This window comes from Cebidichthys violaceus, unplaced genomic scaffold, assembly GCF_023349555.1.
Source record: "Cebidichthys violaceus isolate CVI_PGR_0920_01 unplaced genomic scaffold, fCebVio1.0.p SCAF_4, whole genome shotgun sequence".
Taxonomy (NCBI): Eukaryota; Metazoa; Chordata; class Actinopteri; order Perciformes; family Stichaeidae; genus Cebidichthys; species Cebidichthys violaceus.
In genome coordinates, this window is record NW_027176594.1 from 6,967,523 (window position 1) to 7,111,701 (window position 144,179).

Sequence of the window (144,179 nt, forward strand, 5' to 3'; positions counted from 1 at the left end):
TATGAACGTCTGATCCATGTGACGTATAAATTTATCCATTTTCTGTCTTTGTGTATCCCTCAAGCCTCATGGCTATGAATTTCTTAATCTGTCAATTTTCATTTGCTGACTGCATGTTAATATTGTTTGTGGAACTCCGGCGTTGACATCACTGCCCTCCCAGGACTGTAGAACAGTGTTTGTTCTCCCTGACATCAAAACAGAAAGCCGTCATTCCTCTTTTTAATTCCGTTGCCATCAGCATCATCATCATCCACCCTGGCCTAATTGCTGTTTATACTTCGTTTTTTTTCTCTACAAAATACCCTCCAGGATCCAGCATCTCCGGCTCTCTGTACCCTGACTTTGCCCCCCAGAAGCTTGCTGTTGAGCACCAAACTTGCCTCAGCCAACATAGGTCTATGTATGTTATGTAAGGCCCGCTATAAATAGGTTCACCCGGGATCTTTTGTCTTTACCTGATTCGCTCTTAGCCCAACAGTTTTTATTTCTGGAGAGAGCTGTGGAAGCTAGTGCAATGTAGAGCTGGCCGTTTCCATAGTTACTTTTGTTAGCTGCAAGCTCTTAACATTCTTCATCTGTTTCCTCACATGTCTGCTGTTAGCTATTTGTTTGAATCTGTTTGCACTGCATGTCCCCTTAATGACTGTATGTGCATCGATAAAGCAGTGAGGGACGCAATGCTTTATGATTATTAACAATCATATCTTTTCCTACATGTTGTGGTGTCAATGCAACACACAGAATATATATAGGTGTGGGTGCAGATGAGTCAGAGACTAGAATATGATATTTACTTTAGTTGGTCAAAAGTGCATACAATTAGTCATATATGTTGAGTGATAAGGATTTTGTGTAGTGGACGTTATTGAACTTCACTCTAAGGGGATTGTGTTGCATCTGCACACAACCTTTATATTTGCATTTTGACATGTTATCTACTGTTATAACATTCTATCAGTTATCTGGAAGTGAAGACATTTTTTAGTTTGAATCAAACATGTAAAAATCTGAAAATTCACTGTCCTATTTTACGGATTTCTCTTAAAAAATGTCCAAGCAGTTAGGTAACAGCAGGTACAGTAGCTGGATCAGGCCCAAGAATTTGACTGTCGGAGTGCTGCAAGCATGGATCCAGCAGAGAAGAGGGCAAGGTGGGTGCCATGCGAGTGCAATGTGTGTGGAGGAGTCTGGGGGCATGGTTAAAGAAACACTGGGGCATTCCGCAATCACGATTGGAGAGCTGAATGCGATTCTCAGCCATCCCTGTTGTAGAACCAAAGAGTACAGGCGGCTGGGGACCAAAGTGGGCGAGTGCGAAAGTATTTTTGGATCACACGGGAAACCTGCCACACCAACAGCAGCAACAGCAGCATCGGGGCCTGGTACCGGGCTTCCCTAACCCACTCCCACTCTCAGAGGAAGAGCAGGAGAGAGATGTTCCTTCAAAAGAAGAACCACGCTTCCGCTGCTTTTATTTTTCTTATTTGTGCTATTTGTCTTTCAATTGCCCAGTGTTTGAATGATGATGTAGTATATATAACTATGCAGAGCCCAACATGACAGAGGGAGAGAGAGAGGGAGAGAAAATAACGAACTTGGCAGCTGAGGCGAGTATCTTGTATTTATAGAAAGTCGTGTTTCCGGCAGAGGTTTCTGTGGTTTTAGTACTCCCAATCCATTTTTGCGGTGTCTTACAGGCCCTATTGTATCCAGGTTTAGATTGAAGATGTTCCCTCATCTAGCGCCTTGGGGGGAGATTTGACTGTGAGACATGTCAGAATGTGATTTGGGGGAGGCAGATGGATTTCTCCAGCTCTTGTGCAACCCTGGCTTTCTAAGGATTGCTCCAAAAAATCTGCTTTGCATCCACAAACTTTGGCATTAGTCGAAAATACAACACAGCACTTGAGGCTGTAAATGCATGTACTCTATGTTCTATATGCATTTAGTTACTATATGGATGCAGGCAAAGCTATAGCCGACCTTATTTATTTTTTTGTCTTGGAGAACCATCACAGTATTTCCTGTATAACCTCTCCAGATCACCGTTGGTTTGAAATGCTTTTTTATTTCAAACAGCAAATGGCAGCCTCTGCATCTCAGTGGATTTCCTGGTATGGATAAGGTTCTTCTATTATTTACTCTCAAACAGTGTGGGTTGCATAGTTGGTTGACAAAATGCCAAGGCATTGAGACTTTGAGAAGCTACTGTACATCAAGTGAGATATATTTCATTTTAAAATCAGAATTATAAGTATAAAATTATTGTTTTTTTTATGCTGTCAAGTAGTAATGTGGATGCAATGCCAGACTCAGCTGACACTTCAATTCTTACGGTCTTGAGACAAAAGCTAGTCTGGGTTTAATAGAAAACAGTGGAGCTGTACTCAACACTAAATTTAGAATTCCAATAGTAAATCCATAGATGAACAGAAACTGGCTACTGATTTTTAATAGTGGGTAAAAGTCCTCCACTCCACATCTGATTTGTTTTAAACCTGATAATGTGCTTTTAATTCTCATGGGGAGTTGAACGTCTAAACTCTAACATGGACAGAACCCAAATTAAATGTAATATGATCCATTGATGTGCTTTTAGTTTTTGTAAATAGCTTGACTGCTGCACAGTTTTGCAAAGTCAAGAACATGCCACAGCTCATAGATTCTGTCCTTTGATGTGTATCAGCTTTATGTGAAGCAGAATGTAGAAGGAGAATCATCTTGTGAAAGGTAATGCTTTTTATATATGTTGTTTGTGATTATGTTTCAGAAAACCTAAATACAGTTTAGTATAATACAGTTTACAGATTATCTTATTGTTAGCATAGCAGCCCTCTTTCCTATTAAAACACTAGGAACACTGAAGAATAATATTAAAAGTCAAAATAAGAAAATATGGAACAGACATAACCGTCCTGCATCTTGCAAGCGGTGATCTCAGAGGGCAGTCAGTCCTCACTGCCTCTTCAACTCTATCAGGCACCCACCTGCAAGCAAAACTCCCACACCCTGTCCAGGAGTGAACCTGAAAATAACACGGCCATGGGGTTACATATGCAGCATAAAGAAAATTATTTACCTCTCCCTGGGGCACAAAACATTCACTGCTGTTATGAAAGTAATATTGGGTATCAAGCACACAATCAAATCAGCTGAAGAAATGTAATCAACAAAAACTGAAATGCTTTCTGTTTGACAGTTTAAATGCATGTCAGAGTACGTCTGCAATTGTCAGGACATTGAAATGTTTAGGCATGTCGAGAATAAACTACTGTACTTTGAAAAACACAGGATTTATTATATGTAAAGGGAGCTGTAATTCTGCTGTACATTAGCATTTTTAGCCATAGTGGCTCCAGGAATTTCAATGTCAGTCTGGCGTTCCGTCAATTTGGTCCAACAGGTCAAAGTTTCCACTTATCCTGTGAAATATCTCAACATCTGCTGGATGGATAAGCACAAACTTCTATACAGACATTCATGGATGATGGACTTTTCTTCTAACGCCACCATGAGGGTTGACATTTGTGGTTTTGAGTGAAACGTCTCAACAACTGTTGGATGGATTGCCATGAAATTTGCTGCTCACATTCAAGGCTCCTCAGAATAATCTGTAGTCACATTGGTGATCCTCTGACCTCTATATCAGGTCAAAATTTAAATCTGTCCAATTCTTTGGTTTATCACTAAATACCTGCCAAACTAATTCCCACCAGCCTCAGTTGCTGTGAGTGTTGATTTGCAAATGCTTGCATGCTAACACATTAAACTATGCTGGTAACGTTGGTTTAAACATTATACCAGCTTAACAACAGCATGTTAGCATTGTCATTGTGAACATTTTAGCATGCTAACATTAGCATTTAGCTCAAATCATAGCCTTACGATTAGCATGGCTGTAAACGTTTGGCCTAGTTGAATATGCATTAAAATATGCATTGATTAAAATGCATATATTCATGATGGTGCCATATGTGCATGAGTAATTTATAGCTACATTTATAGATTTAATTTGTTACCTTATTGAGACAGACAAATTACATTGGCTAAATTAGAAAGACACAGTACAAGTTGAGCCTATTTAGATCAGGACCATATTAAAGCATTCCACTTGTGCTTTTCTGAAATAATCCATTCAGTAGAAGTGCCAAAATATCCTTTTATTAAAGAAATGTTTCATCTTCTGTCCTTAGCCAGTACTTTGAACCGCGTTTGAAGTCAATATCCTTGTTAAAACATGGAAGCAACTTTGTATTGCTTCATATTCATTCCTTAGAAACAGGAGAATTTTGTCTCACATTGCTTAGATGCAAAGGAATAAAACAAAGGCTTTCATTTAACTTTCACAGGTATGGAGTTACCCCTGTGCTATAATGTCAGTAAGTGCTAACATTACATAAATCCATTACTTAGTCCCTTTGCTGTGGCATTTTATGGAGGGGAGAGGTTAGCCACACTGCAGTTATCATAACAGCATCCCGTGATCTGAACTCTGTGTGATCAGATTGGTTTTAATAGACTCTGGATTACTTGGAGGCAGTTCCTCAAAGCTAAACATCTCTGGGCCTAGAATTAGAGTGCACATCTGAGGTGAGAACGATTTGTTCAGGAGAATGTCACTGCTGCAATGAAAGAGCTTATATGCTATTATCATACACTACCTTAAAAAGATGACAGGGCAGCGACTCAGAGATCCGTTGATACATTTTCCACTGCTCCTTCAGTATGGAAGAAGATTACATTAAATTTGAGTAAGCGGGCTCTGTATTATGTCTAATCGTGTCTTTGCCTTTGTGTTGCAGTAGTCACAATATATTGTATTCAATCTAGCCCACAAGCTTTAATTAATCTTGTCCATAATGAATCTTGTCCACAACAAATCGTCCTAAAATACTGTTCAAATGGCCTGAGCTCACAGGAGTCCTTTCAGTACAGTTAAAAAAAATCTGTGATTATTGGAAAAATGCTGTCTTTTGTGTTGTGAAGGTAGTGATTGTCCATAGCTTTGGTCTATTTATCAATACATTCTTGCTTGTGTACAGCCATGTGCCCTCTTGATAATGTATTGCTACTGCAACATTATACAATAAAGTATTTTGATAATTTACTCAAATCAAAGTACCAATACCTCACTAAAAAGCACACCATCACGAGTACAAGTCCTGCATTCCAAATCTTACTTAAGGTAAAACGACTCCTTACTACTTAAACTAATATTATGTGTGCAAAATGGCTCCAGACAATGTTATGTTATTAGCTTATGATATTTCTTACACTAACATCTAAACAGTACTTTATGGTTGTAGGTGGTTAAGATGGAGATCATTTTAGATGTCTTGCTGGGTTTTTTAATCCATAAAAATGTAGCAGATTATACTGGCTGGTCATATGTTCTGTGTGTAAAATTTCAATCTAATACAGTAATTATTAACTAAAGCTGTCAATTAAGTTTAGTGGAGTAAATTGTACAATGTATAACCCTCAGAAATGTAGTGGAATTTAAGTGTAAAACAGCACAAAAAAGGAATACTCAAGTAAAATATTAGGAGCAGTGTGTTTTTAGCAAGGGAATAAAACACACTGGTGTAGCAAAAAAGACTAACATGAATATGATGACTGTGTAGTGCCTTTGCATATTGTTAATATTGTATAGGACTAATGCAAAATCATTGTGTTAGTAGTGACTTAGAGTTTGATTGCGTTGATTTTATGTAAAAGAATGCAATTCATATCAATGCAGAACCACAGGAACCATTGAGAGTATAGTGAAAGTAAAATGTTTGTGTGCTGCCGGTTCATGTGTGATTACACGGCTGAATGCGGCAGCAGCGTCGCTATCCATGGTCCTGAACCTCTAACCGGTGGAAGAGCAGAGGTCTGCTGCAGACCACAACGTCCTATAAAAGAGTATCGACTTTTTGTAATAGGAAGTGTGACCACGGTGTTCACCCGGCAACAGATGCGAAACAGAAAAAAAATGCTTTGGGGGTTGAAATGTCATGTGAACAGTTGGGTTCAACCACTGAACACCTCAGGGGTGTTATCGACTCCCTTCGATGCTTTTAAAGGCCAAGGGTTCGTTTGGACTGGGCTTTGCAGTTATTCGCCCTGATGGTGTAAGCGACCACAATTTCCAGCGACCACAAGAGAGGGGGTGAATTTGTGAAAGTAAATCAAAGCGGTGGACTGCCAGAAAGAGTTGTTCAGTTTAACTGGAAATATGTAGGCCATGCAGTCTAGCCCAGATATGAGGCGGACAGAGAGGGAAGTGTCAAGGGAGAGATTAGTAACTGGACTGCCGGTTGGTTTTGTATTTGTCATCAACACAAAGTAATTATTGTTTACTTCAAATACAATCCAACAGACTCTGATTTTGGAGAATATCTTATTATCTGTTCACATTCTCAGAGTTTTTCTCTAAATCGTTTAATTAATCGTCCTTTAGTGTTGCTTTTGTACTCTTTTGTTTTACTTTATTACATTTCGTTAATGTACAATGGCTTCACATAGCTATCACAGGACCATGAATCACACTGATCAACCAGGTTTGGCTGTCAGGTCTACAAAGAGCAGGTGTCATAAACATAAACCTCTTTTTCGACTGCTATTACAGTTCTTTCGTTATGTGTCATGTGTTGCTTTAGTTTGTTGATTTTGAACTTGAACTGGACATCGGCCATTAGTATTATCGCTAAACACATACCTTCAAGGAACAACAACAGTAAACTATTACAGCTGATGCTTTCACATTGACCTTTCACATATAGGCCTATTTATATTTATAGCATCTTGATATTCCTACATGATAATATCTAGTATATGTTATCTTATCATTTTATGATGTCGTATCTGTGTTCTATTATTACTCCGTTTACAACATACTGTAACAACTATAGGCCTCAATACCTCTCTTACATGTGTGATAGAATGACTACAGCGCTGTGTTTGTAATACTTTATATAACTTTATATCAAATGTTCATAATTTAAGAATATAGCCTAAGTAGTTACATTATTATTAACATACAAAAATGTAAAATGTATTATTATTGTGGAACAAACCTGTTGCAAATGTGGTTTCCACAAAAGTGTATTTGACCTATACAGTATGTAGGCTACATGAGTATTATATCCTTCAAGATATATCCTATAATAAGATGATAAAGTTTTAGTTTCCACCTTAGACCTGAAAGTATTTCGTTTCTGATTTCGTTATTCATATTCCAACACTGTACCTAAGACTCTCTGATATGTCACAGATCGTTACCTTCCCATTATGCCCGTTGAACTGGCGTTTGCATGCCTTCTTACCTCCAAAAACTGGAATGTCCCTCCTGTGTGATTGATCAAGTGAGTCAGACAGCGCTGGTGTCCACTTTTCCACCAGGTCTTACATCTCGTACCATGAGAGGACGGTCAAAACTAAACCGGCGGATGGTGGAGGTACCTATACGCCGTTTGAGATATTTCACCTCCAGCGTGATATTCTGAGAGGTGAATGGTGATACCAAGAGAAACGAGACCGTCTTCAGTTTAATATAATTGTAATTGAAATGATAAATCGTTTCTGTGGAAAGAAATACCATCATTACAACGTTTTACCACCCAACACTGGTCGCCACTTGTTGCAACGTCAGACTCCATCGCTCCAGTATGGGAGGAGGGAGGATTAGAGGAGGGGGGACTCCGTCACATCCTCTTTCCATGTATGGGCATGAAGTTTACACGCAGCGGGGAATCCTCTCACTGGAGCTGATGAATGGGGAGGAGGGCCGAGGGAGCTGCCAAAGTGTATATAAGGAGAGAGAGGGGAAGTCGCTGATGTGAAATCCACAGCAAGCAAATACCCACCGAGGAGCAGAGACGAAAAGGAATACCTTTAATTGCTTTTTACACCTTTTAACACAGACTGCTTTGGATCATTTGTTGAAAACCATCAAAAGGGGGGTTGAAAGAAAACATCCGTCTGTATAATTTGTTTTACATTTTCCCCTTTTACCTTTTTCCCTGGGAGAGACGGACTTCTAAGTGCATCAGTATGTTGAACAATATGGATTTGAATGCGAAAGATTCCTTTTACCCTCAGTTTGAGAATTGCAACAGTTCTTCCCTGGGAATGGAAAACAGCGCGCGGAAAGATAACCAGGAGGTGTACGTCGATGCAGAGCGGGGGGTACCTGCCCAGTTTGGCCACGGTGAGTTCGCGTCTTTGCACAGTCAATAAAATGTGCATGCATGATAATTTGAATATAATGAATACGAGTACCACGGGAGATAGAGAACTCTTTCCGTGCAGTCGTGTATATCAAGGCATCTTATCAAGGCATTCCTGTGCCAAAATACGCATGAATGTTTACGTAACGCCTATTTGTCATCCTCGTTAAATTTACACAGATTCTCAAATATAAAACACTCGCGATGACAAAGTTTTCTCTCTTGCTGATTCAACAGAAGGAACCCCTGCAACCCTCAAAACCGAAGCCTCCAACTCGGAATTTGCGTTTAACCCCTGCGAGTGCCCAAAAGATACCTACACCCCCTCCTCGCTCGCCTACTCTGGCAGTTTCTATGTTGAGGCATCTCAGGGAGCGCCGTGCAGCACCGAAACACTTCTCAATATGATCACTGAGATTGTGGGTATATCCACACTGCCTCTTTCAGAAGTGCAACACAGCGGCAACAGTCGGGGAACTTATCCATCGCCTGCGCCGATGGACAGCAGCAACGGCAATTTTGGAGACCCCGGCGTTAAGAGGCAATCCTATACCTGCTCCGGACCTACTCCCCCCCTATACTCCCCAGACCAGACGTGCCCGAGGTATGCTGACGATCAGGCCGGCAGCCAGGCTCTAGACCCGTCCACTTCCCTGAGCTTCGGCTCCTCCCGAGCTCCAAACCAGAAGAAGGAAGAACCAAAGTCAGAGGCCGCTTCTTTCCCTGTCGTGGTCAAGAATGAGTTTGAAAGCAGCTGCTACGAGTGGGGAACATTCAGTAAGTCTGGCTGTTTGGAGACGAGTTTCCAGACAGAAACCTTCCCGATGTCAAGTGATTTCCCCCCTGACCAGCAGATGGATGTTAAGGAACTTTTAGACACATTTCCCCCAATCTGTCCCAACCCAGAGATGGAGTTTAAAGTGGAGGGAGGGATCAAACAGGAGCCGTGTTTCTCTGACACCTGTTCTCAGAGCTACTCAAGCCCCCTTTACAATAATTACCTCCCACCACCTCCTATGGGCCTCTCCTCCAACCTGAAACCCTTCCCCGAACCCCCACAGCAATCTAATCAGTGTGATTCCTTATACACATCACCAGCTTTACCGAGCACCATAGACTCCATCCTGTATTCTTCCTTGTTGCCAGATTCTTTCGCCCAAAGTTACACCACCCGTGCGACGAAGCCCCCCAGGGCCAGGAAGAGCCCCGCTGCCTCTCACGGCCCAGCCAAAGAGAAACCCTTCACCTGCCCAATGGAGAGCTGCGACCGGCGCTTCTCTCGCTCGGATGAGCTCAACCGGCACATCCGCATTCACACGGGCCACAAACCTTTCCAGTGCCGCATCTGTTTGCGGAGTTTCAGCCGTAGCGATCACCTTACCACCCACACCAGGACTCACACCGGGGAGAAGCCGTTTTCCTGCGACGTCTGCGGCAAACGGTTCGCCCGGAGCGACGAGAGGAAACGGCACGGACGCGTACACCTGAAACAGAAGGAGAAAATGGAAATAAAGCCACAGGTGACCACCGGCGCATGGACTTTCACTCTTCCCGAGGGGATTTGAAGACAAGGCTATGTGTCCACACATACAATATTAGGATCTTTCCGTCTTGGAAGATAAGCCAGCTAACTACGAGTTGATGTCTGAGTTCGTTCGACTGGCAAGTCAATGCCTGGCACAAGAGGTTTTGCAAATATTGCAGTTTTTTTTAGGAGCAGAAGGGGAGAGAGGTCTGCTTCGGCCTTATTGCCTGCTGCTGATGCTGCTGACTTTATGCAAAGATGCATAGGTTGTAAAAGTCGGTAAACAGATCAACAGTGACTTGTTGCTCTTACTGTCAGTAGAACTAAAACCTCTCTGCTGCGGCATTGCATGACTGCTGTTCAGCACCTCTTCATCTGGACAGCTCCAACCTCCATCGCCTCAGAGCCTAGATGGATTGCACTTACAGATTATTAATATCTCCATTTAAGATTCTTATTTTCTGCTTTTAGCATTCTTAGAGCAATGGTTTGGACTATGTTTCTTAAAACGCATGTTTATGTCAGTGTTTTTTTTTTCCTTCCTTTAAGCGGAATATCAACCACTGTCAAGGTACTCCTTCATTGGGGGTTATTGACATGAATGTAAGCGAACATATTTATGGCTTTGACCATAATGCTGTCCATCTTTGATCAAATTTAGTGTTTGTTTAACTTCTTATCATTTGACTGTCAGTGTTTTTGTCATTGGTCTTTGTGTTGTATTACACTTGTTTGAATTATGACAATTGTGAAAGATATATCATAAATGGGAAATAAATATATTTGTATTACTGTACTTCTTTGTATTTTTATAGCTAACTGTATATTTTACATTTATCACATTTGAGCGTCCTTTATCAAGGTGAAATGTATTCTAAATCATTAATAATGTCTTGGTTTTCGAGGGCTATTGTTTAGTAACACAATATTTTAAATGTTACAATTTGATATCAGAAATTGTTTCGCATTTCATCCCATTGTTGGTATGATAAGAGTTATTTCATTGAACTGCTGATCTAGATTTAAAAGGGATCAGTATGTACACTAGTTGTGGTACGGCTTTTCAACAAAAATGATTTTACAGTATGTACAGAAGTATGTTTAATCAAGCTAGAATTGACTAGCAAATCATATAAACATTGCTTTTGAGTAATCAGGTAGCACACATTGCTGCGAGTTTCTGTGGACTTTACCTTGGACTTTACCATAAAAGGGTTTTAACTCCTGGTATCTTTAGCTGGAGATACTGTATGCTGAAATGTTCACTTTAGCAAAAAAAAAAAAAAAAGAACAATGTTGAGAGTTTGGTGAAATTGTCACCAACAGGGTACTGCAAAAAAGTAATTTAACTCGCCTTAAGTTATATTAACTGTTCAAGTAAAAATTTTGTACATACACAGTTTCTACAATACTTCAAAATAATATTGATGTTGTTATTTTTATGAAAAGTTTATGAACAAAATAAACATTTTCTGGAAGCAGCAAGTTTCTTGTGCATGGTTTAGAATGATCAAATGACTATTTCTCTCTCTCTCCCCCCCATCGGAGCATTCAGATGAGTGTATCTATTCCCAAAATATACATTATAACGGTCCACCTGTGGCACCACACTGTAGCCCTAACATTAGATATCACAACTCTGCCCTGTGAATCACAAGCCTTTTGACTCAAACACATAAAAGTGAATACCCTATTACTCAGTGCTGTGATTCTGAATCCCCTCGACTTCAAAGATCCCTTTTCTCATGTTCTAAATGTAGAGATGAACACCATGAGCAAAGTGAAAATCTCTACAGGAAACTTGTTAAACAGGACATTTTCTTGCCATGTCAATGACATGATCTGATGCTCTCAGTTCACTCATTCCTTTGTTCATTCACTCATCCATTTTTGCAATAAAAGGATATTAATTTCCACTCAATTGCTGATCGCGATTATGGTCTATTATCATGTTTTTTTTTCTCTCTCTCTCTCTCTCTCACAGAATGGTGCTACTGAAGTCTCCTCTTGTCAAAAATGCAGTTTATAGTCTCTGTGCCTTGAAACCTCTCTAGATTAAAAAAGTGGTGCAAGCCATTGCATCTTTTTGTGATAGTGAGTGGATTTTTTTAAAGCAACAAAATTTGTATCTTACTATAAAGAACAAACCCAAATGGCGCTGAATTTTCACTTCAACTGGTAAAAACACCTTGAACGCGGCACGAGTAATGTTTAAGGTAAGCATGACTATAAAAAAATCGGTTGTGTCTATACTTAAAATGGAATTTCAAGAAGCGTGGGGTCTGTGCATTTTTGTAGAATGCCAAAATCGTACAATCTGTCATTGTAAACCATACAGGCATGTATTACCAGGGACTCCGCTGTGGTACGTAGGACATGCATGTCCCCATGACGCAGTCGGCTGGCAGAACACTATGCTTGCCCACGGCAGTGCGTAAGTGCCTGCGTTGTCTGTAGCTGACAAACATACTGTACCAGTGTGAAAATGCAAGCTGCCACATGGAGCACTGTAAATAGCATGTACCCATCATCTCCTGTCCATCACTCATCATCACTTACAATAGCACAGGGCCCAACCAGTATCAACACGCACTCCCTTATCCGTGTTGTTTTAGTGGCAAACGTTGTCCAGTGATGGATAGTTGAGGTTTTGAATTGCAGTGATGTGCAGTCACAGTGACCATTATCCAGACACTTGAAGACTGAAGAGTTATTGAACTATGGCCAGTGATGGAATTTGTGCATTTGTGCATTTGAAAGCTCAAATTCACATTTGCATACTGTAAATGGTCCTTGATATATCTACAGCATGTGCGTACAGTTCCAGCTGCGTTGTCTCTATCAAATATGTTAACCATATCATAAACCCTCCTACCTCATTCTTTGATGCAGACTAAAGACATAAATCAGTTCTTTTCTGACTGACATTTATGTTTTTTTTACTCCTGTAGACATGCGTAATTGCTGAAGCCATTAAGCAATTGTGCAGAGAGGGCACATGACCGCCACTGAACACCATGATTTCTCAGAACGCGCTCCTCTGCTGTGAATGGTAGCACATCAAGTCCATTAAATCCGTGCCAGGATGTTACTAATGCAAACATATTAACATTAGGACTGTTTCACTGGCGGGGGGGGGGGGTTATCCAAGGTTAGTGTGACTAACATATTGCATATGTAACCAGCGAGAAAACCATGAACAGATGTGATTTCACTTATTCATTGTCTCATCTAATTAATCGCTTAATGTAGGATTGCTTCTGGATAAGTCAATGGGACTATTTATCTGCTGTACCAAATGAGTATTTGGCTCAGGATTAAATAGAAAAAAATCCTTAAAAATGACAGTGAAGGATTAGATGGGTCCAAATTCTGAGGATAAGTGTCATTGCAGAATGATATGTACATGACTTATAAGCTTTATTTTTCCGCTGATTGGCACACAAAGGATTGTTTTTTCTGCATAATCTATTTTTTATGTTTTGCATCATACACAAGCAATTCCTGACCACCAGTAGATATATATTATATAGGCTGATAACTGGAGCATGTCCTCGTCATTGTCAAGCCCATCCACGTCTGCGCTGCCATTAAATATCTGAAGTCCATCTTAAGAGGGACAAGTGCAGCCCCAGTCATCTCTGAAGAGCCTAACATCCCTTTTATCCATGCTTGAACTCCAAACAATTCTACCTCTACAACAATAATCCAATAATGACTTTCAGAATGTATGAAAAGGAATTTATTTACCTATATGAAGGATCAGAAGCAGCTCCAGTGGTTCAAGCTTCAGGTATCAGGTCACCTCAAGTACCTATTAATAATCACAGTCCTACTTGAGACGGTCTATATGGCCACACAGTCTCATTCACGCGTGGATTGATCTATTGTGGGGTAATCACCACATAATTTTATGCGCACCTTTAAAATGTTCACCGGGGCACGTCATGGTCCTTGGGGTGGGCTCAGTAATCAAGGTGCATAATCGCATGGCGGTAATGGCAATCAGGCTTAGCAGATTAATTCCTCGGATCATACATCAGCCCGTCGGTCCTGTATCTGATCATGAAGAAGGGTGTAGGTGGTCTGGAGAGTGCAGGTGATTAAGAAGAAGAGAACCACTGCGGTGAGAAGGAGCTCGTTATGCAAACATTTTAAAGTGCCTAATTCTTTCCATTGTTCTGGCTCCCAAATTCTTCATTTTTATTACTGAGCAGGGGAAGCATAAAAACTGAGAAAATAACTTTTTCTTTGCTCCTTCATGAACTACATGTGAACTCTAGGGTCAAGGAGTCCAGTCTACCACTTTTGTCCTGGGCACGTCATCTCTATGGTAACCAAATCAAGGGACTTGCAGCATAGGCTGCATCTGAAGTGAATGGAAAGCGGTGAACATACCCGCGCTAGATTAATGACTTCATAGCAGCTGCCCTTGGAACGATCCAGGTTTGAACCTGTACAATACCTGGATCCAGTAATCTTTCAGTCCATACAAACAGCTTTCTAACCATAGGTTCATTTCTTTTCAACCTATCGGTCTAAAATCGCAGCGTGTCAGACGCGTGTTGCTTCAGGTTATAGGAACAGGGCACTCTTTGGTATCTTGTAACATAACATATCATTTTGAGATGCTGTATTCAGTATTTTTCGTGACTAAGTGTAATGTGATAGGGGACACTCGTAGTGACAAACCCACAGAGACAATTCTCCTGATTCTGTAGTTCACATCAGCTCTTTGAAGCATTTAAGCATCTTTCAGCTCATTGTTTTAGCTCCACAACTTGCAACTTTACGTACGGCTCATAGCATAGTTTTTGGTCGCAGCAGGCAGCTGTTTCCAACAAAAGAATTCTAAAAAGCCCACTCTACACTGCTGCTCAAACAGCATGCAGACAAATATTGTAACTAGCTGGTGAACATAGTGATGCATTCAACGTGATTTCACAAAAATACAAGAAGTTATTACGACCTCTTAGTATTTGGTTTTATCCCTGCTCTTAATTTAGTTTTGTGTTGTGAGTTGGTGGAGACCAAAAACAGAGCTAAAAGAAGTTATTGGAAGAGTAAACTAACATTCATCAGGTATAGCCAGAAACACGAGTCAAATCAATGCTAATGTTGCTCCTTCTGCTGCTGGATGTCTAAATAAGCAACCATTTACTAACACATTTGCTATATCAACTTGATAATGTTGATGTGTGTTCACAGTTTGTTTCCGGCACCTCCAAAAATTTAATTCTTGAGACAAATTCAATTTTTTCTTTTATTTGAAAGGAAAAAAGGCAAATTGCAATCACATGTTTTCAATCAAGACAACCTGCTCATGTTCTTACATTCAAAACAGACCTGATTAGCTTTTGTCCCCCTCCTTCCATAACGAAGGAATGAATATCTTTTATTCAAGTGTCATACACCTAAAGGTGCCCAGCCTACATGGGCTTGCTACTTACATTACCCAAGAAAGAACAAAGAAAAAGATCCTGTCTACATGTGGCAAACACATTTTATCAGACACAAATTTAACAAATTAAACATACATCGTTGAAATACGTTGAGAGTAAGCATTTAACAAAAACTGTATCCAAACGTGTAATGTAATCTGTAATCTGTCATATTAAACAGACATTTTCAGGAAAAACTTCAAAAATCACTGTGACAGCAGTAGAATAGAAAATGCATTTGACCTCATTCAAATAACACAGGTGACACTCTCCGTCCTCTTCTGGGACTGAATGGAAGCATACAGTTTTTACAGCCGAAGGCAGAATGCCAGATCTTAACTGAGCTCAAATAGACCTCTGAGCTCTGACATATTGCTCGGCATGGTAGGTGTGCTCTATAATAACACAATAACTTCTCCGTTTTGGTTTGCTTGGTAGTTCTTCTGAACATTTTCTTTATAATTTCCAAATAGCAGAATCTTAAAATAACTAATGCTACAAAGAGGCCTGTATAGTATAACTGTGGCTCAAAATGGTTTGGACGGCTGTGACAGCAGCTTGTAGTGACAATAGGATGAAATGTTAATCTTTCAACCCGATCAGCTGGTGGCAGAATACTACACTTGTGAACAATGAATGATCAGTCAAATCAGTCATGATTTATGTCAGAGGTGATAATAATAATCCCACCTATGTTGACCTGTTAACAATGACATGGCCAGCACACATACATTGATGTTTGTTGCGGAAATAAGCTTTGGGTGAATATATATCCTTGATTGACAGTAATGACTCTGAAGGAAGTTTGTGCTTGTGGGTAAAAAACTATTACTTGTTGCAAATATCTAGAAACCTGCTGTCACATTAGCATACAGCCATCTCGCAAACTATCTGAAATAAATAAAAAAATGTGTAAAATCCACTCATCTATAAAAACATCGGCATATACACACAACTGTTAACCCCTCTTCCCATAAAATAAATTACCGTATGACCATGTGTCCAGTAGAGCCGTGAGTGATTACTTTAGTGCTTTGACATTTGCAACAGCAGTAATGAGGCATGTCTGTGACAGCTGTGTCACTACCAGCAGCCTATGTCTCGGCTGCTCAGTTCAACGCTGGGAAGGAGGCATACTGTGGCCAAACACTGGCACTCTCTCTAGATAATGATGGCTCACCCATAGAGAAGCAGAGAGAATGTGTCGAAGTCTGAGGACACTGCGCATGTGTGTTTTCACTGAGAGAAAGAAGTGAGGCCGATTGAGAGAGTGTTTGTGAAGTGTATTAGTATGTGTGTGTGTGTGTGTGTGTGTGTGTGTGTGTGTGTGTGTGTGTTTGTGTGTGTGTGTTTATGCATGTCTGTCATTGCCAAGATGGAATCAGAGACTGTGAGAGGAGGCTGGGCTGGGACATAAAGACTAGTAGTATAAAAATGAGTGGGCTGAACATGCTCAGCTCATACAGTGCACCCTCCCGTCAAGCAGGGCGGCGATTTGCATGTGCACACCAGCCTCGACGCCAACTACAGTATGTATTCTGCATCTAAATTAACCATCAAAATCAAGCATCGCACTTTGGATCTCCATGAAATGTATGCAAAATGTAGCTACTTCAGAGTTAGCGGTTTGCTTTCTCGGCCGCAACAGTTGTTTTAGTGCCCACTGAATTCTGATTCTGTTTCTGAATTGGAGCCATTAGTAAAGAATAACAGAGAACACAGAGCCTCATTATTTTCTAGTCAGGTACATGAGTGACCTAAATCATACAGATTTAATCAGGCATTGGTTCTTTATAAAGGTTTAAGATCATGTGCTATTCTGTTCTGTTTTCTTCTGTTCTGTTGTATTCTAGTCTGGATTATTCTATTTTATTTTGTTCTATTCTATTCTATTATGTTGTGTTATGTTATTTTCTGTTCTATTTTGTTCTGTAAGGTTCTGTTGTGTTGTCTTTGATATATTCCTTTATTTTCTGTTCTATTATATTCTGTTTTTTTCTTTTCTATTCTGCTCTGTTAGATTCTATTATGTTCTTGACAATCCCTATTCTTGTTCTGTTCTGTTCAATTATTTTTTGTTATGTTATTTTCTATTCTATTCTGTTCTATGAGTTTGAGTAGCAAGGTTTTGCTGTAGATGTGTCAATGTAAACGTAAAGTTTTGAGTCTAGTCCATCTCATTGTTCCAGTCTTTATATTTATTCTTTATTCAGCCGCTTTATGGCTGTACAATCATATCACATAGAGTCTGATATGTTCTGTTACTGTAAAGTTACAACAGCTATCATTCCCACCAATGGGTGGAAGAAGTCTAATCATTTACTAAAGTAAGAGTAGTAATACCAAAATCTATAAAATACGGCATAACAAGTTAAAGCTGTTACATTTAAAAAAAATATATATTTTATCTAATTCAGTCTGGTGAAGCCTCAAATCACCCTCAGATAAACTTTGGAATGTATTTTTGCACTCAACAAGGACTGTGTCTAATATTGAAGAAACAATAGGAAGTGATCTCTGACTATATTGTTTCAAAACAGAATGGAAAACAATGTCAACCTGTCCTTAAACTATTAAATTAGAATGTACACATTATGCTGAATGAATTTTCAGATGTGTTATTGGATTATTATTGTTTGACATCTGAGGATAATATTAAATATGTAAAAGACTGAGGTTATAATAGTTGTACTTTGTGTACTGTTTGGTATTTTTTTATCTATATCATTGCATCATATTTTATATGTCGATCATATGTTTTACTTGTAAAATCTGCAATATAACTAGTGACTATATTTGTCAGATACATGTGGTGGAGTAAAAAGTATGTTATTTTATCTGAAATGTAGTTTCAGTTGTGGTACTTGTACTTTTACTCAAGTAAAGTACAAGTACCACAGAGTTATACACAAAAGTCAATTTCTTGAGTAACTGCATTATATTACTTAAAAGTAATATATCGTTTTGAGGTACTTTACTTGAGTATTTTAATTTTAATTCTACTCCACTACAAATACTGGACTTTTTTCTTCAGGATGTTTGATTGACAGCCACAGTTAGTTGTTGTTTCATTGGTGCAGATTAAACTGTCCAGTAGTATAAACAGTTATTTCCTCCACTTTGTCCACTTGTCCAAACGCATATACCTACGGACGCGCATTTTGAATGCAGGAAGTTTCCCTCTAATGTAGTATTTTGACATGTATGACCACTTTTACTTAAGTATAGGATCTGAATGCTTGTCCACCACTGCCTGCGTGTACCTGCTGTTTTACCCCCCTCTGGTTAGCAACATAGCAAAGCCATGACCCAGTCCCCTCCCCTCCTTATTCCTCGAGGTTCCCCCTCAGTAGTGCATAATGGCCAGCTCTGCCCCCCAGTGGCTTTTAGCTGGTGATGGACTGTCACTTTCACAGGGCTGGGGGGGCTGGGGGGGGGGGGGCACATAGGGTGACGTATCTCCCTGTCTGAGTGTGGCATGCTGGGGTCACACGGGCGTATACGGTAGGCTACAGTACGTTTCCAAGCCTAAAAGCCCTGGCCATGTATCAGACAGAAGCCGTCTCTGATCTCAAACCTGTAGAGTGTTGGAAACCCAAAGAGACGTGTTTTGTCCCCCTCCTGTGATTCTTTGTGCTTTAAATGGTGACTTTCATATGTATGAGTCAGATCAGCAGCACACATTTAAAAATCAAAACACTTTCTGCTCACTGCAGGCCCTAAAGTCTCTTGCCTTGTGTTGTAAGCAATCACCATGTGAATTAACAATGTGATTTAGGTTGTAGTTTTTGTAATTGCTTTTGTAGCTTTGGAGAGTTATGGCCATTTATAGTCAAAGAAATTGAGGGACGTGAAATTTGTGATTTATACCATAGCACGCTAGATAAGGATATGTAATACTGAAATGCATAAAATACATGTATTATGTATAATTTCACAATCCTCCGATTCCTGCATTACGGCATAAATGCATATTTTTTGTCAAAGGTGCAAATCATCTGGTTCCCAGTTAATCATTTCCTACATCAACTTTCCTGCAAAGATTACATAGAGGGATTTATGCTACATTCAGCTTTGGAAAATTAGCAGCACAAATGCTTAGTGAGGAAACAGAAGAGAGGAAAAAAGAGTCGGCTCTGTTGCTGTTAGTCATCAGTGATCCTGTCACTCAACGGTGTGGCGGCATAGGGTCTGCTTCCTGTTAACAAGATATGTTTACAGCATCAGCATTGAGCTCCCACCGTCTGTGTATTTGTGCATTTATACTCCTTGTCACTCCTCAGGATTGATGCATCCACATGACCGTTAACTATTAACTAATCAGGAACTGACATCTTTGGTGAGACAGATAGCGACAGAGCCCCCGGTCCTCCTCAGTACTCAGTGGCTGAGGCAGGTCTTCCTTTGTTATGGAGCCAAAATGGAGCCCAGTGGCAGGATGCTGTGTCTAACCATTAACTAGATTCTTGGGACTCTGACTTACTACTAAGGTGACAAATCACAATGTCCCCCAGAACTTAGGCTAGAGAAATATTAACCCCATCTCAGCTGGGGCTCTTCCTCTGCCGTCCTGCAGATAAATGAGGAGATGCTGATCCTTCCATCACCATCAGCTTCTCCCTCCTCCTACTCATCCACTCTCTGTGTTTGTGTCTCTTCTGGCACCACTGACAGTGGCGTCTTGTGAAGGAGGAAGAGATTGATATGATGAGAGGTAGATGTGCTGCTTCCTGCCCTTGGACGAGAAAAAAAGATAATTTTTGGACTCGTCACTTTGCTGGTGGTGAAAACTGTATTTTGTCTAGCAAAGAATAACCCTCAAATAAATTATCATTATGAACGAATACAGAAGTATGATTGAAGTTGAACAATCACTTAAACAGTCGCAGAGCTGGTACAATCAAGGACTTTAATTTATGTAGCAGATTCTCTTCATTTGTGATCTCACACAGCACCTAAGCTGTAGACAGTCCTTTTTAACGTGACCGTGCTTCTGCTCGTATGGCCCATTCACTATGCCCTTGAATGTTGCAGGTCTCTCTGTGTTTAACACCTCTGAAATATTTCCTCCATTCTTCCACAAGAAGTTAAAAGGGTGACAGATTTAGCTGTTGCCTCCATCATTAAATCCCATACCCCTTCATAAAGTCAGCAGACCTTTACGGTGTCCCGGTCCAGCGCCGTAATGGCCGCTCATGGTCCAAATGGACTGAAGAGCTTTCATGTGTCCTGAACAGTCTACTCCACTCATCACGGCCCATAGTGGTCTCACATCAAACAGCCTCATTATTTTCATGGAGGGAGGAAGCGTAAATGTGTGGCGAGTTGGAGCTACAAAGTGACTACCAAGTTCAAATAGAATCTGCACTTTGTGCTTATGCTATGCAAGCAAAATGCTACAGAGATTCAAATGTCTCTCCAGACTGGTGATATGGGGCTTTAAGTCGATGGTTTCACTCATATTTATTTAGAGATTGATGGAATTTATGTGACATCCAGACTTATATTTTAGCTTCTACAGCAACAAAACTGCAAAAATCTGCTATATGCATGCTGAGCCATGATGGCATTAAATCCAAAATACTGTGATAATGATGAAAGAGATTAACATTTAACAATCAGCATGTTTGAAAATCCTCCTATCATAAATGACTTTTCACAATCTAATCATTAAAGCGCAGCAGAACATGTTTTGATATCCCAGAGACCATCAAATAACCTCTCAGCTGAATTATGCCTATTTATAGGTTTAAAGCATTTTACATCATTTACATAAAAAGCCTCTATTACTAGCCTAATTTAATATTAGCTGACAACAATGTGACAAGGCAAGATCAAAGGTTGAGCTAACACACAATGGCTGTTAACTATATTAACATGGAAATGAATGCAACAACTCAATAGCCTGTTGTCATACCTACAGTGAACAGCCTAAATAAGTTGCAGTGAAAAATCACAAGGGCCGTACTTGATAAGACATACTTGTGTTACTATGGCAACATCCATGGCTCAAGCAAAGAATGCAGAGATCTGGATAATCGTTGTCATTGTGAAACATGGGATTTTGCTGTAAGACCTGTGTATCACTATACTGGGACGTTAATGCGTTTGCAGTCAGCAAAATCAGTTTCCATTCAGAAATCTTTTCAACAATGGCTATATATATATATACACTGAGCTGCCTGCAACACAAAAGCCTCTGTCCATCATTATATCTCCATGTTCAAGATTAATATACTCCTTCCTGTACAGACATGAGTTGCACATTACACTAATTATTGTGGCAGTTGAAATGTAGAATCATTTAAAGGTATTCTGTTATACATGAAACATCTGCTGGATATTCTGCATAGATTATATTAGTCGGTTGAATGTAAGATGATTAAAATGATGAGTAGTGCATTTATTTTTCATATGCATTTACTTTATTAAATAGAACATTTTTGTAGGTGTGTCAGAATGCATTTTCTGTTTACACTGTGCAAACAAATCACAGCAAAACCTGTAAACTTTTTCATTTGCTCATGTTTGGTTGTGCATTTTAATTTGACAAGTAAATTCAAACAGTGAGTTCAAAAAAACATTTTGTTGTGAAAATGAAAGCTTGCACTGTTTGAAACACTAAGAAACAATTGAATGGCCGTTGGACTGAACCGCCAAGCTTTTTAAATACATGTTTGTATCAGTAGAGCAATTAGATGATAATTCCTCACTGTAGTTGACATTGTACATTTCTGCAGAATACTGATCAATGTGTTAAGTGCCAACTGTAATAACAGCACAGTTTGCTGTTCTTCTTCACGGAAATCCAAATGTTTTTTATTTATGTATTTGGCCTCTCTTGTGTGACTGCACACACTCATTTTCATAGCTGGACTGCCTGATGATAAATTGCACACTTACAGTTGAGTTGCATTGCTGTGCAGTGAGTGTGATAATGATTTCCAAGCTGTTAGCCTGCAGTTTCATCACATTTTAGACCTTTAATGAGTATAATTGGCACTTGAGGTGATATATTGATATTGGCTGAACTCCCATAGGCTTGTATGTTGTTCTATTGTGTTACTCTGAGTGTTAACAGACGGCAAAAGCCGATTTGACTTATTGAAGTAGCAAGAATTCCTCATCATGGGAGGAAGCCAGCCTGGTGGTCATTTTGTATCGTGTGAGGTCTTTATCAGTGAGTTTATCTTTGTGAAATTACTCTTTAATGTTTACAGAAAATTGAATGGCAGTCAGATCCTATATACATATTACAATATTCAGCTAATCATTTTTGAGCATTATGCATGTCTGATTTGATAGAAATAAGAAAAATACAGGCTGATAAAAAAGGTAACAATCATCCATCAAGACACAATGTCTACATAAATAATTACAGACAAATCTAATATTTGATTTGATCTTGTTCTGACTCTATTTCTTTCAGTTACTGTTGTTATTTTTAATCCTTGCAATTTACTGGTGCCCCCTGCTGTTCAAATCTTTAACTGCTTTATTTAATATATTGTTTTTGCTACATCATACAGCTGTAGGTTATTGATATGTTTAAGGGTGGGTTAATTAGTCCAACTCAACCTATTGAGTTGCATTGATTTTTAGATTAGATAGACATTTCTTTTGAGAAAATAATAACTACTTATTAAGTAGTAACTAGTAAGTAGTGTCCCAAAATTGTAAATTTAAAGTGGTCCTTTAAGATGGTTTTGTGAGATTGTGATCACGTGAGATTGCTTCTACAGGTTTGTACCCTCCATTGATTTCACATCTGATGTTGGCAAACACAAGTGTTAAATGACTAATGTTCAGAGTCATACACAATAATGAGAAGATAATTTTCCTGTGTCCTTTAAGTCTTCCTCTCCTTTTCACCCTTTCAAAAAAACATTGCAGCCAAAATAAAATAAACTCTGTGCAAAACCTTTTCTTTGTAAAAAAAAAAAAAAAAACTAGACATGTGTTGTGGTTGCTAAGCAAACAGTGACTAATAATATCTACATGGAAGAGGTTTGCATTAGTGCAGCAAGCCAAAGCACAGCGTGTCTCAGTCTCTACCAATCTAAAACAATGAAGGTTCACCACACTGTAATTACCAGACAATGAGTTTGTCAGTCACTTCTCATAAATATGAATGAGGAGGGATGGATAAAGGTGTTTGGTCTAAATTTGCCATGGTTTTTGACGTGAGAACGAGAAAACGGCCTAGCATCATATTCATCCTATCAAATTCTCCTGAGGGAGAGAGTTTTTAAGCTTTTGTGTGTCAGTCTTTCCCTGTCATGACTGGATGAGAGCGGCATGTAGAGGGCGTAGAGGGGTAGAGATTGATGTAACAGGTTTGGATTTTTACTTTTTTTTTAATTATGAAAGGGGTTATATTTTTTTTAGAAACAGCTGTTAACTGAGATATGCAGGAAAATCTCAAGGATAAAGCAGGCAGTATGGCTATAAAACAGAAAGATACACCAGTGATTGGTTATCGTCAAGTTGATTTGAATATTAATGGAAATATGAAAAGCACCACTTATACTGCTGCATATTCGTCACTTAGCATCTATGGAGAGTACTCTTAATGTCAAAGTAGGCTTGATCATAACCACTGTTCTATATTTACATTTCTAATTAACTATATAAAAGGTTATTTTGTCATCAGGAACTATAATCATCAATTAATACTTATTTAATCATGGAGATAGATTGTGTGTATCTGCCTCCTCGTTGTTTAATGGATACATGGCTAAATTGTGATTTTAAACAGCTTAGAGACAGTGTTAGGCCCGACATAAGGTGGAATAAATCCCCATGGCTGCTCAAAAATGACTAAAAAGCACAGCTGAATGGGTCCATGCTGTTATCTGATATCGTTTTGATAACACCAGGTGTAGTAAAAAACAGAGCTGTTTAAGAATCCTTGCATCCTTAATCATGATTAATGAAGTTCTATTAAAAGTATTATTATTATGTGCAGGATTGACCTTGCATATTAACTAAATAAAGATTATTAAGCTATTCAACAACCCCCCTAAGCTGACATTAGTTAAAAAGATAAAAAATGACAAGACTCACATTATTATTCACATGAATGAATAAATAATATTTTCTGCATCATACATATATTTTACTGAGGATTTTCAAAATGCCAAAGTTTTAATTCTACCCCAACAACAAAACAACATCAGATTTGTCTATGTGTGTATCCCATGCATACACTTTGATATTTAAAAAGAATCATTTTAGAGCAAAAACATTTCTGCTCTGTAACATCAGCGTGCTGCTATTCACATGCGAATAGTACTGTAATTACCACAGTAAGAAAAGCTTTAAAATAATACTCTTTGGCCATAAAGAACACGCTGTATCTTTGATCTCCTGCAAGTTTTACTGAGAAAATTAGTGAGGAAAATGTTGACATTTGGCATGAATAATTTGTCAGGTGCAGGAGTAAGATGAATTATGGACCATTTGACACCTTAATGTTCTGTGTACTGAAGACAAAAAAGGTTTAGACTTTTTAATTGCTATTTCAAAATGAAGCCAGGGTTTATACACTCTAGACATCACAGTGGAATAAGGAGGAAAAAGTCTTTTATCATTTGGCATCCTGATGTAGACGCCATACCAAAATGAGTTGTTGTCTGTTGTACTTCATTGTATTTTTGTCACTTTATGTTGAAAATGTCATTCTGGAATGTGTTGCAATGATAATGATGATTTATGATGATTATTACAATGATTTTTTTAGCTTTGGGTTTGTTCTGTATCTGTATGATCTCTTGGTCACTTACAGCTAAAATGTATGTCTGTTGACAAACTGAATTTAAAAAAAGTGATTTCTAACAAACAGTTGTGTGGTTAAAAGCCAGTACTCACAATTTTCATTTGATACCATTTCAATTTATCACATGTACCAAGCCGTGCTAATTCATATATTTCAGTTGTTAAATTCTGATGTGTACAATCACAGTTTTGTCAAATGGCAGTCAGTACATGGTGTACTTCCTATCTTTGACCAATAAGTGGTGCTTGAGCTCCTAAATGGGATTTCTGGGGATACTTCAAATCTCTCTGTCTAAATTATTTTTTTAAACTACAATAAAATCAAACCTGACACTGTACATTCACTCTGAGGTGTTCAGCATCATCTTGTTAAAGCTGAGAATGTTTACCAATGAAGAGGAGGATTTTGCATCTCCCGCCTTAATGTACATTACCTCAGACATTAATACATCATAAAAAAATCCAGTTGAGGCATAATTGTTTCCATCATCCAATCACAACCTCTTAGTAAGCTATAATCAGAAAGTGTTGCAAATGTTCACACTGCCCCTGATTTGCTTCTCAAATAAGATATGCTTATCCAAATATTTTAAGAAACACATGTGTGACGGTTTGTTTATTAATAACAGGAACCCAATAGGACAAAAGATTCTCAGATTACATGAGATTTTGGATTCCACAATTCAATTTTTTTTTTTGTTTCATCGCATTAATTAAAATCTTGTTGGTTGATTCACATCAATTTAAATAATTGAAACGACCATTCAGTTCTTCTGCATTGACCATATATTCAGCTTTTGTTCACTGGGTTGCTTTACATCTTAAATGTAGCATCACAGAAGAGACATCCGGTCACTCAAGGATTAAATTTGCATCATAGTTTTGAATCAAATTTAAAGTGATGTATGCTATACTGTGCAAATACTAATCAATGTAAATACATACAGCAACTATTTTTAATCACTGGTACAGAAAACATCCCCAGGCTGTGACCAAAACATCAACTGGAGAATAAAGCACTGGGAGCAGATTTGTAGTTATGTGGACTTGTTTTTCATTTCATTTCTATCACCACACAATAAGTTGGTGTCTGATGATTTGCAAGAGTTATGACCCCCACACGAACACCTTGCAAAGCCCAGAATGCTCTCAAACTTTGTGAGCATTCTGGAACCACAAAGGAACCACAAAGAAATAAACAGCATGCAGCTGATACCATATCTGACACGTGTGTTTTGCAGTTCTAATGAGCACAATGTTAGTTGGGAAAGTGACTGTAAAATAGATTACATTTACAATAAAAGTTATGTATCTACAGCCGGTGACTGAAACATCTGTAAAATGATGTTAAATAAATGAAATAATACTTTTACATTTTAAATTAAATTTTTTCTAGCATTTTTCTTTGTTTGGATGATCGACAGGATGATAAAAAGGAAAAGCCATGACACATGGATGATGTTTCACCCCCCCTTTTCTTGATGTTAATTGATCACAAAGCATCAGCTGGCAGGACCAAATTGTTTTCACAGCTTGCAATTCTGAGCTAGATAATGTTTGTCTGTCTGTCATCTGTCTCAACCTCACAGGTACAGTATCCTCTCCTTAATCAGAAGATGGGGGGGATGTTTTTTTTATCTTCTATGATTCATCTGTTCATGCATTCTCGTTCTCTCTCTCTCTCTCTCTCTTTCTCTCTCTCTCTCTCTCTCTCTCTCTCTCTCTCTCTCTCTCTCTCTCTCTCTCTCTCTCTCTCTCCCCTCCCTCCTCTCTTTGCCTCTCCTCCCTGGTCGTCCTCTGCGGGCCTGCTGCTCTCTGCTGCAGAGAGGGGCTGCGTGACGTCAGTGAAGGCTCGAGCGGTTCCTTGGTTGAAGCGGAAAAAAAAATGGGGAGAAGATTGCGAGGTGAGTGAGACGCACATTTCTGTCATTTTTGTAACCCCCTCTTCCGATCGCAATTGCGTCGGCGTGTGCTTCTGTGTATGTTTTCAATTATCGCTTCATTGACTCCGCTGCTCCTGTGCAACACATTTACGCAACGCGTCCAGTCCAGCGATTGAGCCAGTGCTTCTGAGAAAACAGGAGATCGGGTACATGCCAGGCTGTCGCCCCTTTCCCCCCGAGAGAGCACCGCTGCTGCCATCAGCCTGACTCCAGGCCTAGTTTGTGCATTTAAGTCACTACGGTGGCGTTCATTGCTGCATGATGACAACTGGTGATGCCGCTCGTCCACACCCACATTGCTGCTTGTGATTGATCCATGTGCAGTGCAGATATGAGGATCAATGTGTTTTTTTGTTTGTTTTTTTGTAGCGCTGAATGAGCCAGTGTTTATACTGTCACGTCGTTTAAGTGGGTGTCAATCGGGAGCCTGAACCGACTGGGGACTTTGACCGGCCTGTTTGGCCTGGATGTGTAGGGATTGTACCAGCCGTTGCTGTATTTAGAAATATTAAAATGAGCTCTATTACAAGTTAAATATGTCTGCTTATGTAGTGCGCACACAGCTCTAACCTGTTCGTTTTAGTGTATGGATGCGGCATTATTTCCATAAACAATGTTAGCATAAAAAACACGAATATATTATCTTCTTGCAGTCATGTTCATGCAAATTTTAAATTTGTAATTTTTATCTGAGCACACTTGGATTAAAGAGTGCAATGAAATCATGTCTCAGTCATATTCAGACTCCAGTAGTAATATTCCCATGGGGTGCCTCAAACTCTCGTGAGCAGCACACATGCTGAAGTGACTGCTGGAGTTTGGGAAACTGTCATGTGACTACAGTGCAAGAGAAACCTCGCTCAGAGTCAGTGGGCCGTGGCCTATATGCTGCTGTGTTTGTAGCAATAAGATGTGACGGAAAGTTGGAGCAGTCGTGCTGAAAACGGGATGATTACGAGGGTAAAAGCAGACAAAAAAAACCCAAACATGTTTGGTGATATTTTGTGTAGAGTGAGTAGGATTAACCTGTCTAAATCAAGCTGTGTTGTGTATCTGCACTGCAGCAGTATACAACATGCACACAGTGATGCTACGTGCCTGTGTGCAGACCCCATGGCTTCTTCATTCACTTGTCCAAGACAGATTTTGTGATAGCATACCTGCAGTTTCGAGCAGCCATGCAAATGTCACAGCAGACAGATGGTGTCCTAATGATCACATTTGAAGCAGATTGCAGAATGTTTTACCATTTATTGTGCAGTACTTAGCATTGAATATTCATAGTGGTGTGTGTGTGTGAGGTTATGTTACTTTATATGTGTTTTCGTTCAGTATGCATATGTGCACAGCTCTTAGACCTCTAACGGTGAATCCCATATTCATTACCCACAATCCCACAGCAGAATGAAATCCTCAGTTGTTAGAAAACTTACAAACTTGTGTTAACGATATTGTGTTTGTGCTGTCTTTAGGACAGCAAAGAAATGGTTAGTTTCATTTAATAAAAACACATATATTTAAATATGAAACAGAGAAAAGCAGTAAATCCTCATAGTAGAAAACCAGATAATGTTGAGTTTTTCCTTGAAATTTGAGTCTTTCTGTTGATCCATTTATAGTTTCAGCTCTAAAGAAAAATATAGAATATCACCACCGTATCCTTCAAAACAAAAGCACTTTCTCCTTTGACAAATGAGCACTTGTTCTCAGTTTTGTATCTAGTTTTAAACTTGTTATTTCATTTTTATCCAGTTTCATGCCCTAAGTGTCCATTCTCTTGTGATCAGACAGTTTTCCCCTTGAGCTAATCATTCAATTTAAGACTCACTACTCAGTAATCACTATATTATTATAGCAAGACTGTGTTTGTGCCAATGCACAGCTGGCTCAGGCATCTCCGGGCCGCTCTGTTATTGTTGCAGCTGCCTGTAAAATGCTGTTCATCCAACCATTACTTAGAGATCAAGGATCGGGCTCATGATTCTGGCCTTGGGGCATTGAAACTTTTCTGAATGTGGAAAAATACTGACACAAATGTGTAAATTGCCCTCAAACAATATTTACTAACTCTTCTTTATTGTTTGAAAGGTTTAAAACTTTCAATAACGACATATTCCTTATGATTGACATGATTGACATGCTATCAAATTGCATAAAATGCTCTCTCATTTGAAGTGTCCCGTCCTTGTGTGATAGAACGCCATATGTAGGCCCAGTTGAAATAGGAAATATTTAATCTGCATTGACTCTCTCACTCCTCTACCAGCAACTTGAATATCATGCCAACACAGGCTCAGGATTAATGAGTACGAGAGGATCTAATAGACAGACGAAATGCAGCCACAAATCACGGAGGCCATTTTCTGCATCTTTTTCCACACATGTCCTCTACAGAAGCTATGTCCCCAGTCTTGTTTTGGCTAGCACAGGGGGCTTAACGTACATACATAAGAGGCTTGCTTGTGTTCTTTTAAGAGGATATGAGGTACTGAGTATCTTATCCAGCTCTGATTAAGAAGTGTCCTATCCAGCTCTGACTGGATACGATATTGTAGCGCTCCTCGATGGAGGTGACTAATGTGGAAGCATATGTGAGAGGGCTACTTGCATAGCCAGCAGTAGCTGTGATTAATGCCACTAAATGCTTGGTAAATACTCTGTATGACTTATTAATGGATCTTATTACCTGTTAACAAAACTGCGATATCAATTCTTTTTTTTATATCCCTTCATTAACATCTAATCTCAATCCTTGTCTGTGGAAATAAGCAAGCTGAATACAAACAGAGCTACCTGAACCGCATACTGTAACTGTTCATGCTTGCTGGCATACATAGTGATCACAGAATAAACCAGTGCTGTTAGTGGGTTTAACAACATCCTGCTGGCATGCATGGTTGATGTATGTATACTGGAGGATAATTGTTTCTACCTGGATCGATAGCAGACAGTGGTGAGCCGGGGAATGAGTCTGTCCATCTCGTCCGAGCCTCGTGCTGATCTGAGCTCCCATAACGATGCTCATTCGGTGTCACTGCAGTGAGACAGCTGTGCAGCTTCAGCTTCGCTTTTGTGTTCAGTCTCATGTGGCACCTGAATGTTTATACTGCTTCAATCTTCCATTGGCTCTTGCATATTGATGAAGTAATGGCTAAATGACAGATAGCTGCTAAATATTAGTCATCAATAACTTTCATTAACAGTTACGTTTTTTCTTCTGGGAACCACATTGGAAATAGTGTGTGTATGCGTGCATTTGTGCGTGTGTATGTATGTGTGTGTGTGTGTGTGTGTGTGTGTGTGTGGGAGGGGGGTTGTACTGTGGGAGGTCAGACAATTAATAATCACAAGATTGGTTTTACACTTTGAATAGAGGGAATACTGGCTCTTGTTAAAGAGTGAGCCTGTTACTTTAAACTTGCAATAACTGTTTTTGTTTGCCCAATTTAACTTAAGTTATGGTGAACTTGTTAACAACTAGTTGCTTATTTACTCACCAGTTGTTACAGAGCAACATTATCATTCATCTGCAGCTGTTTTTTGTTCTCCTGATAAATGTAAATCAGCCCTGCAGCCTGGTGACCTGTCCAGCAGGGTGTACCCTGCCTTCACCCCCCCAGTCAGGCATTGCGGGTTACCATGTAGACACAAGCTCCTTAATGTTGCTAGGCTAGCGAGTTTCAACCTTTTTCAACTCATCTTTCTACTTTGAGTTTGTGCCCTAATTATGTTAAGCTAAGTTACAGTACTGCCAAGTTGCCAGTAATGTTATGTAACTAAAAAACATAATGAAAGAATGCCAAACATAAGTGAAATTTCTGGATTCTTTAGTAGAATTATTTTCAAACAATATGTTTTGCCATTACAGTAGAAAATACATGAGGACAAATTGATTAGTGGCAAATGTATCACGATAAACTGCTTCAACTCCAACTAAAAGCAGGATTGATCTGCCTGTCTTCAAGGTATTTTCTTTTTTTAAATGTCCAAAAGCAGATGTTGCAAAAAAAGGGGAATGTCATGGTAATACTGTCACATGAGACGAAATATTTTGGTTTGGGTGGCTCTCTGTTTAAAAAAACAATGTGTGCCGAGTCCTTTTCAACATAAGTGGTTAGGGTTACGCTTTGCTGTCAGGTGAGGAGCCCCAGGTTGTGAGATTGTCCTGTCGTGGGAGTCCCATGGCTTTTTGCCAGACTAACACACTTTGACATGCACATGTAGGAGCCTAGAAGGCATCTGGAGCTTTCACTAAACCTCTCATTTGGCATCTAAAGGAGTCTATATATTGTAATGCAGCCTGTCCAGGGAACATGTCTCGCTTTGGATGGTTCTCGTCCATGTCGCAACGCTTGCAGTCTTTGGTGCACATTTTACATTGATGCTATTATACTGTATGCTGTGCAGAGGGCTGTATTTTGGATATTCCATGAAGTGTAGGCTGATACTCGTGTCACACCTCTCATACAGTTTTGGCACCTCCAGTGTTGTGTACAGTAGCTTACTGCTAACTGCTAGTTTGAGTTCAGCGCCGCAGCATCTCTGGGTGAAGCTTTGCAGAGGAGTGGCATGACTGCTATGATACACCTTGACTCACTCAGCTCTCCACACCTCCAAGCAAAACAAATCTTTATCAGAGAGCACTGGCACACAGGAGAGAGAGAGAGAGAGAGAGAGAGAGAGAGAGAGAGAGAGAGAGAGAGAGAGAGAGAGAGAGAGAGAGAGAGCCTCAGAAGCTGGGTGCCATTTGATTTTAGCTGGTGACTTTCATTATTTATGAATGAATTCAGACCAAGTTGATCAGTTGGTGTTCATCCTTTTCGAGCTTAACTTTTAACAGTCACGTCATTAGTGTAGCCTGAGGGTTGGCTGATGTTTTATGCACAAGGTGCAGAGTTTAAGAATTCAGTTGCAATGACTGCAGCGTAGGCAGCAGTATCTTCACACAGTTAATGCAACAAGTTTGAATTAAATCATATATTATTGGTACATTATTGTGCATCTATGCCACTGGTCATGTCAGTTTATCATGGTGTTGTTAACGCCTTTTTCAAATGTAACCACAGTTTAGTCAGACACCCACATAAAGGAATTGACCATTTATAGAGAATGGTTACACACTTAGATTGGTAGAAACTAAAGGAAGGAATTGACCATTTATAGAGAATGGTTACACACTTAGATTGGTAGAAAAAGCTCTGCTGTTTGAAGGAGCGCTCAAAGAATCCGAGCAGCTGCGAGGATTCTGCTGGGAGAACTGATTCCCTCTTAATAAACACATAAATGGACATTTAATCTTAGTTTAGTCAACAATACTAAAAATATAGCACATAAGGAGGAGGTTGGGTCAGCTAATTCAGGCGTGACTTCAGTGCTGTGCCTGAACTACAGAAACACGGTGCCTCCTTTTAGAGTCATGTCATTAGTTCCTCTGGTCTCTTACATAAGTGACAGTGATGGGCTAGACTAAGTAATGCTAAAATAATCTTGAATATTTCCAGTAAGTATCTCATTCTCTTCAATAACCAGTGGTCTGTGAAAACTAGGCAAAAGCATCTGTATTTACAATTATTTGAAACAAACAGACGCACAACACAAACCAAAGAGAAGCATTTAAAGTGAAATCTCAAGGTTGTTCGACCTACATATCCATTTTCTAGCTTGTTTATAGTGCTAACAGTTGAGAAAGCATTGGCATCAATTTGCCCACACAGATTGAAAAGCCTGCTTAGATCTCATAAATCAAGACTGCATCACAAAATGTCTAATGATAAAATACAGTATTCAAGAGCATATCGCACAGGGAGATAGCCTGTAGATTACCTGTTTGACCATGGGTGGGTTTCTTTATAAGACGGATGCATGAATAAAACAGAATTAAAAAGAGAGAGACCTTGGGTAGCACAGTCAGAGAGGGATCACCCACTGAGATGGTGGAACCTTTAGTGAGTATTGGGGTAAAATAATAGAAAAATCTAAGAGCAAGGGTCTGCAAAGCTAGGATGAAACTTGGTTAGCCTCTGTCATTTGCTCTAAAGGAGGCCTATAGAAATGCTGCCGTGCTGGACAGAGTAGCAAAGCAGGTACAATCTGGGTGTTTGAATGCAGAAGAGTCCCATTCCTCCCAATTAAAACAGCTTAAATACTGCTGTGTACACAAACTGTTAGCCAGTGGCCACTTACCTGTAGTAATTCAAATTAAAAGATGCTGTCAGATAGGGAGTGAAATGAGTATAAATGTGTATCTGTAATAATATCTGATAAAAAAGCATCTGATTCCGCTAGAGAGTAAATACCTTGACATTAATGTTTTCAGCTGTGTCACAACACTCTGACTCTGGAGGCTGATGCAGGACCTAACTATAAAAATCATATGAAGTACATTTGTAATACTATGCCATATATATTATGTTTCAAAACTATGATTGTGGGCTTATTTGTTTTTGATTAGGGCTGAGTGATGGATGCAATCAAATGGTAAATGGACTGCATTTATTGAGTGATTTTTGTACTAGAGCATTTAAAATGTGCCTCTCATTCACCCACGCACAACTACCATGCAAGCTGCTGGCCGAGCCCTCAGCAGCAATCAGGGATCAGTGTTTCTCTCATCTCCAGTATCAATATGTACAAAAATATAGAAAACAAAATGAAAAATCACATATAAAAAAATCAAAATTAGTAAACGGATTGACCTCATTTTGTTACTTTCAATTTGCTTGAAATGTTTATTGAGGCAACAGGATTTTTATTTTTTTAAATCATAGCATCACAATACGATTCCACAGTTAAAGGTACTTCATGGAGTTGTTTTTTTTTGTTTACAAAGTTTTACTCACTGAAAAGCAGAACGTCTCCTTTAGGCCAAAGAAACAACAAACATTTGTAGAGATGATATTTGGTAATAATTTTATTCTTCTTTTCAACCTCAAAATGTTTACTTCCTAGCAGTCTTCTTCCTACCTCCACACTTCTTGGCATGTTCCTGCCTTCAACTGAGGATCAGTGGAAAAGCATGATATTGTGCATGCACATATGCATCCTCGTGGACATGCATAAGACACTAACAAAACAGTTACCCAATCATAAAACACATTGCTCCACACTGCTTCTAGTGGTGGAAAACTCCACACAGTGCCTTTTAATAAACATTAGCATTGTATAATTACCCTACTCTGAAACACAAACTGTCTCCTGTTGGGAAGCTCACATAATTTAAAATGTGCTCTCAGCCATTGATTTCTTCTTTACAATTTGTAATGCTCTTGCAGTATCTACATACACCTCCCCATCACTATGAAACACCTTTGTTGTCTCTGTCTGTCCCAGTCTTTCAGATTTCTCTCACCCACACCTCTGCTCCTCTCTTGCTCTTTGTCATCACCTTTCTTGATTCTCTCTCTATTTGAGAATATCCAGCTGTGACTCCCTCTTGACTTTACACTCAGAAACCTGTGCGATAGAAATGGACTGTGGGAGTTTGCAACCTCTGTTGTTCAGCCTCCATTTTTAAACACTGCTCGACTTCAGGTTACTACCCTGATGTAAACAGCATAAAGAGCCTTTTAGTCCTGATATCTTCCCACTCACTCACTTGTTGTAAGAAGCCGTGGTCAAATTGAAACCCATGTTCTGTTTCATGTAGGTCTATGTATGCGTTGACTCAAATGGCTTGTTTACCGTCTGAAAGCTACAGGATTGACAGACAACGAAGATGAGATTGTTACTGTTTTCCAGCAAAGAGCCTTTAAAAAGTAGCTTTCCATTAAAAGCCTGTGCAATAGGGATGCCCAAGACTCAAGAAGTAAAACAAGCAATTAGGGTGATATCTTTGATGGCCTGTCATGTCAGTCAAGAATGTGGTCGGTAGCATTTGGATCTTTTCGAATGACTGTGTATTCCCATCAGCCCTGAACTTACAGTACATAAGTCAGAGACAACTAGACACAGTAGATACACATTAAAAGTGCTTAACAGCAGTGTTGTATTCAAGAACCACCTAAACTGACACCAAGTCAAGACCAAGACCAGTGCGAGTCCCACACTGCATGACACACTTACGATAACATGTGGAAAATGCAAACCATAAGCACTCCTCAAATTGATCTGGAGGTTCCATATTCCATAAAAACAACTTTTATCTTTACCTTTGTTATCTAGGAGCAAACAAATTCAAACAACCACGAGGGAGGAGCTGAAATCTACTCAACCATCTTTATTCAACTCTCATTTGACATGTTTTACCATCCACCTAGCACAATACAATTCAATTTAGAAAAGAATAAAGTTATTGGTTGCATTTGAAGCAGGATGTTTTTTTGGTCTTGAAATAAAATCAGAGTCCTCTTTGTCTGAGACCTAGACAAGGTCGAGTAAATATACATTCGCTTCCAAAACGAGACATAGACATTCAAAAAAAGGTCTCGAGACCAAGACCAATCTTGAGTACCAGAACAGTACATACCAGTTCAAAAGAAGAAAGATAAACCTACTAATTTGCATCAATAGTAACACAGTTGTTTTTTTAATGCTCAAAACACTGTGCTACATAAAGCTAAGTACTATGCCACTGTGTGATATTTTGCAATAGCACCAGGTGGCTGCTCTGTAGAATCGTTATTACAGAGCAGTTCTGTGCATGTTTGTATCCAAAAATAGTGGCAGGACAAAAAATGTGGCCTTGGGATTGTGGCAGATGCGCCTCTGATCAATGCATGAGTGACAAAGAAGCACTGAGAGCTTCCTGTTTCCAACCCTACTGCGTTTAATTAAAGGACCTCTTATATATCTGGCCGCACAGCTTGGCAGTTAGAAGAACAGACCACTCTATTTCAGATATATATGGGACAGCTGGTTTGGTAAGACAGATGGTTTTAGGTTGTCACTGATTCTTACAGAAAAATAGTAGATTGGTTGTGATGTTGTGATTTGCCTCCCCTTTTGTTTGGTTGTTAAAAACCTGTTGCTTAAGCAAAACAGTGATGTTGGTTCAAAGAGCTTAAATAATGATTTGATTAATCGATTGGCCGATGGAAAAATAGAAACTGCAACTATTTTGATAATCGATTAACCATAGTTATTTTTTCATGCATCAAAGAAGTGTTGTGTGAACACAGTTCACTGCAGTTTACAGGGTCCTATAATGATGAGGATCACTGAGAATGTAAACAGAAAATATAGATTAAAAAACACAAAATAGCTGCTGCTGATGCATCCTTCAACATAAAACCACAGTAACCACTCGTTTCATTGCAAATGGCTTTTTTTGTAATATGGCTTTTTTTGTTTTGATTAAAAGATGCTGTGCCTTCTGAGTCTTTGAGCTTTCTGAGTGTTTGTGCACAACTGACATAAAATCTTCTGGCTTTCTTTGGTTTGGGTAGAAATGAGGGGAGCCAAAGAGCGTCCACTATTAACTTATCATAATAAAACATTAAAGGCAGACTTTTGGGACGTCTCAACTAAGCTCTTTTGGCAGGATGTGACATGTGGCTTCCAAACAGCTTCACGTCCTTCCATTTCCTGCCTGGTTAAATACCTCACTTTGTAATTTTAAGCAGATGGGAATTCCTGCTATCTGCAGTGTAGTGACTGGGTCTGTAAAATCCTCCGTTAATAACTGGGCACGGCTTGCCAGTACACCCCCCGTTCCAGCCTCACCAGACTTCTAATAACAGTCTTGGTGACTTCTGGGGATTTCCAGTGTTTAAGCCCTCTGTGAAGAACCGTCTATGCATCTGTGATTTGTGATTAGACCGCCAATGTCTGTGCCTGCTGCTTCTCTCATTAATAGCTGCTGTAGAACGTTGTAAGAGAGAGTGTGATCTGGTTCTGGATTGGTGTACAACACCTCTGTGGTGGTCCACTCGATATGCAGACCATGCTGACGGAAACCAGGTTCAAGGCTTTAATATTCTTGGTTGTTGATTAAAAGAAAAGAAAAAAAGGCAAATTACAGTAATATTGTCATTTGGTAGATGATGCATGTTCAATATTCAGCAATACTTGACAATCAGGATCTTTGTTTCATTGAGTTCGGCAGAGCTTTATTTTTCCATGGACAAACTATCAATAAGTTTTCTTTTTTGTTGTGCACTTAATTCACTTAATTAATCCTTTCTTCACTTTTTGCTGGGGTATTATTCAAATATAAAGCAGCATTTAAGTCTTACAAGGAACTGCAAAGGCAATGGATAAAGAGGACACAACACAGATAACAGATCCTCTTGTAAAGAACTTAAAGCTGACCTCGTAGACTTTGGACTAGAAGATGATGTTGCCGCTAACAAGCACTCTCACTAATGGAGCCATTTCCTTTTCCTCACTCTTCTCCCAGTCTTCCTCCGAGTATTTCAGATTACAAAGTGCAGGGGTTTGCTTTTTAACCCTTCGTCAAATGCAGGTTTCATGTTTCTCAACCACTAAACTTAAAGATGAATGTTCCTAGAGAGTTCAGACACAGTAGGCTGCTGGGGTTGTAAATATAGAGAGATGGACTGTTACAGTGAAGAGCTCTCTAATCTTATTCCATTCCCATAATCCAAATAAACAGTTAATAACTTATGCATGTACAATCGTACAAATAATCAGATCTTTTTTTAACTAATGCTTCACTATGTATACATTTTGCCCTTCTTCTGCTAAATAAAAGAAGAAAAGCTCAATATTTTAATCAACAGTTGTAGGAGAAAACAAGTTAAAGTAACAGAATGAACTGGGCTTTGTTGCTGGAGAATTCTGGATGTATTTGTTGAAAAAGGCTCTAGAGCTCACAAGTTTCCCCGAGTATAATGTTTTGAAGAAAAGATAAGATGGAACTTTATTTATCCCGAGGAAAATTGTTGGCTAAGATTAGCTTTTGTGATCAACTTTCTGTCAGATATTTATTTAACCTGATGAAGTTCTATTGTTCAAATGATTTGTTCTACCCAAATTCACAGTATAAAACAATTAAACTCACATGTATTTTCTCCCTCTGTTTCTAGGACCTCAGACAGGGGAACCATGACAGATGAAGTGAAAAGACCAGTTGAATGTTGCCACTATGTGTGGTCATGTGACTGAGCTGGGCTCTTCCATAGCACATGGGAAACACTTCCTCCTACTGACTTGCCGTTGCCGCCTTGTTGCCCTGTTTTTACCATGAGAGGATCTGTCAGGTGCTTGACCTCTGTGCCCTCATACTGGCGCTGCTGTTGTGCCGCGTGAGCGCCCCCCTCTCCTCCAGCAGTTGCTGCACGGAATGGCCTCTCTGGACCTGCCATACCGCTGTCCTCGCTGCGGGGAGCACAAGCGCTTCCGAAGCCTGTCGTCCTTACGTGCCCACCTGGAGTACAACCACACATACGAGACCCTCTACGTCCTCTCCAAATCCAACAGTGTGTGTGACGCTGCTGCTCTGCTGCCGCTTGTGGCTGAGGGAGCTCTCCTCGCACCTGCCAACAACAACGACCCATTTGAGCCGCTGCGGCCTTCAGCTTTAAAGGAGCGGCGCTTCCCTTGTCGTGAACTTCCTTGTGCAGATGACTTGAGTCTGACCCCGGCTAACTCCAACACTGCAGCCCGGTATATTCCCAATGTGGAGTTTCCCCTTGGGGAGATTTTTATGAAGAAAGGCATGACATCCGCAGACCCAGGTCCTCATGGCAACACCAGCACAGCTGTAGCAGTGGCAGCTAACGTAGCGGCTAGTGCAGTGGAGGCGGCCTACGAGGAGGGCCTGGCCAGGCTGAAGGCTCGGGCGTTTGAACGGCTGGAGCTGGATGAAAGGCTTGAGAAGCTGTCTGAAGAGGTCAATACGATCATTGTGGTTGTCAGAATCAACTTGACTCTCATTAGCTCTCAATATAAAACAAAGAACACATTTACATGATACATATACAGACATACCGATAAACAAAATAACAAGCCAAACAAACAAGCAAACAAAAACATGTGGCTAGTATGTTAGAGCTGGACACAATTTATTTATATAGTTATTGGTCCGTTACTATGTTCAAAATTGATTTTATTGGAGAAAGCTTAACTTTGTTGTGTGGAATTAGAACATTTCTTACTTTAGCACCCCTAATGGTTGTATCTAACAATACATGCTAATTCATGACCAAAGGATCCAGCCATGGGACATTGAGAATGAATAGTTTAAAATAAACACACATTGTCACAATTTTCTACATTAATTCTTTGATTTGAAAGATGTTGCACGATAAAACTAAAAATCTACACATGGTTGCTTTAAGAGAAGAATGTAGAATAATACACACTCACCAGTGGGAACTTCTCTGTGACCGAGGAGAAAGAAAAAAATAAATCTTTCTTGCACATCAGGGATTGGAGTGTTGTTGAGTAGCAGTGTGCTTAGTCTTCAGACTAATGTCTGGAAGTTGTATTGCAACAAAATATAATGTAGAGGGAAAGGGAATGTGTTGTGAACGATGCAATTCCTCAGATTTTATTTGTTTGTGTTTTCAACTCTCTTCCACTGAGGAACTTGATCCCTGAAATGGGTGGGTTGCTTAAACAGCACTCCAAGATTGTAATACTGTGTAACTTGCTCCAGGTTGCCAGTTCGATGTCTGCAGGTGGGTTATTGCATAGTCAAGAGCCCCTTCGTATTTAGGTTCGACATTAAACTAGTATCTGTCTGTTCTCAGTCTGTTTTGAGAACCTTGAGCTCAGTAACAGAGAAAAAATGAATGATCTTGTCACAGGCATGCACTGAGTCTGATCAGTTAAACTTAAAAAATCTGTCACATTTATATTAACAGCCAATAGAATAAAACTAAAACGGGAATAACGTGTTGTCTTTAAGGAGCTCAGCAGCTGCATTGAAACAAGGAAGATTTTAACGATTATATAATGAAAAGCATCAATCAAGGAATGAAGAAGTTAAGCCTTTAATAACAGAGACCAGTTTTTAGCCAAAAGAAAAGGTCATTCTTCTCAGTGTCTCTAGGTTAGAGGAGGCTGCACCACAGTTTTGTCATGCTTGCTCACACTCAAAACTTATGAAAGAAGATTTTCATACTCAGAAGTCACATTTTTGGAATTTAAAAACAAGCTTTTTTATAATTTGAGCACATGGCTTGCAGATGTTTTTCAGTCAATAATGTTGAATAGTCATATTGCTGTTTATCTTCCAGTGACAATCTAGAGAACCCAATATGTTCACTTAAGTTGTCCTCTTGATGATTTCATTGGGGCTTTGAGTAGTATTCTATCATCTTATTTAAGAAAAAAAAAGATTTTCTTCATACTAACAATGCTGTAAGATGTATATGCTAAACATAGAAATGAGAAGATGTTCACTAACAGAAGTATTTTTTCATGAATGTGCTAATTATTTAGTTAATGGCCTAATTTGCATAACTAGTCATGTCTCATGCAACGTTGTGATTATGGCGGGACACAAGGCAGCTCAAGTGCCTCTTGTCTTGTAGGTGGAGCAGAAAATAGCGGCCCGCGTAGGTCGTCTTCAGTCAGAGCTGGAGAGGAAGAGCTCCGAGCTGGAGCGGGCCAAGCTGGAGAGCGAACGGCTGAGCCAGGAGAAGCAAGACCTGGAGGACAAGGCCTCTGAGCTCTCTCGACAGGTGGATGTCTCTGTGGAAATGCTGGCCAACCTCAAACAGGACCTGGTGAACAAGGAGCAGGAGCTCAACCACAAACAACAGTATGTGATATGTCTTCAGACTCATAGATGCAGAAATATATTTCCCGTAGAGATTAAATTAATTGTTTAAGGCATTTACTTCACTGGTTGCAGCTTTTAAAATGTGAATGTTTGCTGGTTTTGTCAGCTATGTTTGGAATACCTTTGAGTTTTCGACCGTTGGTCGGATATAACAGGAAATTTGAAGACGTAACCTTAACTGTTGCTGAAAATAATCCTTAGTTACAGCCCTAATTTTCACTGTGTGTAAAATAACATGCTGCCGTTTTGATGATGGTGGTGTCAGTTTGTTGGTCGATTGATCTGTCCATCTCTCTTGTTGATACAAAAGTCATAGTCCACTTGGCTTATGGTGGAATAGAAAGAGGAACATTCCCTTGCTCTTCCTTACATTGTCATGCATGCAAATACTCACACACTTCTTCTCCTTCACCTCTACCTATTTGTTGATGGTATAATTCTCAGTCGCATCCACCCACCAGATGTGGTCGGCATCTGTCCTGCTGCTGTCTCCATACACCTGTGCCCTCCAGGGCTGGTTAGCTGCTCATGCTGAATGGAGCAGCCTCTCTCTCTCAGGCCAGTCCGTCCATAAAGCTGCCATGCTGCTTCATGAACTAGTTGAAAGTACGGCTGCTGTAAATAGAAGGAGCACTTGGATGTAAAACACAGTGTGGTGATGCAAGTTACTGTTGGCTCTGAATCTGATAAACATGATCTGGAGCTCTCCCCCACAACGGCACAAAACGTGAGTGAGACCAGGCTTTTTTTTCAGATTCTCAGTTTTTATTGAAATTAATCCCAGAATAATTTATTGTCTGCTCCAAACATTGATGATATTTTCAGTTTGACGGACTAGAAGCAATGCATAACATGTATTATGTTTACTAAATCTATGTTAAAATGGAAGGTAATAAATAAACGTAATGCATCCTCTAGTCTATACCATTATATTTCACAAAATGGTTTGCCTTTTTCCTCTCCACAAATTAGGGGTTTAAAGATGCGCGGCATTAAATATCCATAAAAAATATTCTAACAATGTCATACAGTTTGTAATTCATTATTAATGACATGTTTTTATAAAAGAGAATTAGTGTATGAGGCACAATAACAATCTAAAGAGAAAAGAAGGCTCTGGAAAAAGAATAATGTGATAGATATTATCACACTATAGTTATTTTGTTATTTTTTGTTCATTATGAGTTGAGGTCCATTAAGGGTCAGGACATGGTTTTTAAAAAAAACAAAAACGTTGTTTTTCTCCACTTGTATAGGTCAATGCAAAGATGCTCTATAACAAAGTTTAAGCATTACAAACGCTACAAAAGATTGGGTTGTATTTGCGAGTTAATACACTGAGGACCTGCCCCTAATCTCCTAAAACCCGCAAGACCCCGAAAAAAGAAAACTGACTCCCAGTGCGCCGTCTCTTTTCTGAACCGTGTCTCATTAAGGTGTAGTACTTTTATAGCTGCTGCAAACACAAACGCAAGCTCTTTGCATCTATTTTCTTTGTTTAAGTGATCAACAGTTGTTCAGGTGTCATTCAAGGCTCATATTCAAGCCATCTGGTATCTCTACTGTTTCTTTATCAGACAGGACAGCCAGCCTCGTCTTTCTATCTTCCTCCGGGTTTTTATCACCTCTTCGGTTTTTTTATCAGGCCTGAATGTCAACAGTAGGTCGGAGACAGAAAATCTTCCTCAAGGTGTCTAATCTCGTCACAAACACGCAACTGCACATGTCACTGTGCACTGTGTATGTGTGTGTTTCTTTGTAAAGGCGTTTTACAAAGAAAAGGCGTATTATTAAAGCTGGAGTAGACAACTTTGGGGAAACCAGCAAGAGTAGGCTCGATTTTGAAAGCATCCAACAGAAAAATTCCCAGCCCCTCCCATCACACCTCCCTCCAAATCCTCTCCCTCTAAACACATGAGCTAGCACTGCCAGTCCACAATAGAGGGCTGGGGAACGAAGCGAAGAGCATTATTGTTATCACTAACCATATTTAGCTACCTCATGTCTCATTCACATGTAAGAAAACAGCATTATCCAACATTAACCACAGCTGTTAATGTCAATGACTGTGTTTAGATAGGCAGGTAGGTAGGCCATCCAATAATAGCGTGCAGAATTAAAAAAATTGTATGTGTTGATTACAGGCCTGTGACAACAACAGATACCAGATTGTTTTCTTGTCAGAGAATTTGATAAATTGGTTGCTGTCGAGACGTAAAGAGAATTTCAACTAATATAACAAAAATGAGTCTAAAATAAATTGCCCACCCGAGCCTTAATAGTGAGACATTATAATTATCTCTGCCAGGAAAATAATGTGATGGTTGTCCACTGACTTTAACCCCTTCCCAGCCGGTGCCTCTTCTGGTGTTTAGAAAGATTATGTTGTCATTTTCCAGTGTTCATTCAGTCTCTTCAGTCCAGATTCTTTGTTGCTTCACAGATGTAGTGTTTCTCACAATAAAGTCTGACCAGCAGCTCTAAAACTTGAGTCGTCCATTGAGTTTCAATGATTTGTGCACTATGCAGTCGGTCATCTTGGTCCCTGCAGGTCACGGCTAACTCACAAAAGTGTCTTTGTGTCAGCATTATAGAGACAGCTAAACTGGTAATATTAGAAGTTGAGTGGCTGATGTTGTGATAAAATTATACAAAACAACAAAACAGGGTTTCATTGGGTCAAATGAGAAGAAGACAAGCATGTTTTTCTTTGATTTAGTCCCGCCCCTCTGTCGTAAAGGGTACAGTAGCTGTGATCATGTCTCCCAAAACTGGTGGCGTCAGACTGGGATGGTTATACTCTTAAAATCCCTGCCTGGGCTGTATGACTGCCTCCTAGTTATGCCAGCAGCCCAGACTCACTCACTCACTCACTCTCACTCTCTCTCTCTCTCTCTCTCTCTCTCTCTCTCTCTCTCTCTCTCTCATGCACACACACTTTTGCTGTGTCTGTCTCTCTGAGGAGAAGCTGGCAGTCAAACAGTAAGCTCATTCAGACTCTAAAATACAGTCGGTCTGAGGTGGAAAAAGAGCATCACAGTTGGTGAATGCTCAGCAGGGTTGATGACTAAGCAGAAAGTTCTAAGACACAGAGCAGGTTATTGGCTAAAACATGGCTGCCCAACAACCTTATGCAAACAGCTGATTTTTTAAAAAACCTTCGATATTCTCGAGTGACTTTGTGTAGTCTGTGAAACTCCTTCAAGGAGATGTGCATCATGCAGTACATCAGTGGTGTCAAGTGCTAAAAATGCGAGTCACCTCACCGAGAGTTGCTATGCAACCATAGGAAACTCCCACGAACTGGCTTCTGCTGCTAGCAGCGCTATGCATAAATATATGACACAACCTCATAATTTATTCTGCACTCAGAAACGCTGTAAATAATTATGAAAAGCATACAAAACGCCTCAAGTAAATTTGTGCGAATCAGCTTGGTCCTTATTACAAAGTACAGTTTAGTTTGTTGCAAAATTCATTCACAAACAACAATACAGACAAAAACAAACTGCATGCTCATACTGTAACAGTCACTGAAAGCACATAATGATAAACGTCACACCACACTGTAGCAGTCAAAGCTGAATGAATAATAGACTCCCTCAAGCATGCCTGTTAAATGGTTTGATAGCCGCTGGAATAAATGAGAGCATCTGTAATCAGCAGAAACTGGAGCCTGAAGAGAAATTTAAAATGGTGGGACTGTTATCTCCATCATTTCAGTGCGCTAAGGACCAAAAGTTGAAAAAACGCCTAATTTTGTGTCTATCATAGAAATATGTCAAATACAGTCATAATCTTTCCAGCCATTAATTGCTTGATGACATACAAAATGTTTATTTAGTTGCTATGATATTCGCTAATCACTAATATGCCATGTGTTGTATTATTGTTCCAGTAGATCGTTTGTAAGAGCTATTTCTAATTAACTTTGATCTTGAGTTTGTGATCCCTTTCATTCATGAAAATAATGGCTGGCCTCACTGTGCTCCTGCAGGAGGACGTAATACTGTATGTAGCCAGATTATCAGACGTTGTTTTTTTAATGCTTAATTGTTTCTCTTCCCAGTTGAAAAGTTTGTATGAGATGTACAGGTGGTTGATACAGTCAATATTTAGACCTGTGCAATTTTTGCAATTCAATATACTCCAATCCTGGACCAAGTTAGAGCTAAAACCATTTGTCGATTAATTGATTAGTCAGTCGACAAAACATATTCAGCAGCTATTTTCAGTAGTCATCAAAAATGACAAAAATGACAAACGTTCCCGTGTTCCAGCTTCTCTTGATTGGCAAGAAATTTTAACACATCATTAAGGAGGCACACACCCGACAAGAGGCTATTTTTCATCAGGATAGATGTTACAAAGTCACCCTAAAAAAAGAAAAGAAATAAGATTAAAATTACGAAAAGTACTGAGATTATTTATAAGCGTGCAGAGCAATATTACATTAAAAAAAAGAGACGGGAACAAACCAAACCAATTTAGTGAGAGAAAAAAATTGTCAAAGTAATAGACAATATAAATAATTGTAAATTGCAGCCCTTCAACAAATACATCCTTTGTGAAGCTTATTGTGTTTGAAAGGTGATTATTATGGACATTTTTGTAGCTGTAGGTTTTGGTGTTGTGGTGTCAGATTTTGTTTTACTTTGATTTGTATTGTACCCACTTCATGTGATGTACAAACAGGGGAGGGACTAACTGTTGCAGTATTACAGTTGTTTGTATTAGATTGTGCAGGTGGTCATGGTATCTGAATTGAAGGAGAGAAGAGCAGTACAGAGAAAACGCATGTCAGTTTTTCATATCATATTTAGCGCACACGCACGCACACACACACACACACACACACACACACACACACACACACACACACACACACACACACACATACAGTTGCTGCAGTATTCCTCAACCCCGAGGCTTTGATTTATTCCTACAACCAGCTATGATAAGGTAAGTGTGCCCTGTGCCGCATAAGAATGCCAAAGGCTCAAAAGGCTCTACATGTAGCATGTAGGAGTCTGGTTATTGGCTGTCACTGTGCCTCGTTCAAAAAAAACAAGCTCGGGCAGCAATCTATGCAAAGTGAAGCTGTCAGGGCAGAGAGAGAACTCGCCTCATTAACGACAGCGTCTTAGAGAGAGGAGCATCGAGTATTAGCACTGCGAGACCTCTGCAGGCTCTCTAATGAAAATAAATCAGAGTAAGGACGTGATCTGCAATACATCTAAGAATGTGGACTTGGAAATTAGTTTGACACCTCCTATAAAGGGTCTGTGTTGTAATATAATATATTCAAAGCTCAGTGTATCTCAAAATATGTCATACTGTCATAAGACAGTAGAGTAATATTTGTCCAAACCCTGTAGGAACAGATGTCCTGTACGCTAGTAAATTGTTTGGATTACAGATAAACATTGCAGCGCTGACGCCAAACACTTTCACGTTATGAAAAAACTAATGCACAGGTTTGTTGTACATTGTTTTTCATGTGAAATATGTGAAAATGTTCTATGATTATTACTTGATACATGCTATCTGCATTGTTTTTACTAGGACTGGATGTCTGCAGTTAGATAAATTAAGGCTATAATGTACAATGTAGAGCTGTAATTGGACAAGCTTAGGGAGAATCATGCTCGGAGTAAACCAAAGTACGTCCATAAGCACTGCATTGAGACTTCTGGCAGCAATATAAAGTAGAGTATAACAAGAAAGGGTTCTGATGATCCACTGAATGTTAGCCGTCAGATAGAACAGGATTCATGAGCGGAGGGCTGTTCATGTCCATCATTAGATGGAAGAAACTGATGTGTGCGTCCTTGAGGCTGCATGAAAGGCTTTGAACACGAAGGAAAAGGGAAACGGGAGGGATGGTGCAGCCAGTCTATCAGTGGACACGTCTGTTTTCTTTCTCATTTTGTTAAGTCTGACATGAAAGGTTAAAGTAACCAGTGCACTGTTAGCAGATGGACTGTTATAGGAGTGTAAGATGTTTGGAACATGTACTGGGGTTTAGTCAGTATGTGTGTGGTTCTTCTGTCGAAAGCTGATATTGAGACAATGCTGTCATTATTTTGTCTCCTTTTTGAGCTGTCAAGCTGTCATAGAGCTGAATGAGTGCTGCTGATGTGTGTGAATTGAAAAGCCTGTATGATTTAAAAGTCTGCACTATAGATGACATCTTCAGCTGATTCATCTAGTTAATGGTCAAAAAATTAATGGTATATCGACTGATGAATAATTTGTCATTTTTCAAAGCAAATAATAATCTTCTTCCAGCCTCTTACATTTAAAGATTTGCTGTTTTTCTCAGTTGTACATCATTGTAAACTGAGTATCTCTGAGTTTTGGACAAAATCAGCAATTTGAAGACGTCTCTTTAGGCTCTGGGACATTTTCATAATTTGTAGTATTTATGACCCGTCTCTTAGACCACAACAACACACTCCATGACTTTTATTTTTTTAAATATCTTTATATTTTAAGATATTTTATTGAATCAAATTTACCAAAATTAAACCGAATTAAATTGAAAACTGAATGTTAACAGTGTGAAAATCAGAGGTGGCAGTAGTGTATGTGGCGCATGAGTGGAAACTATGAGTGTTTTAAAGGTGCAAGACAAAATATAAAAATAGACTAAAGCAACATGACAAAACCAAACCAAACCACGGGTGCCTAAAAGGAGAAGCAGAGAGCTGCAGCAGCAAAACAGACTGCTAGTAACACATCCCCTGCCACCAGGTATCTGGAAAACTGTTTTCATATTTTCTTTCCAGTTGCACCTCTGCCGAACGATTGCATCCACAAGTGCAAAACGTCACCGTCATCATGCAAACAAGAATTTGAGGACAGATTAATTCTCTGTTTTTGAGAGTGTGACAGCTGAATTTCAGGTGGCCTTTTCTCCCATAATGATATAATGATCCTTTTCTGTCATTTCTGTCAATGCGCCACATCATCACCTTGCTGCTGCATCTCTGAGTGATTTGTAACAGGAGTTTCGATTTTGAGAGGACTGATTCGAGCCACAATAAAATATTTACTCTCCCGTGATTGATCGGAGCCAAGACGTGGATTAGTGGTTTCTTTGGAAGTCATGCTTTTTTTTTCTTTTTTTTTCTGAGAGGCTTTGAAAAAAGTACATTTCAGCCTGCATCTCTTTCTTCATCCCTTCTCTCACCCTTTCATCCTTGTCTGTCTCGCATCTTCTTCTCGTGTAGCCATACTCTCTACACATCTCCTCATGATGACGTTCTCTTTGTGTGTTTTTGTGTAATGCATACATATGTGTGACATTATGACATGATAAAACAATGTAGCCTACTGAATCTGTCTCTCCCAAAAAACAAAATCACAATTTGATCCAGGTGTCAAAACACAATGAGACATGAGCAGCTGTCCTTTGTTAGAGCGGAGAAAGCTCGTATTCATGCAGCAGCCTCGTATTCCTCATGCAGGCCTTTCAGTCAATCATCTCTGCTCTTTAATATTAATGAGACACAATTTTGAATTAATGGCCAGATATGATGACATCTGTGAAAGGAGACTGATCAGTGATTGTTATTAACATATAAATAAAATCCTTCAGAAGATAATGCCTTACTAATCATGCCTGTTATAGCTGGACGTCTTTGCCATACTATATATTTGTTATGGCTGTTAAGTTGTAGGCAAATGAAGCATTGAAGGCTCAGCTAGTCATTATTTCTCTGGACATATGAAGTGGCATATAGGACATCTATTGAGGTCTTCAAAGCCCATTTTTATTTTGTTTGCAAGCTCTCAGGGCCTAAATTTAACAAGACGGGAGCTTGAAGTGACAAGAAGGCATCCGATTTTAAATGAATATCAGGCAAACAAGCCCCTTGTGTATTCTAGTTGTCTCATGGGGAAAAAGCAGCAGAGAGCAAGACCATTGTTTGTTGTTTGGGTGCTAAAGGGGAATGTGTGGTAAAACTAAAATGTAGCACTGTAACCTACTGCTGTGTGTGTGAGGCACATTGTTTGCATCAGAGTTCAGCTCTTGTAGATAATGTTTAATTCAATACGGACAGGTCAATCCAGAAGTGTATAACGATATGGAGATAAGATATAGGAGATGCAGGAGTAAAGTCAGCAGGTGGATGATGGAAACTCATGCACATCCTGGAGGTAATGATGATGATGGGGAGATGCAGGATTGTGCAATAGTAGTTATTTAAGACAGATTTGATCAATATTTGATTAATATATTTACATACCAGACACACAGTTCCTGGCCATAAATCCTTTCTGTCATTGTTCATGAAATATTGCCTGTTAACTTTTAAGAAATTCTAATCAAAGTGGAAGATTTTGTCTTGGTCTTATGAAGTCACTTTACACAATTAAATGTACGACTCAGTGTGGTACATGTGGTAGGATTAGTGGTGCAATTTAGATCCTGCTGTAGATACAAAACATAAGGATGGCCTGCAAAATCCTGTAAGGCTAAGTTAACAAAGAGCATCTATAGCTGAAAGTAGGGTACATTGTAGAGTGGTTGTTTACTTCTGAGCTGTTCAGATATGAAATTTGAATAACAATCATATCTCTAAGGAGTTAATGGCTAAACACTGCTTCCTCTGTAGTTTATTTTGTGCACCACATGAACCTGCATTAATCTTTGAATTGTAATACACCGATTAAACAAACAAGATACAGCATGCTAAGTATTTGTGATGGATTTCGTTACCTTTGGCAAGACCCAAGGCTAGCTGTTCCAATCTCTGCTTGCTACAGGTACATTTTTACAAATAAGAGTGTTATCCATCTTCTCACTCATCTAGTTCTCGGCAAGAAAGCAAATTGGCATTGTGTTAGCCACAGCTGAGTCATTTCTTCTGAATCCCGCCCCAGACTTAACAACCTGCATGTTCATCACCCAGAAAAGATGGCGGTCTTCCTTTTCAGCTCCCCCAGCGTTCGGGTGAGCACACGGGCATGTTTGTCACCTTGAGGCTTTCTTTCTGAGGTGTTGGAGTGAGTCACGCTTTGAGGGCAAGGCATGTGTGTACATCTGAGTGTTTGTGTTGAAATTGGGATTGACAACAGGAAGCAGCCACATCCCATTTCCCTCCCCTCCTCTGTCAAACCTCCTGTGTTTGCTGCTTCCACATGACTGCAGATTTCTGTTTGCTGTGTGATCCTTTAGCCTCTGCAGGGTTTTTCCTCACAGTCTTTGTACTCAATCCCCCCTCTTTATGTTTTGTTTTTATCAGCTTCAATCCTCATTATTTTCTATCCTCTTTACTTCCAGTCTTATCCGTTTTTCTTTGCAAGTCTCCCAGGATCCAGTGAAGACATATTTTTTCCTTCTCACCCCCTCTGTCCACCCTCCAACATCTTTTTCAGTCTTTCGATCAAATTCCTGATTGCCTTGCTTCTTCTCCATAAAGCTTTCCATGCTGAGTGAGGTCCCTTCAGCTGAGTGGTTAAGCTCCTGGTGCATCCGTATATTTCTTCCTGACACAGAAGAAGAGAGGGAAAGGTTTTCCTGTGTTGCTTATAACACATTCCTCCTCATGGGATTGGTGCATCTGTCTCCAGTAACAACAAAAATCGGATATATTGAATTATTAATTGAGACTAATTACAAATGCATTGCAATTTGGATGCCAAAACACGTTGTACGGTACATACGATCCTAACTCAGCTACTCTACTATTAGCAGCTGTGAGATAGCTATATGTCATTATACTGGAGGCTAAACTAAAAACAGTGCTCAGTCATTGTTGCTTTCCGTTTATTAGCTTGAATAATGAGAGCAGAACTTTGGCTTCAGGCTGCTTAATCATACACCACATTAGGTACAGCTCCAATCACTGAATTAAAATAATGATACTTGGACTCATTAATTGTACACCGTAATGAGATATTTTGAGTTGTAAGCAAATTCTCCAAACAAATCTGATTAATAATGAAAGCTTATCGTGTGTTTATATTGCACAAAGCTATGCTGTTCTTATCAGTGCCAAGTTCAACTATCTAGGCAGGTAAAGCACATTTCATACATGAAGGAAATTCAAAGTGGTTTACATATTGCATGAAAAATAAACAGGAAATGCATTGAAACACAAAATGCAAAGACAGAAAATTATTTCAAAGGAAATAAAAAAAGAGAAATGAATGCAAGAGAGGTAAAAATGTACAGTAAGTGTAAAGTGGAGGATGATGAGTGTTTAAAGCTGCACTCATACATATGATAATACAAACAATAGATTGAATGTGTAGTGTGAAAGGAATCGCTCTTAGTGATGAACCCACAGAGATTTATCACTCAACGCTCCGCTCAGCTCTCTGAATCATTTTTAGCGTCTTGCAGTTCATTGTTTCATTTTCACTGTTTTGGTCCACTGCTCTCACCAGCATCGTTTCCAGAGACAGCAGACAGCTGTTTTCAGCGATAAAGCTCTATACACTACCTGCACAGCGTGAAACATCAGATAGACACAGTAAGTGACTAGCTGGTGAAAATAGTGGTGCATAAAGGAGAGTGAATATTCACCACAATGTCAGAAAAATGCTTCTACGTGAATTGTTGCTCTGTGCCTGCTGGATGTGTAAAAAAACCTCTTTGCTATTAAGTAAGTTAGCCATATTAACGTTATATGGTGATAATATTTCATTGTCTTGATCTCTCAAATTAATGTTGCTTAAAGGTTCATTCAAAGTGACAGAGCATAACATTTTTTTACCAGAAGACCAAAGCTGGGGTAAAACTTGAAATATAGGACATTGGGGATCTATTGGAAGAAATTGAATATGATATTAAAAAAATGTGTTTTCTTGAATGTATATTTACTTGAAAATAAGATATGTTGTGTTTTCGTTACTGTAGAATGAGACATTTATACCTACATATGGTGTATAGATCCTCTTCACAGAGGAATGCTGCCATGTTTAGCCCGGAATGGACAAACCAAACGCTGGCTCTAAACAGGGCCATTAGCGTTTTTGCACCTGCAGATCTAAATGCTTGGTACTATAGACAGTATATAAGGGGTGGATGAAGTCACCCAGACATCACCCGTTGGTTGCTGTTTTGAAGCCTTGAGTTCGGCATTTTGGCCATTACCATCTTGTTTTTTTGCAACCAGAAATGACACGAAAGGGTCGAGCTAATTAAAACCAAATGCCGAATGAGACATTTTAGGTGACCAAAAAGCTTACAATTACTTCTGATGAACTGAAAAAACTGTGAAAGGGCTTAAGTTCTAAGACGAAAACAACAGACCGGACAACGAGGTGGCAGCGACCTGTCAATCACAAGGTAGCCACGCCCTAAAGTACCCTGCTTTATGGTCTATTTTAGTCTCCATGGGACCATAATTTACTAAATGAACATTGTGGTGTATCGAAGAAGACTTGAAATTAGCGATTGAGTCTCATGTTTACAATGTTTACTAAGTTATAAACAACCAGAGGAGTTGCTCCCTGCTTTGGCTTCACTTGTCAGAGTCGGAGGTTGCCTCTTGCTTTTCACATGGGATAAGTTTCAGTTCAGCGCTAGATGCTGCCGAATCCTACACACTGCACCTTTAAAGTACCTTTAATTGATGTAAAAGAAGAAAAAAAAACAGGCCATAGATGGTTGTTTTATTGTTTGACATTTGTGTCACCAATCATATGCAACTAAGGTCATGCCACATGGTGCAGCTCTATTTGTTGTCAATTAAGATCGTGTTAGCCGCACTGTGGAGAAAGGAACCTTAGATAGATTGGCTTTGGGACCTCAGTGGCTGTAGTTTGTTGGTGTGCAGTTCATTGATTGCCTGCAAGAAAAGTGAGTAATGAATGGTTTCTCTGTAAGGAAGAGAATAGTTAATTTAGGCTAAAAGGAATGTTGTAAGCATTTAATTGCTTCTAATTCATAGCATTTTTGGTAGTAACCATTTTGGAAGTACTGTACACAATACATAAAGCAATTTAAGGGAAAGGATGTGTTAATTGCTGGTAATTATCATGATTGCACTGAACTACCGTCAAGTGTTGTGCACTTTTAGGCAAAGAGCTGTGCAGGTGTTACTACTTGAGGCTTGGTGTGCATATGACCTTAATTTGGAGTTAAATATCATACCTTTGTTAATTAAATGTTATTAGTGTTACCACTCGCCACAAGCCCCTTATGTGGTTAAAACCAGACCTGGCCTCCTCTCTGTATCTTCAGTTTTTCCCCTATGAGATCTTAGTTGATACAATCTTTGTCATGTGTTGGCTGCATGTTGAGATCCCCCTTTCCTTTTCCAGAAGCAGAGAGGAGAGTTTATAGTTTGATGAAGATGAGGTAATTGGAAGAGCTTGTAGCCGAGACAGTTTGTGTCTCATACAAACACACACATTCTTTATGTTTTCTCTGTAAATGTAGCAAAGAGAGTGTACAGTAATACAGTAGGCCTCTTGTAATCACTTCACAGCCAATTGCATAGGGCCCAATGATCCCTAAGTAGATAAAAGTCATGTAATCTCACATTATGGGCAATTACCAAGAGACTAACTCCAAACAGTATTGATCACAGAAGTGAAGTAATGGCCACTTCATTTTGATATAATTTACTGATTCACTGATTGTTCACTCACAGATTTGATAGCACATGTGCTTTCATTTCTGCCCTGCAGTCAAACACCGTGACTAATTTTGGAGTGATATTTTTTTGTCATCTTTGCTTCAGGATAAGAAAAGTTAACTGAGCCAGATGGCAAACTATTTTTATCAGAGAATGCCCCCAATTTTAAGAAAATTCACTGTGAGCGCTGTTACTGTTTTTGGATGGATTCTAGATTGTTTAATGGACAGTAGTAATGGATGTTTGACATCAATGGGATGTAAAAGTATCCATCCTGATGAGCAGCTTGCCTTATTTCATGAACTCAAACCATTTTAAACTGGAAGGTCAAAGATTTTATGTCCCCCATTTTCTGTCTGCAGTGATGTTCTGAACCTTTAAATGATTCATTTGGCTTTGTCAAGGTCAGATGTCTGAATTGTCATGTTAAGTTCTCCTGACTGCATTGCTTAGACACTAAAGACGCATTCTGTTTATAAGGACACAAACACAAAGAAAGCTTCTGGGAATTGTAAAAGTCCCATATGGAGTTTGATATTGACAGGCTTGAAGCGGAAAGTTCTGTAAGGGGGATGTGGGATACTGGGTCGGTTGGTTATTCAGATATAAAAAGGTTTCTCTGAATGTGAGAAGTAGTACATTACACAAACAACTATTATCAATAGATATATAAAAAAAACAATTTGGATAATTGATTAATTGTCAGCCTGTATCAAGCAAAACACAAGAAAAAAAGTGATCGTTTCAGCTTCTCAAATGTGAGTACTGGCTGCTTTGTCTTGTTGTTTATTGAGTTGATCTTTGAGTTTTGAACTGTTGCTTGGACCAAAAAAGTAATAATGGTAGGCATTTCAAGGGCATTTACTGAATAAATGATTTATGGATTAATCCAAAAATGAACAACAAACATACAACAACAGAAACTCTAAATTATTGTCAGTTGTAGCCCTTAAGAAAATGTGTGAAAGCGCCATAACAATTCTTTTAAAAACATCATATATATGATAATGTGAAAACAATGTGACAAGGGGTCGCTCATAGTGAGGAACCTACAGAGAATTTGTGCCCAAATGTGCAGCTACCCTCAGCTTTACTGAGATTCATAGTGAAATTCAGCTCATTGTTAGCTGTCTACCTTCACTCTGACTGCTCTCATAGCGTTGCTTTCAGCAAGCAAAGCTCTGATGAACCCAATGTACACTACCCGCTCAGCACCAAACGGCAGACAGACACAGTCACAGAACATAGTGAAGCATATATCAGCTAAAAAGCCAGATGTTTCCTTTAGGAGACTTGTAGAGACCAAAAATGGAGCTAATAGGGGGTAAATTACTGTGACCGTGGCTAAGCGGAGAGCAGGGCCGCCTTTCAATCAGAGGGTCAGTGGTTCGATCCCCGGCTCCTGCTCCGCTAGTCTCATGTCAATGTGTCCTTGAGCAAGACACTTAACCCCAAAATTGCTCCCATAGCTGCGTCTACGGTAGATAGATACTGAATTGTAAGTTGCTCTGGATAAAAGCGTCTGCTAAATGACCGTAATGTAATGAATATTGGATTTTAATTCACCATGTGGACAGAAACACGTACATGAACGATAAAGGTCCTCCGTAACTGCTGGATGCGTAAATAAGCAACTGTTTGCTAACAAGTTCATAATATCAACTTAAAAGATGTTGATACATATAATGTGGTTTTCACAATTTGTTTCTGCTGCCTCCAAGTGGCTAAAAATAATCAGTTATTGCAGGTTGAAAGAATCAACAGAGCTGTATGAGGACAGAGGTGGCTTTGAATTTCTGTGTTTTTTCATTGTGTCACTGAGGTAGAACATGTTGCATTGACATTTTTTGGTTTAACTTGGACATACACCAAGTCAAGGCCAGTTCCCACTGATGCAGAGACTACTTATACTGAACATTAGGGAATGCTTGTATAAATCATAATCCAAGTTTAAATGTATTGAGTTAATATAATCTGACAAACCACATCTGAACATTTAGGATTTTTTTTTTTAATCCTAAAAGTGCATGGTCGTCATAATGTTTTCAGATGACACTGAACAAAATCACTGCAGGGAGTGCTAGAAACATACAGTGTGCCTCCAGGCTGCAGACAACTACTAACAGTGTCTGAATTCCTGGTTTGTTTGCCTCAGTATCTGAGTAACACACTGTCCCTTAAAATGACGCGAACTTGGCCCTGCTGTGCCTGCAGCGGTATAAATATACAGCTGCTCTCTCACCCTCTATTCCTCTTCTCTCCCTCTCTCTCCATGTGTGTTGGTATTGTGTATTTAACTGTCAACAAGCCTCATCGTGTGTAGTCTCAAAAAGGACAGAACGGCATGTTCTGTGAATGTAAGAGAGATTTTTAATTTTTTTTTAAAGTGTCTTGCAGCAACCGTTTAAACTGAACATGTATGTTTTCACTACAAGCTAGGTTCAGCAGATCTGTAATTTCCCACTTGATGAGACAGAGCATACCCCCGAATTTAAAGAATGTCCCATTAATATTGCCCTTCCCCTCTCTGCCTTCAGGGAAGTCGCCCAGATTGACCAGTTCCTCCAGGAGACGGCGGCACGTGAAGCCAATGCCAAGGTGCGGCTGCAGCAGTTCATTGAGGAGCTGCTGGACCGAGCGGATCGCGCCGAAAAACAGCTGCAGATCATCAGCAGCTGTGGCACCACTCCGAACGGCAGCCTGGGACGCTGCAGCCTCCAGGCCTCAAAGGGCAATGGACGCCAGGTGAGGAATCATGCATTAACATATATCTGTTGCATTGATTACTGCTCAAAAGGCACCGTGAGATAATTTTTTTGTTTCTTGCGTTTTCAGATTAGACTTGACTGAATTGATGTCATTCAAGGCATTTCCTGTCGTAAGACTCTCCAGGCAACAAATTATAATACAATATATGATTTACAAATAGATACTGATCACATTGAACTGCATAATAATACAGACAGCAATTTAAAAATGCACTTTTCAAATCATGTGAGCTTTTTCAGATTAGGGTTTGTGGCACATTTGAATCGTCATTATAAATCAGACAACTTGACTATTATTTCATAACACTGTGATTCTGTTAAATGTATTTATAATTTTTGTTTTGCACCAAAGACAATGCTACTCCCAGCTCTCTGACAGTCCTTGACAGAGCTGTTTTTTTGCTGTTGGATAGTGCATTAGCATTGATTATATTGAGTGGTGTCCCTGTAATGCACCACAGGTCGAACACATAATAGACTTTAAGATGACCGAGACGACAAGTCTATTCTTCTTTATAGAGCTGAAGTACAGTAACTGTCCAGGACTTTCCCATGTTTTCATCAGCAGGTGAAATTCAGTAAGCTCTAAATCTACACATCTACAACAAGAGAGTGTGTTTGTAAATATGTTGTGAATGTGTGCTTGAGGTCTTTTAAGTCCTTTAGCTCATTTGTTGTTCCTCCTGCTCCAGGAATCAGTCATTACCTTCTTGTTGACTGTCATAGCACAACTTGATGGTCTATGGTTATGAAATGCGTGATTCAATGATTTTATATGGGTTTAAGAGTATTTGCATTTTTCAGCAAAGCTGGACTGTGCTGCCCACCGGCTGCTAACAGTTAACATTAACTAGCTCTCTTCCAGCCGATTTCAATGCAGATTTGTTGTTCGATTCAATCCGTTCTGTTTTGATTATCGCGCAGAGTTGGTCTGGGCGAGGGGGGAGGGGCTGAACAAAGCCACAATACCAAGAATTTGCATCAATGGTTTTTAGTAATCAAATTACTCAAGTTGCTTGAGTAATCGTCTCAGCCCTAGTTGATAGCATTGAGGTCAGTGATCTGTGCAGGTAAGTCAAGTACCCCAAAATTGGGTTACATCTCTTTATAAACCTTGCTTTAGTTTGTGCACAAGAGCTGTCGTGTTAACTGTCATGTTAACAGTTAAGAACACCTAAGCAGAAGCACACTATTGTATGTTGTTGCTTTACATGTAAGATTCCCTAACCCAAGGGGCCTAACCCAAACAGCCCCAGACAAAAGGTACATATCTACAGCATTTGGTTTTGTAATGTGTTGCTCATCCCTCATAGGATCATAAAGTTTGGTCTTATGGATGTAACAGAGTGAAATTAGAGGCTCCATCTCTGTCTGCTTTGCATTAAGCATCAAAACAGTAGAAATACTGAAGCTCTGCAGCAGACAACATGCTGACCAGAGAGCATAAAAAGCTTCCTTGTGCTCCAGAAACATCATCCCTTTGCCCTCAGGCTCTCTACACTGAAAAAAATGTTGTGTTGGATTTACTTAATTTTTTTTAGGTAAGTGGTTGCACGAAATAAATTTATCTAAATCCAGATATATATTTTAAGTTGACTTTACTTCATTTATATTCATAATTTTACCTCAACTATTTTGAGTAAAGTTTACTCACTATGTTCATGTTCAGTATACTAAAATGTATTATGTAACCTCAATTACTATTTACCTATTTTGTAGATTCAGATCAATTTAATGGTTTAATTTCTACAAACTAAAATTAAGTTTGATCTAATTAAACATTTTTAGTTATTACTAGTATCTTAACTTTCAATAAATTCCATGTTTACACAAACGAAGCAAACAAAATACTCACTTTTTACAACTTTATTATCTTCATTACCAGCAATGTAAATCAGTACATTTTCTCAAGTATTGTACTTGTGTAAAAATACAAGGTACTTGCATGAGTATTTCTATGTTCTGCTACTTTCCACTTCTCCTCCCCTAAATCTCAGAGGCAAATATTGTATTTTTAACTACATTTGTCTGAAAGCTTTAGTTTCTTTTCAGATGAAAAGAAACTAAAGCTCTATTGTGCATTTACTGCACAATCAAAAGTATTGTGCAGTAAATGTAAAAGTAAATTTTGATGAGAATACTTGCTGACAACACTTTTACTTACAGTAAGTAAGACTTTGAATGCAGGACATTTACTTAACAGTGCCATTGCTAACAAAATAAAACAATGCACCAGTACCATAGCTGCATGACAGCGAACACATACATCAAAAGGATGCATTGAGTGAATATAATACCCAATGTCTCACAAAAACAAGCCCCTATTACATTTTCTGTAATACAAAACAGTCCATGTGGCTGGCATATGCAGTTACATTGACTTACCATATACTTCCGAATGAGATGCCCATCATCTTCCTCAAGTGGGATACCAAGAGGATGGCAGCCCTTTAAGGGTTGAAAGCACTTGTCACCTGTATAAAAAGAATTACAGTTGTTGAAATATGTCTCAAAACATCAATAATTACAAAAAATGTCGAGAATATATATCGGACCTTAAAAAATACACTGACTTCATTATACATTCTCTTACTGAACTGCTCTCTTTAACTAAACAACGTTACTAAATTGTGACTTTATTTTCATGAAATGTCAGAGGTCTGAATGTGTAGAGAGTTAGCACTATTTTAAATTCTACTCTAAATCTAAATAGTCCAGGCTGTTCTTGAGGTCTTAAAACTGAGACTCTATTTTACTATGTACATTTCATAAAGTTGCTCCAGAGAATATGAATATTTGTATACAACATTGTGTACACATATTTATCTCTTGCAAGATTGCCAGATGTTTGGCCAGTTTCTGGACAGAAACACCCCCTTCTTCTGGAAAATGGATGTCTGATGGGGTAAATGGCTGCCCAACTGCACCATGAAGGTGGTTTCAAGTAGGATTGTGATGCGCTGGAATTCTGCATTTATCTGTTTTACACCAAAAAAAATGGAAGACAAAGAGCACTGTGTAAAGATATATTCACAAATTGACCTCCTGATTAACCAAGACAGTCTTTGATAGCATGGATATTGGTGTATAGTGTGTTCAAGTCGAACATATTCCTACTAATCTAAGGTAATTGCGCAAAATCAGACCTAGATCTGGAGGCTGTGTGGTATTTAAACATGGTTAGTGACCGTTTGGCCTCAGGGACATGCTGATCTCTGATTACATAAAGCCACAGTAAAGCTAACAAAATCGTTTATTTTAATGTAACTTATAATGTAGGGCAGTGTATCTCATATTAAGAGTAACTAATTAGCTGCTACTATAAATTGAAAAGATACTAACAGAAACAGTAAATGGTTCAGCCTTAACTTTAACATTAATTATAGACACCCACAATTTGAACATGGTCATTATGTTGACTAAATGACAGTTTGCTGCTGCAATATAACGTTAACGTTACCGTGTCAGGACTGCCATTCAGTTTACATTATAAGCCGGTAACATTAACCCCTTGCTGTCTGCCTCTGAAAGCATCTTCAACACCATTTACTAACTTGATTTCACATTTAGCTTTGTCTAATTCTGCCATACTGAAAATATTTGAAAACATACTTGCAACCTGTTAGGAATATACAGTTGGCAATCAGCATGGCCAGTCTACAACTCATTAAATAGTCCATTACATTTACATGTTAGTGAAGTCCACAAGCTACTAAAACAGCCTAAAAGCTACTAAAATTGAATTCACCTAGCATCCCATTTGAGAGCAATACCATGTTAGCTTAATGTTAACATACTTATCACCTTGACATTATGTTACTACACAATTAAGCTAGCTGTAGTAACGCTAGCTAAAGTAGTAACTAAGCTAACGTTAGCTGTTGTAACGTTAGCTAAAGTAGCAAACACACAATTGATAGTGTTAGCTAAATGATTTTTTCTATCAAACACTGTTTTAAAGTGTAAATAAAACTCTGTCTTAGAACAAATATAACACACATATGGATATAAATTGCTTACTTACCGAAAACGTAGACCTGTGGACAGACGGCAGTGTAGGAGCTTCTAATGGAAATCCCCCAGAGCGAAACAAATCCCCACCTTCGGAATTTGAATTTCTAGCACATCTGCCCATGCGCAGAAATGAAAGCGTGTGGAAATTAAATCGTACATATTTTTTCTCATTACTTTTAACTGAATGGAATGAACTCATTTTAAATGAGCGCAGTACATGTTGAGATTAATTAAAAAAAGATACGTAGGATTCAATTACACATTAAAATCGATGAAATAAACTAGATTATGTCATGTAACTTTTACAGGGGGGCCGAATATTTTTTTCAGTGTACAGCGTCCATTGTGGCATTTCCCCCCCCCTTCTTTTGTCTTATTACACGATGATGAAAATGTGAAAGCAGTTCTTAAAAATGTCACTTATTCAAATTATCCAACACCTCTTGAAAATGGGGCGACCTGTTTCATTGCACTGATCTGTGTGCTACCATGGAAACCCGTTCTTGCTCTGGTTTGAGGTTCCAACATGATTTTGAATCTGATGTAATGTTTCACATATCTGCCTGAGAGAAATGAGAGAACATTAACCTGTTGCAAAGACTAGTCTGAAATAGTTTAATGGCATTTTTCTAGCAACCATGATTTAGTCGGATACATTTTAAAATTAAATGTACTTTTTTTTCTCAACCATCTGACCTGCGATTGACCCAAAACACTGCTACTTATATTTAGACGTCCTCTCTTTGGATTTAGACATCCGTCAGTTTACTGTGGGACTGTGACTAATCAAGATGACAAGTACAAGTGTGGAACCACAGACTAGTTGGCACCTTTTTACTCTGTCAAGGGAAGCCCGGAGATGTCACCCAACCACCCTCACAACCTCACTCTCCGTCTCTCTGTCACGACATCAGCGAGGTCGCCTTTATCTCCTAGGAGACAGGTTTTTAGAGCCACAGAGGTATTTTAGGACTGACAGCGAGAGAAGCGATGGATGGCTTGTTTCCTGCTCACTCTCTCATTCTACTCAAGCTGAATCTAACGCTTTCTTCACAGGAAGTGGAAGGTGGCGATAGCTTTAATTTGATTGTAGTATTTTATAAGCTTCTGGCCATTTTGCAGAGAGACAACAAGAGGGAGAAATAGAGAACTACTCCAGTTTAAGACCAAACTTAGGTCACCAAATTGGAGTTTTAGCCTCTGCTGAATGGATTGGGTTCCATCCATTTCTGGGAGATTTGTCCCTGTTGTGCTTTCACTGCAAGCTGGCCAGGAATGAGAGCCACGGATAGTGTTTGGCTGTTTCCTCCATGGTCCATTTTCACTGGCACTAGGCCAGAAACAAGCTGTGTGAGTAGAAGCAGAGAAAAAGAAAGAGAGAGAAGGAGTGACAGTGTCTGTGTTTGTGCACATTATCCCTCTGTGGCACATCGCCAGTCTGGTACGCACAGTTCCACCTGGCAATACTTCACACGCACACACACAAAACGCTACACACTACATACTTCAATGCACAGGCACAGGAGTGACTAGGAGGATTTTGCTCTCAGGCAAATAGAGAGAGTGAGAGTCAGGCTGCACACTCACCATCAAATACACTTAAAAAAAGCTCACCTGCCTTCAGAGCCACAGCCAAATATCTGTGTATTAGGAAAGAAGCTGAGGGTTTTTGTGTTGCTAGAGTAAGGATTGGTCAGTCAGTCAATTTGTCCATCCAATGATTTGGACAAGAGCAAAATGTCTGGACTACTACTGGCCAGATTGCCATGAAGGATTTTCATGGATATTCATGATCCCCACTGGACGATTCCTAATGACTTTGGTGACCTCCTGTAGCATCACTATTTGGCAAAATAAAATCCATTTTATGTTTGGTATATCATTTATTGAGCAGATTCATGCTCCACAAAGGGTGAACCCTTTTACATTCTAGACAGTCCACAGCCCTTCCTGTACTTCCACCTTAAGGACAATTTGTCAACTTTGGACACAAGATTGACATGTGGAGGAGCAAAAAGGATTTTGATGGAATTTGCTCTGGTCATTCATGGTCCCAAATGGTCACTGTTTTTTTGTTTTTTTAAATCTTTTATTGCAGGACATACTTCCTATAATGTTTAGATATTTTTTAAGGAAACGATAATAATGGTAGTAAAGTAGTATACACATGCACACATACACATACAAAGTGGGAAAAATAACTCTTAAAAGTCTCCAGGGCTGAATCATTCAATATTATTTGATTGTGAGCATCATATTTTATCAATTTATTCCATTATTTAAAATATTTGTATTCTTGATCTCTGATTCTATTGGTTATTTTTTCCATTTCTAAAATGCTGTTTAGTGGTACTGTAGATCCAAATTTTTAATTTTAAGAAAGAGAATAATCACAATAAAATGACATTACGCTAATGCTCCACAGAAAATAAACCCATTCCATTACTTCTTGAGCCTTTCTTTTGTGCCACCCTCAGGAGGAAATGATCACAATAATCTCAACACGTTATCAAGCTGTCATCTACGACTGATCATCATTTGTGTTGGGAAAGGGTTTGTCCTTTGATGTTCTTGATTTTTGCCTGATGCTGTCACTAGTCATTATATTGCACATGCTCAAATCTGTAAACTGAAGTGAGATCAAACTGTACTACTGAACCATGCAGAAAATGTCTTTAATATAAAGATCACTTGTGCTGTTTATTTCAGTTTTGATTATTTGTGCGAGCTGAGCTGTAGAGAAGCTTCCCACGACAACAGCAAAAGGCTACTTTGGGATTTTATTTACTGTTTGATTTTATTGTCTTTGTCAAGCAGTCTTAATTTTTATTCCAGAGCTAACTAACTGTGTCAACTGCTTTAAAATGAAATACTGTTTCTCTCATGATATAGTTTGAAGTGTATTGTTTTGTATTATATTTTAGAAAATGCAAACGCCTGCATATGTCATGAAACTTGTAATTTCCACACTTATCTGAAAGTTTATGGTACAGCCATAATATCAACGCTACCATCCACTCTCCAGGAGCTTACTAAGGAATACACGTAAACCAGGGGAATGTCTAAGGAAGCTTAGGGTGCTGTGTAATTATCACTGATAGCACTTTTCTTTCTGCATGTTTGTGTCTCTCCAGAGAAACTCCAGCAACTCTGGGAGCACAAGAGGCATGTACCAAGTGTCGGACCGACGTTCGTCCCCCAGCACAGGGTAAGTCAGTGCACTGCTCCTATTGCACATTTACACATGATTTGACACCTCTGAAATGTAATGCATCCGAACACCGCTGTGCCATGAAGGGGTTTAATGGTACAACTGTAGACCCTCACTAGGAAACATTGTATTTTTCAGGAAGATAATATTTCTGTCTATCAACCTGTCTGGATTTATAGTCCGGTAAAAAGCAGTTTTCTGGTCCAGCTGGAGATTTTGTGGCTCTTGGCTGACAATTGAATTTGGTGCACCTCCTCTTTCTTACCTTGTGAGAGCTGATGTAGTGAAACACAGTCTGTCAGTTGTGTAGAAATATAACAGAACCCCTGGAGCCGCAGAGCTTTTAACCACCATCTACTGTGCTCGCTGCCCCTGGCCTTTGGGCTATAACATGTCAGTCCTGTGTATAAATGTTTGCAAGTACCGCAGTTGCAGTTACAGTAACTCAGAAAAATAATGAAATCTGTGTTTTTTGTTATTCCCAGATTAGTTGAAATAAAAAAAAATACAGAACACTTTATGCTTAAACAATTATTAGATCATTAGATTAATCTATTCTTCGATTGACAGAAAAAATATTTTTGATAAAAAAAAATGTATCAAGTAAAATTGCCAAACATTTGCTGCTTCCAGCTTCTCAAATTTATAGGATTTTCTTGTTTTTTTATGATATATAAATAAAATGTATTTTGGTTATAGGCTGTTTGATGGACAAATCCAGCAAATTGAAGAAGTTACCCTGAGCTCTGTGGATATTCTTCATTATTTGTGATAACTTTAGACCAAATGATTAATTGATATGAAAATAATTGTTAGTTGCAGCCCTACAGTACTTACACAATAACACATTTACTGCATGCAGTTTGTTTGACATTGAAATGCATGCATGTTGTTTCTCTCTCACATTAACTAATTAAGATATTCATATGTAGTATTGAACTGTGATATAATATATTCCATTTTTCCTCAGACTCATTCAGTAGAGGGGTGAGGTAGAGGTTAGATGTCTCTCTACATGAGATGTGACTGAAGTATTTTTGTGTCCCTGCTGGAGATTTCAGACACATGGCTGCACCATGATACTCTGACTAACACAACTGTCATTCCCAGTTGGTATGTGAATGTGTTTCCTAACGTGACGTCACAGAGAACCTGTCAGGCCTTCCCCATTGAATCATTGAATGCACGACACACACATAGTGGCACAACAACAACTCTCTAAACCTCCTGTCTTCTGGTTATTAATAGCTCTTTATCATAATCTCAGGTCATAATCTCAGTTTTAGTGATATTTATCTCACCAACAGTCATGACTGTCATTTTTACATCAAAATCCCGACATTTTGCTTTAAAAAATATGATCTATTTAATTATAACAAATTACATGTATATTGCATTTATGATAGTAAGTGTAAAAATGTTGATATGCACAGATCTCATAAAAATATGGGAATTATCCTCTTTAAAATGTCAAAATCAGTTTTGTTTACTCTCCTGTGCTTCCATTCAATTCCAAACAGCATATCTCATTTTTTCCAATGAATATTGAGCCTTTTTATATTTTCTCTCGGATGCTAATTGGCATTCTGGATACACACCCTGAAATCATTAATTAATCTAATCATGATCTTCTCATGATTGGGATCATGCCATTACATCTTGCTATTGATTTAATGTTGACAAAACATTTACGCAGTTTTCATCAGGTTACTGCTTTACAACCAGTTCATTAAACTGTAATGAACCACAGTTTTGTCATTGACCAAGTTTAGATGGTTGAAACCAAAGACACGCAGCTCTGTTTTGATTTTACATAATCTAAATTCATATTTGTTGCATGACATGCATCTCATTTTCTGTGCATCCTTTCCCCCCGCAAGAGCTGATAAGGGCTACCTGCAGTATCATCTGTCAATATCTGTAATTTCTATTGATTGAAAATGATGTATGCAGAAGCTTCCACTCTTCGTATAATGCTGAGAGAAAGAGGAGGACGCACTGAGAAGGCAGAAATGTCAAATTAATTGATACCAGTTTTCCTCAGTGGACTTTTAATAGTGATACTCTGTGCTGAAGGAACTGAAGTCTCAGAAGCTAATAATCAGAGGGATCAAGTGAACAGGTCGCCAAAGGATTTAGAGAAGGTGTTTTGCTTTTTCTAAATTACAACTAGCAGATCACTTCAAACACCCACATTTGGCTTGTTGGTTAAAAGCAGAGCTGATGGTGCATCATGAATAGATCAAAGAAATACATCCAAATACACTGATTTGCTTTCTTGCCAATGGTGAGATGAGAAGATCAATACCACTCTCATTTGTTTGTTTAATATAATGTAGAGCTTTACATTTTCTGTCCAATTAGGCCCGACCGCACCTGCTGGGTTTGGGTTGGGTCGGGCTATATTATAAAATGCCATCGGCTCGAGCCCAAAAGTGCTAGAAACTATCTACTATCTGGTTCATGTAGGGTCAGGCCTGATTTTGTTGGGCCCTACTATGAAGCGATGGATGGCAGCCGGTTAGCTTGGCTTAGCATTAAGACTGGAAATGAGAAAAACGGCTATCCTGGCAAAATATACCCACCAACAGCATTCAGTTTTTATGCTCCACATATCTGGAACAAACTCCCAGAAAACTTGAAGTTCCCGTCAATTCTTTGTTCTTTTGGATCAGACTTTTCTGTTTGCTATTGCCTTTTATTAAAGTAAATTTGGGACTTTTCATTCATATGTTGCTCTACACTGTTTTTATTCTCCTGTTTAATTGTTTTTATTGTATTTGAACTTATTTTTAGCTTCTATTTTGTTTCAGTTTTTGCTCTTGATATTGTCTTGTGTGTCTTTCATATCTTAAAGATATTTATAAAAGCACACACTTCCAGACAATAAATATTAGGTGCTTGACAGAGGAATATGTATAATACGGAAAAATAATACTTCTATGATCATATATGAGAGAGAGACTGGTTGCTATTTAAAAATAATCATTATTTATAGTACAGTTTCTTCTCTTTTTCTGCAGAGCATCAGGGCGGGTAAAGTCCGTCTCACAGGGTTCTGGAGGTTACGACAGTGACAGCGTGGAGATGCATCCCATGGAGGACTGTCCTGAGGCTCAGTACTATCACATGCAATGCCGGCTGGGTGAGGGGGGTTACGAGCGCTCCCCAGGATGTGGAGGATCGAGGAACTGGGGTCTTCGTAAACAGGCTATCCAGAACTGGCAGCGGCGACCTTACAGGAACAGCACCGAAGGCGAGGAAGGAGACGTGTCCGATGTGGGTTCCCGGACCACCGAGTCTGAGGTGGAGATGTGGGAACAAGAGAGGAGAGCTGTGGCTGAAGTCCAGCAGTCTGCCCCTCCCTATCCTCACCATGGCAGGGCAGGATATCGACCTAACACAGGTAACGACTCTCTGGGAAGTTCTTTATTTTTAGAAATATACACACTGTCAAACACTCTCTCCAATCAAACATCCAGACACATGGAAGCCAGGATTCATAGAACAAAGGCCTTAAAATGACTCCCATAAGAGCAGTGACTGATGGGGATCTAGGTCAGGTTGAGATGCAATCACTGTAATGTTGCTGGAGCTGGGTCACTGACCAAAGCTCATTCTAACTGAGTGTGGATCAGCCATGAGCATATAATGTAAACATTGAGAAAAGAGGCCCCATATCTGCTGCAGTGTGTCGACACAACAATGTAAACATTTCAAGAAAAATGACTTAAACTCTGAAGTAACTTTCTCAAACACTGGTATAAATGGTTTTGGAGTTTTAAAAAAAAAATCAAAATCACAAGTACAGAGACTGTAGTGTGCTTTACAGCCCTATGATTTTGGCCTGTATAAATTAACTTGAGTTAACTTAACTAGCTACAAAGCCAGTTGGTAACATTATCAGCTATTTAAAGCTACTGCTTTAAATAGGAATTTTTAACTGGTTACGAAAAAGTCTCAACTTAATGCTGATGCCTCTATATGACCTACATAAGTAAACGAGACCATCAGCGAGACGACTATTTTTATAGTTATTCATAATGCCTGTCATTGGGTCAGATTCCCCGCGAAATCAGACGAAACAAGTAACGGCATGCAGGTGCACCAGAACTCCTTCAGCTCAGACTTCACCTGGTCCTCTGTCAGCTACCAGCCCACTGAGGACAGACCCAGATCTGGCTTTGTTGCCGCCTTCGATGTGCATTTTGAGCTCCAGTGGGAGGTGGGAAGCTCCACGCCCAGCAGCAGCGGCTTCTCCTCGGGCCAGGAGCAGAGCTTCGCCTCGCTGCTCCGCCTGTTCCCGCTGCGAGCCAACACTGACACCATGCTGCTGGAGGCCCAGGCTGTATTGCTGGGCCCGCTGCAGGGAAGAGAGGCACAGGAGAACTAGAACCAGGACAGAGCGGGGCAGACTGACAGACCGCAGCAAAACTAGAGGTTTTGTCCACAGGGGTCGCCAAAATTAAAACAAAATGAAAGTTCCTTGCAGTAGCTTTAAAAAGCAAGAGAGCAATCTATGTGATTTTTTTAAGCATTTCGTGACAAATAACCAATGTTATGTGTCCAAATTGAAGGCACATCGATCAGAAAACAAAAAAAAAGTATTTCATTTGTTGCATACAAAATTAACAGCAGTTTCAAGCTAATACTAACCTACAAGAAAGGGAATACTACATTTAATTTGAACAACTCAACACTATTTTATTTACCACCAGTAGATGAGTAAACCAAGTCATACATTGCTGTTGTTGCTATACAATTTCTTTGTATGTCTGTGTCTTTGGTAGAACATTTTTGTATTGGCGAGAGTGCTATTTGCCTGTTGTATCATCTCAGTTCCTCATCTCACACTAAGCTTTACTTCTACAAGTGAGCCGCCAAGTCAGACGGCCAATCATGCCCGCTCATTTCTTCAGATCCACCACAGATTGTGCAGCTCTCTGTTAACTTCCTGCGCTGCCAAAATCCTTAAACTCACTGCTGCCCTCCATTTTCCTTCACCTGCTGTCGGGTTTCTTCTAAATATCAGGCGGACTGATGCAGTCTGGGAAGGAGTGAAACTGGGCCAGCCCAGAGCCCTATGACAAATTGGTAGAAACTGCCATGACTGCCCCATGAACTCAAAGGTTTTTCTCACGTAACACTCAACATGTTACTGGCATTCCTCTGCTTTGACGTAGTTCTCCTTATTTGAAGAGTCTCTGCCAGGTTCTATCAGATGGTATGTATCTACAAGCACACAGTTTTCTCTCAGCATGTAACGCACAGCTCGGCTTTTTTAGTGCATTTGGCAGTCTTGAGCGTAGGTGGTGTGAGTGAGAGAGAGAAAGAAAGAAAGAGGAAGAGAGAGCGAGAGTGTAAGTATTGGTTCATAGCCCTGATGGTTTTGAGCAGACGCCTTCCAAGGCCAAAGATGAAATGAGTCATCTAGGAGCAATCTTGCTTGGAGGAATAAGACGGACTTGGATTGGACACATGGTATTAGCCAATAGATAGCAATAGAGAGAAGAAAAAAAATTATGTAATCTCATTGAGTGTCTTGTTGAAGGTTGGCGCCACCATGTGACAGCAGAATATATTTTAAACATTGTTTATTTGTTCATTACTGGTCTACAGTAATGGAAGTAAACTAAAGACCATCTCTCCAAGCTTGCAGTTCAGTTTATTCTGTCTATTTTTATAATGTACGTTGACACACTCATATAGTGGTAATCCTAATCAGGTTTATTTGTTCCAGTTGTTCAGTATCAAAATCAGCTGTTACAAAATACTTGACAAAAAACAAAGATAAAATCATAAAAAACAAAGGAACAATCAAGAGAACATTAAAAAATGTAAGTGAAATAGCAACGACAAAATCATGAAAACTGAGTGGTACATTATATAGACATACAAATGTACATATCCAGCCCCCTTTCGTCTTACACCTACTATGGAAACAGCCCACGGATTCCTGCCTTAGGGCCTCAGACTGCATCCAGGTTGATAATTAGAAAGTAATTAAGAGATGTAATCTGGCCATGAAGTGCTAAATAACACTGGCATCAAGGGTTAAGATTTAAAGGGTAATAATGCAAAATCTTCTCTTTTCTTAGTTTTGTCAAGAGTCTGACAGCTGAGCAAATTGTTTTCTGATTTATTCCAGTTAAAAAACTGTTGTCGAAACGTGACTAAATCAAACCATGTATGATTCGGCATCTTTAAAACTCAAAACTGAACGAGATGTAGCAATATACTTAAAATGGTAGAGACAAGATTGGATGGCTTTGCTTAAATGGAATTCATAACTGAGGGTGAAGTCAAACATCACCACTGGCTTTCTGATAGAACTGACATGTTTAGACAATGGACCAAGTGAAGACTGGATTTGTCGGTGTAGATATTCGGGGACAATAATAAGGATTTGAACTTCGTGTTCAGCCTTTCATTTTGTATCAGAATTTACTGAAACCTTAAAAATATGGTAACTTTCTACTTCCAAAGCCGTCCGGTATTTAATATTGTAATAAATCTTTGAAAACGTTGTCCAAATTCAACGCAGCAGTCTAACGGCCAAAACTTGTGCGGACCACCACATTGTGTTAAAGGGGGTTAAAAGCCTTTATCTTCCCACAGGTCGGTCTGATGGGGTCTACAAGCCATGCCGCCATGAAAAGAGCCCGTCCAGATCCAACGAGGTGATCAGTCCAGAGATCCTGAAGATGCGCGCAGCTCTCTTTTGTATCTTCACCTACCTGGATACTAAAACCCTGCTGAGAGCTGCTGAGGTCTGCCGAGACTGGAAGTTTGTGGCTCGTCACCCAGCTGTGTGGACCAGAGTGCTGCTAGAGAACGCTCGCATTTCTTCCAAGGTGCATAGTGAACATGTACTGTGTGCAGACTATAAGTCAATAGTATTATCAAAGCAATAACATGTTGTGCATCATCTTTGCTGTGCATAATGAAGATGTTCACTGATCTACGAATATTCTTGCTTTAGTTCCTGAGCACATTGTCTCAGTGGTGCACTCAGACGCACTCCCTCATCCTGCAAAACCTCAAACCAAGACAGCGGGGCAAGAAGGAAACCAAGGAGGAGTATGTTAAAAGCACACGGTAAGACACATACATATACACAGAAAATTACATCTGCACACAGTTTCCAAAAAAACCCACACTTTTGGGTTACTTATTACTGCATTGTGAATTATTTTTGCTTTGACTGTGAGAGGAGGCCAACAAGACAAAACATAAGTGATTGAGTGCTGATATTTTTGTGCTGTTTGATTTCGATCTGCATGTAAAATATGAGTTTTTATTTCCTGAAAGAAGACAGGAGTATAAGTTTAATTTGAGTAGAAAAAGTGAAGATGCTTATGTCTAAATGTTTTATGTGAAACTGACAGAGTGCTATTGCAGCTCGAATCTGCTCTGATGAAACAGACTTGCTGCTTCCTGTGTCGCTGCAAACACTGGAGGAACATTTTGTTTTGTGCTATAAATGGTAGAAGTGCTGTTCTGAAGGACAGGAGAATTACTTCCTCTGTCTCTGTCTTTTTCTGTTGACCTTCCCTAACGTTTCCATCTAAGTGGCTGTCTGGAAGAAGGTCTGGAGGCGTTGTTAAAGGCCACAGGAAGCAACCTTCTGATACTGAAGATTTCACACTGCCCCAACCTGCTGACCGATCGCTCCCTTTGGCTGGCCAGCTGCTACTGCCGAGCTCTGCAGGCTGTAACCTACAGGTAGACCAGTAGACCCAGGTCCCATCTCTGCACAATTATATCAGTTCAAACCTCAGTGATTTTGCTTGAATGAGTCCAAAAGACTATACTCAGTATTGTGCTGTTGACATGTGTGTGATAGAAAAACAATTTGTGTGACATTACACTTATTGTGTTCCAGAAGTGCCACAGATCCAGTTGGCCAGGAGGTAATCTGGGCCCTTGGAGCAGGTTGTAGAGACATCATCTCCCTACAGGTGGCGCCATTACATCCATGGTAATAGACAGAGAATTATACTTACTTTTAAATAATACCAAATACTCTATCTGTCCTGATATCAGTGCTTAATAAATGTATGACCATGGACTGTATTTTGTCTCTTTTAGTCAACAACCTGCTCGTTTCAGTAACCGATGCCTGCAGACGATTGGAAGATGCTGGCCACACCTCCGTGCTCTTGGTGTGGGCGGGGCTGGATGTGGCATTCAGGGGCTGGCCTCGCTTGGTAAATATGATTAATAAAACTACCATTCAGTTTGTAGTTTAATCACTTTTAGTGATTTTAGCTACAACACTTAATTAAGTACTCAAACATCCTCACTCTGCTTTTTAAATCATGAACACAATCAAATATACAGAAACAGAAAGGGGACATAGATGATTAAACAAAATTATTGTCATACCTAGACGTACATGTATTCCTATATTCTTAATTTGCATGTTAAGCACCATTGGTTGAGACTTAAAACAAGCCTTTATGCACGACTGTAACCTTTGCTGTTTTCTATTATTTCGACACTCCCCTATCTCCTTATCTCTGTATTTCCTTACCTCCATTCACCCCCTTCAACCTCCCACCACCACCAGCGAGGAACTGCATGCGCCTCCAGGTGCTGGAGTTGGATCATGTGAGTGAAATCAACCAGGAGGTGGCAGCAGAGGTTTGCAGAGAGGGTTTGAAAGGACTGGAGATGCTGGTGCTCACTTCCACACCAGTCACCCCCAAAGCCCTGCTCCACTTCAACAGTGAGTTTGAATACTGCTGCACTGATTTACTGTCTAAGATCCTGTTGAGAATACGCAACAGTTAACTGTTAACTGTAATATTGACGCTCTGATTTAGTACTTAATACTGGTCACATAAGACTGTGCTGCAAGTGTGCAATAACTGTACTGAACAGTGTAATCTTGTGCAATATTTCTGTGATAGAGAGGTATTGTTAACATCAGGCGATACAAATTTGTTGTTAAGGTTAAAACAATATAGGTTGCTGTTACATTCAGGCAACTATAGCTGTTATGGTTATTTAAGAATACATGAATAACTTCATGAAGAAAACTACAGTGTAATCATTAATGCTTTTCATAGATATAAGTACAAATATATTATGAGAACACACTGTTGACCCTGAGAAAGAAAAGTAGCACCAAATAATGAATCTATCCTAAATCCTCCTTCCTTTCATGTAGGTGTTTGCCGCAACCTGAAGTCTGTTGTGGTTCAGATTGGTATAGAAGACTACTTCGAGGACCCCAACAGCCCTGAAGCTAGAAAACTGTTTGATGAGATGGTTAACAAGCTTCAGGTGACGGCACACATCACCCACTACTCACACTCAGGAGCAGACTGTCCATAGGGTAGTTCAGGAAGACTCCGAACGTCCAATCCATTCCATGTGCACCAGCAGGATCGGTTTTGGATCAGTATTTATTTTTCACCTTATGACGTCACTAGTTACTGTATGGTGCTCTGCCGTGGGCCAGCCAGGCCCTCACAGCCGCAGACAGCATAGAGGGGAACGCTGCCTGTCAGACTATCTAATACTTTCAATATTAAGAGGTTATACGATTGGCCCCTCCCAATAAGGACTGATACTTGTTTTTGTTGAAATGTGATTGGCTCAGTCATTGTCATTTTGGACGTGACGAACTGTGACTAGTGTTCCGGCTCACCTAGCCTTGTCTGGCTTGTCTGGCCTGTCTGGTTTTGATTCAGTACAGTGATGACGTGCTGATACAAAGTGAGGAGGCAGGTATCTGCCAGACATCCCAAAGTATCTTGAAGGTTTTCTTCAGCGTCAGTCCCATCTTGTCCCTGCTCATACATGTGCACGCACAAGTTTCCATGAGGGAAACCAACACCCATAATGTTTCTTCTGCACAATCTGACTGAACATTCAATTTCCTGATGATCTGTTGTAAGCACATAAACAAATTATATTTTGTGTGCATGTTTATGCTCCCAAAAAGAAGAAACGTTATTTTTGGTTTTCCCATACATTATTCTTTCCTCTGCCATCCATCGAGTGCAGTGATGACTTAAAGGTCTGCACTCTGTTAAACGCTTTCTTCTGAATTTAGGTTTCTTTTTCAGCCAACATACCCTTGGAGTTTTGCAACACTGTATGCACATGACTAACAGCTCGGCCAATACTTGTTCAGAGGATAAGATGCATCTATTTTTATCACATTACACACTGTTTAAACCATGACTCAATCCTGGAAGTCCCAGTGATGATTGGTTGTGGATGCGCCAGTGCTAACTCACTCGAGCAGAGGCTTACTGTGAGAGGCTTGGGTCATGCGTATAGCTGACCACACACAAACAGAGATATAAAAGCTGTGAAATCCCAGGTTTTATTTATGTTTTGTTTTTATGAGTCAGTTTACAGTGTGTTCCTCTTGGATATCACACTCAAGATGGCATGGTTGCTCACAGCAGTTAGGTAAGCTCTACAAAAGCTACAATTTATTTTTATAGCTCCCTCTTTAAGTTTGCTGTAAAAAGGAAGCCAAAGTTCTCCTCTCATGTTTAATCATCCATTTTTTTAAAGGGAGTTCTGTAAAGGTGAAGCTTAAAATTGTCCTGCTGCATTTCAATGTTTTACCGTTTTTGATAGCTTTCTGTAATTCTGCTAATGGTAGGAAACATAAAGGTATGAAGACACCAGGGGAAAAAAAACCGTTATGCAGAAGTTGCCTTTAAAAAAAAATAGATTCTAATATCCTTTCCATCCTTTTTCTTTCAGGCTCTGAAAAAGAGGCCCGGCTTCTCCAAAATCCTCCATGTGAAAGCAGACAGTCTCTGCTAACATCATTTGTGCAGATTCTTCAAGTCTTGGAGAGGCGCCATCTTGGCTCGGTCAATCAAAAAGACCCAGCTGTTTTGAGCCCGCTCCACGGGGTTGAAAAAGTCTGCAGCACCGACAGAAACAACAGAAGATTGCCATGATGAACCAGGACCGAGGCTCAATGTGCATACTCCCATAACTCATACACTATACCAGTAAGGGGAAACTCCTTCATGTTGGTCAGGAGGCTTCTTTGGACAAACGATGGCACTATATATCACAAGAAGGGGCTGTCCTAGAGCTTACAGACTCAAATAACACAACAAAACTGTCAGATTTCTCTTTCATAGTCATCTCCTGCTTTCACCACAAAAAAGGATTGTGTTGTCGCACAGAGCCAGATCCCTTTCTTGAAATGCCTGGAGCCGGGTGACAGCGCTGTATTAATGCTTGACATATACTCAAGACTACCTTCAACACCAATGGCTCGTGGGCAGGAGCACATTAACAAGTGTACATACTTTCCACAGAAGTACATACAATGGTGGCAGGAGTAAGAAATTGTAGAGAAATTCATTTTTCTCAAGAAATTTTAAGAGTCTTGATACAGGAGCTTTATGTTTGCGTGTGTCGAAGATAGAATAAATGGTTTTCCATCCTGCCTGCCCTGCACTACTGTGTCTTGAAACTGGACGACTTTCAACACTTACTGCTTCCACCCAGGAGAGAAACATGCTGCACCAGCTCCAGCCACAGTGGAGAGAGCAAGGACAGCCTCACTGTAACACACATACCTTGACAGTCTTCTTAGCTAATTGCATGGCAGCGATGCATTTACCCTCTGCTACCATCCTCTGCTTCCTCATACGAACAGCGTCATGTCATAAACCTGGACTCGAGTGTTTTTGATAGTTGTAATATCTCTCAGAGAGCAGGATGCAGTATCTGATGCTTTTCATTAACATTACTGCAAAGATGATCCATAAGATCCATAATGCATTTCTCTCAAACAACTGGTGCCATTTGTAACAGTGTCTGTCCTCATTCCAGTGGGTGTTTTCTCCAATGTGCCATTAATGAGGGAAGAGGGACCATGTACAGGGACCATATACAGAAAGTTAATCTCTTCAATTCAAATGTAACTTAACATTATTGGAGTTGGATTTGAGTGTAAGCAGCTCTTACTGAGCATAAGGGTGTTGTGTTTCATATGGAACATGGTCTCCAGGTGTATACAGGTGTTACAGTGTTTATATATCATGTGACTTTCATACTTAACCATACTAAACAGTGCCATTCCTATACTAGTGCTCATCATGGCTGAGGCCCCCCCTTGTTTATATTTTTCAGCTGACACCATGTGGCTCCCTCTGCTGGTTTTTCCAAGAACTTACACAGCCAACATAGCCAGCTGGTGTGATTTGACACGTACTCTTTGCAGCAAGGAACACGTATCACCTTTTACTATTTTGCAGAACTCAAAACCACTGAGATCACGTCCTCAGTATCACCTTCAAATTAGGAATTTAATTTGGTATGATTCATGGCTACAATTTAGTTTAGCCTACAGCACAGACATTCTCAAGAAGTATGAGTAGCAATACTGTGGTGACACTTAGTGTATGCTCCTCTGTGCTGCAGGTAACTTAACACATCAAGATCAGTTTATTATTCACAAGGAATAATACTGTCTTCTGGCTCTGGAGGAGCTTTGTCAAGTCTGAGAAAATAATTCTTGGAATATTATCAGGCTCGGCTTTGAAACTACAAATTTATAGCACAGCAAGCTTCATTACAAGCTGGGGGACATGTAGTCTAAAGAAATGTGGAAAGATACGTTTACAAATACGGTCCATAGAAAAGGCTATTAATGGGAATTTCTTAAACTTGACCCATACTAGGGACCAAAAGTCAGGATTGTTCTGCCTCTACTGCATTGATTTTCATTTTTTCAGTCTCTTATGAGTCCCCAAACATTATGAAAGTGCAATACTAAATCACTGGAGCTCCTATTAGACATTTACAATCACTTTGCTTTCAAGGAAACATGCACATAGTTTTGAAACAGGTTGAAAAATGATTCACACTTCTAGTAGAATGTCATCACCTTGAGACATGTTTACTGTTTTTGGCTTGCACACCTCATTTGTCTTTACAACACGTGTTAACCTTCGTGGGCGGAGTGTGCATCAGAGCACGATGAACCGTTTCCGTGAAAGCCGAGCAGGCATTTGTCACGGGGGCTCTTTTTAAGGCACTGACAAGTAGAGCTGCTAGCTGCTGTTTTGGGGTCTCTGCTTTATTGTCAAACATGCGGACTTGTGTAGCTGCATATTGTAGTGATGATGTTCCAGGTGAATGTGAGAGAACAGTTGTGGATGTTCATTTCTTCTTGTTCTTCCAGTACTGAATATTATTGTCCTATACTGGTACTGATTCATTGGAGGGAAGTTATTTTGTGGGAAAGGTGTAAAACACAATAGCGAAAACACAAAGCACTTGTTGATTTTAAGTTTTAGACAATCCTGCCTTCGCTATCAGCTACTCTGTACATACTGTTTGTTTGTAAAAAGATTTGATGTTATATAATATTAAGGTCTTCATTCTGTAAGCATTTTCTCTCCAAAGTTGAATGAAAGATAAACATAGAGAATTATATTATGTATAACAGTAGTGTTGAAATTGCAGTTGTGTATTAGATACTTTATATTAAATGTGCATCAGAGTCATATAGAGATGGAAATTATTTAAGAAGAGGATAAAGATGATAATTCAGCTATTTATTTCTATAAAAAAGAGCGATGTGTATAATGTTGGCATGTTTGTGTTCAAGCATCAATCATTAAGTTGCCTTCTTAACTGTTCTGCTACTGTGACAAGAAAATTATTAGATGTTTAAAGAGCTTTGATTGCCTGCAGGTTAATAATGTTTCTCTTTATTTGATCCAGTCTGTTGTTGCACTAGTGAGAAAAAAAAGTTATTTCAGATGTTTATTATAAAAGTGTTGTTTTTAATGTTCAGCTATTTCTCAGTATTTGACAAAATATGATGCACTTTTTTTCCTGAACACTTTTATCGACCCGTCAATCTTCGGTTTAGTCAGAAACGTGGCTGGTTTCTGTCAGCGGGATGCCTGGCGGCGTTTTCTGTTGTGGTATGAAACCAAGTGTTCGCTGTTTTATGGGAGGAAGATTTTGGAAATACAGCAATTACAGATGAGCTACTATAACTGAACAGACGTACATTTAGCCTCTTTTCTCTTACTCCATCATGTTAAACAGTGAAACTGATTCAACTACATTCAAGTGCTTTTTAAGTTCATTGCAAATATGACCTTATGTTCACCCTTTGTATTTGTTACTGTCTTTGTTTTAGTTTTGCATTGTAATGTAGACTTCATGCTGATACTAACAGTACGTTTGCTTTATTGTGAAAATGGACCTGCTGATGATGTAACAGAGCCTGCCTGCTCTGAAACTGCAGATTGGAGGTGCCAGGTACGCCAGAATCACTTTTTGGCCTATACCTCTCCAAATATAAAGCAGAATAATTAGTAATTTATTTATTTTGATTCAGAAGCTGAAGCATCACTTATAAACCAAGGTGCTTCCACATCCTCATGTTTATTTAAATCAAGTTTAATTCCTCCTGTTTTGCAGTTCTACGTATTATGCATCATAATGTGCAATTGAAAAACAGTGTCTGAGTGTTCGTGTACCTCTCTGTACATATTTTATGTATGAATGATTGTACTCTGCCCATTCATCTGAATAGTATTGTACACATTACCTCAACACTTATCTGGGCAATTAAGTGTGCAGTTTGTCTTTGTAATTCTCTTCACTTCTGACTGCCATCGACAGGTATGCCAGTTGACCCATGAACTTCATCCATGTTGCTACAATGACAAAATGGATTCTATGGCTGAAAAACTTTCCTAAAAGATGATCAGCCTTCTGCGATGACTGCAATAGAGGGAAATGTTTTACTACTCATTTTTACTCATTTGTTGCCATCAATAAAGTTGCTTTAAATTGTATGTTTGTACTCTCAGCTACTTTTTACAATAGTCATTGCTTTTCCACTGTGATGCGTCAAAATGTCGAGTGCTAAAAAGGTCTATTTTTAACAGCTTCTCTGTAGCGTTCGTTACCTGTAACAATAGGAACTTTACATATGTGTTGCAATTGCAAACAAACAACAAAAGCTGTTGTTGCAGCTAGTGGAAAATACTCGTATCCACAAGCATGATAACAGAAACATTTCTGCAGATTTCCTGTGTCACTTCTTGGGTGTGTTTTTGTGACGAAGCGTAGTTTGGAGACCAAACATGCTAATGGTGGCTTCCTCCCATGAAAGATATTCTAGACTTGTGTGTGTGATCCCCTGTCGCCTGTTGGTAATGTGTGAAAAACTACTTCAAGACTCCCGACTACAAGACAGCAAGTTGTGTGGTGCATTGTTTCCAAAACTTTTTTTCTGTGGACCCACTTTCTTTTTTTTTTTTTCCCTCCCATCAGTAAAACAAGCAGAATGTTTGCTAGCCTTTAATATTAGAATAAGAATAATACGTATCAGAATAATATGAACATTCAGGCTCCCTCGTGTTCAGCTTAACGCTGTACTATATATATATATACTGCTGTATAGTATATATATATATATATATATATATATATATATATACTGTATAATACTTATGTATATGTATGTATGTATATATACACACATATATACACATACAGTATATATATATATATATATATATACGTATGTATGCATATATATGTACTGTATGTATACCAAAAAAACTGTCCATAAGGAAGAGACAGTAAAGGTAAGTGAGTTTTTTTTATTATTTTGAATATGGGTGCACCAAATTATTGCAAGCAAATTATTCACAAATAATGGAAAAATTTGTTATTTTAATATTATTATTATTATTATTATGTGTGAATGGATAAATTTAACCAATTCTAAATTATTCACGATGATTTGGTAATCTCAAAAATGAATTACAATTTATACGATAATCAAATAATCAATAATGTACATGTGTAAAAAAAATTTAACAATTAGTTTGTTTTAAATGTCTTCTAAATTATAAGATGTCACTTGAAAACTGTATGATGGAATTTGTATAAATTGACCACTTCTTATTAATGTGTTTGTTTGTTTGAGTGCACATGTCTTGTGGTAAACTCTCTGTAACTTTCTAAATTTACAAGGAGCTCCTAAAACACCATCAAGTCCTGATGATTAAAAAAGGCTAGTTCCCTGTGTAATGAACCAAAACTAGTGAAACAACAGCTCATTTTACCCTCTGGTGTCAGCTGTAGTTGAATGTTTAAGCCCTCTGTAGCCTCATGTGTTCCTCTGCTGGACCCGGGACTCCTGCCAGAACTTTGTCCCCATGTTTCCCTCTCTCTGCTTTTCAACTGTCTGAATGAAGGAGGAGGGTGAGTACACTGCCCACAGAAAACAAGGTTTTACTTTTAAAGCCTTCTACACACAATAACAATGTATGTAATAATGCACAGCCCAGTTGATTGCATAACCTCATAAAGTTTTTTTACAGCTCCACTAATCAATATCTTTAAACAATGACACAAATGTTAAGGTGTGATTTGAAAATGATGATACGACAGAAAGTCTGCCACTCTATAGAGATTTTTAAGCCTATGAAGCTTATTGTTTTGGTTTTATAGCTCACAAAAACTACAAACCCATCTTCTGCAGCAGTTTCAGGTAGATGTTCTTCTTAAATGTTCTGGTAATTAGATTCGATTTGATTCAATTTCATTGCAAAGTGTCATTACAGTAATGTTAATAGTAGACATTACATTCAATGCCACAAAAATGATAATGCCAACTAGCAAATGCTAGACAAAGTTGGGCAACAACCTGGTCAAGAAGACGAACTAAGACCAAGATAATTTTAGCAAAAGGTTGCGTAGACAAACACCAAGTATAAGAAGAGTAAATGTTGGACTTCATTTCATCAGAAAGACCCAAAATGGATGCTAATGTTGCTCTGCAGTTGTTTGTTTAATACGTTCCCCGTAACAACTTTATTCATCTGAACTGTGAGTTTTTCTCAAGTAAACTTTCCAAAAGAACATTTCCTAAATTACACGCAGCGAGAAATAAAGTTATTGATTGTTAAGTCTGTCCTGGTCTTAAGAAACTCTCCGAAGCCATCTTTGCTAAACTGCCATGAAATGTAACATGAGCTCTGATTTGCTATGAGGTGAAATTGTTGGCTGGCTCGCCTGCGTCTGTGCCCGGTGTCAGTTACATCTTACATTTTTGCCACATCAAAGCTCCAGAGGGAACCTAAAAAAAGGGGACACTTTTATTAGCCTTTTGCATTGACCGTTTTAACTGTGTTGATGCATTCATTTTTAAATTAATCTCTGTGAAGATTCTCAATCATCCATGTCATAGTATATCTAGAAGTGTTAAGAAATCCTTAGTACTATTAGAATATTTATGTATTTAGAAACACCTGCTTAATCTGATCTATTTAATGATAAATTGCTCGATAATCATTTTCAAAACTCTAGGTTCATCCATTTAAGCAGAATACTGATTCTCAAATCTTTTCAAGGTGAACAAAGAGAAGCAGTGTTCTCACATTTTCTTGCAAACCCACACAAGTGCTTTCACTTGTGGTTGATTAGACCTCTGCTCACAGTGACGCTGGACAGAGTTGAGCAACATGATGCTACCAAGCTTGATAAAGGTGAACCATACTGCATACTAATTCTATACAGTGTTTGCTACTCATAGTAGAGACAGTTAGTGTGCAACATTATCAACACACTTTTACACCAACAGGAAATTATGCAATATGTGTGATGTTGACAACTTAACTTCACAATTAACAGTGAATGTTCTTCCTATAATTAAGACTTTTGTTTGTTTTCCAGCTGTTATTAGCACACTCAAATGAGCCGTATTTAGTATGCACACTGTAGCTTGAGTTTTGATTGATTTTGTGACCTTTCAGATCTGAAACATGGCATACTCAAAATCTGTGTAGAGTCAGTATGTAGTAAAGATTTCTGATACAGCAAGTGACCATTTGCCTGTCCTGTTTCCTTTTTGTTGACCGATGTCTGTAATGTAGCTGCGTCTTAACAGTTGCAATAAACCAACAGGAGACCTCAGTCAGACACAATCTGCACACACCTGCACAGAGGTCTAATCAGGCCAAAAAGTGAAAACAGCTGTGTGGACAGGTTTTTTCCTATTTTGCTCAAACATTTTAAACACATTAGAGACCCTGTTTTATAGCACTGGTTGTCCATCAGTAGAAAAATAAACGGCACTCTGTCTAAACATTGGCAGGGTACATTTTTGGATGCATGTAATTCTCTCACTGGAACTTTGGGCTTTCTGTTCCTTCTCTTCCACCAAGTTAACATCTGATGCTCCTTGATATTTGTAGTTGGCATCAAGTCGGAGTCCAGAAAATGCATCAGCTCTGTTCTTGGCCCGTGTTTGGTTTTGAATCTAATTGGTCATCAGTCTAAACTTCAACTGTTTCACATATTTTTTCTACTTTTAATGATTTGATGTTCTCTAAATAAAAGCTTCACAATAACTGTGAATGACAAAGGATGTGACTGGTGAAGCTCTAATAGTGTAAATATGGCTTTTGGGATATTGTTTGTAATGAAACCATATTGTGACATTGCAGGCTTTCCAGTGGTGGAAAAAACATTTACATTATTATTAAATTTACTCAAATACAGTAGTTTGAGGTATTTTCTGCATTGTGTGGTACTTCTCCTCCACTAGGCTACATGTTCAATGACATATTGTACTTTTTACTACATTATCTGATTGCTTGAGTTCATTTGTAGATTAACATTTTACATAGTGCAACATTTAGTCTATTGAGTCCTAAAAGTCTTATAAAAACAAGTACAAAATCTGTCATTGCATTGAGATAATTTCAAGCTGGTTAAATAAGTAAAACTAGTTTTATGAATTTTCTAGAATTTCAACATTGTTCTTAATTTTAAAGCAGCTATCCCTTGTCTCTTGTTTCAAGATACTCACACTAATTTTATACTATTCTAGGAAAGAAAAACAGTATGATAATCATGTGAAATGGTTAAAATCAGCTCCACCATGATCAGCTAAAGGTAAAGTGCTGATTACTGTACATGCTAGTGCATACTGTAGGTGATACAAAATAAACAGGTCATTCTGCATAAAGGTTACTAATGGCTTTGATACTTAAATTACATTTTGCAGAATACTTGTGTATTTTTTACTTACAAATATAGGACTTTTACTTTTATATAAATAAAGGATCTGAATACTTCTTCCACCACTGAGGGTTTCATGAGCTAACTTAAATTTGAGTTAACTTTCAAATGCTGTAATTTTAAACTAATGAATGGAGGACTGTTGAGGTCTGTTCTAACACCATCTGTCACCTTGGCACAGGATTATGGCTTTGGAGCCTTTTCTTTTATTCCTATGTGCACTCGCTGTCTGCCTTGTTCTCCTAGATCTAAAGGGTGATGGTATGGAAACAGCTCTTATCTGTGGTTATACTTTCCTGGAAAGTATTCAGAAGGGCAGAGGTAGATGAAGAAGAAATATCTGATGGCTACCACTAGTGTGTTAAATATTTTTATTGAATTAAGAAGACACAACTGGTCTTGTTAGATGATGATAGAACTTTTATTTTGTTAAAACTTTATCAATTTTAATTTAGCATTTCCTTTATTTTTGAAATAACATAACATTACGTACAGAAGGCACTTACAAAAACAAGTTAAATTACAGATGCTGTTATTATAAACATTAAATTAATGATTAAAAAAATTGTGATGACAGAATAAAGACAAGAAATGACAGCACCGTTGGCAACCTTTGAACAGTACATCTCAAATAAAAATGTTCCATGATTTGAATCTACAGTACAATAGAAACAATACTCATTAATGTAATAATGCCCGAGCTATGTTTTTAAGTATAACTTAATCATCAAGATAAGATGCGTAAAACTCAACAGTAATGTGTTTCACTAGTCAGAGGTTTGTTTTATTTTACATATTAGGCTTTGTGGTTTCAGCTCTGTGCAAGTCCTGGTACATCTCTATTAGACGAGTGGCCTCCCTCTGTCCTGACAGCAAAGCACCATGGGTAGTGGAATAGTATTTTCTGTGGGTAGCCTCTCCAGCAAACAGGACCTGTAGAGGCTGAGGTAAGAGGAGAGGAGGAAAAGATAAATGATTTGAGGGAAGAAAACCAGATTCAAAACAAGAGCCGTCAATGTCATCCTGACATTTCTTTTTGGCCTCCTGCGCTGCACTATTTTCTATTTTCATCACTTGTTAGCGCTCTGCATGTAGGAGGCTGCAGTAACTTTCCTTAAGGCCTTCAGATTTCAGTTTGACAGGGTTGAAGGACTTCAGCGAAGGGGTCATACCATTCCTTCAACAGTGTCAAGTGAGCACACAAATCCTCCCCCCTAGCCCCTTTTCCCCTTCACCCACAACACCTCAGGTTTCATGGTCTAGACTGCTGGCCAGAAAGCAGCTTTCATAACCCTCCGTGACACCAGTTGTATTTTATGCATGTGCTGCGATGTGACATGGTAGTGATGACACCGTCGCATTAGTCATATGCTCTCAGAGGGCATGTAGAGAGTGTAAACAACAGTGAAAATACTGCTGTAAGGTTAGTTACAGTGCATTTTTTCAACAACATTCATAGTGCAATGAATACAGTATTAAGTAATTATCTTAAAAAATATACAATATTTTATAATCTTTTATTTTACAAGTCCCTTAGTTTCACATAATTCCCAACAAAGACACTGATATGTAACTTTAAATTCATAGTATTTTTTTTATTTTTTTATTAATGTGTTAGGATTCTGATCATTTTGGGCTCTGAGATTGTTTATTTTTTGTACCTTCATTTCGGATTTGTTTGCTCAAAAGATGTGTGCTTTGTCTCATAGTGGCGCTTCACATTACCGCTTCTAAACTCACTCCATGGTCTGTGAACATATGAGACATACTGATTTTGAACTGCCTGTTGGAAGAATGAAGATAAATGATTGTGTCCATTCTTGGTTTAAGACTCTGGTCTCTCTGGTCTGATTTCTCTTCTTAGAGAACGCCATGTGAAATAACGTCTCTGACTCACGTACTTCTCCGACTGTTGGGTCTCTCTCCCGAGTGTGCAAATGTCACTGGAGTTGCAACGCTTATAGGAATACACATATATGATTTCGGTGTGTTTCCTGGACCGTTGAACGAGTGCCGTAAAGACTGGAAAAACTGTGCCAGTAAAAATAGAAGCGCTCTGTTAGAATTTATTAATTATCAATTATCGGTTTTAGGTCCGGGTCCGCATACAACGGCGTTTTGGTCCCCTGACCTAGAGACTATATTTGTAAGTACACAGCAGGTCAGCTGAACATGCAACAAGCATACAATTTAACATACATGAAGTATAAAGCTTCCAGTAATACATGAATAATTAATCAATATTTAGTCAGGTTTAAATGGAATACTTCCTCGAGGGAAATTACTCTGAACATCATCAACCAGTTATAAACTTACCACGTCTAGCTAAACTGTCTCAGAACTTTGCCTTCATTTTTCTCTAATTAGCAACAAATTGCATAATTCTTTTGAGAAAACCTCATCAAATCATTAGGAAATGTATTATTAAAAAATAGTCAAACAATCACAGGACTTTCACCCAGGAGGCTGTACATGTCCCGTGTGAAACCAAAAGTCAATGTTAACTTATTTTTCTGTAGTTTTGTTACATGTCTTACATACTTTAGTAACGCCAGTTATGTAACAAACGTACATATTTTAACCCAAACCACAATCTTTTCCTAAACCTAATCAACTTTAGTTTTGTTGTTTGTAAGTAAACCTACTTTAGAAGTTTATTTTGAAAAGAGACTGTATGCATATGACAAGCAGAAACTGTTTGTTTCCCATGAACATGGAAGTTTATTTTGAAAAGACTGCGTGTAACAAGTGCAAACTGACAAGCTCTCCCTGAGTCCAAAACTGATGCTAGAAGGGCACCTAGAGCACCATAGCTTTAAGCATAAGGCTTCAAGTGTCAGTATTTGCCAAGTTGGGAGTGAGAATGTGTTGCCAAAACAACTGAAATCTTTGTCCTTTTCATCTTAGTTCGAAATATTATCTATTTATACCACACCCTGTGGTAGACAAAATTACAGAAGCATGCAACAAATTAAACCAATACCAACACTACTAAGTTTGGCTTAACAATAACAATAAAGGGCTACTGAATTGCTTTAAATGGCCGAGGTTTTTTTATTACTCTGTCCGCCCACTGTGTTGTCTTGAGGGTATCTTACCGGAGCCTTGGTGCTGTTGGCATAAGGCAGCGGCATGGCCAGCCTCTCACAGTCCCCACCGCTAGATCCCACCCTGGTGAAGGAGTAGGAGCCTCGAATGAAGGGGTTACTGCCCCACGAGGAGCGCAGGACACGCCAGGGCTTAGGAATGTCGGGGTTCCCTGTGGACAGACGGACAGAGAAACTTTATGACAATCATGGACAGTCTGGTGTCTACAAAATCCAGTGCAATACGGAACCAAACCAGTTCAAATTAAGAATGTTACAGCTGTGAGTTGAGGCCTTTCACTGGGATGTCTAATCTGCCAACTCTAATCAACTTGTGACCCTCTTTGAGCAGAAAGGCACCAGCAAGTCTATATGTAATCAAGTAACAGCTGAGGGGATTAAACCACATTGACCTAAATGAGGAGTGTGTGTGTGTGTGTGTGTGTGTGTGTGTGTGTGTGTGTGTGTGTGTGTGTGTGTGTGTGTGTGTGTGTAGCTTCTCTGTGTGATTTACCGTCTGCAATCTACAGGAAGTCCACCGACCTCATCATGAAGTGACTGAGGCAATCCTTTTTTCTGAGGAATTCTCTGACTCATTCTTACAGTATCGACACATTACTAATCTGTTCCCAAACAATGAGTTAACCTGTAGCTATGTGATGAAACCTTTTACATTCTATATTGCAGTCTGTTCCACAAAATGTGCTGTGTTTTTGGGTCATTAGTAGCAGCAACATTGGGGAAGCTTGAGAGAAAATGAAACACCCATTACATTTGTGTCACAAGAAAAAGGATGTACTGATCAAATGTAAGTTAAAGTAAAGCCTTCTTCCCCTTATCCAACCTCATGATAATTACTTCAGCTCAGTGTTGCTGATGCGGTGGTAACAGTGGACACAACAACAGATACCTGAGTCATCCAGCTGTATTATATGACAACCTTTTGTCATGAAAAAATGCTACTTACATCACAGCTGAAGCTTATGTCATTTCCTTTGTACGAAACACAATGACTAAATCCAACTGTTTGTTTGAGTCACTGAGTTCAGTCTCAGCCTTCCCAGGCTATTGTGTTAGTTTTACAGTATTGATTCTTACTGAAAGATTAACTTAGAGGAGGGTAGGAAGACGGAAGTTGATCTTGTCTGTTTTCTGTCATAAAAATCTACAGAAGTCAGAATTATAAAAAATTTGAATATTTTGATAATTTCTGTGGTTAGATAAGGACTACATAAAGGAGGAGTAATATATCTAAAAGTGACATAAAGAAAGTATTATTGTGTGGATATCAATCTAGGAAGCCCACAGAAGCTTCTATGGTGTAACATTGGCCCACAATACACAGCTTTGTTTCCTTGTCTGTACCTGTAAAGCGCCTCAGGAGCTCAGTGCATGTCTCAGCCACTGTCTCGTCATCGCAGCGCTCCATGTACAGCGCCTCCTGCCCGCAGATCCAGCCGCTCAGCATGTAGCCATAGCGCTCGGGCGGGTAGAGGACGTCAAAGCTGCAGATCTTCTTGTACCACAGCTCCTCAGGGTAGGCCAGCTGTTCGAGCTGAGCCTCATCCTCCCACACAAACTGGATGCTGTTGCACTCGGGGCTCCAGAAGGGCTCTTCAAACTCCAAGAATATCTTATCGGTGGTGCTGATGCCCAGCTTCTCGATGGCGAGCACTTTGTCCTCAGGCAGAGAGGGGGAGAACATGGCCTCGTGGTTCTGCTTCAGGACGCCCAGAGAGGCTGTGACGATCACGTGGTCAGCTGTGATCCACTCTTCGTCCTCACACTCTACGTAAATGGGGTGACCCAGGATCAGAGGGTCCTCGCAAGGTTGGCAGCCGTGGTTGTTGTCATTGTGGTTGTTGTCCTGGTGGGTGTCGCTTCTCTTGGCGATCACCTCCTGATGCTGGGCTGAGAAGTTCCAGTGGATGCTGCGGACCGGTTTGCTAAGGCAGACGGTGCAAGAGGGGATGTCTTGGGCCAGGAGCTCCACAACCTTCATGAAACCTTCAGGAATGACATAATGTGCACCAGGGATCTCTGTCCACTCGCCAAACTCACTCAGAGACACCTCATCCATACTGGGAGAGCTGCTCTCACAACTCTCCACCTGAAACAGGAGAAATATCAACACAGAGAATGTATGGAGTGAGCAGTCAGATACATACTGATGTTCTTCCGGGCGATCCTAGAGAGCATCATTAGTTACAGAATTACAGCATGGTTTGACAACCTAACAGTGCAACTTGCAAGCCTGCACAAAACGGCAATGAAGGTAATAGTGAAGAAAGACTACAGAGTGTGTACGAGCAGGCAGTCATGAAACAAAAATCCCTAGGAACTCACAACATCACCTCTTCTGAATATGAACCTCTGCCATCAGGGAGAAGAATCCGTGTGCTAAAGTGCAAATCAGACCGCTTGAAACTATTGTTCGTTCCAGCCTCCATCAAGCTGCTGAACTCTAATGCTAAATCTTAGTGTAATAGAGCAGTGTGCAATAAATACACAAGTACTTTAGCACTTATGCACCTTCATTCTTACAGGTTCTTTTTTTAAGCTGCTGTGTTGTCAATGTCAAATGTCTCTTAGGTCTAAAGATGGTTTCATGTTGTTTTTGGGACAAAATTCCATTTCTAGCAAATTAGACAAACACATGGCTCATTTAATAGTGAGCTAGCATGGTAGCGGTTAGCTGGTGGCCAATGGGCCGCAACCGTCTGTCTCTTCTCTGCTGCTGTTCACAACATGCTCTGGTTCCTGTGTCTTTGTGTGTGGGCGGTAGCGTATAGAGGAGCACTCAAAGGAATGTAGCACTGATGTAGCACCCACATGAAAATATTAAATGGCTGTTTATATCAAACGCCAGAGAGGCACAATTTCAATTAAGGTGTTTTCATGCAGACAATAACCTCGGGGAGCTGCAGTTTTAGTTCTCGGATGTTTTTATGACCGACAAATAAAACAACATAACCTCCAATGTGAAAGGAAACATTGTGTTTTGCTCCCTCTCGCAATTACTTATTTTTCTTCACTGTGTGCATGGGGTGAGTGCTATCATTTAGTGCCAAATGATGAATTCATTCATTAGCAGATCAACAGAAAATGTATAAATTTTCATCATATGCCTCTTTTCCACTGCATGGTTATGGCTCTACTCGACCTAATTCTACTTGCTCTTTTATGGGTTTCTGTTGAAAAAAGTTGGTGGTTAGTACCTGATACCTGGTACTTATTTTGTTATCACCTCTGTCGAGGTTCCATTCAAGCTGAGCCGATACTAAAAAGTTGAGTTAGAGAGAGAGACCGAGAAACAAATTAGCTTGTTGCATATTCTCAAATGTGATAGTTTACTGCTTTTCTGTTTAATAGAATTGAAAATGTATGTCTGTATACCAACTACCATTTTCCACATTTCTTGATGATTCATAATTGCAAGGCTCACACACACACACACCCACACACACCCACCACCCACCCACCCACACACACACACACACACACACACACACACACACACACCTTGAGGTACTGCTGAAGCATGGACAGTTTGAGCTTCTTGGTGCTTTCAGAATCATCAGGATCCAACATAATCTTCTTGCGCACCACGTCCCGCGTAAAGATGCCAACGCTGTTCTGGCTCTCAGCGCAGACAGGCTTCCCATTCTGGAAGAACTCCTGAGTCAGCTCGTACACCTAGAGAAGAGTGATTCGGAGAGCAATCAGGAGGAAGACAATAAGAAATGATGTCAAGGAAGCAGACAGAAGAACAATAAAGCAGTTTAGTTCAGCTCAGAATAGATCACTTCAGTATTTGATTGTTTTATATGGTTAAGTGATGATGGAGAAACCCCAGGTAGCACAAATCACAGCATATTAATAAGAAATACTGCCAGAAGCTACAAGAGCAGCCCATTGTTAAGGAGAAGAAAACAGAAAGAAGAAAATAGGAGAAGAGACTTGTTGATACACTGACAGGATGGTTCAGGTTAGGTTCAGGTTACTTTTATTTGTACCCGTAGGTAGACTTGGTTTGCAATAGAGGGCGAGGCATCCATCTCGACACACATTACAATCAACACAGACAACAAAACAAACATGATAAAAGTACACAAAGCTACAAATCAGTAAATCCTTGCTGATTTGCTACACAGAGGTGATAATTCACTATTTCCTGGAAACTAAAACAACGTTCAAACATTTACAGTATGAATGTGGACTGTGTTTACTTTAAGTTAATAAAGTTACAACTTAAAGACTAAACCTGCAGAACAAGTACTGTAAGTGCGTCATTTATTGTTTGGCAAAGTGGAGTATTAGCTGAAAACAAGATCTGCTTGCATTATTACTTGGTAACTGAATATAACTGATATAATTATATCATATCATGATTCTACTGAAACTACTGGATTAGATTATTGTTAGAAAATTCTTCACTAATTTTGATCATAGGGTTTGCATAATTTCACTGGCTTCAGGTTCTTGAATGTGAATACTTTCTGGTTTTCTTTGTCTTTTGTGATAGTAAACTATATTTTTGTGTATTGGGATGTTGGTCGGACAAAAGAAGCAATCAGATTTTGTCAACTTGGGCTTTGGGGAAATTCTGATGTTTTGTAAATCAAAGGATTAATCGAATACTTAAACAGATTAATAATTGAACCCTATTATGTAAAGGAGCAGGAGATCGTTCCTGCCAGTTGCTAACATACTTTATAACACTGCTCTTTGTATATCAAGAATATATCAGATAACTTGAATTATTTATTATCCATATGACCAATTTTGTATGTAACATGTATTTGAATCTGTGTTTGTTTAATCATCTTGTATTTCAATGTGTCTGGCTGCGATGATATTTTAATTCCCCTCTGAGAATAAAGTATTCCATCTACCTTAATATCTATCCAATAGAGAATAAAAATAATTGCTAGTCATCAAGTAAGCAGATTGTATAACAGCCTGTATAATTGTATAATTCAGACTGTACAACAGTCTGAATATGGATGATACTTTCACAAGCTGCAGGGCGCAAGAGGCAATAGCAGACAAGTGTTGTGGCTCGGGAGGTGATCGTCAGGTCAGGTGATCTGCGGTGAACCTGAAGCTTGGTCTCATTTGATGTCTCACATCCTGGAGGCTTTAGAAGCCTTGTCAACTCAACTGTAGTCACCCCAAAATACCATGTTTGTTTCTAACAGCTTTACAATATGGACAACAGACACAGAAAGCATGATGAGATGACTATGCAGGGCTGAAATTAGGATGCTGAAACTGCCACTGTGTCTGTAAAGGTGTGAACTTCCATAAAGAATATTTAACACAAGGAGTGGGTGGGTCATTTTGGACCTGAGATCACACAGAAAAAAGACATGTACCAAAGGTTAATGAAGATAAAATCCCCTCTGTGTGTTGTATACCTTCTCCCTGTAACTGCTCCTCTAGAGGTGACCTACTTAAACTACGATACTCGTTCTCTAACAGGAGCTGCTACAGAGCTCAGAGCAGAGAACTGGACCAACTACAATTGCCGCTCCATAACTTAGCTTACATAAACCTATTTTAATGTAAGGCAGGCTGAACAGTGAGGTTCTCTGTGCTTTTGCAATGCATGCATTCATTTGTGCATATATAAGTGAATTCCCTACTGCATGCGTGCCTGTGTGCACATGCGTCCTCTTACCTCGTTGTACAGGTCACTGAACTCCTCCACCAGGTCTTTGGGGATCCTCTTCCCGACGTTGGTCTGGTAGTGAGCAACGCCATTCTTAGTGTACAGGCTGATGCGTCCCACGCTCCTCTCCCCGTCTGTGGTGTGCTCCAGCAGCCCGTTGTCCTCTGCCAGGTGGTACACTGGGTTCCCATTGGCACCATGGATCCAGGTGGCTCCAAGCTCCAAAGTTGCTTTTCCTACAAACAAAAAGAGAGAAAAGACACACAGATGAGTTTGAGTTTGAAAAAAAAAAAGATCTCTTTGAACTCCGCTTTGTTGCGACACAACCACACCTGAGTTTTACATAAATGGACAGTTCAAGAAGGAGGTCAACTCAATTAACATACTGCAGTTGCTTTATCCCCACTGGAACACCATTAATTTGATATTTTTCCAGAGGATGATGGCATCACACACTTCATATTTTTTAGATTAATTTATATATTATAAACGGGCCAATGCAGTTACAGTTATGCTTCTATAATTACATAACATCACGGTACATAAACAGGCATTTACATAACAGACACAATTATCCGTGTCCCTCACATCCACGTTTACGTTTAATAGTGCAGAATGTATAATTTTACATTTGACCTCTTTGGTGTGCATCCATGTATCTGTGCCGTGAGCAGATGTTGTTCCCTACTTGTTTGTTCTTGCCAGTTTAAAGACTTCGATGGCAGTTCAGTTGACTTTCTTTTGGAACTAGATGTGCATCCGATAAGTGCATCCGATAAGTGCAATCAGGTTATTTAAGGAAACAAAGAGTCAATGTATGGCTGGTTGATTGGACTGGTATTCTAAGTAAATATAAGCAGTAATCTAATTTAATTTAATTTGACCTGTGATAAAAATTAAAATAAAAAATAAAACAGATGTGCAGTACCTTAATATGAAAAAGGCATATTATATAATAGTGTTTCTGTAGTTGTATCAACAGTAAATTAGTGTTTTGTGTTGATCTAGCAGAGAAAAATGTGAAATGTTTCCTTGAAAGAGATACTTGTTATCCTCTAAGTGAACAAGCTATTGAACAGTTCACTTGTTGCAGTGATATGTAACAACATTCAAACGTTCAAAGATAACAAAATATGTCTACTGGCACTTCTAAAGCCCACTAATTAACACATTATATCCTGTTTATATAATCTGTGTAAAAACCACAGTGTTAATGACATGTTGTGGCTCAACAGTTAGTTAATAGTCACCTCCTGGAGGCTAGCTGTTTCATCATGCTTCCGGTCTTTAAACCAAGCTAGGCTAGCCACTTATTGGCTCTATTTGGTCATATTTAGCTACACAGAGGTACCAATCTTCTCATCTAACCCTCCGCAAGAGAGCAAATGAGATTATTTTACAACATGTCGAGCTATTACTTTAAGTTTCACTGATGGATTATTACCATTTTGTAGTTGCTTTTTCATCAGGATTTGCTTGATAAATTGTAGAACATCTGAACTAAAATAATAACCAATTAAATGGCTGCTTGTTTAGAAAAATGAAAAGGCAGAGGTATTGCACCAAATAAATGTGTAGCACAGGACACGTTTCAGTGTTCAGGTGTTACTCATAGATTAGTTACAAAGATAAGATACAAAGTTTGAGGTAACAACAGGTAAACAGAGACTCTCACCGAGCTGAACACTTTGAACTCTCCCGCCGACGTGGTCTGATGCCTCTAGGACAGTGACATCCGTGAAGCCGTTTTTCAGTAGGATCTTAGTTGCAGCAAGGCCGGCCAAGCCAGCACCAATCACTACTATTCGAGGCTGCCGATGAGTGCGTAGGCCGCTACTAAGAGGATCATCAGTGCTGTCTGACGAAATTTCACAACTTTGCATGCCGTCCAAGATCCTCTTCGATGGAGTCTGTGGGCAAATTAAAGAAACTCATGTTAAAAAATGACAACATTATATCATCGAGTCATACAGCAGATTGATATTGTGTGAAAGAAAGAAAAGTCAACATATTTTTGAGTTTAAGTGTAAAAATAAATAAATGACATAGTACATTCTTTGAGAAAAAGAACACGCTTTGAAGTAACTCGCTCATGAATGGACACGCTGGTGGTTGGGTGTGGCACGCTGGGTGGCAGAATGTTTCCTCCATATCCATACCACTTCATTCCATATCCCTGGTGGGTATTTTCAGCTACTGATCACTGGGTCTCTCGGTTGATGCAGTTTGTCTATGTTTAGCATATGTTGTCAAGATTTTACAGATTATTAATCTCAATATAACAGATTTTTAACAGCAGTGAAAAAAGTCACATAAAAAAAATTCAACAACACATATTTAACAGTTTTATCTTGTCGGGATAACATACTATCTTGTGTGCATGTGATTATAACTTGAACTAGATATTAGATCCACCTTATGTAAATGAATTATCTTGTGCAAACAAGATCTTTATCTTATTATGCAAACAAATTAATACTGGCCACAAGATAAGAATATATATTTCACGACTCCTTAAGAAAAGAAACCATGTCCATGTTGCTTTGGATAATCCGCAGAATATGCAAAAAGCAGTTCTCGCCGAAACTGTTCTTGAAGTGAGGTCTGTGGATTATAACATTGAAGGAAAAAACTGTCACATTTTTAAATCCAATATCTAAGTGCTGTGAGCCCCACAAACTAAATTCCCCTTATCTCCATTATAGTGGAGTGGAGGCAGAAATCTCAGAGACAGAAATCTGAACACTTTGAATTACTGATACCACAACTGACATCATTTAGCTGAACTGGTCCTTTTAAAGAATGACCAATGCACCTACATGCTTGGCACAGCTAATTTAGCCTCTTTAGAGCCCTGTTGTCTTTTGTTGCTAATTAAGCACTGACTACAGATATATTTATAGCTGATAAGTGTTGCTTATCAGCATTCCCCTTAATATGACCCACATTTACAGCTGCATTTATAACTGTGATTTAATTTAATTTAGTCTTTTCCATGACGTGTTTACATCATTCTGTCTACCTGCTGTGTATCCTGCTGTTCGACATTGTTTATCGAGCATAAGGCCAAGTATAAGTCCCTGTTATGTGGAGACACAACTCTATTATTTCGGTCAGAGAATATACTACAAACAACTAAAAAAAGATTATTATTGCACAACTGAAATTATACTGAAATTTCTCAGGGACACTAACATTCAGAGTGAAGAATAAACAAGCGACCTTGTTATTCCAGCACACAAGGCTGCTTGCTATGAATGTATGGACAGCTGTGTGTAAGAATAACACAGTGGGAGTCCAAATTAATCGTATTACAGCAACATTATTAAGTGGAGGTTTTTCCATGTTAGATGTACACTGTTGTAACTGTAGGGCTTTTAATATGAAACGGGTCTGACATGCATTACAAGAATATCAAGTCCTCTAAGGTAAGACGGTGATATCCTGCTGTTACACAATACACACAGATGTTACAACAGCAACACTGACATGTCGAGATCACACAGCAGAAATAATTCAGTGTTCAATTCAACGTATATACTTATGTGACAGATGGGTCTTTTATCTTCATTGTGTATGTACATACAAATCCAGATTACTGTGAAAGAGGATAGTTTCTACATCTTCACTTGTTTTTAACCCTGATTCAACTTTGACTTTTGTGAAAATGTGTTGCAAGCAAGTTGTCAGAAGAGCTGACAAAGAGAGTCAGAGAGGAAACCACAAGCCAGCAGGGGGGTAACGTATGTTGTAAGAGCCAGAATGCCATGTCAAACTGAAGAGGACATAAACAGGGATTTCTATAAATCTCTATAACTTCTTGTTTTATAGTCTACCAGAGTCTCTTGGTTGACCGCTGCCCTCCAACACAGATGTGGGTTTAAACCTGCTCATCTGGACGGGACAACTCACAGGTCATCTGACCTCATGAAAGTGGGTCAGACATGGCACAGATTTACTGATCAGGCGTTTCCATTTGAAGTGACGATGTGACAATATATATTGAGAAACAATATAAATCGTCCATTGTAGCAGGTCAATGAACTGGATTGCTTTGTGGCAGTATTGGATTTTCACGTAATTTGATGTGGTTTCTTGATTTGGCAGATATCTAATTCAAGGAATTTGACATAAACAGACATTTCTCTCTGGTTATTTTCACCTAATTATGTTATTCACAAACATTTTATGAATTGATTTTATGGAAAATGTAATATATCGGTGCATTGTGACAACAAATTATGTGTAACAATAGAGTAATTTATTAAAGTTACACAATCCTTTGAGACTACAATCTGCATAGTTGCCTGTTAACCACAGAGTTACACTGAATTACGTCTTTGTGTGTAACAAATAAAGCCATGTTTCAGTTCCAGTTCTGTCTCTTTCTCTGGACCTCACTCAGCCATGAATACTTCCCATTAACATCGAGAACACAGTTTAACTACACTGTTAATCATCAGTTCGGATTCCCCGAATTTGCAGATGAAACATCAACATGAATGAACTCATGTTTGGGCTTCAAAGAAAAGTAAAGGGTGAAGTTGGTTAATTTTTTATTATTGTGACTATCAAATATTAATAGCAGAATCACCTAAAATGATAGAGATGCTAAAATTAGGTTTATTCACAATGTTACACAAACAAACCAACAAAAGGCCTTTCTGTGATTGTTCAGTGTCACTTGTTTATTGAATCTTGAATTGAGGCTGACATGGTTGTTTCCTGAGCTATTACATCTCCAGCATGTTAAAGAATACACGGTACGAGTTTCTTTTTAATGGATGTTTTCAGCAGTTTCAGTACTCTGACAGCTGCTCTTTTCTATTCCACAGCTGTTAGAGGTGAGGGTCACAGGAGGACAAATCTTTGTGGCAAATGACAAATGTAGACAACATATCTGACCAAATCAGGATGAGGCGGTAGATGGGATTGTTTTGTTTGCTGTAAAACATTGTATTTGTTGTATTGTGTTGATTGTTTTTTTTTGTGCTAAATACAGCTGCATATTTTCCAAATCACTGTCTAGGACATGGACATGTTTGTTGTGTCCATATATATGAATATCATAGAATACATTTAAGATTGATATATTTAGATTGGCAGCAGGTTGTACGTCTTTTGAATATGAATAATAATGGTTTATAACTGGCAGCCAGTCAAATCCCTTCTGATGAACTGTAATTTATGTAAAGTACCAACAAGAAAATGTCCAGAGAAAACCATTAAATTATTATAGTAAGGTACAAAGCACAATTATATAGGGTGTGAATGTTTCCTGCCAAGAGATATCAGAGGGCAGCTGTTCGTTTTACACAGATGTTTCCATTTTTTTACACATTTTTCCTCTTAAAACATTTTAGGTTTAGGCTTTAACTTTTCACTAAATAAGTCAAACAAGGTCAGAAGATTGTGTCACTTCACTGTAATGCAGGAAAACAACATTTAAGCTGTAACATCTTTGCATCCAAAACTCTCTATTATAGCTTTAAGATTCAGTGTTCACTCTTAATCTGTTAATGCTGTGCTTGACCTAGAAAATAAAGCCCATTTTAGTAAAAAAACAAACTACCTGATTCTATGAATACATAACAAAAACTGATTATATATGAATTACAGGTCTTATTCATTAACAGCCTTTGATCACATCACACATTGTCCCCCTAACAGATTGTGCATCCATTCCTGGTTGCTTGTAATTATTCCACGGCTGGTTAATACTCTCGCCACATGCCGCCTCATGCTTTACACCCCACTGCAGATTAATGTGTGGGCTGGCCTTGGGTAGATAGGCGGCTCAGGGTGGGGTGGAGTGAGGAGGGAGGGGGTTACCACTGACCTAGAAATGGCAATCTACCATACAGTGCATCTGCCGGTGGCCTTTTCAAGAGCAGGGCAAGCCTTGACCGGGAATATCTTGAATTAATGAGTCTGACTTCCCGTCTTTCATCTCTACTGGTCTCCTCTCTCCTAAAATTGTGGACATCGCTCTTTCCAGCTGTTGGCCACACTCACATCTGCATTTTCTTTTATCAGTCGCATGTGAGTATTAGCATGCTAACAAACATTTCTACATCTCTACATTAAAAAAAAGCAGTGTGTTCTGATGGCTTCATACCAAAGGCCAAACATCCCACACTTCTCTCTCAGGTCTGGTTTTCCCAAACTGGGATGGAGTGGAGGCACCATGCACACACACACACACACACACACACACACACACACACACACACACACACACACACACAAGCTCCACCGCTGTGCTACTGTACACCACTCTGTATGTTCCCCTGGTGCAGAAAAAGAGTGCACTGAGACTATTGTAGTGTTCCCAAAGATACACACTAGCTCAATGCATTCAAATTACACAATGATAGTAGGAACATTATAACCACAGAGAGAGATGAGAGCAAAAATAAACAATTTCTGTTTTTCTGTAATTTAACAAAAGAACACAGGAAAGCCTTGGGGGAAAATGTGGGTATCCCTTTGCAATAAGCACCCTGTTATACAGAGTTTATAAATTGTAAATAATGGCAATATTAAGAGTTACTAGAGCATTTACAACTAATATATTCCTTATGAGCCAGTGATAAGGGCAACTTTTGGATTGCCAGGTTTTTACTTTGACCACTTATGTGAACCAAAAGTGCAGGCTTGTTAGAAAGTGAGAAATCAATGGAATGTTTCTTGACCTAACCTGAGATTATCTTTTATTATAAGATTAACACTGACCTATAAAGCATTAAGTACACTATGTATTAACCATTAATACAGGCATTAGTTCGAATTAAAAAAAAACCTTTATACAATTTCGCTTATTTGAAACTTGTACCAAAATAAAGATAATGAAATGACAAAGAAAAGTTGAAACTGATAAGAAAAATCTAAGTGAGGAGAGCAAAGTGGCTGATGTCATCCTACTGCCTGGCTGGAAAACTCATCTGCATAGGAAAAAATCCTTTAGTGCCACGTATAAACTGTGATGCCAAAGTGGCAGCAGTTTAAAACAAAGCGAACAAGTTCAGAGAAAACTACTCCGATTAATTGTATGAGAAAGACACCATGTGATATAGACCCAATAAAGCCTGAAACACAGTTTAATGCGGACAAATAGAGCGAAACACACAAATCCACCTTATTCCAGGCAGAGCGGTTTGTCCGACCTACAGTACATCAGTGTAACTAACATTTCCTGTGATTTGTAATCCCTGTGTTTACACAGGTTTTGTGTGAATGTGTGCAGCGGTTTCCTGTTTTATCAACACAAACAGCCTGGTGACATTTAGTATAATGTATTCACGGTTGCTCGCAGCGCTGACAACTACAGTAAATCATCTGTTCTCACTGTATTTCTAGCGATATGTAGCCCACGTACACATACACACTGATCTTTTTAAATATCGCCACAGTGGCCATCACCCTCCGTCCCGCTGTCAAATAATAATTCTGTCATATGTGGTTTTAGCAGAGCAGCTGGTTACCTGACTCTCGTGGTCTTCAGCTTTAAAACCTCAGAGTGCTCCGCTTTTCTTTGTGCCCGTTTTGCCTCAGACCGGCTTCGCTTTGTATTTATGCCTGGAAACCAGAAGCAGCCAGTTTTGCCGTGGCCGCTGCCTTCTCATTAATTAAATATGAGCAGCGGTGACGACAAGACCAGCCCTCCACTGAAGCCTGCTGTCACGGAGCTGGTCTGCTGCTGCTGCTGCTGCATATACGCACACACACACACACACACACACACACACACACACACACACACACACACACACACACACACACACACACACACATCCTGTGTGCTATACACAAGCAAATAATTTAAATCAAAGGAAGCAAATAAGAAATTAATACATAGACCTAAATAATAAAGAGCTGAATACTCTAGCAACAATAATAATAATAATAATAATAATAATAATAATAATAATAATAATAATAAAAATAATAGTTATATGATGCTGATCATTTTCTGACTTAAAAAAGGTAATTTATATTTACATTTACATGTATCAGGCATGTGTGCAACATATGTAAGATATCATGTGAAAATATCCTGCAATGTGAAATTTCCAATATGGTCACATGTTCTTTATCAAGCAAAAACAGAGCATAAAATGCCCCCTTTAATGTGACATGTTATGCTCAGTTTCAAGTTGTATTTTGGGTTTCTACTATAACATGTTTACATGTTTTAATGTTCATAAAAAAACATTATTTCAGACTCATACTGTCTGTCTGTCTGTATTCACCCTTTTTCTCAAACAGAGCTTTTACTTATTAAGTATAGCATGTGCATTTTTCTTCCTCCATTAATGTGTGGCAGGGTGAGTGTCAATGTGTTAGTCCATTGTAAATGTAATCCAATAGATGTCCAATAGACGTTTAACACAATCAAAGTTTAACCCAGCCTGAAATTCCACAGTTAAAGTGGAATTAAACAGTCAACGTTAAACCTGCCCCGTTCCATTTTAGTAGCTGTCTCTTTAAGCCCCCCTCCCTAAAAAGCCCAGTCTTGTCTGATTGGCTTGCAAGGAAAATATGATGCACCTTTGCTGAGGTGGTATTCAAGCTGTGGGTGGAGATACTCAGATAACTCAGTTGGTAAAATATGCCAAATAATCATTCCTTGTTGAATCACATGTGTTGTCTTATTTCACAATTTGTTGGTTGGTAGGCACTGAAAAAGTGAGTTTTTCATGATATGTCCCCTTTAAACAGTAACTTAACACCTTCTGAAAATCATTATTTTGTCATTGTTTAACTTCTCACCTTGCTGCAGTGACGTACAGGTGTAATCTCCAGGATACCTTGGCATCACTGTTGTGTGGCAAAACCCACTTCTGAAGACAGCCGGGTTTTGTTTTTGGTCATGTCACATGTGTGATGACGTGGTTTTGGGTTTGCAGGTGAAAACACAAACTGAACATGTTCAGGCATTGTCATTGTTGTGATTACCTCTGGTGAAAGAGGTATTGAGATACTTTACCTTTTAAGTAAAACAGGCAATAGTACAAGACAAAAGTACTGCACTCCGTTTCAAATAAAAGTCCTGCATTCAAACATGTACCTTAATTGAAGTACAAAAGATTTTGGAGCAACATGTTCTTAAAACATCAAAAATAAAAGAAACTCATTAGGCAGCAACATGGCCCATTTCAGAGTTTTGTAGTGCATGATTATTATTTCAGATGCTTTACTGTAAAAGCAGCATATTGATGTTGCAAATCGAGGTTGATTGTAATTTGAATGTGCTAATGATATGTTCAATCTATGACAATACATTATATTTTATAAGATGATCATATCTTGGGTGTAAAATCGTGATGATGAAATGCAATGAGTAACTATGGCTGTCAAATAAAAGCAGTGGAATAAAAAGTACAATATTTCCCTCTGAAATGTTAATCACTCAAAATCAATCACAATCACAAACAAATAATTCCCAAACAGGCTAAATAATTTATTTTGGAACTAAATGAATAGTCTTTAATATGTTCTGAAGTTAAATCAGTCAAGTATAATTTAGAGGCAAATGTACAACATGTTAATCCTAAAATGCATCATTTATTAAATCACCAAAATAAAGAAGAATAAAAGACATACTGTACCTACCCTCCATCCTGAGAGAATAAACAAAATATCAATCAGCAAGCATAACAGGATTGTTGAGATGGCAGTTCGAAAAAAAGTGTTTGTGATGTTTTCTCGATGACAAGACACAATATTTTAAATTGATGATAGTGCATGAGGAGGATTTGTTTCATGTTGTTGAGCAGGAAATCCCTCAGGAAGCAGGCGCTGTTTGCTTTGGTGGTTTGACCCTTCAGTTTCTCCAAAAGGCCACCCCCGGCTGTTTTGTCTAAAGGTCCAAACCCATAAATCAACACAGGAAGATGATTCAGTGAAGTGGTGCATTCTCCTCTCGGATGTATTCAGCACTTGTCTGTGTACTGGCCAATAATTGCTAGTTCATCTTGCAGGTTGCCTCCCTTCCTGTTTTGTGCTTTGTTAAAAGAAGGAAGTCTGGCAGACAATTGTTTTGAATAATCAACAGAAAATGATAAAAGCTACTACAGAAAATGAAATTCTTTACACAAACAATTACACTAAAGTAAAACAATAGATACAATATGAAAATAAAACACTATATCATACAGCTTTATGACCAATCTGTTTATTGTTACTGCTGTTGCAGTAAATTAAAGTTCTGGCCACTATGTCAAGTAAAGCCATTGCTATGTCCCAGGAGTTAGTATCTTTAAAGTGTTTTTGGCAGACTATTACAAGTGGCTATAATCAATACATATATTTAAAAAATAGTAATAGGGTAATGTATCGAATTAAAATGTGCTAATGTGAAAGGGGGCATTTATTGTGATGAAGTGACAATCATCAGCATTGCTTTACGGCGTAAGTTTCAGTTCATTGACAGCTGTCACAACTTTACTGTTTTGGTTCCCTCTCACTGCTGTCATAGTGGTATTTATGGCCACAGCAAATTAAATGTGATTTTATTCATGGTTGTTTGGAGAATTCTCTGAAATATAATTTACCGATCCTTCAGTTAGATACAATTTACACAAAATATAAGTTACATGAAAAGTAATGAGAGCATTTTACATTTGGTTTCTAGTCAAACAGTTGCAACGGGCAACAAAGTTGAACTCAAATTATTTCAGTGTCACAATTTTCACATTACGAAATCTCCCTCTCAGGTTTCAAGGAGGCATTAAATCCTCTCAGCTCTTTTCTGCTGCGAGCATGTGTCATACCTGAAGTCTGACAAACAAGTGACAAACAAAACTGTTTGAACCAATGAATTTGTATTTAGATTTTTTATTTTTTTGTCCTGACCTGATTGGCACATGTCTGTTGGAATCTGTCAATCATAAAAGTCAAGTTTTGCAAGATACAGTGGCAAATGGCTTAGCACAGCTTGAATACATGACCTATTTAACATCACTGGACTGCAGGCTTCTGCAGGACAAAGCAATAATTCTCACTGATTTTGTGCAAATCACCAACTTTAAAATAGATTAAACATTCTCAGATGTGACTTTTCCACCACCTTAAATTATAGTAGGATTAATACATGTAAATTACCTTCACAAGTAATTGTTTTCAAATAAAAACATTCAAACTCATTTCGGCACATATATCACTCTTTACCATATGGTTGTTGAGTGGTTACTACTGTCTTCACATGTGTGGTTACTTTCGGTCAGCTTGATCATAGTGCTTTGAATGACATTATTTAGTTCCTTAATCTCTGCAGTTCAGACTGCACTGCTTCCCTACAAACTTGCAGTTTGGCTGTTGTTTCCTTGTATTTGTGTTTTTTTCTTTAACCACATGGTTGGTGGCTCGATCACCAGCTCCTACTGTCTGCATGTCAAAGTAGCTTTGAGTAAGACATTGAACCCCAAGTTTCTTCCCCGTCGCAGCCCGCTACTCCTAAATGCTTGGGATGGGTTAAATGCAGAGGACAAATTTCATTAATGTACCTGTTGTATGTATGTAAATGACAATGCAAACCAAGTTTGCATTTACTTCAAACAGCCCTGGATGAGTTTCATGCCCATTTAGAAAAGACAGTCTTCTTTGAGATGGCTCTCTTTGTTCCAACATGCCCTTATAGACACAAAGGCCCTATCTTTAGGTTTATCCTGATAAAAATGACAACATGCATGGAAACTTCATTGTTCTGAAACTATAGCGTCTTGTGCAAAGAGCTTTTTAGAGTTAATTTACCTCTGCCATCTGTGAAATACAGATAAAAACAGGCACTAAGATATATTTTTGTAGTATCTTTCAACATAAAATAAATTCTGCTTTACGAAGAACATAAAAATACATTGAGAGAAGATATAAAAATAAAACATGAGGTCAAATAAAAGATACATAGGGTTTAATTAAAAAATGACAATTTTTAATAAGTTAAAATAATATCATAAATTAAACAGAAGAAGATTAAAAGTAGTAAAAGATATAAATATGTAGCCCCAAAATTAATTTGAGAAAAAGCTGTATAAATAATATACAATAGTATCTTAGACACTTGGTTAGATGTAAAACATATATTTGTATTAGGATTATATTTTGACATGGGATGGAGTCATACTGTATACTTATTGAAAATAAATAGTAAGGGCACAGCAGGAGACGCTGTGGGTCCCTACAACAATGATTAAACAGCCAGTCTTTTATTGACAAGTCTATGCAATGTTCTTTCTATGTATCTGTTCACTTTTATCACATGCTCCTTTGCTATCTCAAATACTTTACAGGGTGTCCTGGCCAAGGTGACGTGATTAGCACGTGAATATGCATGTGTCTGCTGCATAATTAAAGTGCAGAGGAATGCTGGCGTGGGATTGGAGAGGCAGTTGGATCATGAGAAAGGCCTCTCTGTTTGTTGGTCCAGCGGGGCACAGAGACCTCACATTGTGAGTCTGGCCAGTGTTGGGTTACTGTATTGTCCATCGTTTTCCCACCTCCCTTTTCGCTCTCCTGCACAGCCACGCACCAGAAAAGGGGAAGAAAGTGGCTTTTCATTGATGGGTCAGTTGGAGCATGCACAGGAACTCAGTGAAGAGGGGAGTCAGTCAGCTGGCTACAACTGCCTTTCGTGATCCTGTACCATTCCCCGGCAACGAGAATCCTGCATGAATGCTACTGAGTGACTCATTACCTCCAACACCACCATGAAAAAGTAAAAGAGGTGCAAAGGACCAATCAGAGTGCAGTCATTAATGGCTGGTTTATTGTTATTGTGGAACACAGGTCAAACTTCAAGCTCTTCTGTGAGTGGGAAAGAACATCAACTACAGAGCTTCAGGGAGTCCAGTTCAGTGCAGGACATTTTGGACACTTATTCATCAAAGGGCGAACGACAGGGCCGTAGCCAAGACTTTAGAAATATTGAGGTCATGAGTCCAAGTCCAACTGAGTCTCTGGCTGACTTTAACTTGTATGATGAGGACTAACCGATGTGTTTGGCAAACGTAACACTGTCACTGTCATCCAGGAACCAAAAAGGAAGACTGTTAAACTTTTAGATTATTTAAATTTTTCATAATCTATTTACTCGGCTATCTATTAAAATCTATTTTCTGTCTTCTATTTCACTTGTGAAGGTCAAGTGAAAAGTGTTCTTGGGAAAATGCTTTATATCGCTCCTCATCTGTAGATATAAAATGGATGAAATTTATAACAAATAACAATAAAAGTATGATCTTTTTATTGAGAATGCAACCCCCCTCGGTTCCCCAAATCCTACAAACTCCCAGAAAAATAACAGGGACACAGTCTCCTTAATGGATGAACGGCACTGTTTTACAGGGATTAAAAAAGACAATTACTCCAAATTAAGAGCAATTCCAAATCACCAATTCATCTGACTAGCAAGTGTTTGGAAAGTGAATGGAAATCCCCATGAACCTCACAAACTTGTCAGTCTTGTGCCGCTGTGACACTTGAGCCATCAAAATGTTAAAAGTAAACAGTAAGACATTCTTTTCTTGTTAGTCACATTCATTACAGACCCTCTGGGAGGAAGGTAGACGTTAAAACGGATGAAAACCACATCTGAGTAGAGTTCTAAGTTGGAATTTCATCACCAACAAGGAATTAAAACACAGGTGAGTATTGAATCTAAAAGTGTTGAACAGTGCAAGGGAACACGCCATTTCAATTCACCACTTTTTCTTCTAATCCCTTCATTTCTGTTGCCCCTTACTCTATTTCACTTCTTCTTTTTTCTTCTTTTTCTTTTCTTTTTGTGTACACTATCACACCACCGGTTGCGCAACAGGTCTTGGCCAGAGGTCTGAGTTTTCTGTTGTTGTAGTGTAACAAGTAGCCTTGTCACAAAGAGTTTCGGCCAAATCCTTCCCTCCCTCACTGAATATGATGCCCCCCTCCTCCTACTTTCAAGTTTCTCTCGATCACAGATGTTAACTAGTAAGCTGCCTTTCACACAGGCCTACAAAGGACAAAGTAGGTTATTTTAAGGCTGAGTGGTAACAATGTTTATAAACAGTCATAAAACATTCTCCTCACTCCTTTATATTCTGTTATTTTTTACTCATGAGTATTTTTCCTTTTTTCCAATTTGTCTTTATATTGCTTATTTTGGCTTTAAATGGTTCCACTGTAAAGAAAATTGGTGGCTTTTTGACCTCCCTGTTACATTTTTACACTTGTTTTCATGCCGCTTTGGAATTTCACAATTGAATCAATTCAATAACACATTATCATCAATCAAATTTGTCCATTTCCACTTCTCTGTCTGAATCAGTGGAACAGGCTGCCACCTTTCTCGTACCTTTATTTAAACTGATGCTGGTTTGATGGAGGAAACAAACTTGCCAACAGGACAATTGAAAATGCAAAACAATGTATTTAACAGGTATTCAAAAGAAACAAAAACTTGGTCCAGAAGTTGCAGATTTTGTCAGAGCATGTACAGATGGAGAGAACAAAGATGGTCTCTGTGTTCTGATCAAACTTTCTTTTCCCTAAATAAACATATTTTCATACATAAATATACGTGTTATTAAATCTACCACAGCTCTTATGGCATTGCCTAAAATGTGTATTCTGTAGGTCCACTTCCCCAAAGAACCCGAGACGAGCTATGGCTATCACATGTGTTGATTCCATACAGAAACCAGAGACTATGATGTTTGACATGGTGTTATAGGATTATGTGCATTATGTGGGATTACAAGTGCAGTTGCAATGACTTCCTGGAGTTACCACTGGTTGTCTGGCAACACCACAGTGATGACAAGAGTCCAGGACAGTTTTTTTACTTAACACAAAGGGATTAAGTTATTCATCAATTTGTGGTTTAAATAAACAAAACAGCTTACTGAGATCATGCATACATTACATTACAGTCATTTAGCAGACGCTTTTATCCAAAGCGACTTACAATTCAGTATCTATCTAGACGCCGTAGACGCAGCTACGGGAACAATTTTGGGGTTAAGTGTCTTGCTCAAGGACACATTGACATGAGACTAGCAAAGCAGGGACCGGGGATCAAACCGCCGACCCTCTGATTGAAAGGCTGCCCTGCTCTCCACTTAGCCACGGTCAGCTCGTATACTATATTTATATTCTGCACACCAGAAACTTGAAGAAATTATACTTTTACTTCTAGTGATTTCAGTCTACTTTGGAGCATGTGGCCACAAACTAATCTTTTCAATGAAGAAATCTTGATTTCTTGAATTCACCGAGAAACGTATGAGTAAGGACTTCACAGCAAAGGAAAAAGAGGCAGTATTGTGAATGTTGAGTTCTTAGGAGGTAGGAAGCAGACAAAGATAGACATGAAGAGGGAGAGGCAGGATAATAAATATAGCTTCCTGCCTTATCTTTGACATGAAGAACAAAAAAATGACGCCTGATAATTATATTATTGTCCAGGCCCTTTGCTGTGTCTCATCCGGTGGTCCTACAGTGAGGACATGAATGGGATGTGAGCTGACCTGACCTGTGCACATGTGGAGGTTATTTTAGAAGTCCAGGAAAGGGATGAGAGACCAACGCCTTGATGAAATCATTCTATGACCTGAAGCTATTCATACTTTTTTCAATCATTGTTTGTTAAAGATGAGCGATTAATAAAATATCCGTATGATCTTTTTTAAAGGCAACACTAATTAATTTTTGGCCTCTCGGGGGCAGCTTAACAAGCTGCAAACTCAACATTGACATATTATCACCATATAAAGTAAAGAGTTGATTATTTACTCATTCAGTAGATACAGAGCAACATAAGCATTCATTTTGAGTTGTGTTTATGGACATCTAACAAATATGAGTCCAATATTTAATCTGATTTAGCTCTGATTTGGTCTCCACCAACTCTTGAGAAAAAATATGTGGCTCTTTAGTTGTTAAATTCTCCACTATATTCACCAGCTAGCCACTATCTATATCTGTCTGCTGTTTGGTGCTGAGCAGTGGGTTTACCAGAGCTTTTGTGCAGAAAACAAATGTCTGCTGCGACCAAAAACAACATGGATGAGAGTGAACCAAAACAATAAAGTAAAGACAAAACAATAGGTTGAAAGAAACAAAATCACTCAGATCTGCAGATGGGAAATGCAAAGTTGTGTGATAATTCTACGAGTGACCGCTGCCCAGTCATTTGATCTTTGAGGTATGTAAATATTGATTAGCGTAAGTCGGAAGTGGTTTTTGAACGAAATACCTAATTGTCAGAGGATCTTATTAAAACTAGTATTACTGTCGATGACAAGTAATGACAAATATTTATTTCTACAGGAATTACATTGTGCATAATAATTACTTTAATTTAGTCTCCTTTACAAATTAAGTTACCACAACACAATGTAAAGAAGATAGCAGCACTGCATCAAAAATGCACTTGCAGTTATTTTGCAAATGATTATTTGTTTTGCAATTAATAGTACAGCAATACATTGCTTGCACCAACACTCCCCCTTACTTTGCTCCATGAGAGGTCAGCAAACACACTCTTGTTTCCATCTCGCCTGTGTTTGTCACTGGATACGTCGCCTCGTCACGGGCGACTCTGCTATATGTGTCTCACTGGGAGAACTGGGCAAGTTATGTGACCGTCAATCTCTCCTGTTACAAAACATACACTGCAGCCGCACAACCTTGCTGATTCTAAATGTCACAAACAGATTGCAGGAGATGCTGACTCGCTCCATGATAGCAGGCTGGAAAACATTGTACACTGTTTTGTCCATGGCTGATCTGTAACTACATCAGCAGGAGTTGATTTGTAGTGGAAAGAATGTTAACTCGTATGGGCCTCTCAGGCAAAGTTAGTCAGAAACCACAGCGATCTTGTTAAAGTGATAAGGAACATCTCTAAAAGCTGGTATGAAACAGGAAGATACAGCCAAAGTAGTTCAGGATTATAAGCATGTATTGTGTGCAACAATATGTCACTATAATACACCCTGTGTTCAGTAAGCTTTGAGAGTCAGAAATGGCGGTTGGGTTGAAATGATGTATTTGATTTTACTACAAAACTATCACATCAATGAGCCACTCATAGTAAAGCTGGAATGAAACATAACCGATCAGCTAACGTAAATGTGACTGCAGTGCTCTGTTATCACAACACAGGTAATTCAATTATACACAATGTATGGCATGAAAATCAACCATAGTTAATCACCATATCTGTTGGGGAATGTATAGGACAATACAGTCTAAAAAGGAAATCATGTTTTTAAGAAATCAAAACTTTATTTAATTGCTGTAACACTAACATTTAGTATCAAACAGCTAGAAACTTGCAGAGGACTTTTTGAGAGTGCAAACTTAAGGGGAACTCGAAGAAACCGTATCACCATAAATTAGCAGCATGGTTATTTTTTCTAAGCTTAATTAGCATTGCAAATGTGCAGCAAGAATACAAAGCCCAGTTTATAATCTGCATATTCTATGCGTTTTGTGCACTGTATTTGGAAGATGTAGCAGCCTACACACCGTTTTAACATTTTAGAGTTCTCTTTTGTCAAGCTCTTGGGTACAAACTTGTTTTTGTTTACTTATAAGCGAATTTGAACCACGTGCCCAAAATGGAAGTCATGCCACCATAAATGCTTTTAAGTCATGACTCTCGTGTTTTCTTTTCTTTTCTTTTCTTTTTTAGAAATGTGTATCAGCAACTAAGTTACACCTAGTTTACTTCTCTGGAAGCATACTGTCTAATTTTAAATGGTCATGGCACATTTATTTTTTTATAGCACATTTAAAACAAGTGAATATAAGTCCACAACCTAAAAATGAAATCCAAAATACAGTAAAATAAAACAAAGTACATACAGTATGTAGCTAAAGGAGTTTCAGTACAGGTAAAAGTTGCATAAATTAGTAGTACAAATTTTAATAAGAATTAGTGACAAGTGGAATATTTTACTTCTGAATAATGTTTACAAGCAAAAGGCTATCTCATTAACAGATGGAGCTTTTATAGACAAGTAATGACATTTTAAAATCAACCCTTTATAATTCAGTAGGCCAGTGAAGTGCAGTAATGGGCTTTGCTATCTTTGTCCCAGTAATAACTTTAGCAGCAGTGTTCTGACTGAGCTACACTGTCTTCAATGCTATTTTGGAGAGTCCTGGAAACAAATACACTAGTGCAGTACCTGTAACATAATCATGACATCTGTAATACAGTAAATGCTCAGGAGTAGATATCCTTCTCATCAGACTCCACAGAAGCCTAAGATGCCCTCTACAGGCCAGCTCTAGTCAGCCCACAAGGACTCAATCTTAGTCTACTTAAATTTCAAATTAACCAAGATAATAAACATAAAAAACAGTAAAACAAAAAAATATGGAAATTATTTAGTCAAGACAAAGAAGTTAGTTGGCATGAAGAAAATAGATACATGCAAACCTTTTTAACACAAACCTTTTTTTCTTGACTCTTTAAGTGACATGGTTGGAAATACCACATAACTTAACGTGTGCGGTAGAGATAAAAACACCTTTCAGGTCTTATGTAGGATTCCTGTTTATTAATCTTCAGGTCTTAAGCCTCATCTGTTCCACTTCAATTAACTATTGTGTATGTCTCATACTGCGCCTTCGAATTGTCCTTCTTTGGAATTTGAAGCGATCTTATCTAAATGTAATGCACCAAGATCACCACTAGAGGGTAGCAAATAATGCAATAAAGTGTCTTAATATGAAAGCACCAGTCAAATGTTACACATTGTCACTTCATGTGTCTCTCTCCTGAGCTGGAACAGTGCACACATAATGTTAACATACAGTACCAATGGCCTGTGAGATATCTTTAACTTCTGAAAATCAAAACAAAGTGAATGATGTTTAGGTTTGACAGCTGCTTGTACAAAATCTTAAAACACCTGAAAAACATGAGGATGTCACTGAATTATATAGTGATGGTAAGAAACTGCAATCTTCTTTTTGTATTTGAATTACACTAACCGCAGACGCCTATTTGATTGTGTTGTAGTGCTGTTACAGTACGTTCTCCTGAAGAATATACTGAACAAATTCCTGCTGCTTTTAAGATTGAGTGCAATTTCTTCATATACTGTACTTCTTCCCATGCTGAAACACAAGTCATCTTCTGTGTACAGGCTGTCATTTTACAAACAGTACCAACTTTACCAGACATAGTGAACCGCTGTCCAGAAAATATTTGCTTTGCATAACATCTATAACTTCAAATAGTTTCACCATTCTTCACTCTCCGGTGTTTTGTCACAAGATGTCATGTGTTAGCCCAATAGATTTAGCAGCATTCATAGAGTCATACCATGCTCTCTTTTGGACTGATACCTTTTGATAGCGAATATTTCTGACAATGTAATATTGTTCTTGAAAGGACTGTGAAAAGTAAGACTAAAGAGTTTGTTTGACTTCAGTGAGGGAAAACTATTGCAAGCTATCATAAATGGTTATGATTAGGATTAAGCAATCATTTTAGGGTCACGAGATGTCTAACAGAAAATGTTAGACATCAGTTTTGCTTCTTGTGACCATTACTTTTTGTAACTGAATTAAATTACAGTATATCCCTGAAAAAGACCAGCTAGTATACGTTGGCTTGTGGCAGAGTCGAACAGTATGTGATGTTTCCATGACTCTCATTTTGTGTAATTTTATGATGCTTTTGTAGTTCTGAAAACACAACATTCTATTGTGAGCTGTATGAACAAGACACAGTGGTAAATCACACAAGACAATAGTGCATGTGCAGAAGTGGAGATAATGTCCATCAACAGACTGAAGGAAGTGTAAGATGGTGATAATAAACCTCTTCTCTCCAATTCTTCAGAAATAATTCCTCCATTCAGTCAGTACCAAAGCAGCAGCCTCCTCCTGCCATCCCATGGAAGGGAAGGAGGACCAGTGCCAGTCTTGTACCTAGTCTGCAATCCCTCAATGGGCCTTTGTGATTGCTGCCATCCTTCCCCCCCGGCCAACCCCCGGCAGCCCATTCAGGAGTGTCACATGGCACTCCCACTCTGTGCCCATCTCACAATGCAACCCTGTCATTCGCACCTCATTGACATGCGCTCATAGTGATGTGCATTGGGGAATGGTCGTGCTCCTCCACTACTTTCAAAGGAAATGAAGTGCTGGGCTGGGTGGCCAAAGTGTGGCTTCCTGGATACGGTATTCATATTTCTTAGGAGGAAGTGCTGAAACGTGTGTGTGTGTGTGTGTGTGTTGGGAATTGCTGGTGAGTTTCAGCAAATGTGTCACACCAAACTCGCACACCTTGAGAAAGTGTTTGATTGATATTATAAATGTTGAACATCAATAGTCTTGATAACACCTCATATGTATGTTACAATGTAAAGAATGACTGAGTGAATGTTACTATGGAAAAAGTAATACTCAAATGTAACAATATTTTTTTAATGACAGACACAGTAAGGATGTAAAAGACAAGTAAAACTGAACAGAAATTAAGTATAGATATTCTAGCCCAGTTCCAGACTTCTGTATCACTAAAAACTAATTCAGTCTGATTATCAGGTTACAGAAATTCAGGATTTTAATGAGATGTGTGGAGAAAATTTCCCATGAGCGACTACTCTGGACACCACGGTCCAGAGGAGTGCTACTCTCAGAAGTGGAGCTTGTTACCTGTGAGCTGGTAAATGATGCTCCGTCTGCGTATGGATGAGTCTACATAAGCCAGGCAACTCAGATCATTCCACAGTCTTTCAAAGCTGACACAAGTTGTTATAGGTGCTCAATTTATTTTGGACTCAATCGACAAACCTAATTTATCAACAAATGTGTAAGGTATTTTTTTCACACCTAACACCACAAAACGGGCAAAATGTTGTTTGATATAGGCCCCTTTGCGTTGTGCTAGTACACCTCAGAGATTACAAACATCTAAGGTGATGTAAGGTGGTTAAGGAGCATTTGCTTTCACATGCTTCATAGATTATAAACCATTAATAAGAGCTACTTTTGGTTGCTAATGTATGTTCAACATTCAAATATCATGTCTTTTACAGATTACACTAAGAAACAGCATAAACAAAAGTTAAAAGCTCCACCTCAACAAGCTACTATATTAAAATGTTTAATGAACCAATTATAGAACAACCTACCACTATGTAAGTGACCACTTTGCATAACAAGTACTCTTGATAGTGTAATATTTCAAATGCAGAACCTTTACTTACAATGGGGTATTTTTACACTGTGACACTATAAGATCTGAGTATTTCTTCCACCACAGATATAAAGACAAATACTCATTACATTATTATTGCCTATTCAAAATAAAACCACAATTACCAAACATGTATTTACTTTACTTTCATTAAAGTGCAGGATTTGATATTATACCAAATGATATTTATTTTTTTATAAAAGAAAAAGTTACATTTGTTACATTTGTTGTATGCATCCTACTTTCATATTATGTCATGCAGTATATTTTTTACTTTTTTATGCTGCCTAATTAGTACTTTTATATTGTTCTTTTTTATATTTTTGTAGAATTCTGTTGTCGGCCACACATATGAATAACGCTCTCTTCATTTTCTTTAATTTTGTACAGACTAATAAACGGGAGAATCTCTGTATCACCATTCATTAACCAGTATTGGTTCTAATTTAAACCATTATGTTTTTGAGACTCACTGCAAATCAGCTACGTGACCATGTGCGGCACCCCCTCCCTCCCTTCCTCCCTCTCTCCCACGCTAAGCATCACTCCCCTCGGACACGCCGTACTCAAAACCTCCAGCGGCATTACCCTCATCGGTCTGTGCATGCTGAGCTGACTGGGAGGAGGTGGGATCTAGCTTCTGGTGGTAGTGGGCTTCAGCCAAGGTTTACGTGCGAGCCGTGCAGATTGCCAACCACGACTTCCACTGCCAACGACGGATTTTTTATCGAGAGGAAATCGTTACTACGAGGAAGCTTCTCCCTCCCTCCTGGAGGGATCCCTCCCCTCCCTGCCAACAACATACAGTTATCCACCACCTTCTTTATTTATCGTCGTTTTTAGTTTTTGTTTTTGCCTGTGCTTCCCACTCAGACTCAGCGAGGTTGACCACAGCCTCTTCACCATCGTCAATATCACAGGCTGTGTGATGAGGTCGCCCTGCAGCTGGGCTTTGGTTACGCGAAGATAAGGCGGTGCATGTTGCCAGATTCAGTTTGGGTCAACTTGTCGCTTTTTCAAAGCCCTTTTTGCACCCCGAGTGTGTGAAGAAATACCCAGCAGAAGAACACAGCTACTACTACTGGGACTGAGGGAACTGACGGTGAGCGGATGGTCCTCCTTTTAACCCCTTATCCTTAGCTGCTAACGGTATTCCTACTGTTAGCTTTGTTGGATGCGTCCTGGCATTACGCACTGATTCTGTCATATTTATAGCTCAAGACCAGTCAAACATGTAGTCTGTTTACTATTTCAGCCCGTGAGCCATTATACAACATCATCCACGCGTTGTAAAGGGATGTGCACATGTTTGTGAATTGACTTAACGTTATTTAATAGTATTATTTGTTTGTTAATTTGGACCCTAGGTTGCTCTGGGATAAGTAACGCGATGTCATTTGTAGCCACGGTTAGCCATTAACGCTGCTAGCTGGCGAGCCTACGCCCAGCTGTCTCCCGTCCTGTAATACACAATAACCACAGCAGCTGACCTAAAACATGAAGATGCATTGATTGTAGCGGTGGACAACGTCAGGAGGAGCTACTAAAGTAAGCTCTCATAGCGCTCAATGACACAGGACACACGTCAACTCAGCTCAATGATGCAATATCACCGCGACAATCGCTCATTTCTGGCTCTTTATTATCATGTCAGTGCACAGAAAAAGAGCAGCCTCCGTGCTTTAAACCTGGCCAATTAAACATAAACTCACTCATAGCCAAACAGGGATGACCTCAGTGAAAACGCATGGTAGAGAAACAGTGGGGCTTTTTCTGTGTTTCCGTCAACACTGACTGCATTGTGTGCGGGCTGTAACACGCAACACACTTCTCCTTTAGTGGGTGTAGTTGACAGCACTGCTAGTATGACACTGTTTGGGCTCATGTGTACTTATGATCTCCAATCTGAATGCTGCATGAGATGCAAGCAGGGTTATTTAGATCTGAACTATGCATAGCTGATACTGGCAGAATTCATGTTCACTTTGTTTGCATGACTGCTTACTGTGGAAGCAGCTGTCAAGTAGGACGATTTTTTCAATGTCCCGAGAATCAATCATGTTAATAGTAACCGTTGACCCAATATATTAAATCACAATATTGAACAACATACGTTTAGCCTTCCTGTCATATGCTCTCTGAGGCAAATGTATTATGTATGGTTTTGTTGAAAAGAGGTATGTTGACTGGTTAGCTGGCTAGCTAGAGTCTTGCACTTTAGGCTATGTAGTGGACAATGCACTGCACCAAATGTTCAAATGTGTTACATTGTATATATGCACTGACCTCTGGGAGTGATAACGTAGCCTTGTATACATGACTTGTATACATTCTTATGTCAAAAATGGAGTAGAAATGGATTTGCAGTCCTTCTGAATTTTAAGCAAAGCATGAAAGCTATATTTTTTGAAAATGCGCCTTCAAATGCACTCACCTAATCTTAAACTGGAATGGTTAAACTGGACAAATCAGTGCACAAAGGTAAATGCCCTCTAGTATAGTCTGCTACTAGACAAGGCTGGGCGACATGGCCTAAATCTTCTATCACGATACCTATTCTATATGCTATATAGATATATAGCATGTTTTATGTTAATTCATTTAATAAATAGGAAATAACCACACAAAGCCTGTGTGAATTAAATACTAGACAGCTGAATTTGAGTATTTTCTCATAAGAACTTAAGTGCAAAATTAACATAATAGTTAAATGTTAGAGACATTTTTTTTGTAAATCGTTTTGTAAAAAGTGGGATGTAAAAAACAAACAAACTGCAATGCAATCTTCAATTGATATTCCCTCAAAATGTTTCATATCAGATTTTCTGAGGAATGTGAGTTACTATGTGCTTGTTATCAATTCAGACAACATAATTGTATATCACAATGTCTCAATATTTGATTTCATCATTGAAAGATGATAAATTATCATATTGCATTATTGCCCATACATAATACTCTTTTCAGCAAACTTTAAGTGTATATGTTTGGAGGCTATCATGCATTTTAGGCATTTATCACATAGATAAAAACAGGAAACATGTAAAAGCTAAAACATTAAAGCAGGCATCAGACATTTTGACAGTAACAGATCTGAGCACTGCAGATCATATTTGGTGAGTCATTTTAAGTAGATATTATCTTACAGTCGTGAAGGTGCCACACCGGGTTTCTGTAACAGCACAGTGCTGGTCTTGCTCTGACTTCACTGTTGTAATCGGTTGTTGGGGTATTTAGATGACTTCTGTAAAAGGTCTTTAGACAATCTTAGAAAAATGGAGGTCAGCTGTGTGTGTGTGTTGACACACAATATTACCAAATATAACAATACACCACTGTGATTATAGGGACTACTAATACGAAGATGACTTTGATGATGGACACCTTGTAAACATGAGCATTACTTACATTGTGTCAGGAACTTACTTGAACTCAGATTGGGTAACAAAGGTTAAATAGTCAAATACAACATGACATAACTGATCTTAGTCAGATGGGTGACTCTTTAAACATGTAGAGCCATTCCAACACATTTGAAACACACATTGCTGCAGCATTTGCGACGTGAGCGATCAGGAGTCCTCCTTCAGACTCCTTCAGTTGCTGCAGTGCTCACATATAATGACATACAAGACTTTGACTTTCAGTCGTTAACCATTGTGGAGAACATCGTCAGCTGGACTTAAATGCAAATAAGATGCTGTGGCCTAGGTTTGTTTCCATGATAATAATGGAATAATAATAAGTAACTAAAACTATAATATTGTTTGACATTAGGCTGCATCCTTCATGCAGCTAGACTGACTGTGAGTCGAGCATGTCGTCCGCAGCGGGCCTTTACAGACCGCGGCTCACTTGCAGTTTGCTTTTGCTGCTTAATTCTGCTGGATACACAATACAACCGAACTCTTCTTCAGTTGCCTTGAGTCAACAAGCGAACAGCGGTTCTCAAGAACCCCGACAAGCAATCGCCCCACTCCAAACGGGCACAGGCTCCGAACAGGCGCGCCCTCCAACAAAAACAAACAAAACTCGAATGCGCCATAGTAGGAGCCAAGCAGTTAGCCTTGTGAGTGACTCACACACTCTGAAGGGTGGGTGGGTGTAACCCTTCTGCGACAATACGGTCTCGCCACCGTGAGGGAATCCGCGAAGGGAGTCCTGCCACAGTTGGTCGGGGGGCGGCATTATCAGCGCTTATCGCAGTACAAGCGGCAATTAGCTAGCTAGTGGGACAAACACCCAGCTGTCAGCTTCCATTCACAAGATGGGTATTGAATGAAGTACTCTATTGGTATTTATCCATCTATATCACTTTAGCCGTACTGGTATTGGCACTTGCATTGTAGTTTTATATATTTATTATATAGCTTCATGCACAGTGACACAAAAATACAATTAGAGTAGGCTGAAAACATACTGAATTCATATTGATATCCCAACATTAGAGAACACAGCAGGTCCGTGGTAAATGTGGTAAAATCCATTTGAACGTATGTGGGGAACTGTAAAAGCAAGCAAAGGGTCATGCATAAAGCCTGCATGTACATTCATGGTTCACTAATAAGTGGCCTCTTTCCATGTTATCCTAATGCAGAGCAGTTAGTGGCAACATTTTGACATGTCATTTATTTATTACTTTTATGCTACTCTTTAGTTTCATCCACTAATCATAATCTTAACTGTTGTTGCTCTTGGCTTCAAGCACAAGGCGCTTGTCCAACTCAAACACATTTCTCAAATTCACTGACTAAAGTAATGCATCACTGAAATTGAAGATAGGTTCCCTGAGAAGGCAAACAAAGTATGTGTCCACTAGAAAATAAACAATTCAATATTTTAGATTTGGTCATAGTTTGTGAACATGACACTTTTCCATGCTTCGTTTAGTCTTAAACTATTTGTCTATTACCTGCATGTTAGTAGCTGATCCCAGGAAGTGATGACTTCTAATGGGTTCAGGTTGTTTTCATGTTTCAGCATGACTTACTCACCCTCACATGACTACAGGTTTTATTAATAGTACATGTGATGTGACTCTGCACACTGCACACCAAGGGTCTTATTTCTAAGTAGGTAGCTGTGAAAAGACATAGCATAGGATTAGGCCTGATACAATTTTAATATTATCTTGTTCAGTGGTACTATTTGGAAAAGATCATTTTCAAATGAATCAACTCAGCACTCTTGATTTAAAGGTGTGTTTGTGTGTGTGTGTGTGTGTGTGTGTGTGTGTGTGTGTGTGTGTGTGTGTGTGTGTGTGTGTGTGTGTGTGTGTGGCACCGGCTACTAAACAATCTGAGGAAAACGGTTTGACAGTCAAATGGCTATAGTTAATGAGGTGACGTGGAGCATTGAGGGTATAAAAAAAAAAACACTCCAGAAAAATGTGGCACTGGATACGGGGAGACAAGAGTGCTAGTATGAGACAGCTGTGTGTGTCAGTTCCTCTTGTTTGTGTCAGCTTGTGTTACAATCAGAGTCCACTGTGGAACGGTGGGCTTTAAGGGGAGGGAGTGAGAGCAAATGAGCAAATATAGTAAAGGTCATGACAAACTTTGGATTTAAGGTCCCATTTAGATGCTTTTGAACCACTCTTCTTTCCCTATAAAGTCATGAAAAGTTTTTCAATTACCTTACATTCTCAGACACTATTCTAGGGATTAATTACGTGTCACAAAAATACAGATGCGTGTTTAGTCAATCGATTCATCATACAAATCTTCGTCTGGTAATAGCCTCACGAATGAAATTGTGCTTTTTTTTCAAAGCTTTATAAAACATTTAATTAATTACCTTTTTTTGCAGTTGGTCAGAAAGTAAGCAACTCTAAAACTTAAGGCTGGGGTAACTTTTGTTATTATTTCTAATATTATCACTTACTTTAATTAAATATATTAATGGACAGACTCTTTCATGAAGTAGATTTGTATTGTCTTTAGTAATAGTAGTAGGCTAACTGGTAGTAGATTTTAAGGCTTGCAGAAAATGTATGGGATTACCAGTCACTGATATATGATAAACAACAGAAATCACTGAGCATTTGTCGCACTAGAGAAGAAGCTTTTAAATGACTGCATTTTGTATAAACATCATGATAACATGTACTGTATATTATATGCCTGACACGGTTCGATGCATGCTTGTGAATATATATGTGTTTGATGGTACATGGAGTGGCATTAGATGTAAATCCAGTAATTGGAATTCTATCAGCAGCCGGCATTAGATTAACCTCGTCAGCTCCACTCAAGTCATTTGCCTCCCACATCTCCATAACTGGATTTATAGTTACAGTGACCTACTTACTGTAGAACTTAGTCCAACTTTGGAAAAACAAGCTTTTTGTAATGCATATTTTAGGGTTTGAAGTGGAAACACTGTTGGCTACTTTCATAAGTAATGGGGTGTGTGATCATTAATATTGTCATCTTCATTCCTCTCAGGAAGTAACCCTGTTGCACACTTTAAACAGAAAAAGGAGTCTTTTAAAGCTTTCTACACCCCTCACTGACTGCTGTATCCTAGGCCTGTGTTTTGTGTGCTTTGTACCTGATCTGTTTTTCCTCCCCTCCAGCTGGAAGGATGATTTAACTAGCCACTCTTGTCATAAAACATTTTAGCTAGGAGCAATTATGTTTTGATGGGCGGTCAAATATGTGAATGGCCAGCGCCCCACAACCTCCCCCATTCAATTTGCTGAAAATTTGGTGGGCAAGTTCTGTGTCATCTGAATGTGGGCCTTTTACTTACCACAGCCAGTATGTTTTGAAGAGCCCTTTTGCCTCTGAGGCCCCGGTGTTTGTTGCTGCCCTTTGGCATATTAAGTTTCAGATGTGCAAATCTCATGGCCGGCTGTGGCTGCTAGTGGAAATTTCCACTTCTCATTCGGACAGCATCTTGTAAATCTGATGTTGTGGGCTGATCATAAGAAACTACTGAAGAGAGCTACGGTTTTGGGGTTGGGAATCTGATATTTGATATTGTGATAAACAAGGAAATAAAAATAAATACATGTTTTAAAGATATATATGGTAAATAACTATTTTGGAGACGGGAATTTTGGAAAATTACAGAAGACAAGGGTAGTTTAAAAAGCCTGTTTAGGTTATGCATTTGGAGACATTTTCCTTGGAAAAAACCCAATGACAGTATTACTCAACAGCTTCCTGAAACTTATTTCGTCACATGACAAATATGTCAAATATCATGTGTCCAAGGTCCATGTGATGTTACTAATGGTTCAGCCTCTATTGATTATGAGTAAGGTATAGAAGAGGGCTTGGGAGGTTGATGGGTGGAGGACCGCTGTGTTATGTTTGATTAAGCTCTACAGTCATCGCATTGTATGATGAATTAGTTACGTAATGGCTGAGCAAGGACAGAGACAGTGTTCTTCAGTCAGATGTTCAAGAATGATCTTGGGTTGTCTGAAAACATCAGAGGTCAGAGGGTTTTGTTTGGGAAGGATGAGTCTGTACAAAACTGCTAATATGTAATTGTCTTAAATGGAGTAAACGGTCATAAAAACATATCAATGTCACTATGCGCTACAAATACTTCTTTTAACTACTCCTCACTACTCATCATCATTAGTAACCAGTAACCCTATCACATGTGAAACTTAATTTTGATGTGTGTGTGGGCTGTAATGTATTTCCTAATTGATTCAAGAGAGTCTGCATATACTTATCTGACATGGCATGGGTCAAAATATAACCATTCTGTGACCCAATATAAGTGATGACTCATTGGCCGGGTGGAATCTTTCGTTGTATCTTTTTACGATGACAATAAACATCCTTATCCTTAAAAGGACCCTTTCCGAAATGTTTGTGCTTGTAGTCTGGGTTAATAAATACTTTGGTCTAATAGTTACACAGCGGTGTTGTCTTTGCTTCACTAAGTAAGGGAGTGATGCTATCCTCGGATGAAGCAAGGAGTTCCCACACATGAGGAACAGCAGCTCATTGAATAACTTTATTCTATGGAAGTCTCACTGGAAAAAAAAAACATACAGTTGAATTTCCTCCTGAGATCGAGCAGACTCAAGCTTGTGTGTTTCTCAATTTAGGTAGGGGAATGGCCTGTGTTCATTTCACAAACGGAAGTAGAGCGAATACAAATATCTGACGGATGAGTGATTTTCATGTGTATTGAGGGCCCTGTTGTTTTTTCTGACTGGTGAATAGTTTTTTGGACACTTATTTGCAGGCTGCTTTGTTATGTTTAAGCGCTGTCTCCTTGTGTATGGCTACCATTCTTGTCCAAAAGGTTTTTTTTATACATTTTGGATCATGCAGGATCTTGAAAAAAATATTCTGTTGCATCATAGTTTACTCAGGAGTTTTGAAACAAACAGAACTGCCCTTATCTACTGACATAAAAATAAGTGGGCTTGTAGTTGTGATCAGTGGGCACACTGCCCGTGGCCCTTAAAATCCAAAGTTCTGTGTGACACCACTACAACAGGTAGGAGCAAATATGTTTTTATGTTCTATCTTTATATAATTTTGTGGAGCTGGCACTTCAAGGCTGAATTGTTAACTTCTTAGCTTTCTCGTGGGTTGCTCACATTCACCCCTCTCTTCTGCTCTTTCTCAGTCTTTCATATCACAGAAGTTGAAAATATATTGTTTTCTGTTCCATCATACCACAGGAAACTGTGCACAATGACTGCGAAGAGTGATTTGCCCACTCATGCTCATATCCTATGAATATGATGTGTTGTGCGTGGTATGGTTGCTGGTTATGTAACAGGGTGAGGCCATGTGAAAATGTCTGAGTGAGAAAGGCAGTTGGTGGCAGAAATGGGATGCAAACTACATCTGCCCTTTCCAATCAGAAGACACTGTTTATTGCCAAGTCATCATCTCTCTCTCACTCAGAGTGCTGTTTGGTCTCTAGCATATTATTCTCTATGTTCACAATAACATTGCATTTGGTCATTGTGCAGTAGAGACAGCTTTGTCAGTGCTGCCTCGCTGTACATTCACATTTTTTGTACAGTTTTAAACCCAGTGGTGCGTGAAAGTTTGGCATTGGTCCCGAGTGGGCCCTTCAGTTTCAAAGAGGGAGAGACAACAAGGTATTTTTAGATGCGCAGGAAGCTAAGAGGAAGCAATGCAAGTGCTAAGCCTAGACTATTGCCAGTTTTTAATGTCATGGCTGATGACGTTATAGATAATCATTTTCTCAGTATGCTGTGTTACTGGCTGGCAAAATAGCTTCAATGGGCCTTGGCATTGACTACAAGTCTGTTGAACTCTACTTTAAAGACTAACAGCAAAAAGGTATTCCCTCATTTGGTATTTTGATGACGGTGATGGAGATCACTGTCAAACACATTGGTCCAAAACTTTCATACTCATTTATCCATTCGGTCATCTTTTACAGCCGGTATGGAAGCATTTGCACTTATTCAGCATGTTTCTCCACTCGCTCATTTAGGTTTTTCCTTAAAGATGCTAAATTCCAAATTCAGTGCATTATTATAGCAGCAAACAATTATTTGCTATGTAACGATATAGTGGAATAATGGCAGCCTGAGCAGAGAATGAAGTCACACCTATACTCATAAATCCTAGGTGACATGTTGGAAGAGTTTATAAAAATGGGGAAAAAAATATATATCTGTAGATAAGAAAAAGCATGAACCACAAACACAGGACGAACTACAATAATCAAGTCGGCTTGTTGTCTAGAACCAGACTAGCCTTGTAGCTATCTGTGTGTGCACTCATTCAATGCAGCGGAAATAGCTTTACTAGATTACAAAATATGTCTGGTGTTACAGAAAAGGAGAAGACTACTGAGTCTTTCTTCACATTCCTTGATGTTGTCTTTACTATCAATCATTTCCACCACGATCGAAGACATGTATGAGAAAACTCAGTGCAGTGGTAACTGGAGGTGCATGTTCGCTCTGGTGGTGAGCCACAGCTCACTAAAGCCGATCTGCTAACAAAAAGGGACTAAAAATATCCCAGAGGGCTACAGGAGCTGCTGCTGAAAGCTGAATTGACCGTGGAAATAATCAGATATTGGCAAAAAATTTCATAAGTAGTTTTTATTTTAATTTGGACTTCAATCCATGTTGTATGCTTTGAACAGTATTTTATGAATTTGGGATCAATAATTATTCAAAATCACACAATTGACAGAAGTTATTTCCATCTACACTCATTAGAGGCCTCTGTTCTTACTTACTAATTATCTACTGTTTAGGATTGATTGTCAGTGTGTTGCCCTCAAATTTCTCCACAGGGGTTTGTTTGTGTGTGTGTGTGGAAAGCATGTGGCTACACAGCATGTTTATGTGTTCAGATAAGCAGGGGGAGGTTATAGTGGCTGTTTAAAGAGGGAGTCAGAGAGTGAAGCGAGGCTTGAATTTGACATGGAGCCTTTATGAACGAGGCAAATACGGGCTGTGATCCAAACCGGAGGCAACCCACTGACAAGGCTCTTAAGGACAAGTTGTGTCACTTCTCAAGGGCCTGCGTTACAGAGATACAGATTTATCTGCTCTTCAGCATGAAGGCACCACTCGGGTATGTGTGCGTCTACACAACAATAATAAGATATTATGTAGTTGTTAGTCTTACAATATTGACACCAATCCTTTTTTTTAACTAGCCAGGGAAAAGGCAGCATTTAAGTAAATGTATTGGTGTGCAAATAAGTATTTGGCTAGTAATGCAATGATGTAATTTTTTTCTTTGTTTCTATCTCCAGAGGTGCTTGTAGTTTGTGTGAAAGGATCATGTAACTCTGCTGAATATTTGTGTGTTCACATAAGCAAGGGGGGGTTGTCTGGGCTGTGTTTGGAGGGAAAGACGGAGAGAGAAGTAGGGCTTGAGTTTGGCATGGAGCCTTGAACTTGGACTATCAAAATGAAGCCATTGCATGATTTGTCTACAACTGATTTAATTGTTGAAAACAGATAGTCAGGCGGCGAAATCAACAGCTAAAATGGCCTGCGCTGTTTGAAAATATAAAATTAATTGATTACAGTTGGGTTCCCCTATAATTTCAGTGCCATCTTTGCACGGGTCAGGACAACTAACTAAGATGAAGCTCAGGCTTAATATGGCCGTTGTGCCCAAGAACCATCATCTCCTCTCCTGCATACCAGTGGTCGCGTATGTTCTTCACATTGATTTAAAAAGTGAAATAATAGTCAAATAAAAGTGTACCTGCTGAGTTGGCAGAAATAGTGTCATAGTCATAATGAGACATTGAAACATATGTTTTAAATAGAACTTCACATTACTTATCCTGTCAACCTTGATATCATGAGCCAGCTGTCTTACCAAGAACACTGTGTTTGTGTAAAGTCAGGTGGAGGTGAATACATCTTGAACGGCAGATGACTGTGTCACTGTCTGTGTCAACCCCTTATTGGCTGGAGAAATGTTATATAGAGGATTCTGAGGGTAATGCTGAGAGAATGCTCACCATACTGAGACACCATAGTTATAATATATAGAGCAAGTTTCACTGTGATGCACATGTAGTGTAATGATAAGAAGGAGATGATGGCCTTAGCAAATCCTACAAAACTTTCCACTGTCCAGAGGAGTGAGGAATGAAGCTCTTGGTGTTTCGTGAAGGGGAGGGCCACAGGGTTCCCAACGGAGCCAAAGTTATTCCTGTTCTCTCCTCCTCCTCTTCTCTGGGCAGGCGTAACCACGTCTAGTTATATCCCTTTAGGTATATTGAGTAAGAGCACTTGACCAATAGATCCTTGTTTGTTTGCCTTGGCTTTTATGAATCAAAAGAAATGTTCTAGGTATGCTCATACAACGTCAAATAAATGTTAATGTTTTGTAAACATTGTTTTGTAGCAGTTTTGTTACAAAAAAAGGCTATGTTAGAAGTACACCAGTGTGTATTTTAAAACATTGTATTTTAAACAATAAAAGCAAGACAAGGAACCCTTTTTCTCTGAATGGGGAATGAACAACAAAGAGAGCCGTAAAACACTGTAGGAACAAAGCTTGAGCTGTCTGCTACCCATAGAAGATGTAAATGAGAATATAATCTATCCTATAATGTCACAGTAAGGTTTCTGGTTTCCTTTTATTACATATTAAAAGGATATGCCAATTTAAGCAAACGTCAAATGTAAAACTATAAGTAAAGCATCATCAAGGCTGTATTGCATCTTTAGCTCAAGGGTATCTTTTGGCCTCATGTTGTGACAGATTGCTTGATGAAAAATATATATTTGGATGCTCCAATATGGATGCTATTTTTTGGCAATATATGCTGTCACTTAAAATAAATCTTCTATTGCATAATAAGACACACACACACACACACACACACACACACACACACACAATCCTTACTTTGCATGGCATCATTCTTTCTCAAATGCCACTCTAGGATATTGCCTTTTTGCCTGTGACTTCAGTTACTAATACAAATTGATATTATTTTAACTTCAGTCCACAAAAATGTCAAAACAGAAATGCCATTAGTAGTGGTTTAGTATGTCAACCCCCAAAAGTTTTTATACTCATGCCAACAAAGATCTGGCATCCAAAAGATTTCTGGCACCTACAGTTGAAGAAGTGAAAATGGTGTACAGGCTGATGAAGCTAACTTTAACATTTACAGTAAAACTAAACTGAAAATAAACCAAAACCCTGAAATATGTTCCTGTAATTTTGAAAGTAAAACTAACTTGAAAGTCAAACTAAATCACCCTCAGTTCCAGTTTCACTTTGTATCATATCATGCTGTGTCAATATTGGAGTGTTTTGAAATGTGGAAATGATTATGCCATTTGTCTCTCTCCATCCAGAATATCCATGAGCTCCGATTTCCCTCACTACAGTTTCAGGATGCCAAATATAGGGTTCCAGAATCTTCCCCTTAATATCTACATTGTGGTGTTTGGGACAGCCATCTTTGTCTTCATCCTCAGCCTCCTCTTCTGCTGCTACTTAATAAGGTAACACCCATGCACCTGTTAGCTTTGGATTTGGCTTTGCTTACAATTCTTATTGTGTTTGATCTGTGAGTTTGTGGCGATACAGTGTCATACAGAGGTCCCATGGGTAGCCAACATCGTCTACTTACTGGGTGAAACAAATCATTAATATGGTGGTATGTGAAAAACCAATCTGATATTAATTAACCTTGTTGACTGCATTATCCTGCTCATGCGCTGCCAGGATCGAAAACACAAAGTTACATGAATCTATTTAAAGAAATACATTTTCAAACCAGTAAAAATGATGTTATACTGATGTTTCTCAATGTAAAGGCTTAATACTAATGGAAACTTCATATCTAGTAATCTAAGAAAGTAAAAAATACTGCCTGCCCAAATTTGTTATGGTTATGAAATCTATACAAAACAATTATATGAAATGTTAAATAATCATTAGTTTCTATTCAACCGACATTGTCATTGTCACAATGGCTTTTAGTTGAGGTTGAATTAAATTATTATTTATTATTATTTATTAGAAATGTGTGTTGTTGTATGTGTCTTGGTAATAGTTATTTCAAAGAAGGGCAAATGTTTCAACAGCACAGTTTGGAGAAGGTAGCTGTAATACTACAATTGGCGACTTTATGATTTGAATTGATAGGAAGAACAGTAATACTAGGCTGAGATCCAAAGCTGCTTGTCTACATTATTATGATCATGGCACTTGGCGTCAAAGAAACTTGTTTATTTTTTCTTGGAGCCAATTAACCTCTTAAATGTCCTCCCCATATTCCTTCTTCAATGTCATTAACATTTGGCTATTCATTAAATTAGCATTTGGGTGTTTAAAACTCATGTTTGTAACCATTAACATTAATCTTGTTGAATCTCCCCTTTTTTTAAGCAATTAGTCTTGAGTGTAATCCAGTAATTATTTCCCACAAAGGAAAAGTGGAGGTGATTTCTAGTCATTCCCTTGCCCCTCTTTTTAATACCACTGGTCTAATTAAGTTGTCCTGGCTGCCGTTGCTGCAGGGGTGTTCTTCTGCCAACAACTAACTGAACAGAAATAATGTCCAGCATGTTTTATCTAAGACAGTGAGAAGCAGCAGTTCCCAACAAAATTCACCCCTCGCCACCCTGCCATATCCTATCTTGCAGGGCAAATGGTAAGTAGGTTAACTACTACTGTGTTCCTACAATTCTTCATTTAACTGTGAAAAGACACTTCATGACTTTGATGGAGTACCATGATTCAACACTGAAAGTCAATGTTGCCAGATTTAGTCACAAAAGGCTAAAAGAGCATTTTTGCTCCATAAAGAGCGTCTTAAAGATGCAGTCTCCCAAAGGACTGGCCGAAAATGATTTGCACCATCTTGCATGATGAATTTAAAGCAATTTAAAGCCTCCTTACGGCTACATTTTAAGGAAATTCTTCTTTTACAAATTGGCCAAAGTTTTACTTAAACCTTTAGAGGTTGTCATAAAGTGTGAATCCTATAGTCTCTGTGCAGTAAGCGTCATTGCTCGTTTACATTGAGAGGAGAATAATGGGACCATTAACTTTAGAGTTGACGTGTGACAGGTCATTATTCAAACAAACACACACAAAGTTTGACGCAAGGCAAACGGTCACAGAAATACTCAACCTCCTCCAACAGTGAGTACTCGGTCCACACACGTATATGTAAAGTATGCAGTATACATTACAAGGATTGACAAGTATTTCCTGAGCATGGGGTGTTTCTGACAGGAGGCCTTGTTGAATGCTGAATTCACGAGCATGGGCTAAATGTTTATGCATGTGCAATGTGAATAAACCTAGATCTTTGTAACAGCAAGCTTGTAACAGTTTTGTGCTTATAAATGTGAAGTGAAGTGACACACCTTAAGGTAGACCAAACCACAGGACATTCTTCACTCTAGTGATGGCTGTCACACATATTTTACATTTTGAGTAGCCCGCTGACTGCAGGCAAAGATTGATAATGATACCTTTTTGAGAGGAAGGTCAATTTGGACACCTGTTTCTCATTTTTCAGCTGGTTAATCTTACACACTTTGACATTGCAGTTAAGGGCCTTTGAGCAACCCCCATCAGTCACCCACAACCCCCTCACCCATGACCAATTGTCCCCTACCCTTGGGAGTCTCTGCACCTTTTCCTGCTGACCTCTTTCAAAATGTCAGTTTTTCTCCTAGACTGTGCTGCTTGTTTTACAGATCCCTCTCACTCTGCTGCGAGAGGTTAAGGTTACTAGTAATGGAGGTAAATCTTACAAACCTATGAATTTCTCCTATCTCTCTTGTTTTTGTCCCCCTTTTCTATATATTTTATTCTCGTTCTCAGTACCTAGATTATCTTATTATCCAGTGCTCTTTCTGTTCTGTTTTTGTTTTGAGTTGTTTTGTTTTTGCTCATTTACAAGAGCAATGTTTATGAAGAGTTACACCAAGAGTTTGGTATAAACCTTAAACATTGGTTGTATCTGTGGGTACGCTCCTTTTTAACCATTATGCAAGAGTGCCTCAACAACCTGCACCAATGCTTTTAATGTCTGATCCAATGTATTTTTGGTGTTATTGTGAGTTTATTTTTGACTTAATGTCCGGCCTAAGAATGAAACCTGCTAATATGTAACTTGGCCTTTTATTGTATTACTAAGCAAAACAAAATATTTAACAGAGTTCAGTAAGGTGACATTTTTATTTTGTATTTGCACTCCTTTCTGTAATTGGTTAATCCGGTTAAAATTTATTGACATATGCCTATGGCAGAATCATATCCTCTTTGACAATCATGCAGAACATGCACAACCCATAAACAAATAAAAATCTGTTATGAAAAACTGCTCTGCCTTTGTTTGGCTGTCTCCTATTGAGATATATCATGTGTAAAATCTTCAGCCAGTTTGTATATGCCAAATTATTATTATTCTCTATGGATTGATAATTGCTTTTTATGCCTATTTGGTACCACAGTGATACATTACAATACTGCAAGTATTTATAATGACATTGCATCCATGTTTGGCATTTTTCTCTCTTTCCAGGATTGTATGACTGCTTTCTCTCTATTTAACGTAGTCAGTTGAAGGACGCTTACTCATCAAAAAGATGTTTTGTCTTTGCGTCTCCCCAGGTTACGGCACCAGGCGCACAAAGAGCTATATGCATACAAACAAGTAAGCACTGCAGTGACACACACACAGACACCCCCCCCCCCCACACACACACACGATAGAAAATCATGGTGAGCCAACTCTGGTCCCTATATGTTAATTCAGCTGGCGCAATAATGTGTTTGCCGACTCTACTGGCAGCTGCAGGTATTCCCAGGGTTAAAATAGATTTTGCCCATTTCAAAATATTTACAGGTTCTCCCAAAATGTCTGCCTTTAACCTGAAGGGAAGCGAGTGGCGTAGCCGGAACAATAAGGTTCACAGTTAGCTGGGATTGAGCATGCCAGCAAAGCTTCACAAATTATGTAATACATGCATTCAAGAACACTCGAACATGTCACATGTACCCACACTGGCATAGTATATACTGTGATGACCATTAAATCTGTAAATTGTCTACTACCTGCCAGCTAGAAACATTAATCCAGTGGACATAGTAGTCCAGCTTCTCTGTGGGTTATTTAAGACTACCAAGCTCACATAGTGGACACACACACACACACAACACCCCCGCACATTAGTAGTGCACATACATTTACTGTAATACAGCAACTATATTGTAGTACATTATTATTATTATAGTGTCCCTTTTCAGCCTGACTGGTTGTTTTTTCATCACACACTCATTATTAGATGCTACGTCTTTTATTGTATTTCCAGAGGAACTGGTTTCTATAACCATATTACAGTGTTAATGTCAACCAGTGACTAACCTTTCTTTATCTCTTATTATGCCACTTAGGTCATTCAGAAGGAAAAAGTCAAAGAGCTAAATTTGCATGAGGTAAGTACGATATCTTCTTTGTTCAGTTATTATCAGTTGATGATACCAAAATATCACTCTCTTTAAGCAGTCGGCCTATCTAATGTACGGAACATTCTGTAATGTACCCTGACAAGTATCCACTGTACTGTTAAATCATTTAATTCGGACTAACCAGCCATGTGCTACTTTATTTTAGCAATGCTTTAGCCACAACGTTGTTAATTTACTCAGATCGTTCTTTCTGTACTTCGACCTCCTCATTGTTGTGCAGTTATGATGGTTGTGCCATGATGCAATGTGCTCTCCATTTATTTAAAATAAAGGGCTATGGCTTGGGGACTCTGAAGGGGCAACTGCCCATATGCTAAGTCCCACCCTCAAACTAATTATAGCGTAGCATTGGCCAACTCCAACCAGGGTCCGACAACTACAGTTGTGGTCAAAAGTTTACATACACTTGTAAAGAACATAATGTCATGGCTCTCTTGAGTTTCCCCGTTATTTCTACAACTCTGATTTTTCTCTGATAGAGTGATTGGAACAGATACTTCTTTGTCACAAAAAACATTCATGAAGTTTGGTTCTTTCATGACTTTATTATGGGTTAACAGAAAAAGTGATCAAATCTGCTGGGTCAAAAATATACATACAGCAGTGCTAATATTTGGTTACATGTCCCTTGGCCATTTTCACTTCAATTAGGCGCTTTTGGTAGCCATCAACAAGCTTCTGGCAAGCTTCTCATTGAGTCTTTGACCACTCCTCTTGACAGAATTGGTGCAGTTCAGTTAAATTTGATGGCTTTCTGACATGGACTTGTTTCTTCAGCATTGTCCACATGTTCTCAATGGGATTTTAAGTCAGGACTTTGGGAAGGCCATTCTAAAACCCTAATTCTAGCCTGATTTAGCCATTCCATTACCACTTTTGATGTGTGTTTGGGGTCATTGTCCTGTTGGAACACCCAACTGCGCCCAAGACCCAACCTTCGGGCTGATGATTTTAGGTTATCTTGAAGAATTTGAAGGTAATCCTCCTTCTTCATTATCCCATTTACTCTCTGTAAAGCACCAGTTCCATTGGCAGCAAAACAGCCCCACAGCATAATACTACCACCACCGTGCTTGACGGTAGGCATGGTGTTCTTGGGGTTAAAGGCCTCACCTTTTCTCCTCCAAACATATTGCTGGGCATTGTGGCCAAACAGCTCGATTTTTGTTTCGTCTGACCACAGAACTTTCCTCCAGAAGGTCTTATCTTTGTCCATGTGATCAGCAGCAAACTTCAGTCGAGCCTTAAGGTGCCGCTTTTGGAGCAAGGGCTTCCTTCTTGCACGGCAGCCTCTCAGTCCATGGAGATGCAAAACACGCTTGACTGTGGACACTGACACCTGTGTTCCAGCAGCTTCTAATTCTTGGCAGATCTGCTTTTTGGTGGTTCTCGGTTGACTCTTCACCCTCCTGACCCATTTTTTCTCAGCAGCAGGTGATAGCTTGCGTTTTCTTCCTGATTGTGGCAGTGACAAAACAGTGCCATGCACTTTATACTTACAAACAATTGTTTGCACTGTTGCTCTTGGGACCTGCAGCTGCTTTGAAATGGCTCCAAGTGACTTTCCTGACTTGTTCAAGTCAATGATTCGCTTTTTCAGATCCATGCTGAGCTCCTTTGACTTTCCCATTGTAGCGTTTGTATCCAATGAGCCCTATTTAAATGGCCTCAGAGAAGTCACCAGTTGTAGTCACTCATAATTACTCACAAGAAGTTAAGAGGCCATGCTATGAAGCTCATTTCATTGACACAACTTTCTAAGTCACCAAAATTGCTAATTCATGTTGCTGTATGTATATTTTTGACCCAGCAGATTTTGTCACTTTTTCTGTTAACCCATAATAAAGTCATGAAAGAACCAAACTTCATGAATGTTTTTTGTGACAAAGAAGTATCTGTTCCAATCACTCTATCAGAGAAAAATCAGAGTTGTAGAAATAACTGGAAACTCAAGAGAGCCATGACATTATGTTCTTTACAAGTGTATGTAAACTTTTGACCACAACTGTATCTGGCTCTGCTCCATAAACTCTCGCGCAAACAGTTTAGGGTGGTTTTGTGGATTTTGAGCTAGTCATGGTTAAACATTATTTCTGGGGCACATGTAATAGTGATACTCGTTATCCGGAGAGATTGGATGGAGATATAACTTTCTAAAACGTTACAATTATACGTAAAAACTTGTACATTAGCAGAGTGAGTTAGCACATCATTAACTAGGGTTAGCATTTCTATGCTACACAAGCTACTGAATACGGAATATATACATATGATGATTTTGCTTTTTGATGATTTTTACAGTGAAAAAAATACCTACATGGCTTCATAGGAACAGTGTTGATTATGAAGTGGTTCACTTACTTACTTAGTCTTTAGCTTCTATCTCTATCTTTTTAACCTGGTTTCACTGCTGAATCAGTGTAACATCCTGGATATATCCTTTAAACACATATTCTAGACACCTCTGTCTGCCTCTCTCTGAAATCTCTTTTTGTTTTTTTTCTCAAAAATGAGAAAGTAATTACATTCATTGACTGCAGTTAGTGACAGTGTGGGCTCTATGGTAGCTCTGACAGCTTAACAGAGCAGGGGCGGTACTTAGCAACGGGTCAATTTATGCCATTATTATGAACATAAACATCCTCATCTTTGGTTGTAAATGGTACCAACTCTTGTTATGTAATGTGCATCAGAATATATCAGGACTTGTTTGGGCTATCTGCACAGCTGGGTTTGTATTTCTGGGCTTCCGTTTTTTTGAGTTTTAATGGGTTTTGTCTAGTTCGAAAGCAGCGATGACATACACGTTGTTAATTATTTAACATTCAGTGCATTTTTTGACACACTGTCATGTGAAAACTAGCATCTTGTGGTTAAGTTATGAGTGTTCTCCCTACCGTTATTACGTAATGCTGTTTGTCAGCTCAGCCTGGTTGGAAAATTGCAAGCAGAAGTCAGTGAGTAAAGCAGCAGCATTGGCTTTGCAGCCAGGAACACTATCCATTTAACACCAACAAATGAAATGTGAACAATACCATCTTCGTGTGTGCTTTGACACATGGCTAAACACAGTTTCTTGTCATCATTGTTGGAATTTCCCGCTGCTGCATCAGGCCTCAGACTTGTATTGTTTGTATTGTTAGAAACTAAAAGAAAGCATTAGAAGGTGTCATGTGAGTGAAGACTGACGGAATCACCAAGCTGTATTTGTTTTAGGACAATAACACACACACACACTAGCCTGGGTGGATGACCTAGTGTTAAAGGCTCCCACGCTGAAAGATCACCCTGGAGACACGATTTTAGACTGAATTGCACAAATTCAGAGTATTTTGATGGAATATCTACAGTAGGAGTGCTATTATGGGATCAGTTTGGTGGTCAAGTCATGTTAAAGTTTGTGTTACCTGATCAGCTATCTTTTTTTGTAGTATGACATTGACCCCTCTCTTCATTTAACTGTCCCATATGTTGTTTGTAAATAATACCCTAATGTAAAGGATTCCTGACATACTATATGGTATGAAAGAAATGCTGAATCAAAAATCATAACGCAGCACCATCTAATACCTTTTCAGCCTCTTTTTTTTATCAAATGCAGTTACACACAAATGGATACACATGTGTGCTAACAGTCGGCAAATTCAATGGGTGCTCAAACAACCTCCCCCAGGCCACTCATAAGCAAGTAAAACCTATTGCTTAAAACATGACAGTAGTACTGATTGTGATGTCCTGTTGTTGAGAATGTGGTGTGCCTTTCATTTTCATTCAGTTTACGCTCACAATCTGTGTGTAATTAGTTTCTGTTTTACTAAGGCAGCAAATCATTACTTAATCGGCTGCTGGGACTAACTTTTATAGTAGAGATAAAATGAAGGGAGCTTATGACGTGCAAGTTTATCAGTGGGATTTGTTTCAAATCAGTGAGCTCAAAAAAGAATAAAAAGTAAACTTAAACATAATCATCATTATACATTTGGTACATACAGTATATATGAAATTTGACTGCTGCATTTAACCCATCCCTAGCATACTGGGAGCAGTGGGCTGCTGAGAAGCACCCGGGGAGCATTTTAGGAGTTTAGTGTCTTGCTCAGGGACACTTCGGAACAGGACACGTAGTCCTCTCTGCCCCATGAGCCACAGCTGCCCCCTGAAAACAACTCATGATACATTACACCACAGTGTAAATTTGGTAAGGCAACCCAAGAGTCTGTAATTAACTACACTTACTATATACTCTCCAGTTAGTTATGAAATCATCATTTTAATGCATACACAAGAAGCACAGAATTGCACTTAACTGATTAGACAAATTGTTAATAATAATACATTTTTATAGCACCTTTTGAGGATTTTCCGAGGTTTTAAATGGCTCAGAGTCTTTTGTACTTTTCAGACAAGATGCAACTATTTAGAGTGGCCTTGTGTATTCAGTATATATTGTGAAAAGATGATATTACTCAGGAGTAAAGTCTCCTACAGTGGCCTTGGTATAGCGTCCACAATTAGCCTTAAATCTTCTATGCTGCGGGATTTTCTTTCTAGATCATCTCACTAATTCACACGGAACGCTTAACAACATCCTGTTGTTTTATCTATCTATTCATATGACCTGGAGGTAATGACATCATATTTATCTTAAGTATCTGGCATTATGAAGTTCAATGTCATGAATTTCATTACATCTGGCACAAACATCTACTTGGACTCAATTTGGTGGTCAAAGGTCCCTGTGACCTCACAAAAAAAAAGTTTTTGCCATAACTCAAGAATTCATATACTGATTATGACACATTTAAATGTCTAACGGGATAAAATGATGATGTTTTTTACATTTGACATGGATGTAAAGTGTTAACTGCAACCATTAGCCGGTAATTGTACTTTCATGAGCTTTCTGACTCGCAGGCACGAGTTCGACAAATGTTTTCTTGTTACCAATGTTTACAGAGGGTGTGGAAAGACAAAAATGGATGAGTAGGAGATGTAGAAGCAAATTTGCAGAGATGGTTGCCAAAGATGATAAAAACAAGGGCAACGTGTTTTTGTCACTAGAGACCCATAAAGAGAGGGCCTAGTTGGTCCGAATACCCACTTAGGTTAACAAGTGCCTATTGTGGCTACAAATAGCTTTTGAGGATTAGCCTATTTTTAGACTGGGTTCTTCTCTTCTTTTCAGTAACTCTTCTGTGCTGTACCCTGTTTCCTGGCTCTCTTGGACCAAGCTTTTTTTAAATTGTACATTATTTTTTTTACTTATTTCCACTCAAATTTGTTAAGTAACTAATTTGTACCACATTCTCTGATCAAATCCATGATCTGGTAATGTTTTTCCATAAAATGAAGTACATGTGTTTTGCATGAAATTTGTAACTAAAGCTTATAGGGTTTATTCAGTTTATCTGGAGAAAGAGATTCTGTCAAAAGTTGGTGAAGGGTGCCAGATCTCAACTGTGAGTGTGACACCATAGACAAGGCACTGAAAGGAACAAGCACACTGATCTAGTCACAAATAACGACAGCAAAGCAGACATCTTAACAGAGAATTGCTCTGTGTCCAAAGATCATCGGGAGAGAAGCTAAGAGCCCCCATGCTGTCCTTTTCATCCCTCCTTGTCCATCCACCCCCATAATGTAGAGCTTAGAGAAAGATTAACTGTGTGGCTAAATAGATGCATGCTTAGACAGCCAAAACAAAACTGTGTGCCAAATTAAAACCCTCTTTTATGGAAATGTCACCCACTGGTTGGATAAAGTTTTGTGATGAGAATGGGGTGAGGACTTTTTTCATCTTTGCAGATTTTTGCCCTATTTTTTCACAATTTGAAATCTCCAGTTCCTTACGCACTGTTACCCTTGTCACTGCAACTCTAATGTTGGTCTAGAAAGGGAGTGTAGTCAGCCGTGTCCTACCTACATTGTTTGTGGTGTTGTCAGTCGCTTCTTTTCACCTGTCAATAATTAGTTTCAATGGGAAGTTAGATTCATGCCAGCCCTGACCTATGGTCAGTAGCTCTGGATTGTGATGGGAAAACAAGGAGATTGCATATATAAGTTGCCAAAATTGGTACTTTCTTTCTTAGTTTGAGAGAAACAGTTGAGGTGGTTATACCCTCTGATTAGTAGGCCTCCTGAACATCCATTATATAGCCCAGCTCCCCTAAATAGTTGAAGAAACACCAGGCTGACTTGGAACATGCTGGACAGATAACTGTTACTGCCACTGTAACTGGACCTAGAACACAGGGGGAAAAGGGTGGGCGGATAGATGGTTGTGTTATCATATTGTTCAGATTCAGCAGATTGTCGCCAATTTATCTGGAAGTGCAATGTGTTCAACCTGTACGATACCCAGAATACACTGAAGAAATTGTACACGCAAAGCATCTTTCATCATGTATTTGCAATAGAACAATAATCAACCAGCAGTCAGTTGTTTAATATATAAAAAAGGATTCAATAGACGAGAAAAAGGAAGTTCACCAACATTCTTCTAATGTTTGTTAACTGGCAAAGTCAAAGCGAAAAATACATTTCCAGAATTTGACAATTAGGCAACTGAAAAACATCTTATTTAAATATGAAATGAATAATCATGTCACACACAACCAAAACAGTTAACTAATGCTAGCTGGCAGTTAATGACCTGCTTGGATCATGTCAGTTGAACCGGCGTGCGTGTGCTTAAAGCAAACATTGCACAAAAAGACAAAGAACTCCAACCTGTCCATCAGGATTGCCTCAGTGAAGCATAGAGGACTACCGTTATCACAACTGTTTTATCTATGATGGCAGACGCTAACGGTACAGAGATCATAGACCCATAGAGTTGGGTAGATTGTCATGAGCTAGATAACCAATGAAAATGTATCTGTTTTCCTTCAAAGATAAAGTTTCAATATGCACAAATTGTCCTGTGTGCAGTGATGTGGGTCCACTTTTATGGCTGTGGCTGTCTTTCAAATCTTTCAGTTTTTCTAAGTCCTGTAACCTGGAAACTTTGGCACTAAAGGAAGACTGAACAAGTGTGAGTTAAGTCAGAGTTATATAACACAACACAGTTGGTCAGTTACTACTCTGTTGTTTGTGTCATTTTTTTTGGCAGATGTTGGCCACGGTTGTTTTTTTCCATGAGTGCCTGACCTTGGTTGTATGAATAGTTTGTTTCCAATCCACCAACACAAAATTCAGATTAGGACTAAAATTCCAGAGAACAGCCAACAAATTCAAAGTTGTTACATTCCCCATCCCCAGAAAAATATCTCTAACTTCTCCTCTCTCTTTCAGATTTGTGCAGTGTGCTTGGAGGAGTTCAAACAGAAAGACGAGCTGGGGATTTGCCCTTGCAAACATGCCTTTCATAGGAAGTAAGTTTATGGTTCTGTGTGCATCCATGGACACGTACACAAAAGTGCACACACACACAAAAGAAACGTGGATCGGTACAGGTTTCTTTAACCAAGTAGTACATTTTCCTCTTTACCACCTCTTAGGAATTTAAGTAGTTATAAGTAGATATAAAAAATATAAATATAAAAAAAACATTACAAAAAAAGAGACACAATTTTCAGAGACTAGATTGAAGTTATTTTCAAGTCATTGTGTGGATGGACTGCATGTTGGTGGCGACAATAACAAAAAGTTAATGATCATATATTTTTTGTACCTAAAACTAAAGCCAAGTGTTTATCAAGTGCAGAGCTTCACAGGACATGATGGATTGCTCTAGCCAACTTCATCCCCCACACCTCCCGCCGTGCCCTGACCATTTCAACTGAGTTGTTTATATCAGCATGACACCTCCCTTGGCCTAGTTTTCCCCCAGTTTCAGCAAGAGGGTCACCACTAGGTGAATCCACTGTATAAACTCTCCTTTCAGTGTGTGGCAAGTAAAGCTATGCTGTTTTATAGAGAAAATACAATGAATGACAACAAGAGAATGCTTGTCATTATTGATTCATCTTCCCATAATTTTTTTCAATTACTGGATGAATAGTTTCCTCTATAAATGTCAGACTACACAGTGAAAAATACCCATTAAAATTACCATGGGGCTAAGGCATGGTCTTCAAATTGCTTTTTTTCTGGTCAACAGCCCAAAACCCAAAGATATTCAATTAACAATGACATAAAACAGTCTAAAGTAGAAAGTCCTTACATTGGTAAAGCTGGAACCAAACAATGTTTTAACTTTTGGCTGGGTTGATTAAATCAATTCAATCAATTAATTCACAGCTTGGTTCAGCTCCACATTAAGTACCAGAATGGAAATTTAATAAAACTGTGTTAATGTTTGACCTTATGTATTTAATTGAATTAAATGAATATGTTATTTAATTAGTGTGGTTGTAAGAATGTGATTGTCACACTTGTTCAACAGAATGTGTGTTAGTTAGATGTAAAACTCTTTACTGCTGTTTATCTGTATTAGAGCCAGACAGATTCTTAAGCCAATACCAACATCACTATCACAGGGTTTCAGCGTAAAGATACAGCTATGAAAGCTTCTCTTAAATTCATTTTTGTCAGTCACCTACTATTAGACAGATTAATTTGTCAGTGCCCTCTGGTGGACAAATCATGTAATGTCTGCACCTTTTTTCTATCAATGCAAACATGTATTTTTCTTTTCTTAACTGCAATTACTTATTGATTGACGTATGTGCCAATACAATATGTTAATGATAAGCTAAATTAATCCTAAGAAAATAAACATACAACACTAATACACATGATATGGGTGTGTGAATGGTTAGTTAGTCCTGATGGGCAGAAGGCACCTTGCATTGTAGCGCCAACCATCAGTGTATCAGTGTAAGGGTAAATGACGTACTGTTAAAGAGCTTAGAGAGGTGGGATGACTAGACAGGGGCCTGTACAAGTACAAGTCCTTTTACCATTTACCATAAGCCTGCCAAGCTTGTAAGCAGATGCAAGTGTTAACACATGAATTGATGTAGTTTGTGTCCTAATATAAGACGAGTCAAGCTAACCCAAGTTTTATTTTTCTGTACCCCTTCACATACCTCTGTATTTTGGCCTTAACCATATGCTCACTGTCTTTGCTTTCTTCCAGGTGCCTCATTAAGTGGTTGGAGGTGAGGAAAGTGTGTCCGCTGTGCAACATGCCCGTCCTGCAGCTCGCCCAGCAGGCCGGTAGCACGGACGCTCCTGTGCCAATACAGCAGCCTCTACCCGGCATCGAGAACCTGGTGTAGCAGACTCGAAACCTCTCTTACAGTACACGACAAACACACACAAATACACATCCCGTCACTCATACTCTCACTTGTACAGGTACACCTTTGGTATGAGTCTGTGGACAGAGCGGAGAAACAGGGGTTCATGTGCAGATACCCACACAAACTGTGACTCTTCAGCCATCGTCACTTCTCTTATTCTTGCATTGGTTCACAAAAGGATTTCCTTAAATCAGTTCTGACTGATAATCAACTGTATCAATGTTTTCTTTTCTTTTCGCGGACAATGAAGAATAGTTGATCTTGAAGAAGTTTCCTTCTTGGCCAAGACGTGGTCGATAACTTTTTCTCAACCAAAGCACTTTTCTGGGGACACCAGCGTAAGACCAGGAGGAAAAAAAACACAAAAGCCAAGAACTACAGTACACTAAAATATAAATTGTTTAACTTTTTTTTTAACAAGCACTTTACGATAAGGCAAACCTTAATTGCTTGTGATCCTAGTAGCAAGGTTATGTTTTATATTGTATCGTTAACTATTATTCTATGTACAGTACAAAGCCACATAGGCTTTGATTTTTAATTAGTAAACTTTGATTTGTAAAAAAAAATATCTGAAAGGAACAACAAAACCTGTAAGTAGATAGATGTCAGGAAATTTGGACAATGCTTTTAGTTGTAATTGCGCACACACACATAACAAATTTAGCTCAAAGCAACCTTGAGACTTTGTCTGACTAAATGTGAAAGGTTTGAATGTGTTGAAACACAGAATTCTTCACACTAAGCCTATAGAAATGTTTTCCCTCATTGATGGCCTGTTTGTCATTCATTACAATGTGACTGTTGACGTTATCCTTTGTTATTATTCTGTCAATACAGGAAGGTGATACAGTGAACAAATTATATTTTTTTTCATGAAAGGAATATACAGAGACATCCACCATATACGAGTGCAGGGTATATCCTGCTATCCAAGGTATTACTCAGAAAAACAATTCAGGATATCTCCAACAGGAATCACAGTTACAAAGCAACTGCTTCAACTATTGTGATTATTTAAATGGTATTAGTGTGTAAAACCTGGTGCTCTATCTATAAAACTGTTTTACAGAACAAACACCAGTAACAAGGCAATGTTAAACAAAGATCTTAAACACGTAACATAAATATTTCTGTTTTATTTTGTTCTGGTGCATCATTTTATTTTATTGAAGCTGTTCTGTGTGAATGTCACAGTGGCTTGCTTCAGATTAGGGCTAAGACATTTCTGAAAACAAAACAACAGATGTCAAAAAGCATCATATATCCTGCTAGAATAGGTCGATACCTCAATTTAGGAAGAGGGCAGGATGAAGCAGGCTTTTGCCTTCTTTGCTGTTCAGCTCCTATTTAAAATGTTCTGCATACACAGTTGCAGTTACTTTTGCTTCTATCCAAGTAGAGTATTTGTATTTATTTTTGTATTTATTATAATTTGTAGGTACAGCTGCATAGAGTGAATGAGTAAGTGGATTGACACCTGCATCAGAATGACTGCCCTCAGCAGATAATCAGCATATCTTTTGGTCAAGAAATATGCACTACTCTGTAAAATACACACTACATGCACAAAGGGAGGGGCTTGAGTTGCCCCCATGGACGGGCTGCCAGAGAGTCAGTGGTCAGCAGATTGTAATGAAGCAGCATTTTCATTCATGCACACACACACACATACACACAAAGGGTAGTTCTGCTTTTTGACTGCAGTATTCTGGTGCTTTCGCCTCTCTCCCTCTTTCTGTACGGTACAGGATGCTTTTTGTTTTGTGCCTTACATACAGTAACTCTAAGCCCTGCCAGCTTTTGTCCTCATCCCTTGTTAACTGCATTTGGTAAATGGGTTGTGCGACAATGTGCTGATCTGAAAACAGTAGCTAAAACAAAACTTCTGTCAAGAGTGATGGACTTTAGATAAGTTGGAGATTTCCTTTAACCTGTGATGTAGTCAAACGACAATACATTCTCATTATAGGCACAGTCCCTGATCCAATTGGAAACAAAAGAATAGTCCCACCATAAAAATGTAAACTAACACAATGAAATACACAGCAATTAGATCCAATTTTTCAATGTCTTTGGCGCTATAAAAAGGTTTGTTTACATGTTGTTTTATGTTTACAAACATTAGTGATAGAAAATAAGCATAAACAGGTGTATATTCTGAATTCAAGTTGGTTTAGAAACATACCAAAACCCAATTACTATTTAACTCAAATATCTTTTGCAATATACTTATAATTAAGCTAAAAAAACATTGATTGTGCCTTTAAAAACACAAAATTTGCTTTTAGACTTTATTCTCCAACAGCAAACACATGGACGTTTTAAGTTTCACCTTCTATGGCAGGAAAGCTTTGTTACCCTTCCTCTGTGTTTTCAATGTTTCATCTCTGCTGAATGTCTGCCCACACCTCACAGAAATGACCTTTGTGGTTGGGTCAGAGCATGCAGCAAGGTGAAAATGTCAACTGTTAGGCAAGAGCAGAAGCAGGGTTTCATGATCCTGTATGTAGCGTATTAGTCGGTTGTCCCATGCCCTCATCAAGGTCCAGTCCTCGACATAAATGCAGCGCAGTGCCACCACTGATGAGAAAGTGTTAACATTTTAAATTGACTCGGATTTAAAAAGACATATTGTTCACATTAGCCTTATTTGAACAAAAACTGCCACTATTACAAAAACAAGACAAGGGCTGTGTTAATTGGCAATTTTAAACCCACAGTTTATTAATGATTAACTTTGGGATCAGACAATAATTGATATTGCCTGCTAGTGAAGAGGTGTTGGCTTTATGTTGAAGATATAGCTTCAGTATGGTGTGTGTGATATACAGCATTTGGTACCTTTTTGCTTCTTAGTCTTTGGTTATAAAGACACTGCAACTGTTTAATTGAACTTGTATGTTACTGCAAATTTTACAGTATGATAACCAACATTTTCCTTTAAGCCATTATCCTCCAAACCTCTCTATACAAACTATACATCAGTGAGAATTTCTGCCACTGTCCCTGAAAGACAACATATAATGATGCTCAGTGATACAAGTCTTAAAGTTTTGTTCCTGCTAACGGTTTTGTCTCGGAATGTTAGGTGCACGAGAGAAACGCAAGAGGAGGAGATCTAATGTGAAAGCATGCTATTTTGCAAATTGGAGTTGTCACTGACGTCACCATTGTTAAATGTATGTAGACAGTAGTAGTGTAGTTATACATAAGGTGCACTTACAATGCTCCATCATGAACCAAATGGCAGCTCAACACTTCCTGCCATTTGGCCATCTTAAGTGTTGTGTTTGATTGTAAACACTTTTAGCCTTTCCACCAGAACTTCCCCGTTTCCTTCCTGTGTGCCGTCCTAATCCCGCTGAAAACAAAGTGCAAATCCGAAATGAACTGTTATGAATCAAAGCCCCAGTCAGTAGGAAATAATGTTTTGCATTTTTAAAGGAAAGGAGAAAGGTTGCAGTCTTAGTCACATTATGGCCAAAAAAGAATGGAAACTGAGTCAGCCATGAATATAATAGATGAATATAAGAAATGGCTTCCCGCCACTGAAATCATTGACGTCAGTGCTGCTCCTGAGTTATCTCCATTATAAATAGACGAGACACAATGAGATGAAATACCAGTCAGGGACACCACTTCACATCAAAAATGTACTGATACTCAAGAGTAGAGAGCGTCACAAGGCCATTTATATGATTGTGCCTTCAGTGCACAATGTTTGATGGCAGATAGTGTTCTCTAAAAATATGAAAAAAACTCTACTGTTTTATTAAAATAAATGTGGTACCAACATCCTCTATAGATGAAGGGTTTCGTTATATTTCCATGGTTGGTTTTAGCAACCAGACCATGTAGGTTTTTTAATCTCTATCACTGCCGCCCTGAAGTGAACTTTCCTCTTGTTTTTATGGTGTTATTTATTCCTCCGAGGCTCTTGTAATGCCCTTCCAAGTCACAGAAAACTTCCTCGCTCTTTGTCCAAACAAACCCTGCTACCTTTACCAGTGTACCCAAGCGCCACTCCCCTACCCACACACCCTGTTTTGTTAACACTGATTACGTTTGTGGACCCTCACAGACATTGTTTGTAAAACTAAGAATTCTGCAGCAGAATATTTTTGGAGACAATTTGCTGTACAGTATTTGTAAGCTATATTTTTGTATATTGCTATTTTGGAGAAAATAATATGCATTTTTTTTTTCTTTTCTTGTTTTTGCTAATTTCATGTTTATTCATTTTAAGAAAATGTTGCATGTGACTGACTTGAACTGTAAATAAAATTTCCAAGTTTTGGAAAGATTTGGGTGTTTTTTCTTGCATACAGTCTGTCATTAAAAATAAATCTATCCTGAATATGATCAGATATTATGTATTGCTTCAGGTATACAGCATTTGATGCAACATTATTTTATTTCTATCTCATACAAGTTATGCTTGTATGAGATAGAAGAATCTTCTTTCTAGAAGATAGAAAGACAAGAGTCATCCTTTGTTAAATAGTGTGTAATACTACCACCTTGTGGTTAAACAGCATTAGTCCAAATGATCTGCAATACTGCTCTACATTATGACAATATTCACATTTTCCTTTTGGTCTCACTACTTTTGTGATGTAATGAGATTAATCATGCTCCATAATGTCAAAAAGCTGAAGTTGAAAGATGGATACAACGCTCATAAACAACAGACATCTGGTGGGACATGTTGGTTTACCTAACTGATCCTTCACTTCTCAAGCCTTTGAGGCTTGTATTGATATACAATGTATATGTTATTGTTGAAATATACAGTAGGCATAGTATGTAGGCTAAAGTTACACCTATAACATTGCCATCAAACTCAATGCAGCAGAAACAAAGAACTTCTTTCTCTATTCCATGCAATTATTTTCCCTGTCAAAGTATGGCGCCTACATTACCCACAATGCAGCTCGACCTCCGGCAGTTCGGTCAGAGATCCAGGTGCGTAAATGCTAGTGGTGGCTGATGTAGTAGCCTCGAGCTGCAAGCCTCAAGCAGAGATGAGGAGCAAGTCATAGAGGTCTGGTAAGATCACTTCTTTCTTACTCCACACAGTCAGAAATTTTTCTGATTTTAGTTTCAGACCAAACTGACGCATTACGTATCTAACTTTTTCCCACATGTGCAGTAGTAGGTTACTTCCCAACACCTGTAAACAAACTTTGATGGGTAAAACGAAGGAGTTGTCTCTGTCATTCACATACACTTATATATACTGTACCTTTGCAGGTAGTTTCACAACCATTCACACCCTGACGAGTTTCTCCTGACAGACGTGTGACCTCAGTCAGTGAAACTCGTAAGTTTTAATTTATGCCCTTTATGTTTGCACTTATTTGAATTTTGCACTCACTGTTTATGTTGTGCCTTATGAATATATCCTGTTTGTTTATTTCACTGCTGCACCACAAAGAATCTTTAAGGACATCAGATTAACTGATTGTATATCAGGAGCCAATCAATTTATCTTATCCTGGCATTCACTTTGTCTTTTAGATCTTTCAGATTAGAGTTCAGTGCATATGTTAGGTATCAAAGTTGGCAATCTAGGTGTATAAGTATCTACGTTCATCATTTAATGTAAACCTGTAAACAAACGGTGATGCGTCTGTTATCACGATAAGGGCCTTAAAGCGGGGCACATACTAGGTTTAAGCAACAATGATTTTTGTGGCTCTCTCTTGCAGAGAGGCTTTCTGTGAAAATCTAGCTTCCCACAATTCACCACCCAGTTTTTGTGTGCTAAGGTG

The 144,179-nt window shown here is 38.9% G+C and overlaps 4 protein-coding genes across 4 annotated transcripts; 3 read left to right on the forward strand and 1 right to left on the reverse strand.

Moving 5' to 3' along the window:
* Positions 1-7,838: 7,838 nt before the first annotated feature.
* On the forward strand, positions 7,839-11,615 carry LOC137885481 (E3 SUMO-protein ligase EGR2). Its single transcript, XM_068727780.1, has 2 exons — positions 7,839-8,197; positions 8,454-11,615. Exons 1-2 carry the CDS (start codon positions 8,041-8,043, stop codon positions 9,779-9,781), a joined length of 1,485 nt encoding a protein of 494 aa, XP_068583881.1. The 5' UTR covers positions 7,839-8,040; the 3' UTR covers positions 9,782-11,615.
* Positions 11,616-26,775: 15,160 nt separating this feature from the next.
* Positions 26,776-78,000, forward strand: fbxo41 (F-box protein 41). The gene is made up of 14 exons (XM_068727113.1): positions 26,776-26,863; positions 37,888-38,693; positions 40,342-40,571; positions 55,729-55,936; positions 63,108-63,181; positions 66,208-66,590; positions 69,803-70,038; positions 70,167-70,282; positions 70,757-70,909; positions 71,070-71,165; positions 71,276-71,394; positions 71,757-71,915; positions 72,360-72,475; positions 73,919-78,000. Exons 2-14 carry the CDS (start codon positions 38,145-38,147, stop codon positions 73,979-73,981), a joined length of 2,502 nt encoding a protein of 833 aa, XP_068583214.1. The 5' UTR covers positions 26,776-26,863; positions 37,888-38,144; the 3' UTR covers positions 73,982-78,000.
* Positions 78,001-82,640: 4,640 nt separating this feature from the next.
* On the reverse strand, positions 82,641-98,594 carry smox (spermine oxidase). Its single transcript, XM_068726850.1, has 7 exons — positions 98,488-98,594; positions 92,679-92,913; positions 91,013-91,239; positions 88,852-89,025; positions 86,695-87,439; positions 85,342-85,502; positions 82,641-83,185 (listed from the first exon to the last, which is right to left on the reverse strand). Exons 2-7 carry the CDS (start codon positions 92,884-92,886, stop codon positions 83,033-83,035), a joined length of 1,668 nt encoding a protein of 555 aa, XP_068582951.1. The 5' UTR covers positions 92,887-92,913; positions 98,488-98,594; the 3' UTR covers positions 82,641-83,032.
* Positions 98,595-112,777: 14,183 nt separating this feature from the next.
* rnf24 (ring finger protein 24) lies at positions 112,778-142,708 on the forward strand. The gene is made up of 6 exons (XM_068726638.1): positions 112,778-113,307; positions 125,017-125,166; positions 128,297-128,339; positions 129,080-129,121; positions 136,448-136,527; positions 138,237-142,708. Exons 2-6 carry the CDS (start codon positions 125,024-125,026, stop codon positions 138,376-138,378), a joined length of 450 nt encoding a protein of 149 aa, XP_068582739.1. The 5' UTR covers positions 112,778-113,307; positions 125,017-125,023; the 3' UTR covers positions 138,379-142,708.
* Positions 142,709-144,179: the final 1,471 nt, after the last annotated feature.

Bases quoted from the DNA above. Each gene is read 5' to 3' on its own strand.
- rnf24 (XM_068726638.1), top strand. From the start codon at position 125,024: ATGAGCTCCGATTTCCCTCACTACAGTTTCAGGATGCCAAATATAGGG. The intron at 125,167-128,296 runs GTAACACCCATG...GCGTCTCCCCAG, and splicing joins TTCTGCTGCTACTTAATAAG to GTTACGGCACCAGGCGCACA. The intron at 129,122-136,447 runs GTAAGTACGATA...TCTCTCTTTCAG, and splicing joins AAGAGCTAAATTTGCATGAG to ATTTGTGCAGTGTGCTTGGA.
- smox (XM_068726850.1), bottom strand. From the start codon at position 92,886: ATGCAAAGTTGTGAAATTTCGTCAGACAGCACTGATGATCCTCTTAGT. The intron at 91,240-92,678 runs GTGAGAGTCTCT...TTTTGTTTGTAG, and splicing joins AGTTCAAAGTGTTCAGCTCG to GAAAAGCAACTTTGGAGCTT. The intron at 87,440-88,851 runs GTGTGTGTGTGT...CTCCTGTTTCAG, and splicing joins TGCTTCAGCAGTACCTCAAG to GTGGAGAGTTGTGAGAGCAG.
- LOC137885481 (XM_068727780.1), top strand. From the start codon at position 8,041: ATGTTGAACAATATGGATTTGAATGCGAAAGATTCCTTTTACCCTCAG. The intron at 8,198-8,453 runs GTGAGTTCGCGT...CTGATTCAACAG, and splicing joins ACCTGCCCAGTTTGGCCACG to AAGGAACCCCTGCAACCCTC.
- fbxo41 (XM_068727113.1), top strand. From the start codon at position 38,145: ATGGCCTCTCTGGACCTGCCATACCGCTGTCCTCGCTGCGGGGAGCAC. The intron at 38,694-40,341 runs GTCAATACGATC...CTTGTCTTGTAG, and splicing joins TTGAGAAGCTGTCTGAAGAG to GTGGAGCAGAAAATAGCGGC. The intron at 71,166-71,275 runs GTAATAGACAGA...TGTCTCTTTTAG, and splicing joins GTGGCGCCATTACATCCATG to TCAACAACCTGCTCGTTTCA.